We start from the raw sequence: 118,868 nt of genomic DNA on the forward strand, positions 1-118,868 counted from the left end.
TTTCTTTCTTTCTTTTCTTTTTTTTTTTTTAAAGATTTTATTTATTTATTCATGAGAGATACAGAGAGAGGCAGAGACACAGGCAGAGGGAGAACCAGGCTCCATGCAGGGAGCCTGATGTGGGACTCGATCCCGGGCATCCAGGATCGCGCCCTGGGCCAAAGGCAAGCTCTTAACCTGAGCCACCCAGGTGTCCCCTCTAACACCATTTCTTTATCCATTCATCTACTGATGGACACGTGGTTCTTCTACATCTTGGCTATGGTGAATTGTATTGCAACCAATATAAGCATTTTAGACGCTGACCTGACCCAGTAAATAAATGGCCCATGGGCCTCAAACAGCTCTAGGTGGAAAGGTCCCTTCCAGGTGGAGTTTTCTTCAGCTTTGGGTTGGGATGTGAGATGAGATGGGACTGTAGCCCAGTGAGATAGGCACAGCTTGGGTTCTATGTGTCCTGGCTACTGGCTGCTGCCCCCTTTCCATTGCTCTTGAACTTCAGGGGTGAGCATTTTAGGGTTGTGGGGACAGTCTTGGATCTGCTTCAGTTTATACACCATGGTAGATCACTCACCAGTGCCACCCCTCTGCTTGGGGCCATGACATAGTGGAGGACATGAGTCTCCCACTAGGATTGCCAGGTAAAATCCAGGATGCAATATTTGGAACATACTAATGTTAAAGAATTATTTAGGATTTGTCTGAAATTATAATTTCACTGTGGGGCCAGGACTGTTATTTGCTAAATCTGGCAACCCTACCTCCTAACCCACCGAGGGTCTCCCTCACAAACCAGGACCAGGACCTTTGCATCCCAACCAGATTCCCTGAGAATGGATGGTGTGGATGCTTCTGAACTCTAGGCCTGGATTGGAGCATGGGGTGTCAAGCCGCATCCTGGTACACTAAGCTTGTCCCTAAGTCACCTGCTTGACTGCACCCGTATTTTGCCTTGGTCATTTGACTCTTGGCAGTGAGTCTGCCTGAACCCCAGAAGGCTGCCCTAACATTCCTATTTCATAATCTCTTCTTTCACCAGGGAATCCCCAAATGGTGATCGTGAAGTCTCATGTAATTCCTTGCTTCGCCTTGGGAATGAAGAAGAGTAGGTGGCTGGGGCTGACACAGAGAGGGGCAGCTGTGGCTTGACCCTCAGAGTGTGGAGGAGCTGGCCCTTGTGGACACCCTCAAGAGTCTGGCCAGGAGAGGTTGGAGCGTGGGGCTCTCCTGTGAAGGGGAGTGGAACATGAGACCACTTTGAGCAACCTGCTTTTCTGGCATAGGTCTGCAGTGTCTGAGTCCTGAAACCCTCCCCAAGAAAAAGGGCAGCTCTGGACACAGACAGAGGTGCAACGAGAGGGACTGAGGCATCTCTGGGAGCGTGGAGTGCTCCCTCTCTAACCCACCGTTGATTGCCTTCCTGGCTTTAGCAGTTACAAGACAGCAGGGCAGGGAAATCCTCAGTCCACCCACCCAACCCAGGACGGGCACCCTGCAGTCCACCGACCCAACCCAGGGTGGGCACCTTGCCTGATGGGCACCCTGCAATGCCTTATCTTCTCAGGAGGCCTCTTGTCCCTTAACAGACATCCTGTTCCTGAAGGCTGATAAAGAAAATCCTTCTCTGTGCTGGCTCACGAAGGGTTGTGGATGGCAGGGCATGGATATCTTGGGGACAAGGGTGTCTGGAGTTCTGAGAGGAGGGACTGCAGGGTTGGCCCCCCGCCCAGAGGGCCTTGACTTGGAGCTGGAGGCATGTGGGCCGGGGCCAGATGGCGCCCCCATACCCTACCCTCACAGAAATTTGGTGAGAACAAGGAAGTTCTCAGAGACCTCTTCCGACTCAGCTTTCCCCTCACACTATGGTCTTTGTGAGTAATTGACACTGCTCACACTGCTCAGGGATTACACGATTAAAGTGTGTCTCCCACGCTGGCCCGGTCTCTGCATAGGGGTGCATGTCCTCAGGGCCCAGTAGCAGGTGCTCAGTAAGTGTGCAATCAATGCAGGCAAGATAGAAGGTGGATGAAAGTCGCACCCCTCCTGGGAGATGCTGGGAGAGAACTGTCCCTCCACGAGGGAGCTGTGAACAGGTTGGTCCATGCTCATCCTGTCCTGTGTTCAGGGGCAGAGACAGCAGAGGCAGCAACAGAGGCAAAGGCCTAGGAGCAGCCAGCAGCTGGGAGACCCCTGCCTTGAAGCAGTCACCTGGACTCAAGTAGGTGCAGAGGAACTTGGCTGGGAGGTCCACTCCTCCGCCTTCACCTGTGGAAAGGGCCAAGGACTCCTCGTGGCTGTCTGTCCCTTGCTCTGCACAAGCGTGGGTCAATCCAAAGCAACCCAGGAGACAGCCAATGACATCTAGGGCTACAGTGCCTAATAGAGTGGGTACTAGCCATATAGCCATTGAGCTTGAAAAGTGACTAGTTCAAACTGAGATGTGCTAAAAATATCACACACACAGAATATAAAATATCTCATTGGTAATGGTTTTGTATTAATTACACGTTTAAGTGATTATATTTGGGTCTGATAGGTTAAATACAATTGCTAAAATTCTATTTTACGTGTTTATTTTTCCTTTTAGAATTACATGTGTGCGTGGACCTGATTTCCATTGAGCCCTGTGGCTTTTGATCCACAGGTGCTTTGACCTCTCCTACCACACATCTAGCAGCTAGGTCAGCTTTCAGGTGTGGGTCTTGCAGCAGGGTCCCTGTGTCACTCTTCTGGACCAACGTGGCCAAGTAGGCATGGTGTGGTGCTGGGGGAGTGAGGACGGAGAGGCTGGGGTGCAAGCCCAGGGCAGCTGGCCCACTGGACAGGTGGGCTGGCCAATCAGGAGCCCAGGTTCACTCCCCATGCCTTCTGCGTTGTGGTCCCAGAACCTTGGATCTGGATGCACCCCTGGGGGCTAATGCCTACTGCACCAGTGACAGATGGGGTAAACAACTGGTAAACAACACAGTTGCTCCAGAAGCAGATTCTTTCAATCTCAATTCTACCCTCTTCCCAAACTGTCTCCCCTGGGGCTCTCAGAGGAGGATCAAGATGCAGTTTGATGCATCTTGGCACGTGCGAGCCCTTTCAGGAATGCTTGTCAGCCCTCCTTCTGTCCACCTGACCCTTGACCAAGCAACTATTTATTCTTCAGGTCTCCACTGCCTGGAAGCTCTAGGATGGCAGGATCCTGGTGACGTTTGGTATACAACCCAGCGTGCTGGCAGGATGAGGTACGTGGTCATGAGATTCCTTGGCGAAAGAACAAATGAACAGATGAATGAACTGTATCCTGTCCTCAGGGAAGCCCTTCCTGAAAGTCTCTCATCCCCAAATCAGCCCAGGCCTCCATAACTCCCTGTTCCCTCAGGGTCTGTGTCCCTGCTGGACTGTGAGCTGCCCTGGGGCAGGGATGGTGGCTACATTCCTAACACCTTCCAGAGCCCAGCACTGAGCAGGTGCTGGGGAAATCACGAATGAGGACAAACCTGGGCCAGCACCTCGCCTGATGTAGGCACAGATGCCCAAGGCTCTCTGCAAGCCTTCCCACTGTCCCTGGTAGGTGGCTCTCGGCGGGGGGGGGGAGTCCAGCAGTCTTGCCTGTGATGCTGAATTTCTTTTTTATTTTTTTTTTGTGATGCTGAATTTCATGTCTTCATCAGCGTGTGGCTCCGGGTGCCTCCCTCACCTGCTGGGATTCCTTCCTGGTGGATGCTGCCAGTGAGGAGCAAACAAAATACTGCCCTTGAGCACAGCCTCCAGGGCACACTGAGCGCTCACCAGGACCATCCCTATCTATCAGGGCGCCTTTGGAGGTAGCGCTGGGTCCCAATTCGGCAAGCCTGCCGCTGGGGAGGAGCCCTTTCCCCTCCGCAACAAAGCCTCACACCAGCCAGCACAGAAAACATTGCTTTATTAACTGCGTTTGCCAACACACGAGGAGTGCAAAGGGCTCCTGGAGCCCCGGGCCCGGCTGGGGGCCAGGGTCTAGAAACCCCCATGAATGAGCAGGACAGGATGGGGCTGGAACTAGGCGGCAGCGGCCACACAGAATCATGCAGGGCACAGCGGGCACTGGCCACAGCGACGCGGCCGTACATTCTATTGCTCATTAAGGGTCGCGAACGTGGACGATGTACAAAAAGGAGAGAAATAGGTCTTTGCATTAATGAAAAATACATTTTTTCTCTACAAAGGAATCTTTTCTAATACAAGAAAATAAATATTGCAACATAAGCCAAAAATAATTTAAAATTGCTCTTTTCAATATATTTTCAATATTTCTCTTGTATATTAACAAATGGCACATCACTTTCTTTGAAACAAGGACAGAAGGTGTCTCCTCCTGTGACATTCATATCACTCCCCAACCCCAAGTCGTTTGTGGAGCACAGAGTGTTGTGCGTCTGAGGGACAAGGTGGCAGGAAGTGCCTTAAAGAACAACCAGAGGCAGAATATAAAATACTCCAGACTCCAGCCCTGGCTCTTTGGCCAATGTGGCCAGCTGGGCCAGGGACAAGGGAGGTGGTCTTCCCCAGGGCCTTGCTGCAGGCATCCAGACCCATTCTGCAGAGCTCCAGGCATGGGCAGAAGATGGCTACATTGGCAGTGAGCAAGGAAATGCCAAGTCCAGTTGCTGCCAATGTGTTAGTATTGGGCAGCTGATTCTCTAGAATCTGCCCCAGCAAGCCCCCCAGTATGCCCATACACAACACACAGACATGCATGCACATGGACACGAGGGATGTGCCCTGGCACATGCTCACACACCTAGAGCCCAGCATCCACGTCTGGAAACCTCAGTGGCTTCTCTAAGGAAATCGAGACCCTTACGTTAGAAATGCTCACACACGGTCACAAAGTCAGAGAGCTCATTTAATAAAATAAACCCTTCTTACCTTTTTTCTTACTCACTTTAAAATACATTTCTGATCCACAAAAATACTTTCCTTGCACCTTATCCTTTCTTGCTGTGATGAGGGGGAAGGATGAGCTGTGCAGCCAGGACTGAAAATGGGGATGACAGAACGAGGAACAGAGCAGCTTCTCTCTCCCAGAAGAAGGCCAGTGAGTGGGGGCAGGTGTGGTCACGCAGAAGCGGTTTCAGCCTCTGGCCTGCAAAAGGCCTCCTGCCTTCTTCCCTACTTCCAACCTCAATGCCAGGAGGTAGCAAAGCTGTATACATGGTGGACAGTAGACCAGAAAAAGAGTGAAGAGGCTGTAGCTAATGGAGGAAATGAGTGGTGGGGACCAGCATCCTTGTACTCTGTGGAGCCTTGCTGGACATCATAGAGGTGGACAGCTGCCTGGCAAGAACAGCTTTAGGGCCTTGCTAGGGAGTGAGGGGGCTCCCCACTTCTCTCACCAGCTAACCAAACAGATCCCTGGGCCGAGTGTAAGTACATGGCCCCAGAGAGAGTCCAGTCCAAAGCCAAGAGCCAACACAGAAGAGAATCCAGAGGCCAGCTTGGGCAGAGGCCCCCCAAAGAGTGCTGACTGCCCCGTCTGGCCTACCCGAACCAGACCCTCACCAGCCAGGCTACATTCCCTCCCCAGTTCTCTCCACCCCCAGGGAGCCCAGACTCTGCCTCAAGATGCATTAAAGGGTGAGGGGGCAAGTGTGGAGTCTATTGGGCCTGAGCCATTCCTGGCACCCCACCCCTGGCAGTTTGGTTGTTCTTTAAGCTTGTCCCTTTGCTTCCTGCGAGGTCAGACCGGGCAACCCAGCACAAACAAGATTGTGACCCAAAGCATAGGGAAGGAAGGAGGGCTGTTCAAAGGCAGTAAACAGAGAAGAGGGTTGGGCCGCTGGTGCGGACACTGCACTGGCCATTACTACCAAGGAGGCAGGTGGACTAAACTCTACATGGTAGCTTGTGCCATCCCAACGCCCAGAATCCTTGCAGCCCGTCCCGAGTCCATTCCCACTGGACGAATTTGCCCGATCTTCTGAACATAGTCCTATCTTTGCTTCCTGTTTTGCTAAAATTCACATGAAACCGAGTGTCAATGACAATGCCACTGTCGTACCTTGAAAGTTCTGGAGTCGGGGGGTGGGTGGTCAAGCTGCTCCCCATCCCGCTGATTTGAGTGTTGTGTACTGGGGGGGGGTGGGGGTGGGGGAACCACATGGTAAAAACTTTTGCCATGCTGGTTTTGCGGTCAGTACTCTTCCCCACCCCCCAAGAGTCTCGGAGTTTAGGAAAGCTCACAGTGGGCCCAGCCCAGGATCCAAAATCCAACAGCTGGTTCCCGCTTCCCGATTCCAACAGTTCAGCAGCAGAACGGCATCCTCTTCCAAGAGCTTGGGCTCAGTCTCCTTGGGTGTGTGCAATGAACATGTCTCTACACTTTGTTGCTAAAGAACTCCATTAAAAAAAAAAAAAAAAAGTCCAAGTGACAAGTTGTCAGGTCCAGGCTGTGCTGTATTATGGTCAAAATATTCTTTGGCATCCATAGAATGATTCGACTGATTCACTGGACTTTTGCAAGGTTGTTGTTGGAGAAGTTTTGGCTTCCCCAGTGGTGGAAGTGACCCAGGAGTAATTTATAAAAGAAAAAAAACCCACGTTTTCACTGAATTCCTTTTTTGTTTGTTCCCTGAGCTATCACCCTGGGGCCACTCCACTGAAACTCTTCAGAGCAACTACCTGGGACCTAGAGGGTGGGACGGAAAAGGCGGGTGGGTGGTGGTGACAGGGAGGGTGTAAGGGTGTGTGTGTGTGTGTGTGTGTGTGTGTGTGTGTATGTGTGGTGGGGTGGGGAGGGCACAGCCAGGAGAGGAGTTAAGGGCTCAAAGGGACGGAGGAACCAGGATCATCCAGCAAGACTTGAAATAGCCATAGCAGGCCAACACGGCCCATGACAGGCCCCGGGATCCCACTGCTCATTGGAAGGAGGAGTTTCCAAAAGGAAACCGAGGAAGAAGCTCGTCTCATAGCAGGACTGGAAATTTTGAAAAGGCAAATGGTCTGGTCTGGTCAGGTCAGCTGTCTGGGAGTGACCAGACTTCGGCCGAGACTGGCCCCGAAGGAAGGAAGGAAGTTGGAGCTGCAGAGCAATTCTCTAAGTGGGTGAGTCTAAGCCCCACGCCCCTGTCTGGGCACTGGCCCTCCCTTGCAGCCTCCACCGGCAGTGGCGGCTGGCTGTTTGGGAGTCCCCTGAGTAAATGGCACAGCTCAGGAAGGATTCTAGGAACCCTTTCTCAGAGCCGCCGGGCTGGGCACTGGCAGGGCCGGAGCAGCAAGGGAGTGGAGGGTCGCGGGGTGGGCGGGCAGGCCTCGGATGATGCGGGTTGATCAGGAACAGCTGCGGTTCCTCTGGAACCAGCGGGCCCTCTGCGCCCCCCGCTCAGTGCTTTCTTATATAAGCTCGTTGTGCTTGTGACAGTGAGTAGACTCTGGCTGGGTATCACTTAGTATACTTCCTTGGGGATCAGTGGAGTGCAGCAGGACCCCCCAGATGGACCCCAGTGGGATTTTGGGGGCAAGGCAGGGCAGGCCCTGGGCCACGAAATAATGCCCAAACGACAGTCTGTCACCCAGTGGCAGCGGGCTGGAGTCCTGAGCACTTCTTCGCCTTGCGTGCATCTAGCCAGGAGCCCAGTGACGCCGCACGGGCCGGGGCCAGGACCGGGACGGGGCGCTACCACGGCAGGGATGGTGCATGGGACCTGCAATGGTCCCTGCGGCCAGAGCCGTGGAAGGAATCCTACTGTCCTAGGCCAGCACAGAGGAAAGACAACAGTGTGGAATTCAAAACTCTCTATATTAAAAATAAAACCACGACAGAGTGGCAGTCTCAAGGGTCTGAGACACTCAGCAGAGATTGGAAATGGCAGTTGTGACTGGGCTGAGGCCTCACGGGAGGACCAGGGCAGGGGCCAGGATGGGGTAGGGGTGACTTAGGAGGCCAGGACCCCCATGCGGACCACCTCCTCAGCCCCTGCTTCCCGGGGGGCCCGCTGCACCCCACTGTCTTCAGCTTCCACATCTGAGTCACTCATCTCCCCATCAGAGAAGTAGCCATCAGTCTCAGTGTCAAAGTGTAGGCTGACCTTGGGCCTCTCGGCGACAGTGGAGGGAGGTCCTGTCCCAGCATCAGGCCTGGCACCTGGCGATCTCTGGGTTCCCTTGTCGCGGGGCAGCCGGAGCCGGCCCAAGGGCTTGGGGCTCACTGTAGGGCCAGGCACTTGGACATTCAAGTCGGCAGCCATTGGGGCTGTCTCGTCCGGGGTCTCAGGGGCCAGAGGAGGAGGGCTCTTGGGGGCCGCTGGAACAGGACAGTCCCCAGCTGCAGGGCTAGATGGCAGGTGGGAGGGCGTTCGCCGCGTTGGTTTCCGGGCCACTGGCCCTTGCCCTGCCTTGCCTGCCTCCTGGCCCCAGGGTTTCTTGGGAGATTTGTCTGGAGTTGTCCGTGAGCCAGGCCCATCCTGCGGTGGCTTCTTCTTGGCAGGCAGGCGGCTGCGGCCCCGGGCCTTCCTGGCAGGGTCCCCGGGCCGCAGTGAGGGGTCCCGCATGAAGCTCAGCAGTGTCTCCTCGTCTTGCAGCAGCTCCTCCGACAGCAGCCCCGGAGCGGGGTCTTCGCGGTGGCCGTTGTTCAGTGACCACTCGCTCATGGCCATGTTCTCTGCTGTGATCTGCACTGACTGAGCTAGCCAACTGTTGAAAAAGGTGCCATCGATGGGGAAGGAGGTGGACAGGCCTGGCCGAGGTGAGAGAGGAGGCAAGTGAGATGCTTACAGGTGTGAGTCCCACCCTCTCTCAGGAAGCCCTCTCAGACTGTCCCCAGGGAGCCACTGGGCCCCTCCCTCCCTCTCTCCGTGACAGACCTAACTGAGACATCCTGATTTGCTGATCCTTCCTGCTAATGACACCAAAGAGGAGGGTTCACACCATATTCCCCTCTCCCCCAGGACAACACACTCCCAGAACCGGCTTCATGACTGGTGGAGCAAAATGCAAAGTGAACAGGTGTGCTCCTTTTTCAAAAATTATTAAGATGTTTCAAGGTAATGAATATGGCATTGAACTGAGCAAGAGAGTTTTGAGGTTGCCTAAGTACACACCCATGAAGCCAGCTCTGCCCACCACCCCATCCTGGGGATGCAGGGGATGGAGGAATGAAGGGAAAGGCCCTCAAGCCACCAGGGGGCACTGGGTTTTTATGAGAGCTGCTTCCAAAGCAGAGACGTTAGGTAGGCATGTCAGGCATCAACAGGGTAGCGAAGTGCTTCTCGGCAGAAATTCCCTCTGGGGTGTCAGGGCCAGAGGTTAATCCTGGGCTTTCCTTTTGCTACTAGTGGTCCCCTTCTTGAGACTGATGACCTGAGGCTTCCCTGCTGCAGGTGAGGTTTGGAAGTCTCCGCAGTCATCCCTGAGAAGTGCTGTAGGGGAAGCGGGATGGCTGGGAGACAGCCCAGAGCTGGGGGCATAAATGCTGAAGGGAGGGCTTACTGGAGAAATGCCAGCAGGGTGGGAGCAAGATGGAGAATTCTGGCAGATGACGGCTGCGTTCTGCAAGGGCCTAGAAGGTCTACAGGTCCCTTGAGGGCCTCCAGAAAAATCTGGCATCCAGGACTCTGGCTAGAGGAATGTGTACAAGCTCCTGAGCCCCAGGCTGGGGTCTCCAAGTCTACAAAAGGGGTATTTCTTGGGATGCCAGGCAGGACTCTGAGACCCTACCTGGTTTCCTTTACAGCTAAAAGGTGTGAGCGCCTGGGCACGGAAAGGCCTGGTTAGTTAGCCCTTTGGGCTTCCTACTCTGTGCGACGGAGGTGCCGGTAGACCCCGCTGGTCTTAGGTTGGGAGCTGCCCGTGGAGGGACTGTGTGAGGCTGGCCATGTCTGCCAGGCCAGTGTGGCCACTCACTCACCCAGCTGCCCCAGGACTGAGTCGGGCCCCGCCTTCATTTTCTCTTTCTTCTCGGGGCTGCCCTTTGGGCCCTCGCGGCCTTTCCTTTTTGAGTCGCTCTTCTTGCCCTTTGCTCTCCTCCCAGATCCCTCTGTGCCAGGGAAGAGAGAGCAGGAAGGAGGTGGTTACCCCGAGCAGCTCAGCCAAAACCACGATCACTGCAGGTCATCCTAGGAGTCCTCTCTCTCCTGTACCTCCCCTTTTAGGTCTCCTTGCACTGCCAACAGGCCCCGGGAGCAGAGCCATGGGCACCTGGGATAAGTGGGGCTCCTGTGAGTCAGGGACAGCAGGTGGGGAAGAGAGGAGGCACCGCCTACTGCTGCCCTTGAGTGGCCTGGAGAGGGTGGAGGACACCCTGTAGGACCTGGAATGCAGTCTGATCTACATGGCCTCTAGGTGTTGGGGGGACTCCTTCCTGGTGGGTGGGAAGGGTGGTGGAGGTGAGTGGCCAGGACAGGGCCGTCAATGCTAGGCTGAGGAGCCAGACTTAAAGATGGACAGAACACTATCTGAGGAGTTGAGAGACATGGGTTCTAGTTTTGCCACAGTGGTCAGTCCCTTGAGCAAATCTCCTGTTCTACTCTTGGGGTCACACAGTAGATGGCCAACTCGGGGTGCACACCTGGCCCCCATATCCCTTTGGCCCATGACCACATAGGTGTAGGGAGGCAGAGAACACTGGAGCAGGGGAGGACATCTGTAGGTGGAGCAGGGGAGGACATCTGTAGGGAGAGGCCCAGCTGCCAGAAATCTAGCTTTTCAGCCAGAAGCTGGCGTGCTTCCCAGATAAAGGTTTACAAGGAGGTTGAGAGAAATGGGATCTCCTCAGCTCTGAGGCTAATCCCCTGTGCAACCTCAGGCCGAGTCTCAGAAGCCTCATCTCTGACACAGGACCAGTGCCTACATACTTTGGAGGGAGACTAGAATTCTAAGATTCCCCCACTGTCCTCAGGAAAGTCTGAGTTCTCTGAGGCCACAAGACCTTGCATGTTTGACCCCATCAACCCCCCAAACCTTACCTGAGAGAATGTCCTTTGGCCCCCGTTGCTATGATACCAGCCTCCTTCTAGTTTCTCTAAAAAGACAGGCTCTAGCTTCTACAATTTCAAATTGTCCTGCTCTCTACTACCTGGTTCAGCTCATGGCATAAATATCACTGCCCTGGGAAGCCTTCTCCAGTTGTCTGGCCGGTCCTCAACAATATGCTGGTAGCCATGTCCCATCCCGGGGGCCAAGTGTCCTAACACCGAGGGCATTGACTTCAGGCAGAGGCAAACCAGTTTTCACTCCAAATGACCTGCCCTGAACAAAGGGCTACCTGTAGCTGCCACTCAGGTCTAGGAGCTACAAACATTCCCAGACTCAATACGGGGGTAGAGATCCGGCTCTTGACCATGCTTCCCGAGGGTACTATGTGCCCTGCCACTTTCTGTCGCCCTGATTGTGGGCAGCTCTCCTTCTGTAGCTGGATGCGTGGCCACAGTGAGGTCCCAGGAAGCCTGACCTGTTGCTCCAAAATCACCACTGCAGCTCCTAGGGCACCACCTGCCTTTATTTTCCCAGATGGTGAGCTCTACAAGGACAGGAGCTCTATCCATTCAGCCTATGGCAATGTGCCCTGCCGCAGGGCCTGGCATGCCGTCTACACTCAGGTCATGCTCACTAAAAAAATCACCAGGTAAGAGGGAGTCTGCATAGCCCTGGCGGCCAGGAAGCTGCCAGTCCTGGGGATGCATGGTAAACTCTGCCTTCTGTGTGGACATGATCCGGCCTGAACCAACACCTGTATTTGGCAGTGCTGGTTTCTTAGGCCAGAGTGAGTAGTGATCCCAAAGTGCACACGAGGCAGCTTGGCTTGGGCCAAAGTGGGGTGGCATCAGGTCCTCAGGCATTCGTTCTGGGGTTGGTCCAGCAGCTCTGGTTCCTCTCCACTCCGGGCCCAGCCTGACCCAGAGGCTGAACTGGCCATGGCAGCTCCTGACTTATCATCTCTCTCCATCCAGCTACATGTACTTCAATAACAGAGCACCATTTTTTGAGTTAAGTGATGCCCTTTTCACATGTAAACATTCTAGGAAGGGCCCTGTGTCTGGTATTATCCACACAACTAATAGATAACAGCAATGCTGAAGCTTCTTTGGCCTTTGATTTACAGATCTCTTAAGTGTTTGTGACAACAGGAGTTTAAGACAAAAATAAACAAAAAAAAATCCCTGCTCGTACAGCATCTATATTATATGAGATGAGGTCAGAGAGAAAGAACACATAGGTCCTCTTCCATCTCTGGGGCAGCTGCCCGACTCAGAATCAACATGGAGGCACAGTTCAGGGAAGCTCACCACTTCCGGTCTTCCTGTCCCAAGAGTAGCCTAGAGCCACACTGTTCACATGCATCTACTCCTGAACCACTATGGCCCTGGAACCACCCAGGTGTCCCCAGTGGACCAGAAACCTCCATTAGGACAGGCCTGATGCCCACAGTCCCATGTCTGGCTCCTTGTCACCAACACACACCCAGGACCCTGGGAAGTCCCATCTTGGTTGGCCTATTAGTTGGTTATGAAGGGTCCCTGGATGGGCCAGGGGCCCCTGGCTTCATATGTGTGCCCCCACCAGGCCCTGAAGACAGCCCTCCCCTCCACTGCCCCCCCACCCTGCTTGGGACCCAGCCCTTTGAGCGTGTGTGCGCTGAGCAGGGGCTGGTGGTAGGCAGGGAAGGTGCCTACCTCGACATAGGTCCTGTTCAATCAGCTTCATCTGCAGGTGGAATATCTGCTCCTGGAGTTTGCAGATGGCATGTTTCGTTCTCTCGCGCCGTGTCACCATGTAGCACAGATTTCTCACCTGAGGAGATAGGAGAGAGACTTCCCACTTTACTCACAGGGCAGCTACCTTTGACCTCCCAACTCTGGGGGGCTGCCACTGCTTAACCCACCTGGGACGTCTGGGAATCAATTCCTAAGCCCTGAGTGTGTCCTCAGCCCTGAGTTACCGTTTTCTGGTCCAAAACACAGGCCAAGCATAGCCTTGACCCTGTGGCCCCCACAGAGACAGAGCAGGCAGGGCAAAGTGTCTAGTGAGCTCAGGCTGGTGACCCCACCTGCCTCTCCTCTTGGCCTTAACTTCCTGGCCCAGTCTGCCATGCTGCCCTCTTCAAGGCCCTTCCAATGTGGCTGTGCCCTCCCCTATACACACCGGGCCCCAAGGCTCACGGGGGCCTGGCAAGGTCACCAAGTCCATCTTTCTGCCCTCTGTCCAAGGCCTTTTCCATCAAAGATATTCCATAGCCATAAGCACTATGGCAAACCCAATTCCTGTTCCGAGACACAAATGGCCATGCTATACAAAGCAGAAGAGAGTCTGACCCAGCTGGGTCCTGCTGAGGCCGACCCATGTCCACCCGCTGCAGTAGGACCCTAGCCAAGCCCACACCTGCTCTGGCCAAGACAGAAGTCCTCAAGGGGAAGGGCAGGGGGTTCTCCGACTCCCTAGGAAGAGTAGTATCTAGTGCCCAGGAGACCAGTTTGCTTAGCTCATGGGACACAGACCGACTCTGCAGCTGTTCAGGAAACACCTGTAGCCTGGGCCATGCTGCTCCCCATCCACCTGGCACCCTGCCCCAGTGTGCCATCCCCTCACTGCTGCTCTCAGAATATATCACACTGCTGGAGCTAAGACCAGGCCCCCTCCTTCAAGATGTTTCCTTGGTCTGGCATCATCATCAGCTCAGGTTGGAGTCTCCAAAGCTGAGACAACTGGCCAGAAGCTGTGAGCCGGAATTCTGGGTCCCACCAGGTTTGTACCTCTGTCTGTGGCTGGGTTCCATCTTCAAAGCTGAGTTCAGGCTTCACGTCCTTAAGCTACCTAGGCAAGACCTGTGGGTTCTAGAGCCCCTGCCTATCAACATGACCTCCATTTCTCCAGGCCTGGGGGGCAGCTGTGATTATATCTTTCTGCAGACACAGGCATCCTTCCCTTCCTTCCTGAGCCTAGTAGTGAAAGAAATCTCAGAACACTGGCTCAGCAGCACTCTACACTGCTGTCTGCACCCAGCCTACACCATAGACACAGACCAGCACCCTACCAAGGGGCAGCAACCTGGCCCAGCCTAGGAGTCTTTGCTTCCTTTCAAATCCTGGATGTCCTCAGGACCTCCTCGTAGCCACACATCCCTAAGTACAAGCTGTGGCTCTGGGAACTCATGTGGTGTTGGGCCTTGGGCTCAGCAGTGGGCAATACAGTTGGGGAGGTCCTTTTCTTCTGAGGGCTTCCTACCTAGCAGGGCAGAGAGATGTAGAGCAAGTACTGACAGGACCAGGCAGCCCTGACCCAGACTTGAGAGTGGTGAGAAGGCTTCCTGGAGAAGGGGCAGCCATGCTGAGTGGGAGCTGATCACACAGAGGGGCACAGGCTGGGGATGAGGATTCAGAATAAGGCCAGGCAGGGGAATCTGGGAGGGACTTTGCTGGGGGCGGGGTGGGGTGTACGTGCTGAGACCCTGGAGTCACCCTTCAGGACCCAGGTCCTCCTCACTCGCCCCCAGAGCCAGCCTACCCTGAGTCCCATCAGTCCCTGGTGAATGGAACTCATTCCCATCAGCTCCCTCCACTGCCTAGTCGCCTGCATCTGCCTGCCCCACCGGACAGGGAGGCATTCTAACCCTGCTGTGATCCCCAACCATCATCTTGAAATGTAAATCCTCTTCCCTCAACACCTCTGCTGGTTTTCCTACTGGACTAAACAGTGCCCCCTACCAAATTTCAGGTCTGCCTGGAACCTCAGATATAATCAGTTAAGATAAGGTCTTACCGGGTATGAATGAGCCCTAAATCCAATGACTAGTATCACTATAAAAGGCCATGTAAAGACATATAGGAGCCATGTGATGATGGAGGCAGAGATGGAATCAGGAGTCTATGAATCAAGAAATGTTAAGGGTTGCTGGCAATCAGAAGCTAGGAGAGAGGCCTGGAAGCCATCAGATCCTCCCTCAGAGGCTCTAGACAGAATCAACCTTGCCGACACCTTGATCCTAGGCTTCTGGCCTCTAGAACTGTAAGAAAATGCACTTCTGCTGTTTAAGTCTTTGAATTTGTAATGCTTTGTTACAGAAGGCCTAAGAAACTAACATAGCTTCCTTCCTATCACACTTAAAAAAAGAAATCAGAGCCCAGTTCAAAGCCTTGCCCAATATGGCCTCCCACTGGCACCTCTCAGCCCATGTCCCATAGCCTTCTAGGCTCCAGCTACACTGCCCTCCAGTCTCATCCTTTTTGTGTTTAACCTATTTCTGCCTCGGGGCCTTGGTATATAGTCAAGGTTCTTCCCAAGGCTGGACTTAGTCCTTTAGGTCTTGGTTCAAACATTACCTCCAAAAGGGCTTCCCTGTCTACTGTATCCAACCAGCCCGACATTATTCTCCTGTATCCTGGTCTGTTTCCTTCCTGGCAGCCACGTGGCCTGGTGTGCATGGAGACAGTGGGGGTGAAGACAGATGGAATCTTTGGAGGCCTCAAAACAAACCAGTCAATGTGTCCAACCTAAAAACAGATCAGTCAAGGTCTGGCTTTTAAAAATTTCCCAGGGATGCCTGGGTGGCTCACCAGTTGGGCACCTGCCTTCGGCTCAGGTCATGATCCTTGGATCCAGGATCAAGTCCCACATTAGGCTCCCTGTGAGGAGTCTGCTTCTCCCTCTGCCTGTGTCTGCCTCTCTCTCTCAGTCTGTGTCTCTCATGAATAAATAAATAAATCTTTAAAAAAAAATAATAAAAATTTTCCAAACATGCTATCCTCAAACTTACTCTTAACACTAATCTCTAAAGATGGGATGAGGCTCACAGTTGTAGATGTCCCTCTCAAAGATAATCACTTCCTATTAAAATCCAAAATCATCTGAAACTTTACAAAAAATTTTCTTAAGGCAAACCCAGCTGGATTACTGGCATTGAGATCCCTTGTGTGGCTGGTTAAAAACACAGTGGGGTGTCTGGACATCTCAGCTAGTTAAGTATCTGACTCTTGATCTCAGTTCAGGTGTTGGCCTCAGGGTTGTGAGTTCAAGCCTTACATTGGGCTCCATACTGGGTGTGGGGCCTACTTACAAACAAAAACCCACAGATATTCCCAGGCTTGGGGGAACAGTCAAGTCTCTGGGGGCTGAATCCTCAAATGTACGTTTTATATAGCACTGCATACATGGATATATATCCATATCTATACAGATTTTTTTAAAGCTTTTATTTTTAAGTGACCTCCACACCCAACATGGGGTTCCAACTTACAACCCCGAGGTCAAGAATTGCAAGCTTTACTGACTGAGCCAGCCAGGTACCCCTCTACTGGTATGCTCTTTGATCCTGTTAGAAATTCTGATTATGTCTGTTTCATAATATGCAGTGATAGATGAATGAGACATGAAAAATACAATATAGTGCAGGTAAGTGCTCAATTTTTTCCCTTGTAAGGTACATGACACAATCAGTAGTGTCTGGAGGCTCTTGCTATGGAAGATAGGAATGGTTCTTTCTGTGAGAATCCCAACAATGCCAACATACTGTGGTTGATACACTGGCCACGATGTGACCCCCCTTGTTCCCATCTCACCCTGGAATCATCCACAATTCTCTGATTTCTCTCAAGACCGTTGGTTAACAGAGTTACATGTTACTGAATGTTGTAGAATTCCTCTTCTGTGATGGCTTGTGGAGACTAAGTACTGATACCACCTTAGAAAGCTTTCCCAGGCTATCAGGTTCCTGACACTGTCATTATTGTTTTTTCTGATTATAAACATAAAAAGTTCTCTTAAAAAAAAAATCAGAGTGAAAGAATGAATCAAGTAACAAAGTTGCCTCAAACTAGGGATTGGTCATGAAAGCAGGCTTTTATATTTTGATGAAGTTGCTTTGATGAAGTTGCCCCCAACAATTTATCAGTAAATTTTAGAGTGAACGAACGTAGGTGAGGAGAGGGGAGGAGAGCAAGGAGGGCTCCTGGCCAGTTATCTTAGGCTAGACTGCCTGGTGTTGAGGCATTTGTGGAGACCAGGGAGCCTGTAGGGGGAGCAGGCCTGGGCCTGTGGTTGTGTTGGGCATGAGACGCTGGAGCTCAGAAGGGAAGTGTGGGCTGGACCAGCCTCCTGATGCGGAGCAGAGCTGTGGAGCAGACCACTGAGAGGTCAGCCCAACTGTGGTGAACTGACAATCAGGAGGGCCAAGGAATATTCACAGAGGGAGCAGGAGAGCTGGGGTATTAAGGGAGGATGTGTGGTCTGAGTGTCCACAAGAAACGAACTTTAAGACCGAAGGCATGTCTGACGGTGGCCACCACTGCTGAGAAGGCCAGAGGATGAAGATGGAGAAGTGGCCACCAGATGTAGGGAGATGGAGGCTGTTGGTAACCCTGGCAGATAGTCCTGGACCAAGGTGGTGGCAGGAGCCTGGCCAGAGCAGGAAGAAGCAAGGAAGAGTGAGCAGTGGCAGAGGAAAGGAGAGCTGGGGATGGGGGGTGGGAGAGCGCCATGACTGGAAGGTCACAGGGAGGGAGGATGTGCTTTTGGAGAGGGGAGAAAGTGAAACAGAGTCAAATCCTGGAGACTGAGCGGGACAATTCCCATGCGGCACAGTGTGTTCTGGGGGCAGGGGGACAGGAGAAAGGGCAGAGAACTGATAGAGATGCTCGACAGGCTTGACGGCCCAGAAGTTGGAGGGACCTGGTCTGAGGAATAGGAAGCGAGGTTGAGGGCTAAGAAGGGGGAGCCCTGAGCGAGGGGAAGCAGGGGTGCAGACAGGGATTAGGCTGGGGAGCCCCAGACATCCCAGAACAAGGCCGGCTGACAGGAATCTTGGTGGGGCTGGCCCGCCCAGTACCACGGGATTGCTACCAGGGGAGGCTCACCAGGTATGTGGCCCTCACATAGGCATAAGCACAGCCACATGTGCAGGGAGCCTGTGGGAGGAATGAGGAGGGAGACAGGAGGCCGTGGGGGAGGAGAGGCACTTGAGATTGCAGGTGACTGACGAGGCAGCAGGGGAAGTGGGGCCAGGTTTCAGTGGGGGTGGAGGCCCTAATGGGTTGGCAGCAACCTAGAGATGGGAGACACAGGGGTTGAGGGGGCCATAGCTCTGGAGGCCAAGGCTACTGGGGATGAGGCTGGCTTCGGTGGGAAGCCAATTCAGGCACTGAAGACAAAGGATACAGGGCATGGCCAACCTGACAAGGAAGCAGGTGGGTGGCAAGTGTGTGGGAGGAGAGAGTCTTCTCCGTGGGACCATCTGACACATGGCCTAGGGGAGATCCACAGGTCTATCTTCAGGGAGAGGGCTGTGTTTCTGAGCGCTGCCCCCACCCTCTCAAGCCAGGTCATGCTCCCGAGTAAACTCCTGATAACCAGACCCAGAGCCTTGGGCACCAAGCCCTGAGCAGCCCCAACTGCCAGCACGGTTGCTAGGGGACACCAGTTGGTGTTGACAGGCTGCTCATCAGAGCTGCAATTTTTGTGTCAGCTGCGAATAACTCTGGGAGCCAGCAGTGGTCATACCTTCCTGAGCTGCCTGCCGGGGCCAAGGTTTGGCGGCTGAAATTTTAGGAAATAGCATCTTCTAAGCTGACCATAAAATGGGACTTCATGCTGAAGTGGCAGCAGTGTGGCCCTGGCTTCTGCTTCTCTCAGCAAAAATCCTGCTGGGCCTTTGGGGATGGGGGATGACGACACAGGGATCGGGGAGGATGCCCTATGAATCATTCCCAGGTCCTAGCACGGCCTGCGCTCCTGGTCCTCCCTGGAGCCCGTATCCAGGAAGCACCAGACAACAATAACCATGGCTAACAGCAGAGGTCACTGTGCTTCCACCTCCAGGGGGACTCCAAGGTCAGCTACCTCATTACTCCCATTTAACAGAAAGGAAACTGAAACTCAAGAGGAGTGAGAAGTGAAACTCAGAAGGCATTGCACTGAGGAGCATTAGAACTGGATGCAAACCCAGGCTGCCCAAGGCTTCAGTCTCAACTCCAACCCTGCCTCCCTGATGGATTCAGCCCAAGCTGGCCTAGTGCCCAGTGAGAGGCTGGATCCTCTCGGTCACTGGCACTGGGCCATGGCCGGGCCACCAGCAGTCATGGGTCGTTGCAGAAAGCCTCCCCTGTGGCAGAGCTCTCAGCCCTGCTCACTCACACAAGCCACCAACGCGTGGCTGTAAAAGGCCCTGAGGATAGACTCGCAGGGGGGCAAGCTGGCATGCATGGTGCTCTAACTTTCCTCTCCTCAGCCTGCCAGGGCTGCGCGCTCCCTCGCCTTGCTCTCGGCTGGTGCCTGCCAGTCCAGCTCGGGGGCTGCTGGAGAAGCAGCATGCTGACAGGGCCCTCCAACGCCCTGGAAAGTTGGCCCTGCCTCCTCTTCCTGGAGGAAAAGTAGGCTGGTTCACACCTGACTTTGGAGGGCTCTGTCCCTCTACTGGAGGAATCTGCATGGCAGCTCTGGTTGCCTGGGAACCTGCTGGCATCTTAGCCCTTGACCTTGGTCCCTGGCTACACCTGTACCAGCTGACAATGAGGTAGAGAGGTTGGGAGGCTGATAAGGGGATGGCTTTTGCACAGGAAATGTACAGAATAGGAGGTTAAGGGGACGCCTGGGTGGCTCAGTGGTTGAGTGTCTGCCTTTGGCTCAGGATGTGATCACGGAGTCGCAGGATTGAGTCCCACAGTGGGCTCCCTGCATGGAGCCTGCTTCTCCCTTTGCCTGTGTCTCTGCCTCTCTCTCTGTGTGTCTCTTGTGAAAAATAAATCAAATCTTAAAAAAAAAAAGAATAGGAGGTTAGGCCAACAACTATCCTGATGACAAACCCCGCCTCCCCATTCAGGTCCAAATTCAAGTCAAACTCTAGAAAACACATATTCCTCTTAGGTTTCCTCTCATTCATCTTCTGAAGCCCTAGTATTCTCATCAGCTCATTAGGGCCAGGAGAAGCTACTTTGTCTATTTTCCTAGGATGATGATTAAATAAGTCACCCTGGCCTCCCAACACTGCCTAGCCAGCGCCAGACCATGTGCCGACCAGCATAGATCCCTGGGAGATCTGACCTGAGGGGTCACTTGGGAAATAGCAGGAGTAAAAGCAGGGTGTTTGTGCTGGAGACACGGAGAGTACAGACTCAGGGGTGGCCTGAGGACAACTCTGGTAGCAGCTCTGGTCACTGAAAGTACTCCATGTCCTCATGTACCTGATGCCACTGCCACATGAGACAGGACACTGGGCTGCCCAGGAAGTGGTGGCTGCAATGTAGACGGCCTTGCCCTCTGGCCTGGCTGGAGCAAGGGGCATCTGCTGTCCCCACTCTCCACCTTCCCCTTTTGACCCTGCTGGTAGGCAGTAAGCTCCCTCCCAGGCCAGTGGGGTTGTTTTCCCTTGACCAGGTCTCAGGGGAGAGGAGTAGGCTAAAGGAGATCGGGCAAGCCAGGTCCAGTTTCAGCGCCTCCACCTCACATTCCCCCCAACACAGCACAACACCTGCCCAACTGTTCTACCCATTTTACAGACTTACCAACAGAAATGGCCCTAAGATAGGCAGCTGTCTCCAGTCACATAGAGGCCCCTCTACGTTTCCACTCAGGGCTATTTCCTAATAAGGCCTGGGGGAAGGGGAGGCACATGTGTCTGTGCCATGTGTGGAAGACACTGTGACATGACCCCATGTGCTCTGGAACCCTAAAACTGAATGTCCCAAAGAGGAGAGGCCAGAACAGCACTCAGCTCCCTGAACTACCACCTTGGACCAAGCCAAGACCCTCTGTTTCCTAGCACCTAGTCTTGAGGGGATGGGGCCATTGGGCCAACCCATCCACTGCAGGCCCCCTGATTCCCTCTCCAGGGGGAATGTTTGGAAGTTGCAGCTACAGAGGGACAGTCCCTGCTTAAAACATTCAGCAGTTTCCACATACATTCTGGCCCACCCACTGAGCTCCATCCTTCTACTCCATACAGGCCACTGTGTCTCTGGCCTACCCGTATGCCCTCACGCCCTACGTTAACACCTGTCTTTCCTGCCCTGGTCTAGCACATGTATTGGGAACAGGCACGGCCCAGAGAGGCCACAGACAGGGACAGAGGGCAGTAGACGCTGGAAGTCTGGGTTGTGCCCCAGCTCTGATGCCCTATAGCCTCAGGACCCTAGCAGGACCCCCACCCTTCAGGCCTAACAAAAGCACTGGGACAAGAGGGGCTCAGAGACTCAAAGGCTAGATGCTTCCCTATTGTAGCCCCCACGCTGTCAGAGAACTGTAGGCTCACGGCCCCTTCCTTGGCCAGAGCATACCATCTGAGTCCTGGAGAGCCATGGCTGCTAGGGGGCAGTGTGCGTGGGGCGGAAAGGCCTCCCAGGATGCCCACCAGGCAAGGCCTGCAGACGAGACGACAGTAAGGGCACTCACCCTCTCCAAGTCCTGCCGCAGGTGTGTGAAGAGCTTGAGGCGGCGGTACAGGACGTCCTGCTCCTGCTGGGCCAGGTTGTCCACCTCGTCGGTCTTGGGGGTTAGCAGAGGCTGGTTGGCGTTGGCTTTCCTCTTCAGCTTCCAGTACTGGTAGATGAAGTCGACCAGCGCCTCAGCCAGCTCCAGCCGCTCAGCCACCTCGGCTGGCTCCACCAGCTCGTAGAAGTCTTCCTCCAGCTGCTGCAGCCGCTGCTTGCGCACGGTCACCTTCTCTAGGTCCTCGCTGGCTGGGCTGGGCTCCACGGGGTCGGAGGTAGGCTCACCCCGAGGGCCCCCATCACTGTGCTCCTGGCAGAATGACTTGAACTTGACCTCATCGTTGTCTGCTAATATAGTCCGCATTTCCAGGCCGTGGTCAAAGGCGCATGTGACGTGGAATGCTGTGACACAGGAAGGCATGGAACACTGGAGGGAGAGGAGGGGAAGTGTCAGGCATGAAGGGAGCCCTGCTAGGAGCGAAGAGGATGTGGGACATCCCCCAGGGTTCCACCGAGAATCCAGGATGCTGGCGAGACCCGACATAAAATGGCATGGACCCCCAACATCCTGTGGGTATGGAAGCTCTGGCAAGTTGAAGGGGAACTGGGGGAGCCTGAAAGGAAATGAGGTTCAGCACCATATATATCCCAAGAAAATGAAGAGTCAGGTGTTTGACAACCGTTGGGAATAAGCTACATTACTGTGTGGGCAAAATCACTTTGGAACAAGAGGCATCAAAAGAAAGAGGATGGTGATGGGTCACTGCCTCCTTTCTGCAAGACGATCTAAGATGGGGAGACATGCACCTCCTTTGTCCTCTGGGAAGAGATGGGCCCCTTCCTTCTCTTTCCCAGGCAGCTGGGGCCAACTCAGGACCTGCTCCTCCCTCCCAGCCTCGGATGATGGCTATGGGCAGTTGATAAATGTTTCAGCAATACCCCACCCAACTATTAATAAACGTTTATGCTGCACTCACATTTGAAAGTCTTAAAAATGGGCGGAGGCACATCTAGTGTTTGCAATGACAACTGTTGCTAGAAAAATGAGGAAGACAAAGAATGAACCCCTACTTTTCAACCCAAAGACCAGCAGCATCACATCATCTGGGAACTTGCTGGAGGATCAAATTCCCAGCCCATTCCAGGTCTACTGAATCAGGCCTTCTGAGGATAGGCCCAGCAATCTGTTTTAACAAGCCCTCCAGGTTATACTGACGCACACCAGAATTTGGGAACCACTGCCATGGAAAGACTGTGCAGCCCTGCCCTGTATAGGGAAAGCCTGTTAGCTCATCTGCAGGAAAAGTGTTTCCTATTCCTCCCACATGTTAAGTCTGAGATTAGAAGTGAGGTCAACATATGTAGTAAGCCCAAAGATAGTTGCTCTTGGGGAAAGCCAGGGTCTTGAGTACTACAACAGTGTGGTGAGCCTTTGCTCCCAGGGCCTATGCCCCATGCCTCGAGAAGTGGAGATGGAGGAAGGCCCCTCAGGTGGGGTTCTGGGTCTGGCTCTGGTCTCAGGCCTCCATGGCCCATCTATGGTTCTGTCTGTAGCACCATGGGGACAAGGGGAGGGTGGCGGCAGCTGCCCATTTTCCGGAACGTTCACGATGTGCCCCTCTACACAGTTGACCTCAGCATGAGTTCCCGGGCAGGTGCGGGGTGAAGGACCTTGTACCTGGATGCAGGTGCCTGTGCACTCCTTACAGAGGTTGCAGGACAGAGCCCAGCGGCTGGCTGGGATATGCGAGATCTTGGTGATGGGCTCCATCTTCTCGGGGCACCCAATGCTGACCTGGGCAGGAGACAGGGAGCTGCATCAGGCCTCTTGTCTGCTGAAACCAGGCAGTGGGCACACAGGCCAGGGGGAGAGCCCCTGAATCCCAAGACCTTCCTAACTCCAAAGCTGACCACTAAGAGAGTGTGCTAGTGTTTGCTCACCTGTGACAAGTCTTAAATTGTTTGTGACTGTGTATGAGAGTGCACATCAGTCTGTGTAACTGTGTGTGCGCGCCTGTGGTGGGGTGGGCCTCAAGGCAGAGAGGCTCCAGAGTGTGTTTGTGCACGCAGACATGCACACACGCACACACGTTAGTACACACAGCATCCCGGTGTCTTCTGTACCTCACCCCTTTGTTAACAGCACCTTCAGAATTCTTATCAGAACATTACTTATATAGTTCATGTTTCTGGGGAGCAAGTAAAGACTCCAAGGCAGCACCTCTTCTTGGGGGCCTCCAGAGCTTGCCTGGCCAATGGGGATGCCTTTGTCTAACTCTTCCCATTCCTCCTACAGGGATAAGCCAACAACCATACCTAAGTCTGCTGAGCACGCCCACCCCTCAGCCCCCGAGGGTACATCTACCTCCCCATTGCTCATGCCTGAAGATGGAAGGAGGGCTCCTTTCCAGGTCCTGAACTTTGGTTCAGGGGTCCTTGCTGGTTCTGTCTCTGCTGTGCCCAGCCCAAGGCACAGCTCAGAGGTAGTCCTTACTTTCAAGATGCTGCTCTGGGGCATGTTACCGCCGTCAAAACACCCTCTATCACCACAGAAGCCCACAAGGTGGGTCCCTGCAAGAACCTTCAGGCTGGAAGCCCATGAAGGGGAGGGGCACATGCTGACAGGGCCACCTGGCTTACTTGCAGGCACAAGCAGCATGGGGTGGGGCAACACACTCGAGTCGGTACACACAACGGGGCTGTGGCAGAAACTCTGGGGAATGTCACCATTTCGTTTTCAAATAAAACAGGATGACTTTCCAGGAGCCCAGTGCCCCAACTCCCTAACTCACCGTAGGCCTAGCCTGTCACCCACGGTTCCCCCCACCCACCCAGACTCAGACCCTCTATCCCACCCACAGCCATCACAACAGACCCACCATACGCTTCTCATTAGCTCTCTGCCTGATTTCCTTTTAGGTCAGTAGGCTTATTTTTTTTGAAACAGGGAGCCTTGACCTTGGTTAGAACCACTGCCTGGATTTGGAAGGACCCACAACATGCTTCCCTCTCTACTCTGCTGCCTGACTTCTGCCCAGCTCTCACACCTACCACCTGGATTCCCCAGTGGCCCATAATCCCATCTACCCATGGAAATACCACCTGAATTCTATCCAAGTCCACCTGTGGCTTGTTGCCTCAGTTCTTCTCAGGAGCCACACACGAGATACCCCTTTTTATGGAGGCCTGTCACCTTCTTTCCCAGTGCTCTTATGCGGAGTTCTGAGCTCCATGAGGACCCACTTCCCCAGGGCTGCTCCTCCCTGCCCGCCATGTGCCCACCTCGGGAATCCACAGAGCACAGCTGACGTGCACCCATTTGGTCCCGCTTCTGGTGGGCTTCAAGGCTCCTCCTCGCTTGGGGCAGAGCAGGCACTTTGGCTGGACACCCAGGGCACATGTCCGGCATAGCCAGCTGCCCGTGGGCACCTTGAGGATCCCGTAGCATGCCTAGGGAGAAAGCAGGGTGGTCACCAGTCAGGTGCTTTGGCCCATCTACATCTGGTCAGAATTCAGCTGCAAATGGTACCAGTCCTGGCCCGAGCTAGGAGCTCCGGAGCCCTACTGCTAGCAGGCTCTGGCCTCCACAGAGATCTTAAGGCAGACTCCAGTTCTGTGAGGAAGGGCTCAGCTCTGCCCTCTGTTGGAGGACAGTCACTTTGGCCAGAGGTTCCTTATTATTCCAACATTTATTAGTGTTGGACTTCAGAAGCATCCATGAACTCCTAGAAGCTGGACACAAACTTGGGTCTGTATGCTGTCTGAAGATGAAGCCCTTAACCTTTTTTTTTTTCACAGAGGTGTGAAGGGGTCTCCTGGTCATGCCTAGAGCTACTGGCATAAGGGATATGAATAAAGGGTACACTGCCTACCCACCTGACTGACAGGTGGTGAAGCCCCTCTGGGCTCCCCAGGGGCTATTCCAGCAGCAGAGGCTAAGGAGTTGTTGTATGTGCTCAAAGTCAGGGCCAGAGTGGGTCCACTGGCTTCCAGGCAAGTCTTCTGCAAATAAGGCCCAGGGATGCCCCAAACCTGGGAGTTTTGGGGCCCAAGATCAAGAGGGGGGCATGTAAGGCAACACACCTGGTTGAGAAGATTAGGAGTGGTAAATACTTACAGCCTGTAATACTGTTCTAAGCAAATAACTCGTAGGAAGTAACTGAATCCTCCCAACAGCTTACTTTTATTTAGACTTAAGGGAATAGAGGCCCAAGGAGGTTAAGACAAAGTCACACAGATTGTAAAGGACAGGGCCACAATCTGCAATCAGGCAGCCTGACTCCAGGCTTTGCTCTCCATCACAGCACTGAGCGGCCTCCAAGTTCAGATGAGAAAGCAGGAGGAGGACAAAGAAGGAAGGATGTTCAGCAGGGAGAGTCTGAGGGAAGCCTACAGGAAAAGGATGGAAAGACTACACATTGGGCATTTATTCAAGTCTGGGTGACAGGGTTGAGGCGTGGGGCACTCTCTCCATTCCCTACCTCCTCCCTTGTCCTTCTTCTCAGGATCCTGTGGCCACAGTGCTACTGCATGCCTATAGCCAGGAGGACCAGCTGCAGGCAGCAGCCTGGCCGGGCAGCAGATAAGGCCAGGGGTGGAGAGTGGTTACTGATGGGCTGCCCACCTGGTGCACGCAGACGTTGCATTTGTCACAGAAGACCATCTCGTTGCCATCTTCGCCCTCAGGAGAGCGGCATACGTCACAGACGACATCCTCATCATACTCAATGCCCAACCCCTCCTGAGTCTCGATGGCCCGCACCATATTCTGGTGGCACAGGGTCTCCAGCTCCTCCAGCACACGCTCTAGTGTCAGCTCATCCAGCTCTGGTCTCTCTGTGAGGACAACAGGGGGAGCGGGTTAGGAGCCCGGCTTGTCAGGACAGATAGATGGAGGGGTCTCCACTCGTCTGCTATGTGACCTGGGAAAATGCACCCACTGTCAAGGGCCTCAGTTTCATCATCTGGACACAGGATAGGCTGAACCATTCATTCAGTCTCACAGACCCCTGGGGCCGGTCACTGTGTTGTGACTTCAGACAGCTGGCTTGTGACCACTCACACATGTACATGGAGGTAACAAGGAAATCTCTCTGGGATGCAGCTGTATGCAAGGGCGGACCTTCCCAGGACATGTTGGCGGGCTCTAGCCAGGAGGCCCATACCAACGGACTCCACCCCATTTGTTATCCTAGCTTCACTTCTACGCTCACTTGCCCTTAGCCTAATAGGCTTACTCCTCAAGAACTCTGCAAATCACATGCTACTATTGCCCTCGGCTGATAGCTGCAGAAAACAAGGCACAGAGACATCAAATAGATTCTCCAATCAGTACCGCAGGAGGGACTTTCTCCCACAGCCATGTGGCACCAGAGACCCGTCGTGGCCACTGCCCTTCTGACGGTGAGGATGCTGGCATTCAGAAAAAAACTGCCTGGCCTGCCTGATCTCACACTCAGCCTGGGAGGTCACCTACCCATCTCCTTGAGCTCCGAGTTGATGAGTTCCAGCCAGTATGCATCAATCTCGTCCAGGTCATAGCGGCTGCCCCCAGGCCAATCAGGCTGAGAGCCCTCGCCAAGTTCAGAGCTGCTAGGGGATACCTGGGTAGGGGGGCCTTCTAACGGCGGGAGGATCCTAGGAAATCAAGAGAGAGTATCATAAGGGTAGGGACTCTCAGCCTGCCACCCTCATTGGGTCTGGGCGCCTCCAGTGACATTGACCAGCCCAGCCGAGGAGCTGGTGGGCAAGTGAGATGTGAGGCCTGGAGGTTACCTCCTGCTCCTGACACTACCTCCTCCCTTTAAAGGAGGCTGCAGAAACTCAAAGGACTGTGGCTAGGCAGGAAAGAAAAACAAAGGGGGCAGAGTGTGGGTTGGGAGTGGGTGCTGACCCACTGTCTTAACATCCCATGAACATTCATCCTGCCCAAAGCACACCTCTACTGGTCCTCCCATGAGGGCATCTGGGCTTAGCCTAAGCTCCCTGATGTAGATCGGCCCTGCCTGGGCCTATATAGGAGGCAGTCCACGTGTTCTCCTGGGCAGTGCCCAGGACCAGCCACTCTGGGACAAGTGCGATAGAACCAGTGAGGCTTCAGGTCCTTCAGTACATCCCTCAAGGCTAGGAGGCAGCCAGAGATTGTCCCCGTGTCCCGCAGGGAGAAGTAAGGCCAGGCCTCCTTTAGAGTAAGGGGCCCGAGTACAGTGTTGCAGCCCAAGATGGCCCTTTCCATGGAAAAGGTCTCCCTCTTCAGAGGACACAGTGTCTCCCAACACACCTGATCATTCCCCAGATACGATATAACCTGAACAGTCAGTTTCTCACTGTGGTGACTCCCGCCCCGGATATAAAGATGTGCCTACAACAGTGCCAGGATCATACCCCAGGGCAGCCCTCCCTTGTGCCACAGCTCTCCTGAGGCAGCTTGGAAGGGTCCTGGCTGCAAAATGTGGACTCAAAGTCCTGATCCACTTTTTTTTTTTTTAAAGTAAACTCCATCCCCAACGTGGGGCTCAAACTCCCAACCCCAAGATCTAGAGTGGCATGCTCTTCTGATGGAGCCAGCCCGGTGGCCCATGATCTACCACTCAGTGTGCAATCTGGTTCACTTCTCTGTGCCCAGTGACCTTATCCAAAAAAATGAGCTAACAGTAATAATAGTACTTACCTTCTACGGTTGGCGAAGGTTAAATGGATGAATATATTTAAGCCTCTTACAACAGTGCCTGGCACACAGTAAGCACTACAGGTGTGTGAGGCAATATTTTAAGTCCTCTGGATATCACTTTATTCCTTCTGAAATGGACTAGGAGGGCTTTTTGCCTTGGGAGGGCACAGTTTCCCCTCTTGGCTCAGCTGTGTGCTGCCCGAGTTCCTGATGCCAGTTCAAAATGCCAGCTCTCCCCCCCCCCCACCGGTTGCCATGGTTATTGCTGCAGAGCCTGGCTTCCATCTGGCCAGCCCTGCCAGGGCTGAGAGGCCCCTCACTTGCCCAAGAGGCCTCCTGGGGTTGAAGGCAGGGCTGCCCGGGGTTGTGACTCAGCGCAGACTGGGGAGTGGAGGACAGGGTGGCAGTCACATGGTTGAGCTCTTCTGGGGAGGGCTCCGGGGCTCCAGGAGGTGGCCCAGGTGTCACCCACAGGGGCAGGAAGGAAGAAGAAGGCAGGGAGGTGGAAATGGCCTCCAGACCAGGAGAGAGGGTCAGAGGAGGTTAAGGGGTGCAAGGAGCAAGGAAAATTGCTCAGTGTCATCCTTTCCCACATGAGAGGCCCAGATTCAGGTACGTCTCAGGTAATGACTAGTGGCAACACTTCCTCCATCCTGTAAAACAGATCATTCCGAATGGATGCAGTACTGATACTCTCAGTCCTACAAAATCTCCTGAGGATCTTATTGGAATTCATACAGTCTTTTAAAAACACAGACTACTTTTGTCTTGATTCTGCTTTGTTTGTGCCTCCAGCATATGCTCAATCAGGTTTTGGATTTAACCTTTGCCCTACCACCTAGGGGCCTAACATCCTACACTTGTGTGCTCTGCTAGCTGCCACCTGGCCAGACCTCTTGGGGCCAAGATCACGTTCTTTTCTTCCTCAGAGAATCTAGGGTCCAGGGGCTAACACAATAAAAGGCATTTCCGGGACGCTTGAGTGGTTCAGTGGTTGAGCATCTGCCTTCAGCTCAGGGCGTGATCCTGGAGTCCCGGGATCGAGTCCCACATCAGGCTCTCTGCATGGAGCCTGCTTCTCCCTCTGCCTCTCTCTCTGTGTGTCTCTCATGAATAAATAAATAAAATCTAAAAAAAAAAGAAAAGAAAAGAAAAAAAACCGCTTTTCCTGTGCTTCCCAGAGCTCTCATCTTCATCTGTTCAGCCTCTTCTGGCTCTGGCAAAAGCTATCCTCCCAGGTGTGGACTGACCTGACCCTAGGCCAAAGTCTGAATTTTAACTGTAGGCAGCAGGACAAAGGTCAGCTGGAAGAAGCAGATGGAGGGGCTGGGATGTTGGGGAGCATCTTTACTCCAAAAGATGACACCTACACCAGAGGTTGGTCGTGGCCTGGATTGAGTCTTTTGACCACATTAAGGGAGCAGCATAGGCTATCACTCAATTCGTGATCAGGGGGTAAGACAGGTTCACATTACCCAGATAAATTTCAGACCATGAGGTGCACAGACCTGCCCAAAGGCCAGGGAGGACTGGACACAAAGGGGGAGGCTGAGGGGGTCAGGGTAGCAGCAGGAGGGAGGGCAGTCAGAGCCAGCATGCCAGTGTGATCGGGGCACACGCTGTCTCTGGGCCTCACAGGGGCAACCTGGGGCTTGTTTCCGTGGCTTGTGATTTCCTGGCCCAGCCCCCCAGGCCCTGACAGTCATGCAGGGAATTCCCCAGAATTTCCCAGCTTCCTCATCTATCAAATTGGGACAGTAAGATGTACTTTTAGGGCAGATGTGATAATTAAATGAGAAGATGAATGTAACAGGCTCAGCCCAGGAAATTCTTAGGAAGAGCTGCTATAACAATTCTGACCGTGGTGGCTGGGCTGGCTTCCAGAGAAGGGCCTTGCAGTGGGAGGTGCCAAGGAAGATGTAAGGCCTGGGTTGGTGGGAGACAGGTGAGACTTCTCCAAGAGAACAGCCCTCCCTGCCTCTAGTCGGTCCTCTCCAAAGAGCATGGACAGGCCAGGAATGTCTGGCTCCTGTCAGCTTAGAGCAGCCGTGCATATGTGGGGAATGCACCTAGTTGAGCCAGAGCTGTCTGAACACGTGCTCTCCTCTTGAGGTCAACAGATAAAGCACTGCACTGGCAGACAGAAGCCACGTTACTGGTGTGGAAGCATCTGTAATTAATTACCGAGGCCACTGGATGTTTCTGGAACCACCTGACATTGACATCAAGGAGGGAGGACAAACAGCTGGGCCAAGCCTAATCAGGACTCACCTCTCTGCTCAGTTGGTGGCCTGCTCCTCCCCTTCACTGCCCTGGGCCCTTGCCATGTGCATTCTCATTTCATCCCCACCACACCATTAGGCAGCTACTGTTATTAGCCTGATTGTACAGAAGAGAAAACTGGTCCAAATAGGTTAATAATAGTACTTTAGCCTGCAGACATGAAAGTGTGAAACTGGCTAGGAGCTTAACCCATGTTTCTGGCCCTGGGTAGGGGATGTGAGTATACATTCCCTGCACAAATCCCAGATATTCTCCTTCCAGAGGATAACAGAGAATGGTACCTAGAATGGTCCAGAGAATGGTACCTAGAAGTACCATGATTCTCAGAGGCCTGACACCAAGTGTTGGCAGGCACTTAGCCCTCAGGAACCACAGGAAGAACCCTGCCCAGCACCCAATCTTCACAGGAGCACCTAAGCAAGCTTCAGAGTCTGATCTGCCTCTGTAATCCCATGCCCAGCATAGGCCTGGCACCAGTTGTGCACTGGGGGTCTGTGGGCCACTCATAGGTGTGGCTGCCAGGATGCGACAGTGCCAATGTCAAGGGCGATGAAGACTGCAATCTTTGCCCCAAGCCTAGTCAAAATGGGCCTAAAAAGAGGCGTGGGGCTGCCAAGGCCAAGTAGTGTGGTGGGTAGGCCAGAACATCAGGTTTCTCAACCCAGAGACAAGACTTAGAGGGTTTCTCAAGGTGCAAAAGCCACACTTTGCTGACCTCTGTCACTGGAGGCAGGGGCCACAGCCAAGATGCACCAGTGGTCTTTCCAACCCACAACACCAGAAGGCTACATAGCCTGGAGAAGATGTACCCCTGACTCAGCCCTGACCCGGCCCCAACCTAGCCCTGGTAGGGAATCCTCCTGAGGATGGTCACAGCAACTACTTCCTGAACATCTGCTGTGTGCCAGCATTCAACTCCTTCCAATTCAAAACTCCTTGAAATTGTTTCCGAAGTCAAGAGCATGGCTTAGCCCTGTCTTAAAGACAATTTAAAAGCCTGGAGATTTCCCTGGTAAGATCTGCTTATGGGACCCCATTTGGGTCAGGCTAATCCATGGCCAGTTTCTACTGAGCGTTTGTGTGTGTGTCAGGTCCTGTGTAAAGGGTCTTCCATGCATCATTACCTTAAGTCATCTTGACCACTGGATGAAACAGGTGATATTACTACCATTCCCATTTCACAGACAAGGAAATTGAGGCTCAGGAGATAACATTCAAGGTCACACTGAATGTGAGTGGCAATCTGAACCTAAGCCATCTGGCTCTAGAGCTGAGCTCAATCCCGGGCCCTCAGCCTCAAAGATAAACTGCCAGTATTTTTTGAATTCTTCAGTGGTTCATGGGACTAAAGAATCTAAGATGGAATAGAGACAGGCTACAAAGGTCGCTTGCCCCAGCCTCCCCTCCCTAGGGCCCCCGCGCCCGGACTGCCTGGCTTACCTCACCACGGGCTCTGGGATGGCCTCTGCGCCAGCGGGCACCTGCACGCCCTTCTCCCATTCCTGCCGCCATGGGTCCGCCAGAATGTAGTAGTCATCCGGGCTGAGTTGGCAGGAGTCTGGGATCTTCATGGCTGTGATTAGGTCTGTCCGGAAAACCTGTCAGGAGCAGGAGTGGAAAGACGGCCTCAGAGTGGTCTGCTCCACACCCAGGGCAGGAAAAGGTAAATGGAATTCAAGTGGGCTTACAAGTAAGAAACCAACTCAAAAGCAACAATTACAATGACCCATCTTCTCTGAACTCAGTACAGGCTCTGCACACAGTAAATGTTCAGTAAATATGTTGAACTAAATTTACCTGTGTTCTGATCTGTTCAAGGACAGAGTCTGAATGAGAGATGGGAGTGGACCTCAGAGGGAAGGGGAAAAACTTGACTGAAAAATCAGACAGTAGAAAGGCTTTCTGTGAAGGCATTGCTACCATTAAGGGACTGACTGCTTGGGGCATTTCTACAGAAGGTTTAGAATTATGTTTCTACTGCTACCAGAGGTATGAGTGGAGGTGCTAAGGAGTGTAGGGCACCAACTCCAGATGGAGGAAACACCAGGATCTTATATAAACAGCTGAGGGAGAGGCCAGGCCCCGCCACAGCTTAAAGAATGGCTTCCTATGGGTCAGGGTCTCCAATGTCCCTCAATAACAAGGACACTCACTGTGTCCCCTGCTCAGCCAGGGAAACATGGAGCCATCCTGTGTATGTGTGACAGAGGAGGACAGGGCTGCTTTCCTTCCCAATCAAGCCCATCCAAATCTCAGAGCCAGGCCATGAATGCCTCCACCTCCATGCTCTGGTTTTCTTCTGGGCAACAACTCATTCAAGGAGAACCCTCTCTTCCCAATGTTCTGTCTGTCACGCCCGCCTTCCCACCCCAGAACAATCTTGAAGGCCAGCCCCAGCTGCCACTGGCAATGCCTCTCCCTCCCCGTTGTCTGACCTCACTGTGGCCTCCCACAAAGGGCTGTTCAAGACTTGGTGGCAGCTCTAGATTACCACGTGACTTGCTTAGGCACCAACTTTCCCAGTGATCACCAAATGAAAATCACAAGTTGAGAAACCACTTCCGGAAGCACTGCAGGCCTCAGAGCAAACCCTAAATCTACTCCTCCCCAGAAACACCAGTATCAGGCACCTGGGTGACTCAGTGGTTAAGAATCTGCGTCTGCCTTTGGCTCAGGGCGTGATCCCGGAGTCCTGGGATCGAATTCTGCACTGGGCTCCCCGCAGGGAGCCTGCTTCTCCCTCTGCCTATGTCTCTGCCTCTGTGTCTCTCCTGAATAAATAAAATATTAAAAACAAAAAACAAAAAACACCAGTATCACTGGCCTTCCAGAAGCCCATGACCAACCCATTCAGTGGTAACCTCTGCCTGCCAGGGGCCAATTCACCAGCTGTGTGTGTCTCATTTGAATCTGGGGCCACAACAAGGAAACCACTGAAATAGGTACACCAAGGGGACTCAAGGCAGCATCTTGCCCAAATCTAATTAACATTTGCATCTAGCTGGAGAGGGCTCTGGCTTAGAAAAGGTCAGGTTCCTGAAGACTCTATTTGCCAATATAATTTAATTGTTAAAACTAACACCCTAACATTTAATTAGGGTGCCAGTGTGAAAAAATTAAAATGAAATTACGATTAAATGCTAATTAAGCAGAAGATGAAATGTGGCAAAGATTTCAAAGCCCTGATAATTTGCATATCTTATTAGCAAGCAATAAGATGCCTGATACAAGAACACTAACTCAAGGAGTGGGTGCTTCTGTGCTGCCCTTCAGAAGTCCCCCTCTGCTAGCTTGGGCCTTTCCTAGCTGAGGCCTCTGCCCAGCCCAGCAGGACTGGGGGCTGGATTTTTTTCCTTCTGGGCCCCAGGGCAGAACCTAGTAGGGTGAACTGAACCCACAGTAGATTCATCATGGCCTTCAAGTTCTACTGATCAGGTAAACCAAGTGGTACAGGCCAGAGCCATGTCGCTCTGATGCCATGGGGAATCTTGCACCTGGGCCAGCCCATCATCTTGCCCCAGAAATCAACCCTTCACTACTGTCACCAAGTGCCCCTCCAGAGACACATAGGTATGTCTGAAAGCTTCTGCTATTTCCTCATCCTGGGCTGTCATATAAGTACCATCTCCTTCAGGACTCCTTTCCTGACCGCCCTGACTCAGGGAGCACCAACTATCCGACAGAGCCACTTCCCACTCCCACATCCCTCCTCACCTCCCACCCAGCACTTACACTCCCAATAACTAACTTGTATACTCTTGTTGCTTGTTTTTTGCCATCCCCTCTGGCCCCCACCGCCATGGCATCCCCCCCCCCCGCCCCGCCGCAGTCCCATTGTCTGCTATGTGCTCAGTGCTGGGCATGACAACTGCCACATCGTAGCTGCACAGAAAATAGTGACTCAGTGAATGAACAAATGAATGAATAAATTAATGAATGAAAAGGCCTCTCTGGGAAATTCCCTGATGAGTCTGAGCCCCCAGCTGGCTCCTCAGCAGTGCTTTTTACACAATGGCAAGGTGAGATACCTTGTGTGTCTATGTAGAGCTGAAGTCCTCGAGCACAGGGACTTTAATAAAGCAACACACAGCCTCTGGTCTGCAGGGCTTAAAGCTGGAGCCTGAGAGACCAGAAGGCCAAGCCACACCAGCTGGGGAGAGAGGACCCTGAACTAGGGATAGGCATGGCACTGACAACTCAGCAGGAAGGAAAGGATCCCAGGCTCAACTGAATCAGAGATTCAGGAAGGCGGGGGTGGGGGTGGGGGTGGGAGAGAAAAGGAGAGGGAAGAAAGAGTCTAGCCCCAAGAGAGTTCTATGTTTCATCCTAGGTCACTCAGGGAGCAAGTGGCACACTGAACACAAGTGGCCCTTTCAGGCAGGGGACTGATGAAAGTGTGGGAAGCACTGTCATAATGGGAGCAGCCAACACTTAAAGAGCACTGTGTACCCAGTACCAGTCTGAGGGATGTTCTTGAATTGATTTAATAGTAGTCCCTACACCAACTCTGTGAGGTAGATGTTCCAATCATCCCTATCCTGGGACTCAGTTGGGTTAAATGACCTATGCAAGGTCCTACGTGTTGGAAGGGGCGAGGGATCCCAGGCCCTGAACTCTGGGGCCAGCCAGCACTCCTCCACAGATTGCCCTGCCCCCTTTGGCCACGTGCTCAATGCCCCCTCTCCAAGCCAAATCAGACAGCTTCCCAAAAGGCTGGAATGTGCAAATCAGATGGTGGCTTTTGCAAATTCCAAGCCATTCAGTGGTTTTGCACAGTCTTCCCTCAGGCTGAGCTGTAGGGCCTACCAGGCCCTGGTGGCCACACAGATACACAGCAGTGTGTGGAGTACTTTTTACCCTTGGCACTTAGGAGCACCCTACTGGGACACTCTGCCCTCTTGCTAAAGTGGTGCTGGCCGGTTTCATCTTGGAGGGCTCCGTCTGGTCCAAATCTGCTCTGGGAAACCTTCCTAATCCCAGACAGAGTTTTGGGCTTCCTCTGAACTCCCACAGCCCCTATACTGGAATCTCCTGGTTTCTTCCTACTAAACCCCCATGAGAAGGTGGTGAGTTCAGTGAGGGCTGGATGGGCCACAGGCTGAACATGTGAGGTGCTAAACAAAGCTGAATGGCTCGAGACCCTTCACAGTCTGCCACCAGATCTTGGGTTGCTGCCCAAGGCTACGTATGGCTGGGCAGAGCTGGGTACTCTGTACCTTCCCAAAGAGCCTCTGGACATTTATATAAAACCTGTCCTTAAATATGGCAACCTAACTGTCACCCAAACATCCTTTTTGCTTTGAAATGCCAGAGGTTAAGCTTGAAAAAGACTCAATTATTCTCCTAAAACGCCTCTGAAATATTTATGAAAACTAAATAAGAGAATAGAATGGACAAGAACCAGAGACCTTGCCATGGCCAGAAAGTTGGAAGACAAGTAATTTTCTGAGGACGTGAATGTTTACTATTTTTTCTCTCTTATGGCAGAAATTGACAAATTGTCTTTAAAGGTCTGCTGCCTAGCAACCAAGTTCTGCTGAGCTGCTTGGGAGATGTTAATTGTAGCTTCTTCAAACAGTATGAAGAATGTTTATAGGTCTAAAACTCAAACATTAAAAACCAGTCTAAGTGCCAAGGAGCCAGCGTAGCTCCGGAGGGGAGCCGAAGACCATGCTCGGTTCAGATGTAGGGACACTGCACATGCATGGCCTCGAGACTGTCCCGTGAGCAGAGTTCTTGCCTGGGACCATGAGATCCGTGGATGCTGTTGGAACATTTCATTTTGGGACCTTGGTCTCTGCTTCCTTTCCTCAAGAGTGAATTATTGTATCATAGTGTATTTCAGACCAAGAGAGACTGAGAGGAAGTTCAGTTACTTAAGGAAAGGCTCCACCACTTAATATAATTACAAAAGAGGATTATTTGTGTCATTATTTGTTTGATGTCCATCTCCTCCAGTAAATTCAGCTGAGAAGAGCAGAGGCTACATGTCTCCTGTCTATCGCTGTAGCTGGCTGTGGCACGGTGTCTGCCACACAGCAAGTGCTCAAGAAATGCTGTGCAGTGAATGAATGAATGAATGAATGAACCCCAGGCTTTGAAGCAGGACTAAACTCTAAAATTTCCTGTTCCTCCTAGTAGGGAGAGTGGAGGCAGGGGGACTGGCCCCAAAGAGTCTTCCAGGTGCTCTTCAGAAACTGGTCTTCACCCATTCTCCCTGCCTTTGCTTAGGTCCCAAAGTCAATGAAAACAGTTTTGGCTAAGATGGCCTTTGCTTGACCTCTGTCCACACTTGGAGCCCCAACGTAAAGCTAGGAGTGGCACCCTCCTCGAAATCCCCCAAAGGATATTTGGAGTAGTCTATCCTGAAAGAGCCAAGTGAAATGAGACTGCATAACTCATTTTAAATCACAACTGCTTTCCCTGAACACTTCATCTCATTAGAAACTACAGTTGATTTTAAAAATTGTTGGGACACCTGGGTGGCTCAGCACTTGAGCGTCTGCCTTTGGCCCAGGAAGTGATCCTAGAGTCCCGGGATCGAGTCCCACATCGGGCTCCCTACATGGAGCCTGCTACTCCCTCTGCCTGTGTCTCTGCCTCTCTCTGTGTGAGTATATGAATAATATACTCATGAATAAATAAATAAAATCTCAAAAAAAAAGTACTTGTCCTGTTAAATCAGGCCCTATGCTACAAGCTTTGTATATATATATATATATATATATATAAAACCCCACCTAATCCCTATTATCCCCATTTTACAGATAGTGAAACTGCGACTCAAAGAAGCAAACCACTTAGTTGAGATCTGCACTATATTTTAACCACTGCAGTCTTGCCTGGGAACCAGCCAGGTATTGCTTTTTTAAAGAAATCTCTCCTGGGCTAGAAGCTGATAAACAGTATCTCAGCCAGGGACGCCTGGGTGGCGGAGTCTGTTGCAGCTGGTTAAGCGATAGACTCTTGATTTCACCTCAGGTCATGTTCTCAGGGTCCTGAGGTCGAGGCCCTTGTCAGGCTCTGCTCAGTGTGGAGTCCGCTTGGGATTCTCTCTCCCTCTCCCCCTTGCTCTCTAATAATAAATCTTAAAAAAAAAAAAAAAAAAAGAATATCTCAGCCAAGAGCAAACTTACTTAAATTAGTCATAAAACACCAGAGAAGGGCTGTCATAGCCATCCTCTGCCCAGTCCCATTCAAGCTACCGCGAAGCTAATTTAGTCAGACCTCTCTGTCTCTCTCCCTCTCTCTCAAACACACACCCTTTCTCTTTCACAAGGATAACAGCACTTCCTGCTCTTTAAAAGAATATATTACACACATTTCTTTTGCAAGACAAGCCCCAGAGGCCAGGAGGATTTTCCAGCTGGCGGGAGCAGCAACGTTTCTAACTACTAGAAGTGGATTCGGCCCCCACCCCAGAGGAAGGCAGCAGGAATCTAAGAAAGCAGGCACTGGCCCAGTGGAAGGGCTCCCCTTCACTGCCTGCCTTCCTGCCCCACAGGGCGACGGGGGAACTGCTGGCTGCAAACACGGCTTGAAACCACAGGACGAGCATGAAATCTTTTTGGATTTCTGTTTTATCTCTCAAGCTTGTCGGCATTTTGCCTTTTACTACAACATATGCTATCACTGTTTTAATATAAAATACATTATTTCAAACATCTGGATGGCACCTGTGCTCCTCGGGGAAGACATCAAATTTATCCTGTGGCTTTGCACCGTAACACATTCTGGCCACCCATGCCTTTACCCAGGGTAGAAGGCCCCCACTCTTAAAAACAAGCTGATAAGCTGCATCCTCACTCTTCACTAGCTGCCTTTTCGGGGTGGGGGACTTCTATAGGAACTTTCATGGACCGCGGGTCTGAGGGACACCTTGGTGGTGACAGAGACTATTCATGTGCAAGGATCACCTTTCTCTCTCAGGTCCTGTTCCCAAGGGGAAGAAGCTGAGACTTGGTAAAGGGCCCTGTGGAAACTGCAGAGAGGCCCTCTTCTCTCGTCTAGGAATATACTTATTTATCCCAGGGCCTACAAAGGAAACTTGCGGTTGGATCCCAACTCCTACCCACCATCGAGGCTTCCTTCCATCCCAAGGAGGCCAGCTTTACCTACACTCACTTCCTCCACCTTCAAGCTCCCCAGGCCTCAGGAAAAGATAGTGATTCGCACCAAACAGAAAGTCCATGGCAGGGGACAGGGCAGGGCTCTACAGATGATGACCTAGAGGCTCAGGGAGAAAGTCACAGAGCTCCTCCGTGGCAGAGCTGGCTGCACCGCTCATAACGGACACTTTCCTGTGTAGCACCTGCATCCTGCTACCAGTCAAAGGACCAGCTCCCCAGGGACAGGGCCTGCCTTTTCGGCCCTCTTCCCTTGCACCCAGCTGGGCCTGTTGGGTGTTCTCAAGTGCTTGCTGAGTTTAATCACTGTCAGTAGCTCTCGAGTCCTTGAGACTCAGGGCTCTGCCCACTGGCTGATTTCCAGGGATTCTCAGACTTCCTGAAAACCCTGCCCAGGAGACAGGCCCTGCTCGGCCTGCTCTTCAGTCTGCCTCTGTCCCAGCCCTGAGGAAGACACGGCCTCAAATGGCAGCTTCCAACCCACAGGGCTGGCCTCCAGTCTCCTCCTGAACTGTCCTTCATACCCCGGCTAGGCTGACAGCTTGGTAGAAACATTCAGTCCTCGGCTACCGGGGGCAGAGAGGGATCAGCTGGAGGACTGCCCTCACCCACACTCCCTGCCTTTGCTTAGGTCATTGAACCAGACTGGAAATCCTCCCCTTCCTCCCTGACCTCAGGGCCCCCCTTCCAGGAAAGACCAAACTAGGACCTCCTGTCTTAGCAAACTAAGGAGAAAGGACTGTAGCAGTAGTTCTTAAACCTGGCTTCCAACAAAAGGGCTTTAAATAAAGTAGAGGTACCTGAGGCCCCACTTCAGCCCATTTAAGTCAGAATTTCTGGGGGGTAGGTGGGACGGGGGCTTGGTATTAGTATTTAAAGAATAACTTTCGGAGCACCTGAGTAGCTCAGTAGTTGAACGTCTGCCTTTGTCTCAGAACATGATCCTGGGGTCCTGGGATTGAGTCCTGCATCAGGCTCCCTATAGAAAACCTGGTTCTCCTTCTGCCTGTGTCTCTGCCTCTCTCTCTCTCTCTCTCACGAATAAATACACAAAATCTTCAAAAAAAAAAAAAAAAAGAATAACCTTCATGACTCAATTATATTTTCAGAGATAGGACTCACAGTAAGCACGAGGATGGTTATGCTGTCTGGTCAGACAAGCCAGGCCAGAAACCCATGGCCTCGGCATGCTTTATATCCCAGCATCACCTTCCCAGGGCAGGCTAATGCCTTCCTTTCCTTAGGGATTGGCCTGCTGGTTTAAGTCCTAAGGAACAGACCTCAGCTTTGTTGGGATCCCACAGGCAGGCAGAGCAGAAGGGAGCAGTCCGTGTCCTTGGGGTCAACTCTACCTTTTTCCTCTAAAAAAAGGATGCTACTGACCTCAGACTTGGTGCACTTTCACCAGAAACCCAGCCTCCCAGGAACCCTGGGCCTGTCCCTTCAGCTGTGATACAGAGCCTGTATTCCCCCCACCCCCACTTTCACTCTGGCGGACGGAGGCCACCCACTGGTTAGGGGCCAGAAGTGAAGCTGGGCCTCAAGGCGTCAGCCCTGTCCAGGGTCCTGACTCCTGGTCAGAGCACTTTTTTTTTCCTGCCCCACTGTACCTCACTCCCATGTAGAGGGAGCCCCTAGACTCATTGAGAAGGGCATCCCCTGGCAGGTCATCACAGGGGCAGCTTCCCAGTTTGGCATAAACCCAAGCCCAGCCCTTACTGTGGCTTTTGGCTCAACTACACACTGGTGTTGCTGCTATGCTAAGTACTCCTGGCCATCAAATCCCGCCATCACTGTCCACATGGAGAAATGAAGAGACTAAGGGAACCAGGGGCTCTCCACCAGGAGGGGACTGCACCATGCACATCAATTTACAAGTACTCTGGCTGGGACCCTGGGTAAGACTGGGAGCATGCTGTGTAACCGGCCTGGCAACCACCCTGCAGATGTCTTACTTCCTGGGGACTGGATAGGTGGGGTTCCCAGATCCCCTTTCACCAGGGTGACCAAAGCCCTCTGCCCTCAGGCCCAGCAGACTATAAAGGCCCTCCTCACCAACCCCTTCACAGAAAGAGAGGGAACAGCCCAGTGAGGAGATTTAGTGCAAACATTATCTGCAGCCAAATTCTTGCTTTTCATCTCTGCCTTCTCATGAGCCAAATAATTTGGAAGCTTTCATTGATGGTTTCCTCTCGGCCCCACGATCACTTGGAATTTACGCTGGCTATGGCTCAGCCTCCTCACTTAGGGGACGAGGGAAACCTCACAGGCTGCACTCCAGCCTGCTGTGGAAGGAAAAGCTTGTCCTTGGCGACAGTTCAAGGCAGGGAGGGCTTTTTCAGCCCTCCTGGAGCCCAGGACTTGAGGGCTGGTGTCTTCTGTTAGGCCTCAGGGCTGCCTGCAGAGGGCTCTGGGCTCGAACCCGGGGCCATGCACAACCAGTCCCCAGCAGGGCTTGGCATCAGCACCCCTACAATGATGTGACTCTATTTTTAGGTGGAGAAAGGTTCAAAGGCTCTGTGCTGGAAAACCCAAGAGGGAGTGGAGCTTTCAGCCCCATGCAAATCATTCTTTCCCCTCGGCCTTCACCAACACCTGTTTCCTCCCGGCCCCTGGCCTATCCAGAGTACAGATGGCAGTCCTGCCCCTGGGATCTCTACCTTGAGAAACGGCTCCACCTTCTCCTGGTGCTTGGAAAAAGCAGGGCAGGCAGAGTGGGGGGAACCAGCCAGCCCCAGGAGCTCCCCCAGAATGGCCCCACTCTTCTCCAACCTGAGCAGCCACTGCGAGAAGCGGCAGGCAGGATTCTGAGACAGGTTTCTCGTCTCCAAAATGGGCAGAGAATTCCTGTCTCCTGGGTAGGGGCAAGGCACATAAAGGTGGCTATTGTTTTACTAATGCAACCATAGCAACTGGAGAGCCCCAGTGGCTCTCAAGAAGGGGGTAGGAAGGCAAGAGGGGAGTGAGGGTGGAGGAGCAGAGAGGAGTCCCAGAGGCGCCCAGAGCTCTACAGCACACTAGGCCTCCCGCATCCCAGCGCTCTTGAGCACATCCATCTTCCCAATGAGCAGGGTTAGTCCAAGAGGGTGGTGCCAGGCACCTCAAAACAGCATCCCGTGTCCACCTAATTCCCAACTTTTATTCCGTCCTTACTGCATTTCCAGAGGTATCTCCTTCTATCTCTACCCTTACCCCATGGGGCCAAAGGAGGACACTAGGTTGGGGGATGGGGATGCGAGGCATTAGGTCTCAACCCCCACCACACACACCCACACACAAAAGGAGAGTCCTAGGGTAGGCCAGCTCAAGGAAGGAGGATGTGGGGATTTTTTTTTCAAATGCAAGATTCTGCAAAAGATGCCCCCACTGTCCCCAAGGGGCTGGCTAACTACTGCTGCTCAGGATTGCCCCCACAGCCATGGCTGCCCCTGTGGTTAGTAGGGAGGGCTCCAGGCTCAGAACAAAGGTACCCTCCCCCATCCCATGTCAAGGACTCTGCCTCAAGATTCTGGACCTTCCCACCCTTGGCAATGTTGGTTTTAAGAGCCTCTTGTGTTGGCTATATTACCCCGGGATCCTTAATTTCCATTGTAACAAGGATTGAGAAGGATTTTAAAAAGTGAAGCGCCCAGCCCAGCTACTGGCTACTCTGTAGGCTGAACAATGTCTCTGTTAAGGGCCAGATTCAAACCCCCTGAGCTTCTTGGGTGCTCTTGCAGCTTCTGTGCAAAGGGCCTCTTCTGTGCTCAGTGCAATGCTTTGAGGACCTAAGAAGGAGTGATGTGGCCCCTAGAGGTGATTTTTCAGGGGCCACAAAGAAGCAGAATCGTGATGTCCATTTGTGCTCAACACTACCCACTCCTGGCACTCTTCTCTACGGCTCGAGAAGTCATGAACACCTCAACCTGCCACAAGAAACATCCCAGGTCTAAGTAAGGAGGATTTAGAATGCAGATGCTTGTGACACGGGCATAAGGAGCAGATAACTGGATGATCCTGAGGGCCCCTGTATCAACATATCCCAGTGCCCTTGGCTTAGCCTCCCCCAAATCTGACTGCTTCTTCCTCCACTGCCACTACTCGGCATTCAGCCAGCACTGCTTCTCCCCTGGACAACCGCAGGAGTCCTCCCTGCTCGGGCCCTTGCCAGCATGGTCCCTTCTCCTCAAGGCGGCCAGGGCCACTTCTTTAAATCCTCCTTTTATTAAAACGTCAGGCTCTGTTATTACCCCGCTTACAATCCTTGAAAGGCTGCTCCTCTCGTGTAGCCCAACTGGAACATCTTTACAACAACCTACACGGCTGGGGGAACTGGCATCCACACCCCCTCCTCCCATTCGTCTCACTTAGCCACACCTGTGCCCTCTGCCAGGAATGCTCACCCCCAGACACCTGCAGGGCGTACTCCCTTGGTCTCCACAGGGCTCCACTCCTGTGGCTTCCCCACCACGGCTTCAGCTTTTCCCAGACACTTGTCACTACCCACCTCTGAGGGCTTTTTTTCGTTCTGCCGGGGCCAGCCCGACTTGGTGCTGCTGGGCAGTTTGGAGCATCTTGATGCAGATGTAGCGTGACCTGCAGAGAGAACACAGCCCATGAGGGGCCCCTAGAAGGCCAGGAACACCACCCACCCACCCACCCATCCACCCATCCACCTCCAAGGACAAGAAACCTGTAAGGCAGGCTCTGGTTCGAATGTTTAAAAGGTGGAAACCTCTGCGAGCGCCTGTCCCTACTATGGACCTCTCCAGGGATCAGTGCGGACAGGAGTACCTTCCTCCACTCACCAAGCATAGGGGCTTAGGAGATAAAACGGCAGTGACCAGGACTCAGGATCCACTTACTATGTGACCTTCGACAAGTCCCTTGCCCTCTCTGGTCCCCTGCTTCTTCCTTGGTGAAGAAGGCCTTCTGTGGCCACGCTTATTCCTGCCCCAAGTGGAGATACTCTGGGACGATGCCCAGTGAATATACAGAGGCACAAAAGGCCAGTGGCAAGAATGCTGCTCTAAAATAAACCCATTTGGGCAGCCCGGATGGCTCAGCGGTTTAGCACCACCTTCAGCCCAGAGTGTGATCCTGGAGACCTGGGATGAAGTCCAACGTTGGGCTCCCTGCGTGGAGCCTGCCTCTCCCTCTCTCTGTGTCTCTCATGAATAAGTAAATAAAAATAAATAAATAAATAAATAAATAAATAAATAAAATCTAAAAAAAATAAAGATTTTAAAAGTAAAATAAGATAAACCCATTTACTAGCTTGTCTCCCCAGGCAAATGACTTAACCCCTCTGGGGGCAAAAAGTTGTGAGAATTAAGTGATGTAAAGGCTTAGCGGAGTCCCCAGCACCGAGTGCAGCCTCAAGGAACATTAGCTAGTATTGCTGGACTCTGAGGCCCTTGCTGGACTATAGGACTGCAGCCTCTACCTGTGGGTCCAAGGAGCAGCAGCCCCGGGTAGGCATGCTGGCGGGGGGTTGGCAGGGGCTGGAGGGAAGGGAGAATGCCGCAGCCTGGCGCAGCTCTGCTGCAGCTGCCCAGACACCTGCTCTTGCGGGTGCCTGACCCTCAGGGGTTCCTCTGCCTGCAGCGAAGTTAGTAGCAGAGGATGCAGTTCCTCTTGGCTCTACCGAGACAAGCCACAGCCAGTGCGGTTGCGGCCACAGAGGGCCGGATGCTGTGATCTCCTGCCACAGGGAGGAAGGGATGGCCAGGTTAGACACCAGAGCCAAGCTGAGCACACAGACCCCAAAGGACAGTGAAATGAGACCCGGAGGTAGGGAAGGGGCTGGGAATGGCAGGCCGTCTTGGTGCATCTGTCCTCAGACTCTTGGGGGCTGAGGGGGCAGCTATGGGACTCTAAGAGCTCCAAGCAGCCTTGGAGATTTCCCAGATCCCAGCTGCTCACCACCTGTGTGAACAAACTGAGGTGCAGAGCTGCAGGCTCCAGGCCCAGCCTCCCTGGCAGTGTGGGCTCCCCACAGGATGCAGTGCTAGGTGGGATCCTCTTGGCAGTGTACCTTGCCTCCACAGGTAGGGCAGAATGGAATTCCTTACCCAACCAGCTCACACAGGCCCAGGTTCCTGGGGCATCTGGGAAGAGCTGTATGAGAAAAGCTCTCACCTTATCTCCTTATCACCTCCCTTATCTCCCCCCAAATTTGAGAAGAGGCTCCTTAAACCCTTTTCTCCTCCACAATCCCTGCGACCCTCAGAAGATGTCCGGCTTCCTCACCTGGCCCATTTACAAGTCTACCTCTGAGATTCTATTGCCTCTGACAAACATTTACTGAACATCTATTATATACCTGATTTAGTTGGGGACACAGCGATGAGTTAGACATGACCCCTCTTATCAAGGAGTTTCCGGCTAATTAGGAAATGATATTTCCATCAGGTAATTATAAAAAAACTTAATAGTTTTTCTGTCTCTTGTGTAGAGAATTTCTATAGGACCCTGATTTAAAATAAGGGCCAGAGAGAGAGGGATGTGTTTCTTGCAGCCTGGAGCAGCAAATGCAAAGACCCAAAGGGGATATGATCTTTTCCAACCAGACAAAACACATGGGATTGAGACCTAGGGGGTAAAGAAGACAGCAAGGCTCTGGAGACCACGGAAGTGTGGGGACCATCTTAGGAGCATAATGGCCTGGCCTGATTTATGCTTTCATCAACATTGAGACCATGGGTCAGCCTCCCCCCATCCGGGCCTGTGGGCCTGAGAATTATTCAAATGTTTTCCCTGTAGGAACCCCAAATGGAAGGCCTTACTGTCAGTGGTGTCAGAGTTGTCGCTGCTGATGGAGTATTTTCGCCTCTTCTCTTCCATCTGCAACAAAAGGCAGGCCCCATTATACTACTGGGAGGCTTGGGAAATCCTGAGTCTCTCAGAAAAAAATTGTCCAATAATCTACCTCCCCATACTCACCCTGGTGCAATGGAAGAATGAGAACAAGGCATTGCCCTAACCTTCTCCCCAGCCAGCCTCACACTCTCTCCCTACCCACCCACGGGAGCCTTGGGAGTGGGCCAGAAAGGGGAAGCAAGATTGATTCTTCCAGAGGGACTGTGCCATCTGAGTTTAGAGACCAGCCAGCTCAGACAGCACTGAAGGCACATCCTGAGGGTGGTGGGCAGAGGAGTGTGGAAAACGAGTAAGGACAGGGAGGCTCTAAGCTGGGACCCTGAGACGCACCAGGCCCAGGGTGACTGGCCCTAGGCTGGGCTGCCCTCCCTCCTGTAATGTCCTTCTCCAAATACGACTACAAACCAACTTTATCTTAACTATAGTATTTTATAGTTTCAATTTCAAGGTAAGAAAGGGAGCTCTCCACACTGAGCTCCTTCTGCTGCCAACACTGGCTCAGCTCATGTTCCTAACAACCTTGGAAGTTGTGAGCTATTGGCTTCCCTTACTAGCGACGTGCAGGACTTTGTCCGGCTAGTCACTGTCTGAACTGGGCTTTGAATCCACATGGTCTTATCCCTGAGCCCACGCTGAGCTGCCTTTGTGTCCTGTGAGCTCTTGCCTGTGGGGAGGGCTCTCCCACCCGGTATTTCCTTGGATCATACAGTCTGGGGTGGCAGCGCCTGCTTCGGTCTCCTCTTGGAGGGGAAGCATACTCCAAGTGGCTTGTTCAGCTGCCTCGGCTCTCACAGTGGCAGAGTCCCAGTGTGAGAACAGATCTGGGATTTGGGACCTGAAGCATTTTCTACCTCGTCCCTGTTAGTCTGGAACCTGGGCTGCCTCACTGCCCGTGACAAAGGGCAAAGAGCCAGTGTCAGCAAAGAGAAAGTCCCACTGCCCAGCCCAGCTGCAGGCCAACCAGGTTCCCCATCTCTGCTTGGGCTCACATGGGCCGCCTGCCACTGCCACCCACTCCAAGCCTGTTGGTGCCAAGCCCTGGGTTTCCCTTTATCTTCCTGTGGCCCTGCAGAGACAAGAGAACATTAGCTCTCTAAGGTGGGGCGTGACTATCCCGACCTCTGAGCAAACCAGGACCCTCCTGCCTCACTCAGACCTGACTTCAGCCAAGAGCTCCTCCCCACTCCAGGGTCCCCTAACAGCAGGATCAGGATGGCAGAGTCACCCGGGCTGCTCGCAGCCAGCTCCAAAGGGGCAGGTGGAACCCTGAGGACACCAGTTGCACGGGTGCCAGGAAGTTCAATTGCTAAACACTCATTGTGGCAGAAGGGGGATGCCCTAGTACACAGGGATCTCAGGGAGCCCCCAGAACAGCCCTTCTTTGCCAGTGGGCATGATGGCTGCTTCCCTTTTGCAGATGAAGAAAAGGAAATACAGAAGTTAAGTGACTTGCCTGAGATCGCAGGGCTTGTAAGAAGTGTATCTGGCTCAGGAACATATGCCCTTGATCTTTAGACTACTCTGGCTCTGTGCAGCAGAGTACGAGCAGCCCTGTGGCCCAGGTCATGGACGGAATGGGGCAATAGCGCTCTGGCACCCACAGCTGGCATCCTTGCTTTCCCCAGGGTCTGAGCGTGACAAAGAGGACTATGACAGGGCCCTGACGCTGGCCTGCATCTTACCAGCCCAGCACTCTCACAGGTGGCAGACAGAGGAGAAGGAAGACAAGTGCTATAAACACAGCCACTTGTTTTTTCCTGCAATCCTGCCCATGGATCCCACGTGTCTCCAATTCCAACAAAGAGGGTACCTCCAAGCCAGCATCTCCCAAAGGAGAAAAGCAGGAGCTCTGGATTCAGGGGTGTTGAGTTCAAATCCTAGCTCTACCTCGCAAAAGACCAGGGACCTTGGAAAAGATATACCTCCACAGGACAAGAATTTGATCTGGATTTTTACAGAAGTCTCCTGAACTTCCAATGTTGGCAACTGATTCAGAATTTTTAAAACACTTTGAGAGGGCCAACTAAACACATCAGCTGGTGAGAATAAACGCAAGCAGCATAAAGCCCTATGCACAGTGGCTGGCTCTCCTTACGGGTGCTAGTCATACCATGATAATCTTGGGCGAGGTGAGGAGACCTCCCACCAGCACCTACAAGGGGCTCCTGTACAGTAGGTAAGGCCGCCAGGAACAGGACTCCTTGACTGCTAATGCCCTTCTGGTAATGCGGTTTCCTGCTGCCTAGGGCCCTGTCCCAAGAGACCTGTCAGTGTGCAGACCTGCACCCCACCCTCAGCCGGCTCCCTGTCCAACCTGCCCTCTGTGGAAACACTCCAGAGTTCTCCTGGGTAGGCTGTTATTAAGGGAGCAGATTTCATGTGGCTTAATTGGAATAATAACTAGGCTTTAGAGGGAAGCTACTGTTTTGTGAGTGAAGCTTCTTTCCTTTGAACCAAGTCTGTTCCAAAGGCCTTCTCGCCGCAGGTAAGCCTCCGCTGGTGGTGGCTAAGAAAGCTCCAAATGAGGCCTGGGCTCTCCTATGGAACAGCCCTTTGTCCCTTGAACTGCTTCCTTCCAACTGAGCTAGGAGACTCGGAGGACTCCTTCACCAAAGCAGAAATCCAGGTTGGGTTGGTGGGTACTGGTGGGACAACTGGGTCTTGACCTCTGGTTTTCTCTCTTGACCTCTGGTTTTCTCTTTCCCCCCCGATCCCTTCAATCTCTCCCAAAGCAAGGTTTCCTCTGGGAGACCACCCCAGTGTCATAAGGCACTTACTTGGGGGAGGGGGGACAGGAGTGCTTCTGAGGCACTCCCTGTAAAAGAGAGTCTAGGAAAGAAAGACACCCCCCTTCCTTCCCTTTGCACCTCCCACACCATCCCCAGCATGGAGGCAGAGAGAAGAAGCTCTCCTCTGGGTGCGTGGGTGTCCTAGAGTTCCTTTAGAGAAGCAGCCCACAGCCTTTCTGTGCAATTTCTGCCCCAAAGCCAACCTGTGGCAAATCCAGTGGACTCTCCCTCCAAAATGTACAGTGAAGCCATCGCGGTTCCCTGTGTCCCTACTGCTACCACCCTGGCCCAAACCAGTCCCATCTCTAGCCTGGATTTCCCATTCATCTCCCAGCTCCCACCATCTAGAATCCACACAGCAGCCAGAATGACCTTTAAAAAAACATAAATCAGATCATGTCATACCCCTCTCTAAAATCTTTCAAAGGCTTCCTGCTGATCAAAGGACAAAAATCAACCTCTTGGCCACAATATCCTACATGATCTGGCCCCTCCCCACCTCAACCAGTTCACACGGACCACTATACCCTTCCTCACCACTTTCTAGCTACACTGGTCTCCTTTCATCTCCTGAAATAAGTCAAATATTCCATGCTTCAGGACCTGTGCACAGGGTGTGCTCTCTGCCTGGAAGGTTCTGTGTAGTCTGTGCATGTCTGACTTTTTATCTTTCACATTTCAGCTTAAATGTCAAGGAAGTCTATGCCAGTTACCTTATCTAAAGAAAGCCCACAACACCGTTATTCAACATCTTCAGAGCATCCACCGCAATTACCGTCTATAGATCTACTTGTTGAATGTCTTTCTCCTTTGGAGAGGACAGTAAGGAGTGCATCTGTCTGGATCTCGGCTGGAGCCCCAAGGCCCCATCATGTCATGCCCAGCACACAATAGGGGCTTGATATACAGGGAGTGCCGAGTATGTTCTTGTCCCCTCCCTGGAGAAGTGTGGGGAGCGCACAGCCCAGCTGGCCTGCCTGCAGCTTGCAGGAACAAACACCCCAGGCCAACATTTCGTCCTGTTTTCACAGCCTGCTTTCCCCATCTTAACCTCACACATTTTCCAGGAGGCTTTATTTGGTTGGGCTCCTGGCTAATGATCAATGTCAACTCAGTAATAGGGCAGCAATTTGGTGGCAGATGTTTTCTTGGCAGCACTAGCCATTGGTCTTAGTGGGGGCCTTGGGTCTAGACTTGAAACACCAATGCCCAATGCCAGCCCCCTTTAAAGACCTCTCCGCAAATAAACTCAAATAAACACCCTGGGCTTCCATTAACGCTCTTCCAGCTGACCCTGGGAACAGTGGGCCTTTCAGGTCTGCTAGCGCAGCCGCTCCCTGGGCAGTTAAAACATCCCAACCTGGCCTCCGGCCTCTCCTCTCTGGGGGCCACCAGGCCTGCCCTGCCCGCCACCACACACAGCAGGACTTCGTCTTCCTCCTTAAAAAAAGGAGGTGGGGGGAACAGCTTTCAAGCAGGCAATTTACCATTCCAGACACAATCTTTCAAAGAGAAACAAAAACTCTCCCTGTCTGAGGCAGACCGCTTAGGCGTGTGTGTAATAAGATGCTAATACAATTTAATGATATTTCGGCTGGAAAACCTGTCCTCAGAGCCTCCTTGTGTCGGGAAGGCCAGACATTCAGAAAACAAGAGCTGCACGCTCTTAAACCGCTTTAAGCGGGGGTCAGAGCCCCACTCTTTCCTATCTCTCATTAACTTTAATGCCTTCCCGGGGACGGTAATTGCATTTACAAAAATGATTTTGTACACACAGATCCTCAAACTTGCTTCTCCAGGCACAGGGCGCCTAAGCCCTCCTCCGACACTCATCGTTGCCCACCTGCAATTCCAAGTGTCCCAGCTCCCCTGGAACATACCCCAGCCCCCTAAACCCAGTTCTGGGAACATACCTAGGGGGTCCTGGAAGAATGAAAGGTGCTTTGTCTATTTTGTCCTTTGGCACCTTCTCACCCTACCCTCCACCTCAGAAGAGGGCAAAGCTCACTCCGCTCGCTCCCAGAGAAGGCTGACCATTGGCAACTGCAGGGTCCTTCCAATCCCTTCTTCAGAGAAGGGAGCTGGCTCTCTGGCCTAGCCTAAAGGGGAGAGATCAAAGGTCAAAGCTGCATTTGGGCCCCCTCCACATCATTAATAATAATAGAAATCGCCAATACTAATCACATGCTTACCACATGCCTAGTTTTGGGTTTAACCTTTATGCAATATGTTGCTTAATCCAGCTACCCATCATGGCAAGGTACTGCTATTAACCCCACTTGCAAATGAATAAAGTAAGGCACAAAGCAACTGTCACAGCTGGCGAATGCATAGCTAGCATTCAAACCCAGGCTATCTGACTCTAGGTGGTGTACCCTGCCCCCCACTGGGCTACCATGCACAGGCCTATAACCCCAGAGTGTGGCTGGGGTACTCCAGATTCCTATGGGTTATCTGAGAACCTTCCTGGGTTCCTAAACTGTGAGACACACACACACACACACACACACACACACACACACACACACACACAGGGTCCTATGTGGACGGAGGACAAAGCAGGCCAGGGGTCCCCCCTCCTCACAATCCTGGCCTTTCCTCTCAAACACTTTAGGGCAGAACTAACTGTGAAGTCTGCAAAAGAGTATGCTGGATGAGTCGTGAAGAATTTGGAAGTCACTGAATCCGGTATTGGATATAAGACAACTACCTCCCCATTACTTGGAACTCCAGTTAACCAGAACACTCTACCCATCCCCCCACCCTACCCCACTGCACCTCAAAGATGTGGTAGTCAGTGTCAAAGGTCTACCCTCAGGACTCTGGGGTGCACCTTGGGGGCTGGGACCAGCAGTCCCACGTCAGGTGTCAATAAACGCCAAGAGGAAGCTCTCTTGAATTAGTGTTACTGGCCATTTAGCCATGCAATTTAACCAAAGGAGAAGCATGCTGGATGGGAAATGTTCTGAAAACATTTGCTGCATCCCAAGTCCAAACAACTCTGTCCTTAAACACTTCATCTCCAAAAGTGCTGGAGAGACCTTTGGCCAAACAGTTTCAAAACCAACATCCACTGCAGTCCTGCTGCCTGGGGTGAGGACTTCCCTTTTCGAGGGACTTGCTGTAGAACCAAATGCTTTTCCACTCCAAACAACACCCAACAAACAGCACTTGGGACAACTGAGAGGACTCCAGATCAAACACCCCCTTCCCCCCCCCCCCAACCATGCAAACTTTCTCAATAAATTATTCGCCCACTTCGGATCAAAGCCTGTTTTGCAGCCTGTGACCTAAAAAGCAAATAGCATCTCTTAAACATGAAAGCCATCCTCCCTGCCTGGGTCGGCTTTATTAGTCATTCCTTCCCCTTACAGTTATTCTGTTGTTATTTTTCTTCTCTGCTTGTTATATCGCTCTGCAAGTCCCAACCCGCCTGAGGAAGAAAAGACTGGAGGGATGGTGCGTTCGCTTGGGGCCCGAAGGTGAGAGAGGAAGTCAGGGTAGGGGAGAAGCCAGCACCCTGGGAACCCAGGAAACAGGGCCAGGCCCGGTTGGCAGCTCCTTGCACGGCCCTTTTGCCAAATGTCCTACTGGGAATACTACCAGTGAAGGGAGGGAGTTAATGCCACTGCGGGAGGAGGGGCCAGGCGGCCATACCACCACCTGGGCCCCTGATTCAGTTTGCAAACATAAAATGTTAAGGGGACGTCCTGTCGGCTAGTCAGGGCTCAAAGCTCGGGGCTCCTCCCCCTTCCAACAAAGGCAGGGCGGCAGGCCAGTCGTGCCCTCTCCGCCGCTCCCGAGCGCAGACGCGAAGCCTCCCGACGACCCCCTGCAAACTCGGCCCCTGGGTAAAAACTTTGTGCCCGCAGTGGATGAGCGAGAGGTGCTAAGCGCGCGAGCAAGGTTTGGAAATCCGCAGAGACCAGAGTCGACGGGCGCAGCGCGCCCTTGGCTCGGGGCAAAGGGAAACACGGCCCCTCCCGCCCCCACCAGCCCCGGACACGAGACCCGCAGCCAAGGTGGTTACAAAAAGAAAAAAAAAAGAAAAAAAAAAAAAAAAAAAACCGTCCCAGCCCGCGGCGGAGGCTGAGAGGACTGGGAGGGGGTGGCGCGCCTCCAGCCTGCCCCTGGAGGCGGTCGGCGGGAGCGCAGGCTGGAGGCGCGCCGGCGTGATTCCGACCGCGGGAGCCGGGAGGAGGAGCCGGAGGTGGCCGCGGGGGGCTCCGGCCCCGGCGAAGGAAGGGCAAGACGCGGTGCGGCCCGGGCGGCGGGCTAGACGCCGAGGGCGGGGGGGGGGGCGCTTGGGTGAGGCGGGTAGAGGAACTGGGCCTCCGGGGAAGTGAAGTGGGCAGCTGCGTGGGGCGGGAGACCGGGTGTGCGGGGGGTGTCCTGGGCCTCTGGAAGCCACCGCCAAGCCTTCCTGCCCGTCTCGCAGACATCCCCGTCTTCTGATGTAACGGCTACGAATCGCCAAGCTGACCCCCTCTCATCCCTCGGCCTGGAGAAGAGTGTCTCAGGCCCAGGGATAGGCGGGAAGGACCGGAGGGAGCCACAAGTCTGCACCCAGGCGGGGAGGAAGCGGGAGGGAGCCGCTCCGCAGGCGCAGGCGAGTGGGTGGGAAGGAGGGAGGGAAAGAAGGAGGAAGGAGGTGAGGCCGGGAAGATGCCACTGCCGGGGGCGGGGCGCGGCTGGGGATCCGGGAGAAGGACTGCAGCGGTGCTCGGTGGGGGCTGGGGCTGCAATGTCACTTATTTGAGGGTCAGGTGTGTATGTCCCAGGCTGGCACTACCACTTGCCTACATCTTCCCGGTACCACCCAGGGCGCAGGGACGGAGGCGGAGGACAGGGGACTGCAGTACCGTCCCCGAAGCGGGACGCGAACCGGCAGAGTTGGGAGAAGGTAAACAAGGGCCACGCCCCCTGCCGTCGCCCCGCGGGCGCGCACCCGCCGCTCCGGCCACAGCCGGTACATTTCCACTCTCCCGGCGCTTCTCCCCCGCCGGACTCCCGCGCAGCCCCGCAGGGGGGGGGGCCGCCCCCGACCCCAGCCCCCGCCCCGTACGCCGGAGCTGCACACCCGGCACACTCACCTGGAAAGGGTGTCCCCCGCCCCTCCAAAACACTGTGTTTAATTTGTGCAGAGCCTCCGCGCCCGAGAGCTGAGCATGCTGCCCCCGCGTGCAGCGCCCGCGTGCACCCAGCCCAGAGAGGGGGCGACAGGGCGGAGGCGGTGGCCCCCGGAAGGTGTCTGGGACCGGACCCGCTGCACGTGAGCCCAGCGCGGAGTCATGTGCACCGGCTCAGCCCGGTTCGGCGGCCGGACGTGCTGCGTATCAACAAAATGAAACTCAGGGCGACAGGAGGGCAGATAGCTCCAGGTCCTCCGAACCCCCGTACCCGGCAGAACGACCTCCCCACCACTGCTGTCTCCCGCCGCAGCCCCTCCGCGCGGCCGGGAGTCCGCGGGGCAAGTTGCAGCCCAGGCGCGCCCCCGCCCGCCCGCGCCCCCTCACCGGCCCGGGGGCGCTTTGCCGCAGTCATTAATAAAGAAGGTCGCCAAGCTCACCCTTCCAAAAGTTGTTGTTGCATGCGCCCCTCTCAGCCTCCCCGCAATGTACTCTTTAACACAGGACTGACCAACATGCGCAATCTCTCTCCCCTGTGCTGTGCATCCCCCCCCCTCCGCGCCCTGGCTTCCTAGAACAGGCAGCCAGCAGGAGAGAGAGGGAGCGAGCGAGCAAGAGAGAGAGAGAGCGAGCGAGAGCGAGGGAGCGAGGAGCGCTGGCAGATCTGTTGCAAAAACACAAAATAACGCCGTGGAGATGCGCAGGGCCCATCGCTGGGGGCTGGATCTTACCTTCCTCCGCGGTGCCCTTCCGAGGGGCGCTGCCCTGGACTACGCGCCGCGGCGGGGGCCGGCGCGGGAAGGATGCTCCCGAAACCCGGAGCTCCTGGGGCCGGCGCGGGCGGGCGGGGGGCGCGCATCCATCCGGGGTCGCGGCGAGGGAGGCGGCCGGGCCCGTGGCGTCCCCGGCCCCGCACCCCTGCTGGGGACGGCCAGCCCGCTGGACCTAAGCCCTTGCCGCTAGAAATGGGCGCAAAGTAACTCCATGGACGCTACTCACCGCCCCCCCCAAAAAAAGCCTCCAACTGCGATGGCCGCGGTCGGCACCATTCACCAATCCCCCTGTGTATGTTTCTGTTTCTTTTTAAACCAAGACTTCCTTGTGATCTCTTTAGAAAAAAAAAAAATGTGTTGGGGTGGGGGTGGGGTGGGGGCGGGCGGGAGGAGCGAGGGAGGGGGAGTAGCCACTTTTTTCTTATTCACTCGGATCTCCACTCCTGACACCCCCCGTCGCCCGCCCCACCCCCGCCCAGTTGTTTGGCTCCGGCAGCGGGTCCAGGTAGCGTTGCAGGCCTCGGGGGGAGGGTGCTCTGCGGGTCTGCCCGTCTGCCTGCACCTCGGGCCCAGACTCCCCATGGGCTCTGGGGCGCCCCCAGCCCGCCCTGTCCCCAGGGCCGGGCCCGAGCGGCGGCTGCGCCCGTGCAAGTCCCATCAGGTCTGCTCACACTTCACACACTCACACATATACCCCGCCCCTCCACTCTCTCACTCACACTTTCTGCTCACACTCCGCCCCCTTCGCGCCCCAGACCCGGGCGGCGCCCCCCGCAACCTTAAAAAAAAAAAAAAGCAAGCTTATACTTAAAAAAATCTTTTGGCGCCATATTAATGACGTACTTAAAATTTGCCATTTCTCCCTGCGTCAAAAAGACGTTTCTTTGCAAATAACAGCCTGAAGGCGACACTCGCGGAGGGAACGAGGTTTGCACTGAGCACCCCGCCTCCCGGGGCTCCAAGGCTGGAAGACCCTCGCCCTAGGCCCTGCTCCCGAATCGCTAGTTTAAAAATGCGAATCGAATAGATCGCGCGGCGCTTTGCAGCGCCAGAAGTGAGCCGAAAGTGCTGGCAGGAGCGGAGGGGAGGGGCGCGCGCACGAGTCTGGGGGAGGGGGCGCGGCCCTCCTCCCCCACCCACAGCAGATGGAAACTAACATCCCGGGCGGGGGAAACTTGAAATTGTGGGCGACCTCAAAGAAGGAGGGCGGTCCGTGGAGAGGGTCCCTCTCGGGTTCGTGGCCCCCTCCCCCGCCCGGGTGCCTCCAGGCTCCCAGCTCTGCCCCGCATTTCCGGGGGGTGGGGAACGCAGTGATGGGTGGGTGGGTGGGTAGCTGCTCGTCCCTGTCCCTGTCCCTGTCCCTGTAGGAGTTTGCCCCGCGGTGTCCCCTTCCTCTCCCCACCTCGACCTTCCCATTACCCCTAAAGGGTTAAAAACCGAGGTGGCAACTTCCAAGGGCTGGCACTTGGCGAGGAAGCGGGGCGCCCCTCTCCCCACCCTTCGCCTCCTCGCCCCTCCTCCTCCGGCTCCACTTCCCGACTTGACCTTGTGGTGCACAAACAGTGCGCTCGGATCCTCGCAGTTTCTGGAAGAAGCGCTTGCGCTCGCCAGGCAGGCGGGCTGTCGGGCGGCTCGCGGGCGGTGGCGGGGCCTTGGGTCGGTTCCCGGAGCCGCGGGCCACACCCACCCAACCCGCTGCGCCCGCCGCGCTCACCTTCTCTCGAGGAAGGAGCTGGGCTGGCCTCCTGGATGAGGAGGTGTGGGGGGCAAGCTGCAGCCTTCTCCGGATGCTCCCAGCTGAGGAGGAGGAGGAGGTCTGGTCTCAGGCTGGGTTTGGTAGAGAGACTTGGGAGCCTGGGTCAACATCCCCAAAAGCATCGTTGCCAACTTTTCTTTCCCTCTCCCTTTTGGCTGCCCCTCAAAGATAATCCAATAATTTTTTCAACTCACCTTTGGCTTTGAAGACACATGGGTGAGTTGTGAACGGAGACCTGTTCCTCTCCAAGACTTAAAGTTGTTTATTCTTTCTTTCCTTCCCCTCCCCACTACCCGTGTATGTAAAGATAAATACTCCATTTAAGTGAGATGACATTTATGTGACAATTAAAAAGATCCCCCGATGGAATGTTGTGAACACATTTGCTTATAGGAGAAATAAATCTAATAATAAACAAACTCATAATAACAGCACAAATCCTCTGACAGGGTAGATTGTCTACACAACAAAGAGGGAGATGATGAATGCAGAAATAAGCACTTTTTGCAACAAGAAAGAAATATGAGCTCAAGGGGAGTCACTGCAACCTCTTCTTCCTTGGCCTTCATTCACAAAGTCTGGGGAGGCTTATCTAGCAAGATTGAGGAACTGGGGTACCACCTTCTGGTTAGACCTGACTCTAGCTCTGCGTGGTCAGTTGTTAGGATTTTCTCAAGCCCAAACTCAGTGCCAGAAAACATGTCACAGGCTGTTTGCATGTAACAAAATGGTTAAATACCTGGATTCTACTCTTGGGTTCTCAGTTGAGAAGGTACTTGATCTGAGCAAGCGCATTCATCTCTCCATCTCTTCTTCTGCAGAACAGGATGGCTAGAGGGTTCCTGAAGGGGTATGTGTGTATACATGCTTATATGTGTAAAGCAGGGCCTGGCTCAGAGTGCAAGGTGCACATTAGCACTTGCCCTGGTGCTTAAGTTTTGAAAAGGTGAATGGCTCCCTGAAAGTTCTTAACACTGAAAAACTGGAGGACAATGATTTCTGTCTTGCCCTCCATGAGGACATATACAAGATCTCCCAGTTAGGGCAAAAAAGAAGTGCAGAAAGAAACTGTCATACATGGTGGACTTCAAGGTCAAGGTCCAGATGGCAGTCTCAAGCACACACCTAAAGTGGGAATGGAGGCACCAATTTACAATGGCACAGTCTAAAGAAACCTCTCTGATTGGGTCTAGTGGCAAGGGGCTTACATGCACCAAAAGACTGGACAGGCTCCTACTTCCAGCTGTCAGGATCCTGTGAACCTTGGCAGGTAGTTACAAAATGTCCTAGAGAGATGGAAGAGAGACAAGACGACCACTTATAGAGTACCTGCTCTGTGCTGTGCAGTATGCAAGTCATCCCATTTCATCCTCACAAAAATCCCATTTTACCTGTTCAGAAAGGTTTAGTGAATTACCAGTAGTCAGACAAGCTAGCAAGTGATAGCAGAATTGGAACCTAGTCCAGACAACCCCAAGACTATGTGTTTTCCTTTTTACCACCCTGCCAGAAATAAAAAGTATTAGCATTATTGGTTTGATTGAGGATAGGGGCCTGATTGCTATAATAGCAAGAAAAAATTTTATGGGTAGCACTTTGCCTCTAAGGAGGTTCCTTGAATTTGGGTGAGACCCAGGTCCCCTAAGGAGTCCTTGGAAGGCACTTCTTGTTTAGGACTGGGAGTTCCATTAGAATCCTTGGATTCCCACTGCTCTCTGCTACTGTTTAAGTTTAACCTTGAAAATGTTAACAGAATCATAGCAATGGAGCTAATTATAACTCCTTAATCTTTAGTAAAAGTCTCACAAATCATTAACTTACTACAGGAAAAAAAATGAGAAGAAACATAAACTTCTTGGAGACAGAATCATTCACCTTTTTTCAAATATTTCAACAAATATTTGTTGAGTGGCTCCTGTATATCACACACCATTCTAGGGACCGAGGACACAGCACAAAAATGCCAGACAAAAATGCCTACTCTCATGGAATGCACTTTCTAGGGGAAAGAGAGATGAATTTTTTTAAAGTAAAATATTATATTTGAAAGTAAGTGCTATTCAGAAAAAATTAAGTAGGAAAGGGAATGTGGTCATGAAATTTAAATACAGTCCTCAGGAAGAGCTGTCTGAGAAGGTGGCTTCTGAAAAAAAGGAGGTGAAGAAATGAGCTGTGAGGACTTATGGGAGAAGAGCATTCTAAGCCAGAGGTTCTTGACATGGAGTCCACAGACAGCCCCTTCCAGAGATTTGTGGATAGAGATTCAAGGGGTCTTGACTTTAGATGGAGGAAAAATTATATCTTTATTTTCACTAATTAACATTTAGCATGTTCTTCAGTTATGAATGCAGATAGCAAATCACAGTGATAGTAGCAGCACCTGTGACACTATTGCTAGTAGAAATCACAGATATTTTCATATCACATTATGGTTGTTGCAAATATCTTAAAATATCATTACAGTTATCACTACTTTATAATTATGCTGCTAGCTCTTATAATTTAGTGAATTAATAAGAAACACATATATTATTGTATTACACATTTTAAAAATATTTTGAGAGTTGAATTTCCATATAATTGTTTTCTTTACAATTTATGAAAAAAAACAATTTGTGAAACTTATTTTATGGATTTAAAGATATTAGACTCAGAAGGAATCCACAGGCAGCACAGATTGCCAAAAGAATCCATGGTACAAAGTAAAAAGAACCACTGTCTCCACAGAGAGCAAATGCAAAGGTCCTGAGGCAGGAATGTGCTTATATAAAACTATAAGGAAGAGATTATATAGGGCAATGTTAGGAATCTGGCTTTTGCTAGGCATAATAAAGATGGTTTTGAGCAAAGAAGTGAAATGATCTGACACTGGATTTTACAGGTTACTTTTCTGCCAGATGGAGGATAGAATAAAAGCAGAAAGGCTGAAGCTGTAAGACAGGTTAGGAGGTCACTGTAATAAACCAAGTGAGAGATTATGTTAACATTCACTAGAGTGGTAGCAGTGGAAGTGATCAAATTCCGTATATATTGGGCAGCCTGGGTGGCTCAGCGGTTTAGTGCCGCCTTCAGCCCAGGGCCGGATCCTGGAGACCGAGGATCGAGTCCCACGTCGGGCTCCCTGCATGGAGCCTGCTTCTCCCTCTGCCTGTGTCTGTGTCTCTGCCTCTCTCTCTCTCTCTCTCTCTCTCTCTCCCTCTGTGTGTGTATGTCTGTCATGAATAAATAAATAAAATCTTTTTTTAAAATTCCATATATATTATAAAGATAGCTCTGACTTTTGTTGATGGGATGTGAGAAAACAAGAAGTCAAGGATGACAACAAAAGGTTTGTCTTGAACCAATGGAAAAACAGAATTGCCATTAACAGAGATGCAGAGACTGTTAAAGGAATAGATTTGGAAAATAAGGAACTCGGGGTTACATGTGGCAAGCTTAAGATATCTACTAGATGTCCAAATGCAGCCTTCTTGTAGGCAGCTAGAGACGACAGCCTCAGCCCAGGTGCATGTTTTGGGCTGAAGATATCTTTTCAGAGATGTCAGCAGGTGGCTGGTTTTTAAAGCTATGAGGCTGTTTGATGGGATGCTGGGTGGCTCAGTGGTTAAGCATCTATCTGCCTTTGGCTTTTACAGGTTACTTTTTTACAGGTTACTTTTCTGCCAGATGGCGGACAGAATAAAAACAGAAAGGCTGAAGCTGTAAGACAGGTTAGGAGGGTGAGATCAGGGCATGATCCTGGAGTCCCAGGATTGAGTCCCACATTGGATTCCCTGCAGGGAGCCTGCTTCTCCCTCTGTCTTTGTCTCTGCCTATGTCTGTCTCTCTCTGTGTCTCTCATGAATAAATAAATAAAATCTTTAAAAAATTAAAAAGGGGATGCCTGGGTGGCTCAGCAGTTTAGCGCCTGCCTTCGGCCCAGGGCGTGATCCTGGACACCCAGGATCGAGTCCCATGTCAGGCTCCCTGCATGGAGCCTGCTTCTCCCTCTGCCTGTGTCTCTGCCTCTCTCTCTCTGTCTCTGTCTCTTGTGAATAAATAAATAAAATCTTTTTTAAAAATTAAAAAAAATTAAAAAAAATAAAGCTGTAAGGCTGAGATCACTAAGGAAGTGAGTGTAGAAAGAGAAAAGGTCCAAGGACAGTGCCCTTGGTCCCTGCAAGGTTAAGAGGTCTAGAAGATGCAGAGGAATCAGCAAGATATTGTTAAAAAGGAAGTATTCAAACATTTCTCCAAAGAAGAGATACAAATGGCCAATAAGCACATGAAAAGATGCTCAGCATTGCTAATCATTAGGGAAATGCAGACCAAAGCTGTAGTGAGGTACCACCTCACATCCAATAGGATGGCTACTTTCAAATATTTTTATTTTATTTATTTTAAAATTTATTTATTTATTTGTTTGTTTGTTTATTTATTTACTTATTGGAGGGGGTGGGAAAGAGGGGAGGGGCAGAGGGAGAGAGAGAGAGAATCTCAAGCAGACTCCATGCTGAGTGCAAAGCCCTTCCAGGGGCTCAATCTCATGACCCTGAGAGATCATGACCTGAGCCAAAGTCGAGAGTCAGATGCTTAACTGACTGAGCCCCCCAGGCACCCCTATTTTATTTTATTTTATTTTATTTTATTTTATTTTATTTTATTTTATTATTTTTAAATATTTTATTTTTTTATTTATTCATGAGAGACACAGCAAGGGAGAGGCAGAGACAGGCAGAGGAAGAAGCAGGACCCATTGCAGGGAGACCGACGTAGGACTTGATCCCGGGTCTCTAGGATCACACCCTGGGCTGCAGGCAGTGCTAAACCGCTGCGCCACCGGGGCTGCCCTATTTTATTTTATTTTAAAAATATTTTCGGGATCCCTGGGTGGCGCAGCGGTTTGGCGCCTGCCTTTGGCCCAGGGCGCGATCCTGGAGACCCGGGATCGAGTCCCACGTCGGGCTCCCGGTGCATGGAGCCTGCTTCTCCCTCTGCCTATGTCTCTGCCTTGTCTCTGCCTCTCTCTCTCTGTGTGTGACTATCATAAATAAATAATTAAAAACATTTAAAAAAAAATAAAATAAAAATAAAAATATTTTCTTTATTGAAACACCTGGGTGGCTCAGCAGTTGAGCATCTGCCCTCAGTTCAGGGTGTGATCCCAGGTCTGGGGATCGAGTCCCATATTTGGCTCCGTTCAGGAAGGCCACTGCTCCCTCTGTCTTTGTCTCTGCCTATGTCTGTCTCTCTCTGTGTCTCTCATGAATAAATAAATAAAATCTTTTTAAAAAGGATTTTATTTATTATTTATTTGAGAGAGAGAGATCAAGCGGGAGCTGAGGGTGGTGGGGGAAAGGGAGAGAAAAAGGGAGAAGTAGACTTTCCACTGAGAGCAGAGCCCCATGCAGGACTCAATCCAGGACCATGAGATGATGACCTGGGCAGAAGGCAGCTGCTTAATTGACTGAGCCACCTAGGTGCCCCCTTTTATTTTATTTTATTTTATTTTTTTTTTAAAGACTTTATTTATTTATTCATGAGAATACACAGAGAGGAGAGAGAGAGGCAGAGACACAGGCAGAGGGAGAAGCAGGCTCCATGCACCGGGAGCTCGACGTGGGACTCGATCCCGGGTCTCCAGGACCGTGCCCTGGGCCAAAGGCAGGCGCCAAACCGCTGCGCCACCCAGGGATCCCTATTTTATTTTATTTTAAGTAGGTTACACACCCAACGTGGAGTTGTAATTCACGGCCTGAAATCAGGAGTCACATGCTATACAAACTGAATTAGTCAGGCACCCTAAGATGGCTACTATCTTAAATAAACAGAAAATAACACGTGTTGACAAGGATGTGGAGAAATTAAAACCCTTGTGCTCTGTCAATGAGAATATAAAATAGTACTGCTACTGTGGAAAACAATATGACCATTCCTGAGAAAACTAAAAATAGAATTACCATATGATCTAGCAATTCCATTTCTGGATATATACTCAAAAGAATTGAAAACAAGGTCTTGAAGAGATATTTGTATACTTGTGTTCATAGCAGCATTATTCTCAGTAGCTAAAATGTGGAAGCCACCCAAGTGCCACTGATAGATGAATAGGTAAGCAAAATTCAGTATAGACATCTAATGGAATATTATTCAGCCTTAAAAAGGAAGGAAACTCTGACACATTCTATACCATGGATGAGCCTTTAGGTCCTAGTGCTGAGTGAGATAAGCCAGTCACAAAAAGACAAATACTGTAGATGTCTAGCACAGTGAAATTCATAGATACAGAAAGAAGTTTCTGGTGTTTGCCAGGGGCTAAGGTTGAGAGGGGACCTGGGGACTCATTGTTTAATTGGTACAGTTTCAGTTTTGCAAGATGAAAGAGTTTCAGGGATGAATGGTGGTGATAGTTGCCCAACAGTAATATCACTGAACTGTACACTTTAAAATGATTATGATGGGGCACCTGGGTGGCTCAGTTGGTTAAGCATCTGCCTTTGGTTGGGGCCATGGTCCTGGCATCCTAGGATCCATCCCTGCTTCAGGCTCCTTGCTTAGTGAGGAGCCTGCTTCTGCTTCTTCCTCTGCCTGCTGCTCCCTCTGCTTGTGCTCTCTGTCTCTCTGTCAAACAAATAAATAAAATATTTTTAAAAAAATGATTAAGATAGGGCAGCCAAGGTGGCTTAGCGGTTTAGTGTCACCTTCAGCCGAGGGCCTGATCCTGGAGATGTGAGATTGAGTCCCACATTGGGCTTCTTGCATGGAGCCTGCTTCTCCCTCTGCCTGTGTCTCTGCCTCTGTGTGTGCGTGTGTGTGTGTGTGTGTGTGTGTGTGTGATGAATAAAATAAATAAAATCTTAAAAAATGATTAAGATAGTAAAATTTATATTATGTATATTTTATGACAATTAAACAATGGGGGAGGGGCGCCTGGTGGGCTCATTAGTAAACATGCAATTCTTGACCTCAGGATTGTGAATTTGAGCCCCACATTGGGTGTAGAGATTACTTGAAAATAAAATCTTCAAAAATAATAGTAATTTTTTTTAATTGGGAGGAAAAAAGTAAAAAGAAAGCAGTGATATCCAGAGAGATACGAATGTCCTGAAAACCAAGGTAACAGAGTTTCAGAAGGGAGAGAAGCAGTATGTCCAAAGCTACCAAGGAGTGTAAGGTGAGATATAGACTAACAACTGATATTAGTTTCAGCCATGCTGAGGTCATGGGTGATATTGATAAGAGCCATGTCAATAAAGTGGCAGGCACAAAAGTTTGATTAAGTGGGTTCAAGAGAGAGCAGGAAAAGTTAGAGTTGTTATAATTTGTTCCAAGATTTTACCTGAAAATGAGAAGTTCTCTACAATATGTATGTTTATAGAAATGGAGCATCGTGTTTCTGTAGAAATTCATTCTGTTGGTCATTCAGTAAATATTTCCTGCCTGCCTACCCTGTGCCAAGTCCTGTGCAAAGCACATAATTTGGCATTCATGAGAGGACAAATCCAGCAGCTCTGCCTCCCAAGCTCCAGGCAGGGGCTGTAGGTGGGGTTTGGGATGGATAGGAAAGCTGCCCAGGGCTGCATCTGTGGCTTAAGACACTGCCCTGGCAAGATCCAATCTTGCCACTTTCTGTGGTGCTACAAATGCATGCCTGGGAGAAGCACCCCTCTGGAGTCTTTGCCAGCTGATTTAGAGATGGTACTGACCAGCCCTAGGAGATGTCTGGATGATGTGCCAGCCAGGCCACCTGTCTCTTCTCAGACTCTCAGACCCAGCCCAGTGGCCACAGATGGCAGAAGGCAAAGAAGATCCCTGGGGCCTCTAAACACTTCCCCAGAAACTGGCAGCAGGCAGTACCTCCGGCCAAGTCACGGGCCGGCTTGACCAGACACTCATCAAAGTGTGAGACGCCCCGAGTGGAGTTGAGGGGTCTGACTCAGTCCAAGAACCATCAAGAACCAAAAGCACTGGCTCCAAGTCAAGCTGAACAATGTAAGCAAAACCCTTTTGCTTTTCCCCAGGGTTTTGTTTTGTTTTAAGATTTTATTTATTTATGAGAGACACAGAGAGAGAGGAAGAGACACAGGCAGAGGGAGAAGCAGGCTCCATGCAGGGAGCCTGACATGGGACTCCATCCGGGGTCTCCAGGATCATGCCCTAGCCTGAAGGCAGTGCTAAACCGCTGAGTCACCCGGGCTGCCCTCCCCAGGGTTTCTGATAAATTGAAGCAAATCTCCCCTCATTTGGGGCAGCCCCAGTGGCTCAGTGGTTTAGCGCTGCCTTCAGCCCAGGGCCTGATCCTGGAGACCCGGGATCGAGTCCCATGTCGGGCTCCCTGCATGGAGCCTGCTTCTCCCTCTGCCTGTGTCTCTGCCTCTCTCTCTCTCTCTCTCTCTCTCTCTCTCTCTATATATATATATATATATATATATATATAATGTGTAAATAAAAGTCTTAAAAAAAAATCTCATCTGGCAGTCTTACAAAGACCCTTCCATGTGTTTACTGATCAATTCATACCATGCTGGAGGTAGTCTGGTTTTATTAGAAATAGCATGAACTTAGCAAGCACCTATATAAGCAAGGCTTTATCTTAGGGCAGGGAGTTCCAGGCCTAGATCCTACCTTCAAGGGATTTTGGCCCGTTTCAGGAAACAAGTCCTGAAGTATACGCAAGATAGTCAAGGTAAAAACAAGCAATTTTGGGAGCCCATGGGGTGGAATGGTCCAGAGAGTTTAAGAAAGGTCTGGAGGTGGACCTGCATATATATATAGCAACATAGGGATGCCTGGGTGGCTTAGCAGTTGAGCAGCTGCCTTTGGCTCAGGGCGTGATTCCCTGGTCCTGAGATCGAGTCCCACATTGGGCACCCTGTATGGAGCCTGCTTCTCCCTCTGCCTCTGTCTCTGCCTGTCTCTCTCTCTCTGTGTCTCTCATGAATAAATAAATAAAATCTTAAAAAAAAAAAAAAGATATAGCAACTTAGATGAGATGGGAGGAGGGAGGATGATACAGAGAGATGAAGACTGTCTGGTTCACAGCCGTGCAGTGGGGCATAGGACATGATGCTAATAGCTGGCCCTAGGATTCTTCCTGAGAGGAAACTGCCCTTAGTACGGAAAATATACTAGTAAGCTGCTTCAAGATGAAAGATGAGACCCTGCAGTTGCCCCAAGTTGGAAGGAGGAGATGAAAACATGCAGTCTACATCTAGGAATCTGCCCCAGAGAGATCCTCTGATGTGGGCTCAAGAAGATCTGTTTAAGAATGTCATTATAGGGGTACCTGGCTGGCTCAGTCAGTAAAGCAGGAGACTCTTGATCTTAGGGTTGGGAGTTCAAGCCCCATGTTGGGTGTAGAGGTGACTTAAAAAATATCTTTAAAAAAGAAGAAAGAAAAACTAGAAATAGCTTGAATGTCCATCACCAGAGCACTGGCTAAATAAACCACAGTGCAAAAAAGAAGGCAGCAAAGGAAGAAGCATTGTGTGGTTTTGTGTGTCTGATGTAGAAAGAGCCCTTTAAGAGTGTTAAGTGAAAAGCAAGTTTCGAGATTTGCAAATATCAAAACATTATGTTCTACACCTGAAAACAAAATGCAAGTTTCAGAGTACAATGTGCAATATGACCTCATATTAAAAAATTAAGAACCTAAGGAATAAAAAAAACCTAAGAAATACCTAAAAATAGCTAAAATATTAAAAAATACCTTAAAAAGGTTACATTTTAATCTGAACACAGACACACAAATATATGTAATTTCATAGAAAAAACAAAGCACCTGGAAAGATACTCATCAAATCAGTGACCGATTGCCCATATTGTAGTGCAGGGTGTGAAGCTGGGAAGGATTGGGGTAGGGATTATGGAGATGAAGAGGAAGAATCAACCCTGTGGTTGTTGAAGGAGTTCGAAAACCCTTTGCAGGGATCTCTGGGTGGCGCAGCAGTTTAGCGCCTGCCTTTGGCCCAGGGCGCGATCCTGGAGACCCGGGATCGAGTCCCACGTCGGGCTCCCGGTGCATGGAGCCTGCTTTTCCCTCTGCCTATGTCTCTGCCTCTCTCTCTCTCTCTCTCTCTGTGACTATCATAAATAAATAAAAAATTAAAAAAAAAAAGAAAACCCTTTGCATTTGCGTTATGTTGCATGTCCCATGGGTGCTTAGAATTCTCTAGGGACAGAAACATCATGGGGGTGGCAGGACATGTCTCCCTAGCCCAGTAATGGGCTACAGTGTAGTCGTGGAGGGCAGGGACAAGAATCCTGCCCTCTAGTCTAGCCCCGTTGCTGACTCCTGGGTGGCCTGGGTCCTGTTTGGCCCTCTCTGGTCCCCAGCATCAGGATCTCTCTGGGCATCTCCAGCTGACCCAGCTTGGAATTCTAAGTCCATTCCAGAGCCTTTCCCATGGAGTCTGAACTCCAGCAGAGGCATGGTAAAGCTCTACTTGGTCTTTGGCCTGCTGGGACTTGAACATGGGCCAGGCTGGGACTGGGAATCAGCATGAGAAAGGAAGTTTCTGACCAACATGGCCTCCTGGAGGAGCTCCCTTCTCTGACAGGTGGAGTACATTCTTCCCAGAACATTTGGCTTGAGGATACCTGGCCCAGCCTTGCTCCTCAGGAAACAAATGTGGAAACAAATGTGGGGACAATTCATTACCTGCTAAGTTCTAAACAGTTAATGAAACCCACTGAGTGAAGGCTCTGGGCTGGAAGACAAAAGTGGAGACTGCCTGAGGCCAGGGCTTGGGCTCTGGGCCTGCAAGAGGCTGGTGTGAGCTGTGCACAGGTGCTGATCTGCTCTGCATACAATTCCTGAGGTTGGTCTGGGCTGGCTTCAGGTTACAGAGATGTTAGATGAGGTCCCAGTCTTGAAGATACCACAGGGTGGGGGAGGGGCATACATCGGATTTGCATGGAGTCAAGAATGTAATGGAATCAAGCCTCAGTGTGGAACCGGAAGCAGCAAGGGCAGCTGGCTCCGAGAGGCCTCACTCAGGTCAAGGCTTCTTTAATGGTGTCCTGGACTTAACCAGCCTCTCAGTGCTGGGAAGTGCTCCAGGGCAACCACCTTGGGAGCCTCCTGCCGGCACTAGTGAGCAAGCTGTTCCTTCCTTAGGGCTGTGGACAGAGTGACTTTTGAGCCTGGGGTGGCCTTGGACACTATAACTGGTGGGCATCCAGGACCTGCAGCTCTGGCAGGTGGCAAACTGCTTCCAAATGTGCTAGATCTCCGGACAGGGCCCTGGGGAGAGGCTTGGACAGGAAATGGCGCTGGATGCCTGTGCAATGGAGATGCTTGGAAGCAAGAGAATTCTTGTCAAACTGATCTCCAGCTAGGCCGGCTCCAGGCAAATTATCCACCTAACACAGTTCTTCTAGAAGGGTGCTACAGAAGAAGGAAAGCCTGCGTTACCCTGGCGTCCAGCTAGAGCAAGAGAGGCAGATTCAGAGGGGGCTATGTTGGGCAGTAGGGCCTTCCCTGGGGAGCCTCTGCCATTGGGCATCCAGCTCCTTACCTCCCTGGTCCCGAGCTGCCCTCAGAGCTCAAGGAAAGGCAAACAGTTCTTAAGTGTTTAGTCCTCTGGCTAGCCAGGCTGGGAGGGCATGCCCAAGGAAGAGGAGGCACCATCCTTGCCCTGGAAGACCTCACAGCTCAGGTGGGGAGGTAGGATTCCTAGACTGGAAACAAGGTAGGGCATGAGTCAGTGGTAAAGTGTCCACCTCGGCCGAGTGTGCACATGCATGCAAGAGTGTGAATGAGCCAGAAAGGCGTCACTATGTTAGAACAGAGGAAAGAGAGATTGCATGTGTGCATATGTGTGTACCCAGGTGTATATGTATGTGTGTATTGTGTGTTTGTTTGCACATGCCCAAACATTGCCTGATGCAGCATCTCTGGAGTTGCCATCCTCTGTGCTATTGCCCAGACAACCTAAAAATAATTTCCATTTAACTTTAGGATTTATTATTTGATTCATAAGATGCTTGCCCAGCAGATAGAGTTTTCTACCTACACTTTATCTGAGATCAAGTTAAAATGAATCTGCATTATTTATACACAGGATGGCTAGTGAACAAAAGGCAGACTAGAACAGCCTGGATTTGACTTGTAAGTCCATATAAGACTGATCCCTATGAGGATAACAAAGCTAGAGACTGACAGTGATGGCATTGACTGTGATGGTGGCAATGATGAAAAAAGGCCCAGTACGGCTACTGGGAGGTGTCATCAACCTGCTGTCTCACCCATGTGTGACTTAGAATTGGGCACATGGCAGGCAATCGTGAATGTTTATTGAATTTATTTGTAGAATTGAGAAAGAACGTCCACATGTGTGACACATATGCAAATATGGAGCTAGATGACTGATAATTCATTATGGACACAGGATAATTGAATGACAGATTGAATTTAAAAATCAGTTCATTAGACAGATGGCTGAGGGGTGATGCAGTTATCAGGTTGAAAGATGAAAGCCATGGAGGAATGAGAGATTGATAAATAACTTGTTGATACTTGATAAAGGAGTAAGAGAGATAAATTGTTGCCAGGTGACAAGGTTAGTAGATCCATTCCATGGTCAGATCCAAATAGGTAGATAGATAATAGAAATGTAGCAACGGAATGAGAGAGGCAGATAAGAGGATGAGATACTGTGGCGGGCAGAATAATGTCTCTCCACCAAAGATGTTTATGTTGTGTTCTCCAGAACCTGGAATATGTTAACTTACATGGTAAAAGAGACTTTGCAGACATGATTAAATCAAGTACCTTGAAATGGAGAGATTATCCTGGATTACCCAGGTGAGCTCGGTCTAAGCATATGTCCTACCACTGACCTCTCTTTCAGCATGCCCCAGCCTCCTCTGACTTCTTTTCAGTTCTTGATCATGCCAAGCTTATTCCTACCTCAGGTCCTTTGAACTCACTGTATCTTCTCTCTGCTTCTTTTTGCCACTCAGACCTCAGTTCAGGTGAGTGTTGCCTCCCTGCTTCCAGATTTTTGTCCTGAAGCCTTGAGCACACTCCGTTCCTGGGGGCTGGGCTGGTGCAATGGGATGTCCCAGCTCCTAGCCTTCCCTGGCTGGCACTACCCCAGCCCTGGGTCCCGCCCAAGGCTGCGGGATAGAGCAGTGTGCATGAGTCATCGAGCCACAGACACAGTCCCCTTGTTGGAGGGACCTGAGCAGTTATGTTGTGGCAAACTCCTAGAGCCAATAGCCAGATTAGAAGGGAGGGTTAGGAATTTCCCCCAATTTATTCAGGCTCACACAGCCAGGCAGGAGCTAGACAGTGGAGGAGCTAAGAATGGCCCGTGGGGATGATGCTATAACCTCTCTGTGGATTCCCTTATGTCCACCCAAGCTAGAACAGTCTGTGGAAGAGTAGGTGCATGTCTCAGTCTCAAAGGGTCTCATTACCCCTCAACTAATTCTTCATTCACCTCACATTGACTTAGCACCCACAGCGTACCAGGAACCATGCTGCCCTACCCTACCAGGTCAGGCCCTGCCCTGAAGGAGCTCACAACCTAGTTGAGGCAGCAGGCTGGCCTGCAGACCTTACCAATCTGCTGGACAAAGGCACACCATCAGGGCTTGAGGGGAAGCCGCCCTTGAATGCCTGCATGACGGTAGTGACAGGGCTAGCTAGAAGGCATTCCACGCAGCAGAAGCAGTCGCGTGTGTTAGTTCCAGGGTGCCCATGACAAAGTATCACAAGCTAAATGGCTTAAAACAATAGAAAATTGTTCTTTCACAGCTCTGGGGACTAGAAGTTCAAAATCAAGGTGTTGGGATCCCTGGGTGGCGCAGCGGTTTAGCGCCTGCCTTTGGCCCAGGGCGCGATCCTGGAGACCTGGGATCGAATCCCGCGTCGGGCTCCCGGTGCATGGAGCCTGCTTCTCCCTCTCCCTATGTCTCTGCCTCTCTCTCTCTCTCTCTCTCTCTGTGTGTGACTATCATAAATAAAAACAAAACAAAAACAAACAAACAAAACAAAAAAAAAACAAAATCAAGGTGTCAACAAACCAGGCTCCCTCCGAAGCCTCAAGGGGAGGATCCTTCTTGAAACTTCTGGTGGCTCCAGCTGTTCCTTGGTGTTCCTTGGCTTGTGGCTGCGAGTTCCAATCTCTGCTTTCATCTTTCCATGCTGTCTTCCTTCTGTGTCTGTGTGTCTTCACATGGCATTCTCCATGTGTGTCTGTGACTCTGTCCAAATACCTGTCTTCTCATAAGGACATCAGTCATTTTGGATTAGGGCCCACTCTCATGATTCATCTTAACTGGAGTACATCTGCAAATACCCTGCTTCTAAATAAAGTCCCATTCACAGGTACTGAGGGGTCAGGGGCTTTTTGAAGGGACACAATTCAACCTGTCACAGTGGGCAAAGACTCAGAAGGGCCTGGAGCTCAGGGCCAGAGCACTCTGCCACTTGCTATTTCATCACCCACAACCTCTATACACATTTCCCCCAGGCAGCTCTCTGGTCCATACACCTGCTGGCAGGTAGCCACCTCCAGACTTGCTCCCAGCACCTCTGTCTTTTTTTCTTTTTTTAAAGATTTTATTTATTTATTTATTCATGACAGACACGCAGAGAGGGAGAGAGAGAGGCAGAGACACAGGCAGAGGGAGAAGCAGGCTCCTTGCAGGGAGCCCGACACGGGACTCGATCCCGGGTCTCCAGGATCCGGCCCTGGGCTGAAGGCGGCGCTAAACCGCTGAGCCACCTGGGCTGCCCCCAGCACCTCTGTCTTGAGGGCTTTTCTGTCTCACGTGGCAGGCCCATCTCTTCCGGTCTTCCTCTGATTTCTGAGATGCTCAGGCCATGGCCTCAGAGTCTGTCACTTTCCACCTCCTCCCTGCCCCACACCAAGTTCAGGGTCAGGGAGTCAGAGGCCTTGAGTCTAGGCCTTCAGCCATCTCTGTATTCCCTCCACACTGGCACCACCCAGGCTTCTCACTGAGCATGAGGATCCCTGAGCAGTGGGAGGCAGAGCCCTGTCTTCTGCACCAATGGCCCCAAATGCCAGATCGTCTCTTTTGCTCTGGCCACACTTCGTCTGCTAGGAGCTCCCTGAGACTTCTGAGGTCCCCCCACTTTCATCACTGGGGGCCCCACGGAGTCCATCTGCCCGCACTCCCACCTCAGTGACTAGGCTGCAGTGGAGCCCTGCCCAGCTGAGGCAATTTGAGGAGCTCACAAAGGACTCCCAGACCCAAAGATCTCTCTCACCTACCTGCCCTTGGTCAGAAATTTCACTGTGGGCAAGTCTGATAGCATCCACCCCTGAAGAGGGCAAATGCCCCAGAGGGGAGACTCTCTGCCAGGAGGAGCTTTGGCAGGAGCTTGCCTTGGGAGCCTGGCAGCCTGGTGATATTTCACTCCAGTCCTATGGGAGATTTGCCACCTAGGAGCAGGAGGGGTGGAAGAAGATGGGCCATTATGCAGAGCTGTGTCCAGAGGCCATAGGGTGTATTGGGGAGGCAGGGGGGGCGGCCAAGGGCAGCCCCAGGCCCAACCTGGCCGAGGCAGAGACTTGCTCAGGCCCGAGGATATGCGCTAAGCCCAGCCTCTGCCTCCTCTCCTGCCCCTCCTCCTTTGTCCTGCACCTCCCTGCCTGGAGACCCCGCCCCTTCCACATACTCCAGAGTTGCAGCCACTGGGCTGTTAGTGGCCTTTGGACTGGAGAAGGACTAGGGCCTCCCTCTGGGGCCCCACACCCATGCTGGCAAGCATCAGGAGCAGGGAGAGGCCCAGAACTGTCACTCCCTGGGCACAGTCCCACAGTGTCCTCAACCGGACAGTCCTGTTCTGCCCTTTCTCTTGTGGGGAGGAGCTGGAGGCAGAGAAAAGGCAGGGCCCAGACCTGGCCAGAGGCATTGTGCTGCCAGGGACCCATGTGCCTGCGTATGGAGCCTACACTCTGTATGGAGGCTTTGGGTGAGGCTGGGCTGTCTGGGCTGCTCCTCCTTTCCTGCTAAAAAGGACTGGAGGGTAGGATGGGGGTGGGTGTGCTCACCACAAGACCCCAGGGGTTCCAAAATGGTTCCTTTAGAAGGGTGAGCCAGCCACTGTCTAATGAGCTATTTCAGTTCTGCCATAATCAAGTCTAGCTTCAGGCTGCCTAAAATAGCCAGGTAGAGAAGCCAAATGTCTGCAAGGATGGTTTGGCTCCTGAGGCCTGGGGTCCAGTGCACGCCCAGGTGGGAGTCAGGAGGTAGCCGCAACCCCTGCATAGAGATTCCAGGCCCCTACCTCAACCCCAAGACACCAGTACAGGTCTAGCCCCTACTAGGTCCTCAGGCTAACAAATCCTCTCAAATCCCCACTCTTACCCATCTGGTCAGTGCCCATGTAGCAGGCTTTAATAAAGCCCCTTTTAGATTAAGTGCTGTGTGGAGAATTTCATGGTGCCCCCAGGAAGGGTAAGGAATGGTCAGAGGTTTAGCTAAGCCTTGCTCTGAACCTGCTACTCATGGGAGAAAAGGTATCTCCAGGCCCAGCCTATGCCTATGTTGGGAGTCCAGTCAGTAGCCTGGGGAGCTGGGGTGGCCACTTTGCCCCGGGCCATCTATCTGTTGGGTTACTCAGGACAGGTAAGTTGAAGGCTGCCTCCAACCCCCTTATCAGTGGCCCTACTGGTCCCACTTGGGCTTGGTCTTCTGCTAAGTATGGTCAGAACTGCCAAATTCTCTTGGCGCCCTCTCTCATTGGGAGACTAAGCAGTGTTGCCATGGGCCTTGTAGCCCATGCCCTGAACCTTGAATGTAGAACCCATGCTGGGGCAGAGAGCAGCATATAGAGACACCCAGGGGCACCTTTGGAGCAGAGCCTGCTGCCTTTGCTCAGGAAGTAAATACTCAGCTCCTTTTGTGCAGCAAAATGCTGCTGTGTGTCCTATTTCTTTGCCAGTCTCTCAGAGACCATCTGGGAAATCTGTGAGGACATCTCCAGGAATAGAGTCCCTAAGGTCAGCAACCATCAGACTTCTGCCTGTTCTCTGGGGGTCTCTGTGCAGCACCAAGAACACTTTCTCCCTCACCTGACCCTTGACTTCTCTGGGAAGCTCTTCCCTCCCCCATTCCCCCACAGGTTTCCTGAGCCTCAGAACCTCAAAGGTGCAGTCTAACAATGCGGTTAATGGCTGCTCCACCACTTGGTAGCTGTTTGACTATGAGCAAGATACTTAACCCCTCTGAGCTTCATTTGCCTCACTTATAAAGTAGAAATAATGACAGCTCTTATCCTAAAGAGTCATTGTGAGGCTCAAACAGGTTGTCCAAGGGTTGGCACATAGTGAGCCCTTCATAAACAAGTGGTATGATTATCTTCATTATGTGTAGGTATTCCTCTTTAACCTGCTTCTCCTCTTTGGTTCCTCTCCTCTAGACCCCTAAATCCAGAACCGTCACCTTCCTAAGGCCTCTGCAGTCTAAACGAGGGTGGCTATTTAGGTCCTGCTCCCAGGTAAGCGGGAGACAGGGATGTGTGTCTGAGCATTCTGGTTGTAGAGCCTAGAATGAGTCATCCACAGACCCAGAATGCTCTCAGTTAGGTCACCATCCACATTCTTAATTGAAGGGGATTTCAAGAATCAGCCTTTCTGTGGTATAGAAGGCAAAGCCAAGAAACAGAGAGGATGATGGGGTCACTGAAGGCCACACAGCAAGAGCTGACCAAGAGCTCCAGTGGACCTGCCATCCAGCTCTTCTTACTGCCTGACTCAACACTCTCATTTCTTCAGAAGCCTCACTGGAAACCTCACTCCAGAGCTTTCCTGTTCAGAGAAAGCAGCAAACAAAGTGTAGAGCCAGCCCCCTGGGCCTAGAGCCCTGAGCTCCCTGAGCAGACCCACAGGCTGACAGAGACGTTACCGGAGCTGATGATTCAACTTCCTGCCTTTTGAGAGCGCCCAGACCACAGAGGTTTTCTTGCTTGGAGGAGGGGGGCATCTCCCTGCCTTGGGCCAGGCAGAGCGGGTCAAGTCTCTACCACAAACCACAGGGACTAGGCAGTGCGTGGGGCAGGCCGTAGGGGGTCATGCTAGAACCCTGACTGGTGCCTCCTGAAGCCTGTCTCCTCTTTGGATTAATGATTACCACCTAGGGTGACCAACCATCCTGTTTCCCTTGAATCTGTCCTGATGTTAGCACCAAAAATCCCACATCCTGGGAAACCCCTCAACCCTGGGCAAACCAGAACAGTTGGTCACTCTATTATCACCGATATTTCAGGAGGATTTGACTTAACACCTCAGTGACTTGGGGAGTAGGGGCCCTAGGACAGCACACTCTAGAACACGGAATTGACAATCTATGGCCTAAGGGTCTGATCTGGTCTTGTGCCTATTTTTGTAAAGTCCATGAGCTAAGAACAGTTTTTACATTTTTTAATGGTTGAAAATAAAATTTTTAAAAAATATTTTATTTATTTGACAGAGAGTAAGAACCAGAGAGATTACAGAGGGAGAGGGAGAGGGAGAAGCAGACTTGCCATCGAACAGAGAGCCTGATGTGGGGCTTGATCCCAGGACCCTGAGATCATGACCTGAGTCGAAGGCAGATGTTCAACTGACTGAGCCACCCAGGTACCCCTAAAATGATTGTTTTTAAGATTTATTTATTTGAGAGAGAGGGTGAAAGCATGAGTGAGAGGGAGAGGGAGAGGGAATCTAAAGCAGACTTTGCACTGAGCACAGAGCCCAACATGGGGCTCAGTCCCACAAATGGGAGATTATGACCTGAGCCAAAACCAAGAGTCAGATGGTTAATTGACTGAGCCATTCAGGCACCCCCTGAAAACAAAATTAAAGAAGAATAATATTTCATGACATGTGGAAATTACAGGAAATTCAAATTTCAGCATTCATAAACCAAGGAGCACAGCCATGCCTATGCACTTACGTGTTATCTCTGGCTGCTTTCATATTACAAGGCAGAGCTGAGGAGCTGTGATGGAGACTGTATAGACCCATAGACTGTAAAGTTTCAAGCATTTGACCCTTTACTCGAATAGTTTGCTGATTCCTGTTCCTGAGGCAGGCAAGGTGAGGGTGCCTGAGCTGAACCGGGTATGGGTATATATTGAGTGGGCAGTGATGCTTCTGTGAAGTAACTCAGAGCTGGAGCAGGCTTGATAGCGCAGCACTAATCCAGGCTTTAGCAGCTTAGCTATGAGGTGGGAACAAGGCACCAAGTTTCTCCAAGACTCAGTCTGCCTCTCTGGACAGTGGGGTGAAGGTAGGCAGGCTCTGCTTCTCTCTGATTATAGTGCTTAATCCTCCAAGCTGATACAGTCCTTTCCAATAACTCAGGCACTCCAGGGACTCCTGTGTGGCCTAGGGCAGGTCCTGCTCCCTCTGAGCCCAGCCCACAGAGTGAGTACTTACTTGTCTGGTTTTTAGGCAGACCCAGATCCTGTTCCCAAGACTGGAAACTCTATTCTAACCAAACTCTCAACAAAGCTCAGGGAGCACCTACTGTATGCAAGGTAGTGTTAGGACTTCCTAACATTGGAATGGCCCAAGGAACCCCTTTTTTCCCTCTCATCCAGACATATGAGGTGGCGAGCTTTCCTCTCAAATCAAAGTGCAGTAGGTCTATTGGCTCCCTGACCACCCCCCCTTCTTAGATGAACACACTAGAAACCTCTTAAGTGCCAGGTCACGTACTATGTGCTGTTGAGCTGAGCCAGCAGGCAGTTGACCATCTGGGAGAGCATGAACAATGTGGAAAGATTCTAGTGAAATTGGACCCAATGCCAAGCCTAAAGTGAGCCCTAACTTGGCCCCTCTGCCCCTTCCCTGCCTTAGCCCTATAACAGGATGCGCTCCCTTTCTTATTTCAGAGGCCTGAGGAAAGAATTTATCTTAGCAGCCCAGGCTCTTAGAAGGCTTATGGGGGTTGACCTCGGTGTGGACTTTCAGGAGTGCCAGCTCACCTGCACTGGCCTGTCTGGTGTGCTCATCCAAGGCTAGGGCAGGCCCTCTGGAGGCCTGTGTGCCCTCGAAGCCCTCAGCCCACTCCTGGGCACAGTTGTCCCACTAGGCCACCTTCCTCTTTGCCCATGTCCCCATACTTCTGGTTGCTGACTTTAGTTTTTAAGACATCTGAGAACCCAAATATCTAAGGATCAGTGGAGGATACCACAGAAAGAGATCTTCAATTTCCAGGCTTTCTGGAATTTCTGCTTGGGGCAGATTCGGTCAGAGGGGTTATTTATCTATTTTAAATAAATGTTTTAATTGAAGTCTAAAGTACATGGAGAAAAGTGCACAGCTCATAAAGGTATAGCTCCTGTGAACAGGCCTGTGTAACTATCACCTGTGTGGCCAAATACAGAGCATCGCCAGCCCCCAGAGCCTCCTATTGCCTTCTGTAAGTCACTGCCCCCAGGGGTAACCACTATGGTAGCCTCTGTCACCACAGATTAGTTTGCCTATTTTTAAAAACTATGTACATGGGATCAGATAGTACATACTATTTTTCTGTCTGGTTTCTCTTACTCAATGAGATTCATCCATGTTACTGGCTATGAAATAGTTTGCTCAGTTTCATTGCTATTCTCTGGTTTGTGAATATACTACCACTGATTTACTGATACCACTGCTAATGGAAATTTGGGTTGTTTCCAGCCTTGGCTACAACAAATAGTGCATGTCTTTTGGGACATGTATGTATCTTCTCTGTTGGGTATATGTACTTAGGAGTGGAACTGTTGGGCTATCAGACATGCCTATGTATAGCTTGAAAACATACTTATTGCTAACAGTTTTCAAATGATTTTTTTCAAAGCTCAGTGTGAAACTGCAGATGGGTGTTTCTAGAACTACTTATATTGCTGGGAAAAGGCAATGTCTCAACCCATTTCTTAGGCTGCAAATACTCATCGGCCCAATTCCAAAACTGGTTCAGAAATGATGTGCATATACCCATGGGCTCTACCCACAGCCTGCTAACAATTGTACTTGGGTTTATGGGGGGCATTGGGGCCTGCCAGGACACATGCAGGTCCTTGGTCTAGAGGCTATAGAGTCCTGTTTAGGCTTCAGTGTGGCTTACAGTTCCAGGACTCCAAATCAGATAATGGGGATAGCATGTTTGAGGATGGGACCATCTTATGAAACCCCATTTTCCTGACTGTGGACAAAAACAGTAAGACTCCATGGAGGGTCAGGCATTCCAGCACTGCCACAGGGTGTCACAAAGCAGAGGCCCCATGTGCCTGAACTGGTCTCTCCACTTGTACCAGGGCCCATCCACCTGTGTAACTGATTTAGCAGGTCTGGACGGACTACTGCAGTGCTGGAAGGCTGTTCCTAGAGTCCGGGAGGGAAGGTCCTCTCATCTGATTCCTTCTGAGCCACTTCTAGTTCACGGGACCCTGATTCCTTGCCATTGGCAAGACCTGCATGCAGGGTTTCTCAGAGGTGGATTCTGTCCTCCTGTTTTTCTCCCTGGCCCAGATCCTAGAATGGGCAGAGCTAACTGCATCTCTGCAAAACCTCCCAACAGTATCTTAACTTGGGAAAGAAGAGGCTTCCTTAAGGTTTGAGTGATGCTTTCCAACACTTTGAAGGGCTGGTCGTTGAGAGCAAACACCATGGTTAGCGTACTGTACTGTTTGTTGTGGGAAGCAGTGACGTTTCACCAGTACTCAGGGCTCCCTGGAGGCAGGTTGTGGAGAGGGGGTGGTGTGAGAGAGAGCCCTAGAGGGGTCCTGGAGAAGACCTGGGCCAATCTGATTATTACCCTGATGCCAGGAAGTACAGGCCGAGGCTGGGTTCTTTAGCTGTACATAGACAATGTGTGTGCTTGTCTAAATATCCTACCAACCACTCCATCACCCACATGATCAGGCTTTTTTTAGGCCATATGTCCCTAGACCGTCTTCTGTGGACATGCTGCTGAGGTGTGAAGAGGTTGGGGATGGTACCTGAGTCCTCTCATCCAGAGACCTGACCTCTAGGTCAATTCTGAGTACCCCAGACTGTTGCTCTGCTGTCCCTCTGTGTTCCCATCTATAAAATGGGATGACTGTGGGGGACTTGCTTTATCATGGGGTCTGAAAAACTGCACCAGAGAGAAGGCCCTCTGGTGATTTCATTGTGGACATTCCCAAGGAGCTGATTCCAGGCTGACGCTTCAGCAGGGTGTATATGGGAGAATCATTTTGAATTCTTTTAGCTTCAAGTGATATGAAATTCCTCCAAACTGGCTTAAGCAAAAGAGAACAATGTATTGGTTTGTTCAGTTTACATAATGGAAAAGTTCAGGGGCTTCAGGCACACCTTGATCTGCGGGCTCAACCAGGTCATCAGGACCACGCCATTTTTCATTTCTGCTTTCCTAAGGATTGGCCCTGTTCTTATATGCTGGTGACAAGACAGCTGCCAGAGCTCCAGGCTGACAACCTCATACCTGTAAGTCCAAATGCAAGGGCAACATCTTTTTCTAGGACACTCAAATACTTAGTATAGACTCCAGTTGGACCCCATGGGCTGGCTTATGTCACATGCCCATCCCTAAACCAACCATCTGTGTAACTCAGCACAATGCATCAGGCACTACACCACTTGGACTGGCCAGGCCTGGTTCACATGGGACTTACAAGCCAGAGCATTACTCCAAAGCACATGAGCTGAAAATGTTAAGAGGAGTAGTTCCTCAGATGAAAACTGGGGTGCTATTCCCTGAAGAGGAAGGAGGGGTGGATACTAAGCAGGGAAGCTACAACAGTTCTCAACAGGGAACTCTCCTGCCTAGAGCACCTGGCCCATGCCTTCTTACTCCCTGATTGTACTGTACTTTGAGGGTGGGGATCACAGCTTTCTCCTCTTGTATCAGCAGAAATATTAATAGAATGAAAAGTGATCTTTGGCAGATGTGTTGAGCTTAATATTTATTTATTTATTTATTTATTTATTTATTTATTGACAGTGAGGGAGAGAGAGAGAGAGAGACAACACGAGCACTCGCAGAAGCAAGGGGAACGGCAGGCTGAGGGAGAGGGAGAAACAGATTCCCCACTGAACAGGAAGCCTGACGTGGGATATAGATCCCGGGACTCCGGGATTATGGCCTGAACTGAAGGCAGACACCCAACTGATTGAGCCAACCCTGAGCTTGATACCTTTTCTAACCTCTTTTAACATCTACCACCTTATTTGATTCTTTGTTCTTCTTTTTGGCTACCCAGGATCTGAACCCTCTTCCTGTGATGGGGAATTCCCCTCATTCTGAGGCAGAGTCCACTTCCCATTACAGAGGTTGAAAGTACCATGTGCATACTTTCCCAGCCTCCTCGTGGCTGGGTCGAGGCCCATGACTGAGACCCTGACAGTCAGACACACTGGCTCCAGACCCTGACCCAGGAGCTAGTGGCCCAAAGAAGCAGGGATCACAGAGGCTTCTCCTCGGCGGTTACCGTAGGCACGGCAGGTCCAGAGTTGCTAGGATGGTGGAGATGGGGACAGCACAGAGCATGGGCACAAGGCAGCAGCCAAGGGTGCAGAGCCTAGTGCATGATGGTGTTAGTGAGAGTGAGGGCAAGGAGGTCCCAACTTGAGCCAATTTGCAGGATGATCTGGGGCTCTGTTCCTGGCTGTGTTGCCACTGCTTTTATGCTCTGCCCAGAGATTCTCTGAGCTGCTCAACATCCTTAATATTTTTCTGCTTAAATCAATTTAGCTTAAGTCAGTTAAGTCAATCTGCTTAAGTTAGGGGTCAATTTCTGTTCTTTGTACCTAGAAACTCTGTTAGATTCCTAGAGACAGAATCACTGGATAATTCCCCTTTTTCAGATGGAAACATTAAGGCTTAGAGACTGGCCCAAGTCCATGCAGTGTGACAGTTGCCGAGTTGAGAGCATAACACTGGACTAGGTGGAACAATCCTGTAGCTGGCAGGTGGGAGCCCAGGCAAGGAAGAACTTACCCCACATGCAGAGCTGCCTTGCTGGAGAGCAAGACCCTTGTTACTGGAGGTTTGCAAGAACATTTCTGGAGGGATCCTTGGGTGGCTCAGCAGTTTAGCGTCTGCCTTCAGCTCAGGGCGTGATCCTGGGGTCCCGGGATGGAGTCCCACATCGGGATCCCGGCATGGAGCCTGCTTCTCCCTCTGCCTGTGTCTCTGCCTCTCTCTCTCTCTCTCTCTGTCATGAATGGATAAATAAAATCTTAAAAAAAAAAAAAAGAACATTTCTGGAGATTTCAGGGAAAGGCCAGGGGAGGGAACTCCAGTTCCTTTCTTCCCTGTGAGTTGCACATGTAATCTTCTGCCCAACTGGGAGTACGCTCTGTGAACACAAAAGTGTTAAGGCGAAAACACAGCTCCCGGTGCTGCAACTCCAAGTCCCCACCCTCTTTTAGAAGCCAGTCACTCCCTGGCCCATAACACAACCGCTCCTAGTCCTATGTCCCAGAGCAAAGTCATGGCGTTTACTGGCCTCCATCACTTTAATGAAAAAGCCCCTACACCAAACAAATACAAGCACAGACATTTGCAACTAATTATGGTAGTGCTGATCAGTCAAATTTCATTGCAAATTGCATGTTGAAATTGATAGTGGGCGAGTCAAGAATAAACTGGTTGTCTGGAAAAGTGACACGAGCTCACAGGACTGGATTAATAATTCAATTTAGAATCAGTCAGACACTGTGAAGAAGAGGAAAAAGCAGATTAGCATTGCCCCAAGATTGCTTGTTTATCCAGTACTTCTTGCCAATGTGGCTGGCTTCTAAGGGAAGCTGATCCTCCTTTAGGGTCCTCCCACTTTGGGAGACCACAGGGCGTTGAGTCTTCCAGCCTTTAATTCCTGGTTTGCAAAATTGCAGCTTTGAGTGGTGTGGGAAGAGGAAAACTGCCCTTCAACCCAGCTGCTGCTGAGAAGCCTGCTCAGGAGGCTTCTTGGAAGACAGACATGTCCTGCTTCAGTGAACCACACTCTTGGCCTCCTGTTTGTGGGTATTGGGCTCAATACCTGTTTGTGGGATGTAATCTACTTTGAAAGCCCAGGTGGGTTCCCAGGTCAGGTATGACTCCAGGGAGTGAGCCCCAAGAAGGTGGGAAAGGAGCCAGAAGGGCCAGTTGGCCCCAATTAGCCTGGTCCCCATGGACCCCAAGAGAGCTGTGAGGTCCAGAGGAGACATAATCCCAGTTTGCATGGAGGCCACAAGATGGGTGGGCAATGTCTTCAGCATTGGGCCCTCCTGGAAGGTCACTGTGTCCTTACCTGGGGAGGAAGGCAGGAAAGAGACACAGGGCAGACAGAGTGTACAAGGGTGTGTGTGAGGGGGCAGGTACCTGTATGCCCACGAGATGCACTCCCAGTGGCCACCTTGAGCTAGCCAGGAGTGCTTCACTCTGAGCTGCTCAGCCAGCCCAAAGTGGAAAGTGAATCAAGCAGCCTGTGATGTGCATGAAGCCACCGGCACTGACTCTGACTCCCTTTGCTCCACAGGCCTATGCAGAGGAAGTCTTAATCTTCATCCTCTAGATTTAGGTTCAAAACTCAAACATCTACAGGGAAGTGGGCCAGCTATGGATAAGAGAAAGTTGGTGAGCTTGAACCTGATTGGCAGGGGTGGGGGTAGCTATGATTCAGCTTCAGGAGTCTGCCTAGAGACAATATAAGTTGGAATTCAGAAAAAGGCTTAGGCCAGGGATATAAATTTGCAAGTTGTCAGCAACCGAATGTTACTTAAAACCAGGACACTGGAGGAGATTATCAAGGGAGTGAGTGAAGATAAGAGATTAAAAGAGATCCAAGGACTGAGCCTTGGAGACTAGGAGGTAGGTGCCAGCAAAGGAGACAGAGACAGAGCAACCAGAGAGGTAGGAGGGAAACCAGGAGAGGATGGTGATGATCCGGGCGCCAAGCAGGGAGAAATGAACTCTCACATGCTACCGAGAAGCAAGGAAAGTGAAGCCGGATATTTGAGAACATTCCTTGACAGACGTAGTCTTACTGTAGTGGTGGGAGAAAGGAAGCAGGGAGAGGACTTGAGGTAGCAAGAAGAGACAATTCCTTCTAGGGGCTGGGCCACAAAGAGGAGCAGAGAAATTGGGTAAGAGTTTGAGGGGTATATAAGGCCAAGAGGAGGTTTTTCTGTAAGATGGAAAAACCACAGTATTTTTGTGTGCTGATGGGAACAATCCTGGAGAGAGGGGAATTTTGATGACGTAGGTGAGAAAGGGAATAAATGTTGGAATAAAGTCTTTGAGTAGACAGGTGGGGATGGCATCTGGTGTACAAAAAAGGGGCCAGTCCTGAAATAGGAGCATGGACAGTTCACCCATATTAACAAGACGAAAGCCAGAGTTGATGAACACAGATGCAAGTGGGTGGGGGAAATAGTGGTGGAGCCCGTGGAACTTCTCTGGTGAGGGCTTCTATTTTCTTAGCAAACTAGGAACAGGTTGTCAGCTGAGAGTGAGGTGGAAGAGGAGGTGTGAGGCAGTTGGCTGAAGGAGAGGGTGTAAGCACCCTTGGGGGTGTAGTATGATTGCTGGGTAGCCTGTAGGTCCTACTGAGGGAGACTTGTACTCATTAATTCAAAGCGAGACTGGGCAGCCCATTGTGGGTTTTTCTTTAGGCTCAGACAGCCTGTGGATGCAGGTGTAGAGAGTGGGTAGAGTGCTGAGTCGAACCAGAGCTGTGGTTTTGCCAGGTGACTATTCTGCAGGAAGGGGTAAGGGGAGAGATTCTAGCACTGGACCATGGGCTCTAAGCTGGGTAAGGAGGGAAGGGGGCCTGTGGGGGAGAGGGATCGTGAATGTTTGCTCAAATCAGTAGGCTCCGTGAAGAACTACTGGAGTTGGGGCAATAGAGGGAGTGAACTGGAGAGAAAGGTAGTGTTTACCTAGAGGGGACACAAGGACACCAGTCAATGAAGGGACTGCACTGACAGATAATGACTAATTGGAAGTCAGCCTGTGAGAGCAAGGTGCTGAGGTGTGCCAGAAGCCAAGGTTGTGAAGAGGAGGCCAAGGGACTGAGGAGCCTGTTCATCTGCATGAATGGAAAAATTAGAAACTAAGGCAGAAGTGCCTCTGGAGAGGGGGACTGTGGGCTAGAAGATAAAATATTCAAGGAACCAGGAGAAGAGACCAAGGGGTCTGTCAGTGGCTGCCAAAAGTGAGGGAACAGGTAGTCTTGTCTGATGACATGGCTTCTAGACATGGGTGTTTCCAAGGAGGAGGGCAAACTGTGACACTGAGGAGCAAAATGACCACTCCCTACACCAAACCCGGGGACACAAGGACCACAAGAGGGACAAGGGCCACCCCTTGAGAGGCTGAAGGTAAGGTGGAGTCCTTACAGGAGAGATAGGTTTCCATTAGAGCAAGAAAACAAAGGAGACATTCTGAAATAAGGTTGAGGATATGGAAGTTAGCTGATGCCAGACTCGGAGTTGCAGAGACCAGTGAAAGGATTTCTAGACCTGGGGTAAGGTAGGTGATGAGGTCAGAAAAGTGTAATGCAAAGCCACATGGGGCTGAGTCCTGGGGTGAGGGATGCCCTGAGAATTCTGGACCTCTCATGGGACTGTATGAACGAAGATAACGGGATTGGTGAGAGCAGTCCTGAGGGGCTCAAGATAGAGGGTGGTGGCCAGGCTGGGTTTGCTGGGAGGTGGGAGGAGAAAGCACCTGTCAGGAGCCCCCTTCACTCCTGCTGTTGGCAGTCTGGAGGTTTGAGGTGGAGCAGTCTTCTCAGAGCAGGGGGAGCCCTGGGCTCCCTCTTTACTCCCAGACAGGAATATTAATCAAAACATTCATCATAGAATTGATACTGAAACCACAGACACGTCATTTCATTACTCAGGGGCACCTGGGTGGCTCAGTTGGTCAAGCGACTGACTACTGATTCTGTCTCAGGTCCTGATCTCAGGGTCATGAGGTTAAGCTGACCTTGGGGTCCACACTCAGGAGGGAGTCTGCCTGAGATTCTCTCTCTCTTTCTCTCTCCCTCTGTCCCTCCCCCTGCTCACAAGCACACAATCTCTCTCTCTCTCTCTCTCAAATAAATAAAATATTTAAGCAAAAATGAAAGAATTATCTAGAAATACACCCTTATACATTGCATAATAAATATGTATATAATAAAGTTTGCCCTCAAAACAGTAGAGATAAAAAGCATGATTTTTCCCCCCAGGGACAATTCATTAACTATTTGAAAAAAAAAATAAATCCAGATCTTTGCCTTAATAGTAAAGAATTCAAGTGGCCTAAAAGCTAGCGTAAAAAGTGTAATATTAGTGTAAAGATAGAAATAGACCCAGACATAAAGAATTCCCTTATGGTAAATGAATTAAAGTGGCCTAAAAGCTAGTGTAAAAAGTGTGATATTAGTGTAAAGATAGAAATAGACCCAGGCATACAAGATCGATTGATGTTTTACAAACAGTACCAAGACAATTCAATGAGAAGCAAACAATCTTTCCAATAAATGGTGCTGGAACTATTGGATAGCCGTATGTAAAATTTATATCACATACACATACATACCATTTATATTATATAAAAAATTAACTTGATATGGATTATAGGCCTATAGGTATGAGCCATATCCAAAATTACATATACATATGTTATACAAAAACGATATGCAACCCAGGGGTGGCTCAGTCTGTTAAGCAGCTGCCTTCAGCTCAGGTCATAATTCTAGAGTCCTGGGATCAAGCACCCTTTCAGTCTCCCTGCTCAGCGGGGAACCTGCTTCCCCCTCTGCCCCTACCCCTACTTGTGCTCTCTCTCTCCTTCTCAAATTAATAAATAAAATATTTTTGAAAAAATAATAAAATAAAATACCAAATCATTAGGAATAAAACAAATAAAACTTGAATAAGTTTCCAATGCAGAAAAATAAAGCATTATTGACAGAAACTAAAGATCTAGGGCACCTGGGTGGCTCAGTCAGTTGAGCCTCTGCCTTCAGCATCCCTTGGGGTCTTGGGATGGAGTCCCATATCCAACTCACTGCTCAGCGGGGAGTTTTCTTCTCCCTTTGCCTCTGCGTTTCCCCTGTGCTTGTGTGCACTCTCTCCCTCTCAAATAAATAAATGAAATCTAAGAAAAAAATATTTAAAGGAAAAGAAATTAAAGATCTTAATAAATGGAGCTATGATGTTCATTGATTAAAAGACTAAATATTACAAAGATTGTCAGTTCGTCCCAAAGTGTTCTATAGATTCAATTTTATTTCTATAAAAACTCATGAGGATATTTTGTGGAACTTGACAAGATGATTTTTAAATTTATGTGAACATGCTGAAGGCCAAGAATAGCTAAGTCAGTCTAGAGGAAGAATGAGGTTAAAGGAATTGCTGTTACTATATCATATTACTATAAAGCTATAGTGATTAAGAGAGTGTGGTGTGGCTTTGGGAATAGATAGTTCAATGGAATAGAGATGAGATTACAGAAACAGACCTGCACACATTTAGATGCTTGATGTGTAACAGAGAGGGCATGGTATAGCCTTGGCAGAAAGACAGACTCTTAATAAACTTGGCTGGAGCAACTGGGGACCTATATGGGAAAAGAATGAAATTGGACCCCTACCTCACACCATACACCAAAATCAACTCCAGGTGTATATGGACCTAAATAAAAAATGCGACACTGTAAAGTTTCAAAATAATAACATAGAAAAAAATAATACTAACATAGAAGGATATCTTCATAATCTTGGGTAAAGAGTACTGCCTTAAAAAATAAAAAGCAATACCACAAAGGAAAAATGGATAAAATGAAGAATTTCTATTCATCAAAAGGCAACATTAAAAGAGTGAAAAGGCAATCTACAAAGTAGTAGAAGATAATAATAACAGATAAAACTAAAGGCTTTTATCCAGAACATATACAGGAAACATAAGAATTAATAAGACAGCCTAGCAGAAGAATGTGTAATACAAACTCATCAAGTTGTAGACATTAAATACATATACATACAGCTTTTTGTATGTCAATCAGACCTTAATAAAGTGATTTTAAAATAAATAAGTAAGGGACACCTGAGTGGCTCAGTGGTTGAGCATCTCCCTTTGGCTCAGGTTGTGATCCCAGGGTCCTGGGATCAAGCCTTGCATTAAGCTCCCCATAGGGAGCTTGCTTCTCCTCTGCCTGTGTCTCTGCCTCTCTCTGGGTCTCTCATGAATATATAAATAAAATCTATAAATAAATAAATAAATAAAGGAATAAAATGGAAAAAAAATGGGCAAAAGATAGGCATTTTGAAAAAGAAGAAACCCAGGTCGTGATTTCAGGGTTGTCAGATAGAGCCCTGTATTGGGCTCCCTCATTGGGCATGGAGCCTGCTTAAGATTCTCTCCCTCCCTCTCCCTCTCCTTCTGCTTCTCACTCTCTAAAACAAGCAGACAAAGGCCAGTAACATAAAACATTGTTCAGTTTTTTTGGTAATCCAGGAAATGTCAATTAAAATCACAATAGGGGGCAGCCCAGGTGACTCTGCAGTTTAGTGCTGCCTTCAGCCCAAGGCCTGATCCTGGAGACCCGGGATGGAGTCCTGCCTCGAGCTCCCTGCATGGAGCCTGCTTCTCCCTCTGCCTGTGTCTCTGCCTCTCTCTCCCTGTGTGTCTCTCATGAATAAATAAATAAAATCTTTAAAATAAAATAAAATAACAATAGGATATTGCTATACACTTACCAAACTGACCTAAAATTTAAAAGTCACAATACCAAGTAAAAACATTCATCTATATAAATTTACATAAACATGTACCCCCATTTTGCAAAACAGTTGAGCATTATCCAAGTAAGCTGAAAATAACATACTCTTTGAGTCAGCAGTTCCATTCCTAGGCAAATATCCTACAGAAAGGAGTGTTAATAGGACAGGAAACATGGGCAAGAATGGTCATAGGAGCTTGGTTTGTCATAGCCCTGTCATAAATCTGGTTCCCAGGAAACAGATGCTGAGATGGAGTTTGGAGTGCAAGATATTTATGAGGGACATTACGGATTAACATCTATGAAAGGAAGGGAGAGGAAGCAGGGCTGACCAGAAGAAGTCAAACTGTGATGCAGGTTCATTGACGTCTAAGCCAAGTTGGCAGAGAATTCTGGAGCAAATATTGTGCATCTGGATTGTCCCAGATTGGATTAAAACGGCCCAGCCTCGTTATCCCTGCTTTGTTCAGGCACTGGATGCAAGCTGCTCTGGGAAGGGGCAAGGCAGCCCTCTGAAGCTCATGCAGACCCTGAATAAACTATCAGCTGGTATCTGCTTATCACACTCACTGCAACTGGACAGCAAATCCTTCCTTGAGGAAGGATCTGGGTGACACATCTTTGCGTCAGCCACAAGCCCAAACTGGCAATAACTGAAATGTCTATCAATTGAAGAACGGAAGGTTTAACTGAAGGTTAAACTCTGCCTTGTAACGTACAACATGCCTGTAATCCCCCAGTGTTTCCTCGTGCACTTTTGTGACTCAACTGTCCCAGGGCAGCCACCGATGCCATCCTTGCCAGTCACTTGATTTGGTCAGTCTTGTTAAATTCTGGTCCTTCTAGTAGGTGTGTAGCGTTTTTGCTTTGTTTTGTTTTAAAATTTTATCAATTTGGGATCCCTGGGTGGCGCAGCGGTTTGGCGCCTGCCTTTGGCCCAGAGCGCGATCCTGGAGACCCGGGATCGAATCCTCATCAGGCTCCTGGTGCATGGAGTCTGCTTCTCCCTCTGCCTGTGTCTCTGCCTCTCTCTCTCTCTCTCTGTGTGACTATCATAAATAAATAAAAATTAAAAAAAAATTTAAAATTTTATCAATTTATTTGAGAGAGAGATTGAGAAAGCATGGGTAGGGAGGGTGAAGGGACAGATTCTCCACAAAGCAGGGAGCTCAGGATGCAGGGCTGGATCCCAGGACCTGGAGATCATGACCTGAGCCAAAGGCAGACACTTAACTGACTGAGCCACCCAGGTGCCCACCAGGTGTGTAGTTTTATTTTTATTTCCCTAAGGACAAATGTTCTTTTTTTTATTTTATTTTTTTTAAGGACAAATGTTCTTGAGCACCTTCTCATGTATTTGTTATTTCAGTATCTTCTATGGTGAAGTCTTTGGTTCAAATCTTTTGCCTATTTTTACATTAGGTTGTATATAATTTTTAAAAAGATTTTATTTATTTATTTGAAAGAGCATGAGCAGTCTGCTTCTCTCTCTCCCTCTGCCCCTCCCCTTTCTGCCCTCATGCATGACTGCTCTTTCTAAAATAAATAAATAAATCTTTAAAAAAAAGTGGTGGTAATGGATATCTTTGTTTTGTTCCGGTTTTCTTTATTTTTTTTAGATTATTTATTTATTTATTCATGAGACACACACACACACACACAGAGGCAGAGACACAGGCAGAGGGAGAAGCAGGCTCCATGCAGGGAGTCCGACGTGGGACTCGATCCCGGGTCTCCAGGATCACTCCCTGGGCCGAAGGCAAGCTCTTAACCGCTGAGCCACCCAGGCATCCTCTTATTCCAATTTTCAAAGGGAAAATTTCCAATGTTTCACCACTAAGTATTATGCTTGCGTTAGTTATTTTTTAAAAGATAGCCTTTATAAAATTAAGGAAGTTTCTTTCCAGTTCCAGTTTGGGTCAAGCTTATTTTTCCCCCCATTATTTATCCATTCTATTCAATGGATGTTGAATTTTATCAAATGCTTTTTCTGCATCCATTGTGATAATTATAAGATTTTTCTTCTTTATTTTTTAAAAAAGATTTGATTTATTTATTCATGAAAGACACAGAGAGAGAGAGAGAGGCAGAGGGAGAAGCAGGCTCCACACAGGGAGCCTGACGTGGGACTCGATCCCGGGTCTCCAGGATCACATCCCGGACTGCGATCGGTGCTAAACCGCTAAGCCACCAGGACTTTTCTTCTTTAATCTGTTTATGTGATAAATTACATTAACTGGTTTTTGAAAGTTAAACAAAGCTTGAGTTTCTAGGATAAATTATAACTTTGTCATATGCATTATCCTTTTTATGTGATGACAAATTCTATTTAATAATACTTTGTTTAGAGTTTTTCTATCTATGATCATAAACAAGACTGGCCTTCAATTTTCAATTGACCCTGTCAGATTTGGAGGGTGGGGGGTGGTCAGTGTCATATTAGTTCCATGAAATGAGCTGCGGAGGATAACTTGAGTTTTTTGGAAGTAGAAACTTGTAAATTTGTGGAAGTTTGTGTATAAGTAGAATTTTCTTTTCCTTGAATCTTGAATATAATTCACAGGTAGGGGATCCCTGGGTGGCTCAGTGGTTTAGCACCTGCTTTTGGCCCAGGGAGTGATCCTGGGAACCCAGGATCAAGTCCCACATCGGGCTCCCTGCATGGAGCCTGCTTCTCCCTCTGCCTGTGTCTCTGCCTCTCTCTCTCTGCCTGTGTCTCTCATGAATAAATAAATAAAATCTTAAAAAAAGAAAAAATAATTCACAGGTAAAGCTATCTGGATTTGGAGTTTTCTTTGTGGAAAGATTTTAAATTGATACAATTTTAAAAAGAAAGAATCTCTTTAATAGTTATGGACTTATCAGATTATTCACCTTCAATAAGTTATTATCTCTAGAGATTTTCCCACTTCATCCAAACTTGTTACATCAATTGGCAATAAGTTGTTCATAATATCTTTAGTATCTTATAGATGTATATGGGATCTCTAGTGAAGTCCCTTCTTTCTTTTATTTGTTCATTGCCTTTTTTTCTCTTTGTTGGCCTCACCAGTTTTATAATTTCATTATCTTTTTTAAGATTTTATTTATTTATTTATTTATTTATTTATTTATTTATTTATTTATTTGAGAGAGAGAGCACAGGAGTAGGGGGAAGAACAGAGGGAGAAGGACAAGTAGACTCTCCCATGAGCTTGGAGCCTAATGCAGGCCTGATCCCACAACCCTGATATCACAACTGGAGTCTAAATCAAGAGTTGGCGGGGCAGCCCTGGTGGTGCAGCGGTTTAGCACCGCCTGCAGCCCGGGGTGTGATCCTAGGGACCTGGGATCGAATCCTGCATCGGGTTCCCTGCATGGGGCCTGCTTCTCCCTCCTGTGTCTCTCTCTCTCTCTCTCTCTCTCTCTCTCTCTCTCTGTCTCTATGAATAAATAAATAAAATCTTTTAAAAAAATAAAAAATAAATCAAGAGTTGGCCATTTAACTGACTGAGCCACCCAGGTGCCCCTTCATTATCCTTTTTGAAGAATAAAGTTCCAGGCCAGAAAGGAAAAAGTAAAACTATATTTACAGATGACATGGTCTTGTGTATAGAAAATTCTAAGGAACTCACTAAACGACTATTAGAACTCATTAAATAAGTTAACTAATTAAATAACTAATTAAATAAGTTCAGTAAGTTTGCAGGATATAAGCTCAATATACAAAAAATCACTTGTATTTCTATATACTAGCAACATATTCGTAAAATGAATTAAGAAAATAACCCACAAAGAGTAAAAAGTACTCGGGAACAAATTTAATCAAGGTAGTGCAGGTGCAGTATATTGAAAATTATAATGCATTTTTGATAGAAATTAAATAAGACCTAAATAAATGGAAAAGATATCCCTATATGTTCATAGATCAGAAGATAATATTGCTGAGATGGTAATTTGCAGATTCAGTGCAATCCCATCAGATTCCAATGGGTTTTTTGCAGAAACTGACAAACCAGTCCTAAATTATGTTGGAAATGCAAGGGAACAGAACAACCAAAACAATCCGGGTAAAAAGCAAAAAGCAGGAGGACTCACATGTCCTGCTTTCAAAACTTACTACAAAGCTACAGTTATCAAGACTATGTGATACTGGCATAAGGAATAAACATATAGATCAACAGAATAAAAGTGAAAATTCAGAAATACTACACTTGATCTTAGCCAAAAGGCTGAGAAGTGATTGAAAATTCAGAAATAAGAAAAAATAAATAAAAAGAAAGAAAAAAATAAAAAGAAAAAAGAAAATTCAGAAATAGGGGATCCCTGAGTGGCTCAGTGGTTTTGCGCCTGCCTTTGGCCCAGGGCGTGATCCTGGAGTCCCGGGATCGAGTCCTGCGTTGGGCTCCCTGCATGGAGCCTGCTTCTCCCTCCACCTGTGTCTCTGCCTCTCTCTCTCTCTGTGTGTGTGTGTGTGTCTCTCATGAATAAATAAATAAAATATTTTAAAAATTTTTCAGAAATAAACTCTTACATTTAAGGTCAACTGATTTTTTAAAAATATTTTATTTATTTATTCATGAGAGACACACACAGAGAGGCAGAGACACAAGCAGAGGGAGAAGCAGGGAGCCTGATGTGGGACTCGATCCCAGGACTCCAGGATTACGCCCTAGGCTGAAGGCAGGCACCAAACTACTGAGCCACCCAGGGATCCCCAGGTCAACTGATTTTTGACAAGGGCATAAAGACTACTCAGTGAGTGAAAAGAGAAATCTTCAACAAACAGTGCTGGAAAAACTGAATATTCATGTGCAGAAGAATGAGGTTGGATCTCTACCTCACGCCATATGTAAAACTTACCTCAAAACAGATCAAAGACCTAAGTGTAAGAAGAAAAACTCTAAAACTCTTAAAAGAAAACATAGGTGTAAATATTTGTTATTGGGATCGGGCAATTGTTTCTTAGCTTTGACACCAAAAGCACAAGCAACCAAAGAAGAAATAGATAAACTGGGCTTAATAAAAATTAATAACTTTGGACTACAGAGGGCATCATGAAGAAAATATAAAGACAACCTAGTTGATGGTAGAAAATGTTTACAAATCGTATATCTGACAAGGGACTTTTATCTAGAATAATAAAGAACTCTTAATAGTAGAAAGTTGAAATTCTCACTCAAAAAATGGGCCAGGGATCTGAATATACATTTCTCCAAAGAACATATACAAATGGCCAAAAAGCACATGAAAAAATACTCATCATCGTTAGCCATCAGGGAAAAGCGAATGAAACCATAATATGATACTACCTCATACAACTAGAATGGCTATTATTAAAAGAACAGATAATAACAAATGTTGACATGGATGTGGAGAAATTGGAATCCTCATACACTGCTGGTAGAAATGTGAAGGGGTGCCTAAATGGCTCTGTTTCTTAAGTGTCCGACTTTGGCTCACGTCATGACCTTGGGGTCCTGGGGTCAAGCCTCACATCAGGCTTCCTGCTCAGTGGGGAGTCTGCTTGTCCCTCTTTCTTTCCCTCTGCCCCTCCCTCCACTAGTGCACTCTCACTCTCTCAAATAAATAAATAAAATCTTAAAAAAAAAAAAAGAAAAAGAAATATGAAATAGTGCAACTGTTTTGGAAAACAATCTGACAGTTCCCCTAAAGATTAAATATAGAGTTGCCATATGATCCAGAAATTCTACTTCTAAGGATATACCCTGGGGAAATGAAAACTTATGTCTATATAAAAACTTGTACATGAATGTCCATAGCAGCATTATTCATAATACCCCAAAGTAGAAACAACCCAAGTGTCCACAAACCAATAAATGTATAAGCCAAATGAAGTATATCTGTACAATGGAATGTTATCCAGCCGTTAAAGGGAAAGGAATTCTAATATATGCTACAACATGGATACAACCTGAAAACAAAATGCAAGTGAAAGAAGCTGGTGAGGGGATCCCTGGGTGGCGCAGCGGTTTGGCGCCTGCCTTTGGCCCAGGGCGTGATCCTGGAGACCCGGGATCGAGTCCCACGTCGGGCTCCCGGTGCATGGAGCCTGCTTCTCCCTCTGCCTGTGTCTCTGCCTCTCTCTCTCTCTCTCTGTGACTATCATAAATAAATAAAAATTAAAAAAATATTAAAAAAGAAAGAAGCTGGTGACAGAAAACGACATAGTGGGTGATTTCAGTTAAATGAAATACCTCAAATAGGCAAATCCATAAAGTCAGAGAGTAGGGGTGCCTGGCTGGGTCAGTCGGTGAAATGTGCGACTCTTGATCTTGGGGTCATGAGTTTAAGCCCCACGTTGGGCACAGAGCTTACTTAATGATAATAATTTTAAAAAGACAGAAAGTAGATTAAGTGGTTACCTACAACTGGAAGTGGGGCATGGGGAGAAAAATGAAATGACTACTAATGGGTATGATTTTTTTTTAAGAGGAGGAGTGATGAAATGTCCTAAAACTGATTGTAGTTGATTGTTGCACATCTCTGTGTCTCTGTGAATATACTTAAATAGATGAATTGTATGGTATGTGAATTATATCCCAATCAGGTTATTTATTTTTAAAAAATGTTAAGGGCTCAGTTGGAGGGGTGTGTGACTCTTGATCTTGGGGTTGTGAGTTCGAGCCCCCAGGCTGAGTGAAGAGATTATTTAAATAAAAAATAAATAAATAAATACAAAATAAATTGAAATGGATCTGTCAGGAGGACTCTGGTGACCCCCAGCCAGCCAAAATCATTCCAGTGCTATGGTGGGGTGTTGGAAAGTGGCAGGATGGGGAGTGATATGAACAAGGAAGAAAGGAAAATACATGGAAAAGGCTTGGGAGGCTCATCTGGCCATGAAGGTTGAAGTGAGACTTGATGAAAGGGAGGGCTTGGAGGCATATATTCTGTAGGCTCACATAAGACACATCACATTCCTCAGCCTGAGATCCAGCTCCTCAATGAGGCTGGTGAAGCTGATTCTCTGGGCCTCTCCAGCATTCTCTCCGATGCTGGCCAGACCGGCCAGGCCAGTCCTCTCTTCCTATACCACTAAAACTCAGCCACCTGGAAAGTCTTACCACACCCTGCCTCATCCTGGAGCCCTCCCCTGGAGGTGCCAGCTCCCACTGACCTCTCCTTTCTCAGCCTGCTTTCACACTGCATGCAAAAGGTCATCACTATAGAGTAGCTTACATGACCAGGTATCCCAGATTCACTGATACTTTGCTGAAAACCTGATTTGGGGAGTAGGATATTGCCTAGAGCCTGGGACCCAGAACCTTGAGCCTGCCAAACTCATTCATAAAGCATTCTATGGGCTGGCCTCTCTTTGAGGAGATGGTCACTGAATCTGGGTTTCTAGGAAAGTCATGCTTTCCTTAGCACCTACATGTGCCCACCTATTCCATGTGGGCCAGAGCCAGCAAGAAAAACATACTTATTAATCTTGGGCCCCAATGTTATCAGAAGAGCACAAGTCCCATGAGGCCGAGCTAATGGTGTGTATGTGGGGGGGCCTTCTCCATACCTTCCCCACTCTTGGAAAACACAAGATGCCTAATTTATTTTTTAAAAATAGTTTATTCATCTATTCATTAGAGACACAGGCAGAGAGAGAAACAGGCTCCACACAGGGAGACCGATGTGGGACCCAATCCCCGGACCCCAGGACCACACCCTGGGCCGAAGGCAGGCACTAAACCGCTGAGCCATCCAGGGATCCCACAAGATGCTCATTAATGAGCATATGGAATAAACGCTCTGATAAAGCCCAGTAAGCTGTGTTTAGCTTTTTTGAACACAGTGTTTCCCAAACATATTTGTCCTTGGGATCTCTTGTCTACCCCACCCACTAATCATTCAGAAACATATCACGCCAATAATAAAGTCCAGAACTTGCAACTGGTACTTGTAGCCCAGCCTGCAAATCTCAATGGCCAACTTCTTTTCACCTCCACAAGGACTCTTTTCTGTACCTTAACATGTTCTCCTCCAAGGCAGAGCCCACAGCAATCTCCTCTGCCTGCTAGGTGCCAGTATCTCTGAGCCACCTGTTGCTTAGACACCCAAGGACCCCTTTCCTTTCCCTACCTCATACAACTGGCTATTGCTTCCAACATTGAGTATCCTTCAGTATGCCTTTCCCTTCTCCATCCTCCTTTCCAGGTCATTTCCTTGCTGCTCTCTGGGTGCCCTTGTGAGCTCATGGGCATGAGATGCCACACTTGGCAACAAGTCAAGGGGGCAGCACTACACCTTCAAGTGTTCTCAGAACTTGAGCCCCCTCTCTTAGCTTCTTTATCCCACAAGGATTCTGTCTCAGGCAGCAGAACAGCAGGATATGGGCAGATCAGAGGTGGAAATGGGAATGGAGCCACAACCCAGTACCAGCTTCTCCCATGGGCAGGGACCAGAGGGCTGTGCCCATGCCTGAGTCTGGCATTTGGTGAATGAACGATTAATGACGGTTCTTAGAGAGAAGCCCCCGCTCCCCCAGACCCCAATCCGAGGCACATTCCCCACGATGGAACTGGACACTTCCCAAAACTCAGAACACATCCTGGCTCTGGCTGGAGCTGGCTGTGGGCCGGGCACCCCCGGGCCAGCCGGGCAGGGCGGGGTGTCCTGGAGAGCCGCGGATGGGCCTCACACCCAGGCTGGGCCAGGACACCCCGTCCTTGGCCGCGGCCCAAACCGGCTCTGTTTACAGAATCTGTCGGCTCTGTTCCCCTCCCCACCCGGCACTTCCCCTGCAGTCCTGGGGGCTGGGAGAGGGGCAGGCGGGGCCTGAGGGAGGCCCGGAGGCGGCCAGAGCCCGGCCGGCCGCTCGGTCCTCCTCCCCTCAGGGCGCTACTGCCTCTCCGCGCCCGTTCTCCGGGCTTCTGGTTCCCCTTCAAAGCACGGGGGGGGGGGGGGGGGGATGCGCATTTTAAAGCAGAAATCTGCAGAAGACGACGCTTACTCCCGAAGAAAGTTTAGGAATGGTGTGAAGATAGGCGCTGAGCGCCGGCGCAGGGGCGGTGCCTGGGCCTCCAGACTGCCCGGAAGGAGGATCCCTCTTTCTTCGAGACCCCAAAACTCTTGGGCCCCTGGGAGTTTTTCCAGAGCCGCCAGAGGGACCTGGCGCAAACTAGATGTAGCAGGGCAGGGCAGGGGCTTTCGGGGGCAGCGACGCGTCGAGATAAGGCCAACGGCCCGGCAGGCCGCAGTGACTCAGCTCGCGGGGCAGCAGGGAAGCTCCGCGGGCCCCCAGCAGCGCGGCGGGGAGGCGGGGCCCGGCCGGGACGCCCCGCCCCTCCCCGGCCGGGACGCCCCGCCCCTCCCCGGCCGGGACGCCCCGCCCCTCCCCGGCCGGGACGCCCCGCCCCGCCCCGCCCCGGCCCGGCCCGCCCCTGGCTCCGGGAAGGCCGGCCCACCACCCCCAGCTTCCCAGAGGCGCCCGGATTTCCCACGGGGTTCCCCACCTGCTGCAAATAGTAACAAAGGCTGGCGCTTTCGGAGCGCTCACGCTGTGCTAGGTGCCCGGTAGGAATCATGTCTTTGGTCACCTCCAAGAAGCCTCTAAAGCGGGCACCACTACTATGAGAGACCAGGAACCCGAGGCTCAGAGAAGCCAAGCTACTTGCTTGAGGTCACACAGCTACTGGGGGGTGGGGACCGGAGTTTACAAAACCCCAGATACCTCGTACCCCTTACCCCTTACGAGTGCCATGTCCTGCCCTTCCTGTTGCTAATTGGTCCCCTGGTGGAGCCTTCCCTGGGAACCAGGACATCCCCTGGCTTGGGGGCTAACATAATACAAAATATTTATCATCTTGGGGTAAATCCAGTGGTAGTGATCATGTTTCTCCTGAACTCCCACCCTGATTTCCCGTGGTGGCAAAATTCCCCAGCTCTGAGTTTCCCTTTGACCTCCACTTGGAGGGAAACTCCTGGGCACAGGGCTGGGCCCCCAGGGAACACTGCCAGGCCAACACTCAGTCCTGCCCTCTGGAGAGATGCAGTTCTCCAGAAAGCCCCTATCTTGGTTACAGATTAGTCTCCCAACCCTGGGGGTCTTGCCAAGAGAGAAGCAGCAGGTGCACACCATCCTACTGCTGCTGGCTGGCCCCTGCCCGTATGGGGTCCGGGACAGGACAGGGCTACAGAAAGCCAAGTCTGAGCCCCAGAAGAGGTCAAGGAGCAGAGTGCAACCTGTACCTTAGTGCTGCCTTGGGAAGTAGTGAGGTCCATGTTATCTGGGTGGAGGGGCACCTGTGGAAGAAATGATTCAAAAAGAGGGTGGGATGAGATGACCTTTTAAACCCCAAATTCCTCTATTCTGTGAGTCAAGCAGTGTCCAAGTAAATGGCTTGTTCTGACAGCTGCTTAAATAGAAACTTTCCCAGACTCTCCCACTTCCTTCCCCTTTGACCTCTTTTTTCTAGGTCCCTGATCTCTCTCCTGGAGACTCAGAGAATACTGAGAAGAAGATCACTCCCACGTGCCCCTGCCTCAGTTTGCTATTCTGTCTCCATGGCCATTGTGTGGGCTCTGGGAGGCTCTGACCTGTGGAAAGTAAGGAAGGAAACAAAGAAGGAAGGAAACAAAGACAAAGAGAGGGAGAAATCTGGAGACTAGAGACTGCCCCTGTGGTTGAGTTGGTTTGACCTTTGGCCCCAGTCCAGCTCCATCCTCTTCCCCCAGATACATGATCTTGACTAATGTCACTTTATCTCCCAGGGCCTCTGCAAGATGAGAGAACTCTAATATCAACCACCCTTCTTGGGAGGGTTGTTAGTGGCAACAGTGAACGACCTCAAACACAAATCTGCCCAGTGGGCAGCCCAGCTCTGCACGCAGACACCACCCTTCATGGCTCTGTCTGAGGAAGTTAAGTCCCCAGAGAAAGGCAACTTTGGATGGGAGAGGAGGGAGGAGAAAGGGGCTTGACTAGAGGCTGCAGGGGATGGATTTCCTGCTGTGGGAAGGGCTGTGATCTGGGTTCTGTGGACCTGTGTCCTAAAGATACTAAGTACTTCCTCTGTGGGCCCACATGGTGCTAGGTGCTTCACAAATGTTGTCACATTTAGTTCTATCTACAAGGCAGGTATTGTTATCACCCCCATTTTACAGTTAGCAAAAGCAAGGCTTAGAGAGGTTAGATGAGCGGGCAGTGGAGGAGTCAGGAGTCACAGCCAGGCAAGCTGACTCTGGAGCCCTGTCCTACTCAAATCCTGACCCAGGCCCTTTGACCCTACCCCCACAGTTGTCTTGGAGGCTGGTACCCAGTGGTCATGCAGAATGAGCCCAGTTCCCAAAGATCCCTGCCCTAGCCTGACACCCTCTCTCTGCCAGCTCCCCTGTCCAGCCAGAGCACTTCTGGCCAACAAGAAACAGTGTGGTATCATGGCTGTGTTGGACCTTGAACAGAGACAGGGACTGGGATCAAAGCCTCAAATGACAGGAGATAGGATATGGGGGAAGGGTCTTGCCTAATGTTCAGCTTTGCACAGCGTAGGAAGAAAGGCAGACTGGGATGCAGGAAGCCACCCCTACCCACCCCTGAATCCGGAACTAAGAAATGACCTAAGACACCCTGTTACTTGAGACAAGCTCTGGTTCCATAAAGGCTAGCGAAGGTGTTATTTTAATTAATTAATTAATTAATTAATTTTAGAGAGAGAGAGAAGGAGAAAGTGAGCAGGGGGGTAGGGACAGAGGGAGAGTGAGAAAGAGAATCCCAAGCCCACTCTGTACGGAGTGCAGAGCCTAACATGGGGCTCCATCCCATGACCCTGAGATCATGACCTGAGCTGAAATCAAGAGTTGGATGCTTAACCAACTAAGTCACCCAGAGGCCCCTGTGAAGGGTTTTAGACAATCATGAGGGAAGCTGTAAGTCTGGGGCTGCCCCAAATACAAGGTAATACTGGAGGGCCCCAAGCCTTGCACACCCTATTTTCCTGTCGGAATCATAGCCTAGCCTGCAGCATCCCCTATTCAAAGCCCTGTATTGTAGACCTCCTGGCTGTCATGGAAAACCTTTGTCCAGTGGTTCTGAGCCCCAAATGGGTCCCCTGCCTTTAGCTAGAAGAGCCTCCTCCTTGTCTTCTCACCTCCATTCCCAGTGAACTCTTCATCTTCCCTTGGAAACAAATCGCTCCCAACTTCAAAGCATCATTATCCCCCCCAAAGAGCAATCTTGAGAATGTCAAGGGGAAATTATTGAATTATCCTGGTTGGCAGAAAAATCTAATTTATAGCAAAGCGTTTCTCCTGAAGTTTTAATAGATTTTTTTTCCTCCGATGGATTTTAATGCGCAATTGTTTCCCGGGCTTGGAAATGCAGTTTGAAGCACTGACATTCTTGATTTATTGCCAGCTCTCTGCTCTTGAGCCTGATAGCAAACCTAACATTCTATTTTTCCTTAAACTGGGGGACTGTGCTCTCTGGTTAGCCTGCTGGACTAGACATCTGATGGCACTGCGATCTCCTTAAAGGTGTGAGGGGGCCTGGCAACCTGGCTGAACCTTCCATGCCCTCCATACCTGGCTCCCAGGGACAAGTCCCCTCCTTGAGGATTTTGTTAGATTGAACCTCAGCACTATGTCTATGAGGATACCCTTGTGTGTGACTGAGGGCAGGGGCATGGCTAATCTTCCTCTCTGCCCATTCCCTGACTCTCAGTCTCTGAATGTGCTGGCACAAAATCAGGGCTCAGCCAATAGGTGTCGGTTCAAAGAGGGTGGGGGAAGAGGGTGGCTTGGCTGAGTGTCAGAGTCCTGTTTGGGCCAATGACAGCTTAGGCCCCATTAGCAATCTTGTGTTGACATCTTTGCCCAAGCTCCAGTCCATTGGATTGGAATCATCTGGGCAAAGCACAGGGCCAGCAGGCAAGGGTGTGGTCTAGAGATTTTAATTTATGGGGGCATGGCCAGCCAGGAAGAAAGGGGCTGGAGAGCACAATGGTGTCAAGAAAAATGCATTCCCTCCAAAGATGAAAGTTTAGTGTGCCTCACTTTTCAACAGTCTCTAACTAGGGCAACACTTAAACAAAACTCACTAAGGAGAGTGGGCTTTTGGAATGAACAACAGGCAGAGGGGGCACCTGGGTGGCTCAGTGGTTGAACGTCTGCCTTTGGCTCAGGTCATGATCCCGGGGTCCTGGGATCGAGTCCCTGACTGGGCTCCCTGTGGGGAGTCTGCTTCTCCCCTCTGCCTATGTCTCTGCCTCCCTCTGTGTCTCTCATGAATAGATAAATAAAATCTGTAAAAGCAAACAAAAAACAGGCAGAGAAGGGAGATATTTAGGAATAAAATAGACTTCTTTTGAGCCCTTGGAATGACACCCATTTTACAGATGCAAAAAGTGAGGCTCAGAGCGGGGGGTGGGGGGTGGAGGGGGCAGAAACTCTCAAAGCTTTAGCAAATGGCCAAAGTGACACTGAGACCCAGCAGGAGCAGATTCCCTGAGGGCTCTTTTTGCAGCAGTGTGGGAGGCTGTACTAGGCTCTTGCTAGCCTGACCCTGTGGGACTCAGCAAAGATCAGGCTCCTTTGGAAGAGTGGGAGGGAGGGGTCTGTCAAAGCCCCAAGGGAGGTTGCCCACCATCTAGTTTTAGCATAGGCTGACAGGTTCAAGGGGACTCCTCCCTATGTCACTACTGTTTTCTGAGGGTTTCTTCTGGCAATCCTGCCATCCTTGACCCCACATACCCAAATACCAAGGGTCCCCAGAGATTTCAGTCTCTTTCTTCCCCGAGATCCCTGCTGTGGTACCAAGTGAGAGGATCATTTGGCCAGAGAGGGCTGTGAACAAGGGGCAAGGGGTAAGGATCTTCCCTTCCACTCACTCCTTCTCTGTATATTGTATCCTCTCCCATCTTTCCCTGACCATCTGATCTTCTGCGTTCAGGAAATTTGGACCTTCTATCACAGACAGGGCAGCACACCAGGAACAGAGTCAAATGGCCTGACCCCCTGGGAAGCCCTGAGGAGCTCTCTAGGGGTGGCGGGTGCACCCTGGCCAGAGTCCCTCTCTGGACGTGGCATTTGGGAGGCACTACACTCCCAGGGGACTGAAGTGGACCCTGTATTCTTTGTGAGGCCACTCCTACCCCATCCAGGAGCCTGGCCAGGAGAGGGTGGTTTGGGGGACCTCACAGAACTGTGAGGAGGAATATGGTGGAAGGTGTTTCTGTTTGACTGCAGGGCAGAACCAGGCCTGGGTCTGAGAATCCTAGAGACTCCACTTCTGTAAGGGAGGGGTTCTCACCACTAAAGCTACAAAAGCACAAGGAAGAGGTGTTATGGGGACAGAGGACACTGTCACCATGCTATTTCCCTAGAGACCTGCCTCTCAAACTTCCACCAGACAAGCTTCTGCTCAGGAGTGAGGGAGAACTACTACCCCAACTAATCCACCCCGCCCTTCCAGATTTAATGACTTCCAAAATGCTACCTTTGCTGGGATAATTCCTTGGCTCTGTTCCAGCCAGCTGGAACCCAGGTCTCCTGACTCCTTTCCTGGTGCTCATCTCTTTACCCACTGGCAGGCCTGTGGCTGCACCAGGCATGCATGTAAGCCAGGCCCAGGAAAGCTGAGTGGCAGGTGGAAGGACGGGAGAAAGACCGTGGGCAAGCTGGTCATGCAATCTCAGCTCCTGGGGATGAGGAGCTCATGAGAGGCCAAGACTGGGGGCGCCTGGGTGGCTCAGCGGTTTGGTGGCTGCCTTCGGCCCAGGGCATGATCCTGGGGACCCAGGATAGGGTCCCGCGTCGGGCTCCCTGCATGAAGCCTGCTTCTCCCTCTGCCTGTGTCTCTGCCTCTCTCTGTCTCTCATGAATGAATAAATAAAATCTTAAAAAAAATAAATAAAAAAGACTGGGACACTTGCCTGAGGGTGTTGGGAAGCAGCTTCCAGAAGGACAAAATGGAGATGAAGGATGAGGAAGCTGCTGCTGGGTGGGACCCCAAATACATGTCAAGTCAGTCTTCAGTAGGTCTGGGGGCTTTGAGGGTCCCCATTGGTCAGGTAGAGGGGCAGAACCAAGGTGCGCTCAGCACGTGGTCCCCTAGTCCAACACCTGTGGTTTGGTAAGATGAAGTGTAGGGCAGTCCAGCTCTGTAGGGGCTCTGGCCCCACCCCTGAAAGCTCCCCAGTGCCATAGCTCCTGCCGATCAGCAGCCATTCTGATCCAACCATGGGGCAGGGCCCTTTGCCTGGGTTTCTGAAACTTTGCCCTCTGGTGAGTAATTTCTTTGAGTTTGTGTCTGGCATCAAGATCAGAGGTTTTGCTCTCCACCTCCAACCTCTGAAGGAATCACGAAGAAGGGCCTTCTTGAGGGCCCTGGGGGTTGCTTCTGATCTGAGAGGGCTCCAGAGGCACGATGAGGGGGGCATGTGTGGACCTGAAATGGCTTGGGGCAGGAGGCTTCTGCACCAGGTCCTCTGGCCCACGCACCCTGGCACGAGCTTTCTGGGTCTGAGTCTGACAGGCATCAGAGGTTGGCATGCTTGATGGTGGTCATGCAAGAGGCATGTCCGCCACCCAAGCCCTTGGACCCCAGCCCATGCCTCAGTCCCACTGCCTTTTGGCACCAAGCCAACTCACCAGGGGCAGAATAGAATGGCCTGAGCTCAGATTGCAGCTGGAAGGTCAGGGCTAGACTCAAAGAACTTCCTGAATATAAAAACTATGATGCATAACCAGCAGAGGGGAGAGAAGATGTACTAATCACTCAGCTCTGAATAATCATGTGCCAGCCTTGTCCCTTCAACCTGTTTTTCCACCGGTCAGATGTCAGGAAATGGAATTATCATCCACCTATCCACCTAAGCCTCTTGGGCAGTGAGCCCTTCAGTCCCATGGTCAGTCCGGAATCTCTTTCTCTGAAACACCTCCAGAAATTGTCCCTAGCCCTCCACCTCCACTGTTATCACCCAGGCCAAGCCACCACCACTTCTCTTGTAGATGCCTATAGCAGTCTCTCTCCATCTGCTGGTCCTATCCATGCCCCCTGCTGTCCATTCTCCACGCAACAGCCAGAGTGAGCTCAGAATTTAAGCCAAATGGGTCTGTTTCCTGCTGCAAACCCGACAGGGGGCCATGATCCCCTTGGGTAAAAGTCCTGCCCAATTTGGCTCCAGGCCATCTCTTGCTGCCTAGACATTCAGCTACACTGACCTCATTCTGCATGCCCCTAGCTTCATTATGACTCTCCTATCTTCCTGCCTCTAGACTCACTTACTCATCTTTTAAGACCAGGAAGACTTTCTGATCTGCCAACTGCATCCAAAGCTCTGAGAATTTCTGCCGAACCTGAATCCATCTCCCCAACATCTATCATCTCTTACTGTCATCTTTCTTTACTCTCCAGTCTACCTACTTAAGAGTGGCAGTCACAATCAAGACAACACACAGAACATATGTCGATCATAAATGGCATCATCGCTGTCACTGCTCTTACTGAGCACATTTTATGTGCTTGGCACCATTGTAAGCATTTTACATAGATCAAGTCATTTAATCTTCATAACAATACTATGAAGTCAGGTTGTTCTTCAATTCTGAGATGCTCCTGGGGAGTCAGGGGGAACTTGATAGGAAGACTTTGTGGTGGAAGCAGGAGTGGGTTGAGTCTCAAGGGATGAGGAACAACTAATAGGCACAGGGCAAATACTCCAGGCCAATATGAAAAATATTCCCAGCAATAATAATATATTGGACCCTCTGCTGTGCCTGAGAGCTTTATATTTATCATCTTGTTGGACATTTCCAACCCTGAGAGGTTGATACCAAGAGACTTATTTTGCAGAGGACACTGAGCCACTACTGTGGGCCTCCCTCAGTCTGGGAGGGAGAGAAGCTGTCCCAGCCACAGAGAGGCTTCTGGCCCCTGAGGAAAGAGCCCAGGACAAGGAGAGCAGGACTCTTGGGGCAGGAGGGAGTGGACGCTCAGTACCTGCTCTGAGAGGGAGCAAGGAGGGCTGGAGGTCCCGTCCTAGAGGAAGTGGGAGAGCACCAGAACTGGGCTTTGAAGGACAGGCAGGAATTAGGGAAGCAGAAACAAAGGGAGATGGATGATGGGGGTGGGGGCCACAGGGCCTCTTCCTGTGCCCCTGCTGCTACTGTCTGCCCCAATATCTCCCAGTGTCCTGAGTAAGCTCCCAGAGGAGAACACTTACACATTTAAGTGCCTCATCCCCATGTGTCTTTTTCTTTTTTTCCCACTTTCGTAAAATACACATAACATAAAGTTTCACTTTCACTAGTTTTAAATGTACAGTTTGGTGGCATTAAGTACAATCACATTGTTGTACCACCATCACCGCCATCCATCTTCAGAACTTTTTCATCATCCCCAAACTGAAATTCCATACCCTTTAACAACGATTTCCCATTCCTCCCTCCCCCTGGCCCACAACCACCATTCTACTTTCTGTCTTTATGACTTTGACTTCTCTAGGTACTTCGTACAAGTGGAATCCCAAAGTATTTGTCTTTTTTGTGTCTAGGTTATTTCATGTAGCATAATGTCTCCGAGCTTCATTCTGTTGTAGCATGTGACAGAATTGCCTACCTTTTCAAGGCCAAATAATATTCCATTGTGTGTATATACCACATTTTGCCTAGCCATTCATCCACTGATGAGCATTTGAATGGTTATCACTTTTTGCTTATTGTGAATAATGCTGCTGATAACTCAGAGTCTGCAAACATCTGTTCAAGTCCCTGCTTTCAGTTGGTGTAGGCATATGCTCAGAAGTGGAATTGCTGGATCATATGGTATTTCTGTGTTTAATGGTTTTTGAGGCATTGCTTTCCATTTTTAGCACCTGCACCATTTTACATTCATACTGGCAATGTGTGTTATTCTCTGTGTAGTTGCTGTTTTGTTTTTTATTAATAGTAGTCCAGACGGGTGTGAAGTGGTATCTCCTAGTGGTTTTGATTTTCATATTCCTATTTTTTTAAAAGATTTTATTTACTTATTAATGAGAAACAGAGATAGAGGCAGAGACATAGGTAGAAGGAGAAGCAGGCTCTCTGCAGAAGCCCGATGTGGGACTCGATCTCGGACCCCAGGATCACGTCCTGAGTCAAAGACAGACGCTCAACCACTGAGCCACCCAAGTGTCCTTGATTTTTATATTCCTAATAATTAGTCATGTCCAGCACCTTTTTATGTGTTTACTGGCCATCTGTATATCTTCTTTGAAGGTCTATTCAAGTCCTTTGCCCACTTTTAAATGTTTTTGTTTTTTGTCATTGAGCTGTAGGAGTTTTTTATATATTCTGTACATTAACCCATTATTAGATTATGATTTGCAAATTTTCCTCCCATTTCATGGATTTCTTTTCTACTCTGCTGGTAGTGTCCTTTGATGCACAAAGGTTTTTCATTTTGATGAAGCCATTTTATCTATTTTTTTTCTTTTGTTGCATGTGCTTTTGGTGTTATATTCATTTAATCATTGCCAAATCCAATGTCATGAAGATTTTCCTTTATGCTTTCTTCTATGACTTTTATAGTTTAGTTCTCACCTTTAGGTCTTTGATCCATTTTGCCATAATATTTATTTATGCTGTGAGGTGAGGATCCGACTTTATCCTTCATGTGTACATGCCCAGTATTCCCAGTACCGCTTGCTGAAAAGACTATCTTTTCCTCAGGGGATAGTCTTGGCACCTTTGTCAAAGATCATTGGACTAGGGCACCTGGGTGGCTCACTTGGTTAAATGTCTGACTTTGGTTTAGGTCATGATCTCAGGGTCCTGAGATCAAGCCCTGTGTCAGGTTCCCTGCTGAACAGAGTCTGCTTCTCCTTCTCCCTCTCCCTCTGTGTGTTCTCTCTCTCTCTCAAATAAATAAATAAATCTGAACATCTTAAAAAAAACTCCCCCCCAGAACAAAGATCACTGGACCATATATGTGAGGATCTGCTTCTGGCCAATTTGTTCTGTTTTATTTTTCTTTATGTGTTTTTCTTTTGTATTTGTATTTGTATTTTTTTAAAGGATTTTATTTATTGAGACAGAGAGAGAGAGAGAGAGAGAGAGGCAGAGACACAGGCAGAGGGAGAAGCAGGTTCCATGCAGGGAACCCGATGTGGGACTCGATCCCAGATCTTCAGGGTCACACCCTGGGCTGCAGGCAGCGCTAAACCGCTGCACCACCAGGGCTGCCCATGTGTTTTTCCCTTTTAAAAGATTTATTTAGGGATCCCTGGGTGGCGCAGCGGTTTGGCGCCTGCCTTTGGCCCAGGGCGCGATCCTGGAGACCCGGGATCGAATCCCACATCGGGCTCCCGGTGCATGGAGCCTGCTTCTCCCTCTGCCTATGTCTCTGCCTCTCTCTCTTTCTCTCTCTGTGACTATCATAAATAAATAAAAATTTAAAAAAATTCAAATAATTAAAAAAAATAAAAAAATAAAAGATTTATTTATTTGAGAGAGAAAGAGACAAAAAGATAGCAAGTGGGGGGGAGGGGCAGAGAGAGAGGGAGAGAGAGAATCCTCAAGCAGACTCCCTGTTGAGTGTGGAGCCCTACACAGGGCTTGATCCCAGGACCCTGAGATCATGGCCTGAGCAAAAATCAAGTTAGTGGCTTAACCAACTAAGCCACCCAGACACTCTTATATGTCTGTCTTTAAGGCAGTACCACACCGTTTTGAGTACTGGAGACTTGAAGTAAGTTTTTAATTTAGGAGGTATGAAACATCTAACTTTGTTCTTTTTTTTTAAAGATTTTATTTATTTATTTGAAATAGAAAAAATATGAGTTGGGGGGGTGGGTGGCAGAGGGAGAGGGAGAAACAGACCACTGAGCAGGGAGCCCAACATGGGGCTCAATCCCAGGACCCTGAGATCATGGCCTGAGCTGAAGGCAGGTACTTAACCAACTGAACCACACAGATGCCCCTAACTTTGTTCTTTTTAAAGATTGTTTGACTCTTTGGAATTCCATGAGATTCCATTTGATTTTTGTTTGCTTGTTTTAAGTAATCTCTACTCCCAATGTGTGGCTTGAACTCACAACCCAAATATCAAAAGTTGCATACTTTACCAACTGAGCCAGTCACGTGTTTCTGTGAGATGCCATTTGAATTTTAGGATGGATTTTTTCTATATCTAAACAACAACAACAAGACATTGTTTGGATTTGATAATGATTGTATGGACTCTTGTGACTTTCAGGAGGGCCTGAGGCCTGAGTCAGCTAGGGTGTCCCAAGGTGATCAGGAACCAGCAGTGCAGTTATGATAAATGAAGATCAGAACCAAAGGAGATGGCACAGATTGGCACATCAAAGAGTGAGGTCAAGGGACTACTCTTCTTTTTTTTTTTTTTTTTTTTTAAATATATTTTTTTAATTTTTTTTTTTATTTATTTATGATAGTCACACAGAATGAGAGAGAGAGAGGCAGAGACACAGGCAGAAGGAGAAGTAGGCTCCATGCACCGGGAGCCCGACGTGGGATTCGATCCCGGGTCTCCAGGATCGCGCCCTGGGCCAAAGACAGGCGCTAAACCGCTGCGCCACCCAGGGATCCCGGGACTACTCTTCTTTAGAATAGTGAATACTTAGGCTCTTTCCAAGCCTCCATCAAGGACGGGTCCCTCTGTGAAGGAGTTTACCCATCTGTATAATGGGCACTGCATTCCTAAGCCACTGAAAAGGCTCCTCCAGAATCAAAAGCCTCCTCCCTTCTCCCACTGAGGTTTCTCAGCTTTTCCATGTTCTTGTTGACTTGCTAGAAGCTGGTACTCCCTATCCTGGCTCTTAGAAGCATTAACGGTATTTTCTATGTGGTGGGGACTCTGTCTCACTTCAGCCTATGGATAGGTCATCCTTCCAGTACAGCCCAGCTATCCCTTCCAGGAGGAGCATGTTTCCTCCAGACTGGGGGCGATTAGGAGTGAGCAGTTCCTGGCCCTTTGGGAGAGAATGGATGGGCAGAGTCCCTCGGTGAAGATTATAGATATGGTCTCCTCATCCTAGTGCATCTTACACACAGACCCAGACCTCAGTAGGTGAGGTCCACCTACAGCAGCAAAAGCAAAAGAAGGCAAAGGCAGCGTTCTTGTGTAGCCTAGACTCTTGAGAGATGACTCATTGGGCCTTATGCCAGACCTCTGGCTCTGCCTTAGAAAAACTCCTTCACTGCATCCATCATTGGAGACAGATGGACAGACAAGCAGAGTAAGCACTCTGGGCTCCTTGTGGGGCATAATTCCTAATTCTAAGCTGTGGCATTCACCTACCTCTCAGGCGCAGCCATGGGTACGTGCAAGAGCCTTTATTCCTCTAACTCTAGGAGGCGCGACTGGGGCTTCTAGAAATTCATCCTGCTCTGGAAGATGCCATTTAACTCCAGCTATGACAGTGGGGCCTGGGATTTCAGGCACGGCCTGAATTTCTGTCTTGAGGCTCACACATATGTGATTGGGTGTCAGAAAATGGGAGCACAAATGGGAGCTTTTATTCAAGTTGTTTTTGTTTTGTTTTTAAAGATTTCATTTTTATTTATTCATGATAGACATAGAGAGAGAGAGAGGCAGAGACACAGGCAGAGGGAGATGCAGGCTCCACGCAAGGAGCCCGATGTGGGACTCGATCCCTGGACCCCAGGACCGCGCCTTGGGCCAAAGGCGCCCTGGGCCCAGGGAACCCTCAAGTTGTTTTTAAAGTATCCCGAATTGTGGGGATACCTGGGTGGTTCAGCGGTTTAGCACCTGTCTTCGGCCCAGGGAGTGATCCTGGAGTCCCGGGATTGAGTCCCGCATTGGGCCCCCTGCATGGAGCCTGATTCTTCCTCTGCCTGTGTCTCTGTTCTCTCTGTGTGTGAATCTCTCATGAATAAATAAATAAATAATTTAAAAAAATAATAAAGTATACCGAATTGGGACGCCTGGATGGCTCAGTGGTTGAGCGTCTGCCCTTGGCTCAGGGCATGATCTCAGTCTGGGGATCGAGTCCTGCATCGGGCTCCTTGCAGGGAGCCTGCTTCTCCCTCTGCTTATGTCTCTGCCTCTCTCTGTGTCTGTCATGAATAATTAAATAAAATCTTAAAAAAAAAAAAAAAAAGAAGTATCCCAAATTGTATCAGGCTGACTGGGGTCACTTTAGATGAAGTAAAGCAGTAAGGAGGAACATTCTTTCCATTTCATAGATAAAACAATAGAGGCTTAGAAAATTATATCAGTGCTAGAGAGGAGCTCATCCAATTGAGCCTTTTGTGTAAAACAAAAGGTGAAAAATTAGCCATCTGTCCATCTGTTGGTTTGTTCATTCATTCATTCATTCATTCACTCATTGCCTACTCCTGGACAGGTCTCTTGCTGGAGGCTAGGGATACAGCAGTGAGTCAAACAGACAGAACCTCTCTCTCATGGAAGGCACAGTCTGCTGGGGAAGGCCAATGGTAGCTAGCCAGCAAACAAACAAACAAACAAACACCACTAATGAAGGGAAAGAAGTAATGGAACAGGGGTCTATGGGAATATTTAACTAAGGAATCTGACCTGAACCAAGAAATCAATGAGGCTTCCCTTAGAGAGCAGAGGGATGAGCCAAACAGACAAAGAAGGGGAAGAGTACTCTAGGTAGAAAGAGTAGCATGTGCAAATGCCTGAGGGCTAGAGGAGGGATAGGCTCAGAGAAGAAACATCACCCAGCGTGTTGGAGACCAGAACTGAGGCTTTGGAATTCCTACCTATATTCTTCCCCCAAAACCCCAGCCCAACGCTCCCCACTCTGTAACTTTCATGGCCTCAAACAACACCCCTGACTCCTCTTTGGCCATTCAATGCACCCTCAGGTACCCAAGAGAGCTCAAAGAACTAAAGAGTACAAAATGTCAGAATTGTGCAAAGAACGTGTAGGGTATGTTCAACTTTGTGGGAGCTGGTGGGAGCCTCTGGCTTGAGTTAGGATGAGACTAAAGATTGAATGCTGAGTGGAAAAGTTTTACAGACAAACAGAGAAATTATCCCAGCAGAGAATCTAGGCTTGGCGTTGGGGAAGGCAGAGAAATGGATTTGGTAATGAATCATCTGTGTTCTGTATTCAAAAAGCAAAGTTTGTGAGTGTTGTTAATTGACTGGGGGTATTGGGTTTGTAGGTCAAGTGAGCAATGGGTTGGGTGGAAGTGGTCAGCTGTGTACCTGGAACATCTGCTCCAAGATCATGGTGTCTAGGAGCCTCTGTGTGTCCCTATATGTCTATATCAAGATCTGGGTACCCAGTCAGGTCTGCACTGATTGACTAGTCCTCTCCAGTCATCTAGATGGCCAGATTGGGGTTTGTCATTGCCTTCAACTCTTTACCTATGAAAAGGTGTGGGAATGCTCAGGTCCTCACACTCTGAATCCAATCCAATCCAATCAGCAACTGTTTGCTAAATGCAACTGTTGATCTGGAACCCATATCCACAACACCTGAGCTAGAGTCTCCTTCCTGTTGCTCACCCTCATCTGCCTCTTCCATATTCCACAGTGTCTGCCTAAGTCCAGGCCAACTTTATTGTTCACTCAAAGGCATTCGCTTCTTCCAAACTTATCATCTCCAGCTCATGATCCGTGTCTAAAATGCTACTCTCCTTCTGAAAACTTTTCCTTTACTCCCTGTGGCCATTGGGACAAAGCCATAGCCAGACTTCCAGTTCAGGTATTATAGTGGGAGTAGTGCTGGGTGAAGATGCCTTCTGAACTTGAGTGTCTAGTTCTTGGGGGAATAGAATAGATATTTCCGTATGAATCAGAAATGCCTCCCTGAGCCTCTGTTCTTTGGAAGAAATCAAGGGATCTCACAGAATGACCTTGAAGATTTTCTTTCAAAGTCAACCCAAATCACCACCTCTGAAACCCTTGGTCAGAGTGTCAAGTGGTTATGGAAGGCCCCCCAAGGGCTCCTTACCTGCTGGATAAAATGGGTACCCAAGTGTCTGCCTGACTGTTAACTAGGTCCAGTTCTAGGGAAAGAAAGTTGGGATGACACACTCTCATTTTACAGTGTACACGTCTGTAATGTGGGAATGTTTTTACAAGTATGTATCACTCCTGTAATTAAAGATGCAAATCTAGTAAAAAGCTCCATCCCTTAGGCCATAGGTTCAGAGGGCAGCGGGTGACAAGGAAGACTTGATAGGTAATACAGCACTGGAGCTGGACCAGGACGTTAGCAGCAACAAGGGAGCATCTGGACCAGATAAAGACAAGATCCAGCATGAGGGGTGAGTTAGTACTGTAGTAGGTGGGGCTTTGAATACCAGACCAAGGAGTTTGTAATTAAGGCATTTCTGAGCCAGAGGGAATGTGATCTGAGCTAGGTCTTGGTGTTATAGCTGGCAAAGGGGAGAGAAAGACCAAGGCTTCCAGGAGAGTATTTGCACATCCCAGTGAGAAAAGCAATAATCAGGGGAAAGGGGTACATGAATGAATGAGCTGGGCTGGCCAGGACCTTGATACTTAGGGCAGGGCCCACCCTCTACCTGCACTGCAAATCCTCCCATAGCCTCACTGGGCACTTGTAGCTCTGTGCCTGAGGTTCCTGGTCTGCCTGGAGCTGGAGACAGGGTAGCATCCCAGCATGGCTCTGTTTCAGTTCCACTTTCCCAGTTTCACCAAGAAGGAGGTGGGCTTGGACCTCTTGGGGCCTCTACTTCTTTCGGTCTTCATAGAAGAATTGCAGAGCAGCTGTTGGGTTTTGGGTCGCCTGGTGATTTGTTTGCATATCACATTTTCCTGGGTCCTGGAGGAAAAGCTACCTTATATACCACAAAATAAGTGATGAGGATATGTCAGCCTGAGCTAGATGAAGCTTCTCACACTTCCAGGCCATCTGTAAGAGGCAGGATGTGTGCTTTAACAATGCTGAGGGCTCCAAAGGATCCCAGAGAGACCCAGACACTTTGAGAGATTGAGTCTTACACCAAGGAGGGGAGATCAGATTCCCCCTTCCAGTGCACCTCCTAGCCCTGCCTCCTACCCCATCAGAGGCTACTGGGGACAGTCATGCCTAAGGGGCCTTCCAAGGTCATTTGGGGACTTAACATAGAGAAGGACTGGGTTTGGGGTAGAGTCTTCAAGATCAGAAAAGCATCCTCTCCTTTGTTACGGTACTTCCACAGTCATAACCAGGTACTGAGGACTAAAAGATAAAAGAAAATCCAACAAACCCTGAAGAGAGGGAGTATCGTGTCTCTGATTCCTTTCAGTGGCTTAGTAGAAGAGATCAAGTCCACACTGCACCCTGAAAGGGCTCAGAAACTTCAGAGTACAGTAAACATATCAGGAAAGGAAATTCTCTACCTCTACCACAGGCGGTTTCAAAGAAAGACCTTTGGGGTCTGCTGTTGCCTCTTTCTGGATGCCCTTCTTCACCTGGCCCCACTCTTAGCTGAGGAACTTCCATTCTTTCTTGCAGGTATCACTTCTTCTGTGAGGCTTTCCTTTACCACTCTCCCAGCACACTCCCCTTCACCATTATTTCTGTATCTTGTACTTGTACCCATCACTGCACATTGCACCCTCCACGGTTTTGCTTTCTTTCTATGTCTGGAGTGATGTCATATGAAGTTTCCCCTGCTCTGTGTCCCCAGGTGGATAGTCTAGCATCTGTCCCATTAATCAGTGGTGAAACAGAGCCATGATGAAGAGTCCTAGATTTCCCAAGCCAATTCAAGTCTGCTGCAAGATGCTTTCGCTCCCCTCGCCAGCCCACCCTTAGCCTCCAGGGACTTGCTTCTCCACCCATGGCTGGAGCCTGATATTGGCCATTCCTGGAGGCATCTCTCTTGAAAGGGTCTTCAAACTATGAGACTGTAGAGGTCCCCCAAGTTCTTGGTGAACTTGGAACTCAGGCCAAAGTGAAGAAGACTGGGAGCTTTGATGACCCCCTCCCTGCTCTGGAAAGTGACCCTTGTACAGCAGCAATATGGTGATGATTGGCAATCCATATGCAATAAGGAGCATGGGTTGTGGCCCGAGTATGTCCTAGGTGTCCTGCCAACTTCATATGGAGATGGCCATGTAGCAGGGCTCAGGACCCAGGTATGTTCTCCAGCTTGGGGCATGGGCAGGGCATGTGAGACCAGGCAGTCAGGTAAGAAACTCCCAGCCAACCCCCACAAAGCAAGTACCTCAGAGTCCTCAGTTTAACTCTTCTACCCTCAAGATAAGGATCTGTTGCCCAGGCAGGCTGTGTAGCAAGGAGAAAGCCAGCCCCTGTCAGAAGGGCCTTAGCAGTACCAATTGTCCTCTTGGGTGCTTCAGCCCCAGGCTTCTTGCTTCAGACTTTGCTTTCCTCTAGGCCAACAGTGCCTCCTGTCACTGGTCACTCGGCCAAGTCAGAGCCCTGCCCTACTTCTGCCAGGGAAGCTTGTCTGTGGACCTCTTAAGCCTCAGAATTCTCTGGCTGTCTGATGGCTCATCACCATTCCTACTCCCTCACCCCATCTTGAGTCAGCACCCAGCTGGTTGTTCAAGCTTGGCTCTGATCTCTAAGAGGTCTCTGGGCAAATCTGCAGCTCAGCTTTAAACATGTCTGCATTTGTCTCTTCGGTTAATTGATCAGGAATCATATGATCTTTTAAAAACACAGCTGGTAGAGTTGCCCATCTGTGCTTCTGCATTTGGATCAGTAAATCGGGCTGCCTAGAATTTATTTAAACCTGCAGGTCTGAGTGCAGAATGAGGCTGCCCTCACGGTGCCTCCTGTGATGATCTTCTCATTTTCTGGATCATCTTCATTCTTGGGGCCACCTTTGACTGGGCTTTTAGAATTAAGTCTGTTTTTATTGCTCACTTGTCTCCTGAGCTCTTCTAAGGACTATTTTCTAAGATTATTTTACATTGAGATTCACTAATTATAGGGTAAAACACTAATCTGCACTCCTCCCCCATGGCTGAAACATATACATACACAAGCACACACACAATTATTTATCAGACAAGATGGGTCATGAGTCCTTAGCCAGGTCAGTAACCCAAGATAGTGATGGTCTATATTCTCCCCTCCCCATCTTTTGAAATATACACAGGAACATTGCTAATGTGGCAGAGACTGCTAACTACCCCCCCATATCTGAGCATATAACCATCACAAATAAATACCAGGAGCATCTGGCTGGTTCAGTTGGTACAGTATGAGACTCTTGGTCTTGGGGTCATGATTTAAGCCCCAAATTGGGGATGGGGCCTACTTAATAAATAAATAGACAGGTAGATAGATAGACTGCTAAATTTCCTAGCCTCCTTTCCAGCTATGCAGCTAAGTTTTGGTCAATGAGATATAAGTACAATGGTATATCCAACTTCTAGAAAGTATCCTTAAAGGGAAAAGGTATGCCTTCTTCCTTTCTCCCTTATTTGTGCTAGCTACAAAGCACTTTTGGGGATGTGATAATTAGAGTTAGAGCAGCCATCTTACGACATGAGAGTGAAGCCACACTTTGAGGATGGCAGATGAAGTGGCCCAACTTCGAAGATGGCCTCCAGTGACTCTTAAATTCTGGTATTCATGTCCTTGCTTAGTTTTGTCCCATGCTAAATAGGGCTGACTTGTGTAACCAGTAGAATGTTGCAGAAATGACAGTGTGACTTCTTTAATTTTTTTAAAGATTTTATTTATTCATTAGAGACAGAGAGAGAGAGAGAGAGAGAGAGAGAGACGGAGACACAGGCAGAGGGAGAAGCAGGCTCCATGCCAGGAGCCCGATGTGGGACTCGATCCTGGGACTCCAGGACCACGCCCTAGGCCAAAGGCAGGCGCTAAACCCCTGAGCCACCCAGGGATCCCCGACAGTGTGACTTCTGAAACTACATCATAAAAGACATTGCAGCTTCTGTCTTCTTCTTCTTCTTTCTTCTTCTTCTTCTTCTTCTTCTCCTTCTTCTTCTAAGATTTATTTATTTATTTGAGAGAGAGAGAGAGGGTAAGTAGGGTGGGGGATAGGAACGGCAAAGGGAGAGGGAGAGAGAAGCTTTAGTAGGCTCTGAGGTCAGTGCTGAGTCCAACTTGGAGCTCTATCCCACAACCCCCAGATCATGACCTGAGCCAAAACCAAGAGTTGGACACTTAACTCACTATACCACACAGGCACCCCTGTCTCACTTCTTTTTGAATCACTTGCTCTACATGTGTAGAAGCCAGCTGCCAGGTTGTAAGCACACTCAAGTAACCCTATGGAAGATGACTGGTGGTGAGAAACGGGAGCCTTATTGTCACCAGCTGGAACCAACTTGTAAGCAGTATTGCAGCCCCAGTTAAGGCTTCAAATGACCAGGGCTCCATCTGACATCCTGACTGCAATCTCATGAGAGAGCTCAATCCAGAAGCACCCAGATAAGTCACTCCTGAATTCCTGATGCACAGAAAGTGTGAAATAATAAATGTTTATTGTTGTTTTAAGCCAATGAGTTTTGAAGTGATTTGTTATGGAACAATAGAGGAGAGCAATAAAAGAGAAGGAGCCTTAGCCTCTGAAATTGTGGAGGGCCACAGCAACCTTGACCCTTGATCTACCTCAGACTTTTTTTTTTTTAAGATTTATTTATTTGAGAGAGAGAGAGTGCACAAGGTGGAGGAGGGGCAGAGGGAGGGAGACAAGCAGACTTTCCACTGAGCCAGGAGCTGGACATAGGGCTCGATCCCAGAACCCTGGGATGATGACTGAGCCAAAACCCAGAATCAAACACTTGACCCATTGAGCCACTCCAGTGCCTCTCTCTCTTTTTAAAATTTTTTTAAATTTATTTTTTATTTTTTAAAGATTTTATTTATTTACTCATGACAGACACAAGAGAAAGAGAGAGAGAGAGAGAGAGAGAGAGAGAGAGGCAGAGACACAGGCAGAGGGAGAAGCAGGCTCCATGCAGGGAGCCCGACGTGGGACTCGATCCTGGGTCTCCAGGATCATGCCCTGGGCTGAAGGCAGGTGCTAAACCGCTGAGTCACCCAGGCTGCCCTCTCTTTTTTTAAAAAGAGAAATAAACTGCTCTTATTTTTACGACTATTATCTTGAGTATTCTGCTGCTCCTACTCTTGTTTTGGCACCTTTCAGGAGATCCAGGCTCTACCCCATCTTGAGGAATCTCACTTAACATTTTGGTGACTCTACCTGGCACAGAGAGATACCGTCTTCATATGGGTGTCCCTGAGATATCTATGAGGTTCAAAAGGATATGTAAATAAGCACTTTGGAGAGTGCCAAGCTGCTCTACCAACTGAAGATAGCACTCTTGCTGTAGGTCAGGCTGATTCTGGTTGGAGTGAGCCTACCTCAGCATTTATAGGTGTTCCTTTCATAGTCCAGCTTTCAGGTGTGCATCTCAGGTGGCCTAGTGGGAAAATCCTAAGCAGCGACAAGATGTACTGCTAGGTCCAGTCAGCCATGGCACAGGACTGAGGGATGGCAGTCCTGCTAGACTTTTCTTTTTTACTAAAGCACTCCTTCTTGGTGCCCTGGTTGCAAGAGGAGAGCCAGTCCTCTGAGGCTTACTCTCTACCCCACATCCTGCTTCATCACAGACTATGACATCCAAGTGGACTAACCAGCCAACACAATTCCTGACTTCCAGCATCACGATTCCTGAACCTGCTTACTGTTCCTCGCCTTCTTCTACTTGGCTCTTGCCACACAGCGGGATAGATTCTCTCTGAAATCTTAGCCTCCTGAATTCTACCAGAGGCTTTGATCCCCTACTTGTTAGATATTTCCAGTCCTCTCTCCACTTCTGCTCTTACACTTTAACAAAAACCTTCTGTCCCTGGAAGCCTCAATTGTTTCCCCAGCCTAGCCCCATCAGAACCATCTGAACAATGAAGAATCTTCTTAAGCTCTGTAATAATTAGGAAAATGTTAGATGATGTAACAAACAAATCCCAAACTGTATACTGACTCAGACAATATAGTTGGTTTCTTGCTTACATTAAACCCAAACAGGAGTTCCTGTTTGGTTAGTGTCTCTCCTCTAAGTGATGAGTCAGGGACAAGGAACCTTCTACCTTGTGGCTCTGCCATCTCCAACATGTGGTTTCCAAGAGGATCTTAATTTGGAAGCAGGAGAAAGGAAAGGTGGAGATGGTATATCTGCTACTTAAATATCTTGGGCTGCAAAGGACACGTCTTCCCTGATCAACATTCTATTGGCAAGAATAAGTCACTTGACTCTTCTGAGATGCAACAGATGTAAGGGGAGGGTGTGTGTTGAAAAATGTCATCTCTGCCAGGAGACTCCTTCCTACCCTCAATTTTATTCTATAGAAAGACAGAGGGTGACAGTTTTTTGGCAAATAGCTAGCTGTCTCTGCTCCATACCTCTTACTTTCTTCTGCCTCAACCTTCTAGCAAGACTACCAGCCCAGGCAATAGAGGCCAGCCTAGCCTTCTTGGCTTTTAGGTCCTATAGAAAATCCTGAGGGGTACAGATCTGTGCCAATGCAGATGTATCACCTCCAAGCCAGCAGGGCCCCTGTGTTGCTAGGCCTGGATCAGATTCTCTCCTATTTCCCATAAGGAGGCTTTGCCCTGTCCCCTCCTCTCACCTTCCTTCTCATCAGGGGAGGATTTCGGGCCAAAGGTGGCCCCTCCACTTCTTTTCCTGCTCTCTCCTCCCTGCCACAGTCTTATAAATCTGTGTGTGCCCATGTTCATTCTAGCTTCACAACCCGAACTGCTCCCTAGGTTTCAGACTTACATATCCACCTTCCCCCTGGATGCTTCCACTCGGATGCACATAGATCTTTCATATTCACCATGTCTCAGACTGAATCATTTCACCCAGCCACTCCCCCACTACTTGCTTCTCTTCCTGTGGTTTCTCTCTCCTAGGGTGGTACCACTCTCCCCACACAGTCACCATTGCTAATAACCTGAGGATCATTGTTGTCTCACTTCTCAGGTTAAATCTTGGCCCAACTATTTCTTGAATCAGTTCCCTATACTCCTTTCCTCAGGTCATTGCTTCTTGTTTGGATGCATATAACTATCTCCTGAAGGGTCCTTAGGCCTCTACTCTGTTCCCTTCAAATCTGTGCTCCATGGGCAGAGTAACTGATCTACAGTACAAATCTGACCATAACACTCACTTTATTTTTTTTAAGATTTTATTTATTCATGAGAGACACAAAGAGAGAAGCAGAGACACAGGCAGAGGAAGAAGCAGGCTCCCTGTGGGGAGCCCGATGTAGAACTCTATCCCAGGACTCTGGGATCACAACCTGAGCCAAAGGCAGACGCTCAACCACTGAGTCACCCAGGTGCCCCAACAGTCACTTTCTTAAGCATAGAATTCCCTCTGAGGCCCCCAAACCCCACATGACTGGCCCAACTGCCCACTTCAGCCAGTCCCATGCTTCCCTCAATACTACAGCAACACCCAACTTTACTCTTTACATGCTCTGAAGATCCTTGAAGCCACTGGGGTCATAGGTGGGTGCTCTGCCTGGATGCTGCTGGAATATCCTCTGTCTGTGCTTATTACACCCTTCATAAAGCTTTTTGTATGTCTGCCTCCCAGTACCATAAGGGCAGGAGCTAACTCTTTATCTCAGAATCTCAGTGCCTAGGACAGTGCTTATCATACAGCAGGTACTCAATACATGCTCATGAATGAAGATTCTGAGAAGGTACCTGTTGAAGGTATGGAAAACACTCATTTAGATATGCTTGCCTTGCTCTGAATGAACATTTCCTTCTCAGGAGAACCAAAGTGTGTGTGTGTGTGTATTTATCTGTGAAATCTGATCCTTTGCCTGAGAGCCTCTCCATCAATTAATCATGATTGGCCATTTGCACAAAACCTCTTCTCCCAAAGCACTTTGCACAGAGGGGGTGAGCTCTCCATCCTGCCAGAGCTGTGGGCTCATTTCCCACCACATGACTGGCCTTGGCAGTAGACTCATACCCATGCCTCTCACTGGAACCCCATAGCATCCCTAGGAGGCAAGCCAGAAAGGAGTATTGCCCCCCCCCCCATTTTTAAAATAAGAAAACTTGTTCATGGGCACTTGGCTGGCTCAGTCAGAAGAGTATGTGACTCTTGGTCTCAGGGTCATGAGCTCAAGCCCCACATTAGGTGTAGAGATTACTAAAAAAAATAAACAGGGAAAAAAAGAAAAAGAAAAAAGAAAACTTGTTCATAGGAGGTGAGGTGATGGTCCAAGGGTACAAAGTGAGTCAGGTATTTGTTCTTTCCTACTGTATCGTGGACAATTCTGCCCTTTGCCCTTTGGGGCTGCTGTAATACTCTGTAGTGCCAACACAGACCATGAGCTCTGTGGGAAATTGCCTCAGACAGGAAGGATTGAGATGCTACCCCTGCCCATCAGTCATAATACATCTTACATGTCAGCTGCTCTCTTAGGTAGGGAACAGGCACCCACCCAAGCTGACTCAAACAATAAAGGAGGACAGGACTCAGAATCCAAATGCACAAAGTC

The 118,868-nt window shown here is 49.9% G+C and overlaps 2 protein-coding genes and 1 pseudogene across 10 annotated transcripts; 1 reads left to right on the forward strand and 2 right to left on the reverse strand.

Moving 5' to 3' along the window:
- Positions 1-3,895: 3,895 nt before the first annotated feature.
- Positions 3,896-55,644, reverse strand: JADE2 (jade family PHD finger 2). Of its 6 annotated transcripts, none has more exons than XM_055301867.1 (13): positions 55,554-55,644; positions 50,020-50,205; positions 45,224-45,281; positions 42,943-43,031; positions 31,771-31,928; positions 26,854-27,014; positions 26,002-26,213; positions 24,660-24,827; positions 23,056-23,172; positions 21,340-21,804; positions 12,639-12,756; positions 9,875-10,003; positions 3,896-8,704 (listed from the first exon to the last, which is right to left on the reverse strand). In XM_055301867.1, the coding sequence occupies exons 3-13, from the start codon at positions 45,279-45,281 to the stop codon at positions 7,905-7,907; spliced, it is 2,475 nt and encodes an 824-aa protein (XP_055157842.1). In that variant the 5' UTR covers positions 50,020-50,205; positions 55,554-55,644; the 3' UTR covers positions 3,896-7,904. The 6 variants fall into 6 exon arrangements, with proteins under 6 accessions (XP_055157842.1, XP_055157841.1, XP_055157844.1 ...); XM_055301866.1 differs by lacking the exon at positions 55,554-55,644 and adding an exon at positions 53,967-54,314; XM_055301869.1 differs by lacking the exon at positions 50,020-50,205 and having other exon boundaries at positions 55,554-55,634.
- LOC129494786 (uncharacterized) lies at positions 51,384-53,810 on the forward strand. Of its 4 annotated transcripts, none has more exons than XM_055301873.1 (3): positions 51,384-51,588; positions 52,930-53,009; positions 53,251-53,810. In XM_055301873.1, the coding sequence occupies exons 1-3, from the start codon at positions 51,563-51,565 to the stop codon at positions 53,808-53,810; spliced, it is 666 nt and encodes a 221-aa protein (XP_055157848.1). In that variant the 5' UTR covers positions 51,384-51,562. The 4 variants fall into 4 exon arrangements, 2 of the variants coding, with proteins under 2 accessions (XP_055157848.1, XP_055157847.1); XR_008661402.1 differs by lacking the exon at positions 51,384-51,588 and adding an exon at positions 52,172-52,362 and having other exon boundaries at positions 53,251-53,674; XR_008661401.1 differs by lacking the exon at positions 51,384-51,588 and adding an exon at positions 52,176-52,362 and having other exon boundaries at positions 52,888-53,009; positions 53,251-53,674.
- Positions 55,645-90,522: 34,878 nt separating the features above from the next.
- Positions 90,523-90,671, reverse strand: LOC129495327 (U2 spliceosomal RNA; annotated as a pseudogene).
- Between the last annotated feature and the right edge of the window lie 28,197 nt (positions 90,672-118,868).

This window comes from Nyctereutes procyonoides, unplaced genomic scaffold, assembly GCF_905146905.1.
Source record: "Nyctereutes procyonoides isolate TBG_1078 unplaced genomic scaffold, NYPRO_anot_genome, whole genome shotgun sequence".
Taxonomy (NCBI): Eukaryota; Metazoa; Chordata; class Mammalia; order Carnivora; family Canidae; genus Nyctereutes; species Nyctereutes procyonoides.

What these genes read in the sequence shown, in the direction of transcription:
- LOC129494786 (XM_055301872.1), top strand. Translation starts at nt 52,772, where the DNA reads ATGCCACTGCCGGGGGCGGGGCGCGGCTGGGGATCCGGGAGAAGGACT. An exon ending in ACCGGCAGAGTTGGGAGAAG is followed by an intron (nt 53,010 to 53,250) that starts GTAAACAAGGGC and finishes TAATTTGTGCAG; the next exon opens with AGCCTCCGCGCCCGAGAGCT.
- JADE2 (XM_055301867.1), bottom strand. Translation starts at nt 45,281, where the DNA reads ATGGAAGAGAAGAGGCGAAAATACTCCATCAGCAGCGACAACTCTGAC. An exon ending in ACGAAAAAAAGCCCTCAGAG is followed by an intron (nt 31,929 to 42,942) that starts GTGGGTAGTGAC and finishes TGCTCCTGACAG; the next exon opens with GTTTTCCGGACAGACCTAAT. An exon ending in TGCGGCAGGACTTGGAGAGG is followed by an intron (nt 12,757 to 21,339) that starts GTGAGTGCCCTT and finishes CTATCTCCTCAG; the next exon opens with GTGAGAAATCTGTGCTACAT.